We start from the raw sequence: 131,077 nt of genomic DNA, 5'->3' as shown, positions 1-131,077 counted from the left end.
TTCTAGTTGTGGAGTTTCTAGTTGTGGAGTTTCTAGTTGTTGAGTTTCTAGTTGCCGAGTCTCTAAATGCGAAGTCTCAAGTTGTGGAGTTTCTAGCTGTAGAGTTTCTGGTTGTGGAGTCTCTAGTTGTTGAGTTCCTAGTTGTGGAGTCTCTAGTTGTGGAGTTTGTAGTTGTGAAGTCTAAAGTTGTGGAGTTTCTAGTTGTTTAGTTTCTAGTTGTGGAGTTTGTAGTTGTGGGGTTCGTAGTTGTGGAGTTCGTAGTTGTGAAGTTTCTAGAGTTGGAGTCTCTAGTTGTGGAGTTTGTAGTTGTGGAGTTTCTAGCTGTGGAGTTTCTAGTTGCGGAGTTTCTAGTTGCAGAGTTTCTAGTTGCAGTTTTCCAGTTGTGGAGATTGTAGTGGCGGTGTTTCTAGTTGCGGAGTTTCAAGTTGTGGAGTATCTAGTTGTGGAGTTTCAAGTTGTGGAGTTTTTAGTTGTGGATTTCGAAGTTGTAGAGTTCCTAGCTGCAGATTGTCTAGTTGTGGAGTTTACAGTTTGCGGAGTCTGTAGTTGTGGAGTTTCTAGTTGTGGAACTTATAGCTGTGGATTTTTTTGCTGTGGAGTTTCTAGTTGCGGAGTTTTTAGTTGCGGAGTTTCTGGTTGTGGAGTTTCTAGTGTTGGAGTATCTAGTTGTGGAGTCCATAGTTGTGGAGTATCTATTTGTTGGGTTTCAAGTTGTGGAGTTTCTTGTTGTGGAATTTGTAGTTGTGGAGTATCTAGTTGTGGTGTTTCAAGTTGTGGAGTTTCTAGCTGTGGAGATTCTAGTTGTGGAGTTTTTAGTTGCGGAGTTTCTAGTTGTGAAGTCTCTAGTTGTGGAGTCTCTAGTTGTGGGATTTCTAGTTGAGGAGTTTCTATTTGTGGAGTTTCTGGTTGTGGAGTTTCTAGTTGTGAAGTTTAGAGTTATGGAGTCTCTAGTTGTGGAGTTTCTAGTTGCGGAATTTCTAGTTGTGGAGCTTCTAGTTGTGGAGTTTCTAGTTGTGGAGTATCTAGTTGTGGTGTTTCAAGTTGTGGAGTTTCTAGTTGTGGAATTTGTAGTTGCGGAGTTTCAAGTTGTGGAGTTTATTGTTGTGGAGTTTCTAGAGAATCTAGTTGTGGTGTTTCAAGTTGTGGAGTTTCTAGTTGAGGAGTTTCTAGTTGTGGAGTTTCTAGTTGCGGAGTTTCTAGTGTTGGAGTTTATTGTTGTGGAATTCGTAGTTTTGGAGTATCTAGTTGTAGTGTTTCAAGTAGTGAAGTTTCTAGCTGTGGAGTTTCTAGTTGCGGAGTTTCTAGTTGCAGAGTTTCTAGTTGTGGAGTTTGTAGTTGTGGAGTATATAGCTGTGGTGTTTCAAGTTGTGGAGTTTTTAGTTGAGAAGTTTCTAGTTGTGGAGTTTCTAGTGGTTGAGTTTCTAGTTGCCGAGTTTCTAGTTGCAGTTTTCCAGTTGTGAAGATTGTAGTGGCGGTGTTTCTAGTTGCGGAGTTTCAAGTTGTGGAGTATCTAGTTGTGGAGTTTTTAGTTGTGGATTTTGAAGTTGTGGAGTATATAGTTGTGGTGTTTCAAGTTGTGGAGTTTTTAGTTGAGAAGTTTCTAGTTGTGGAGTTTCTAGTGGTTGAGTTTCTAGTTGCCGAGTTTCTAGTAGCAAAATCTCAAGTTGTGGAGTTTCTAGCTGTGGAGTTTCTAGTTGCGGAGTTTCTAGTTGCGGAGTTTCTAGTTGCGGAGTTTCTAGTTGTGGAATTCGTAGTTTTGAAGTATCTAGTTGTGGTGTTTCAAGTAGTGAAGTTTCTAGCTGTGGAGTTTCTAGTTGCGGAGTTTCTAGTTGCAGAGTTTCTAGTTGCGGAGTTTTCTAGTAGTGGAGTTTCTAGTTATGGAGTTTCTAGTTGCGGAGTTTCAAGTTGTGGAGTTTGTAGTTGTGGAGTTTGTAGTTATGGAGTATCTAGTTTTGGAGTTTCAAGTTGTGAAGTTTCTAGTAGTGCATTTTGAAGTTGTAGAGTTCCTAGTTGCGGAGTGTGAAGTTGGGAGTTTCTAGTTGCGGAGTTTCTAGTGTTGGAGTTTATTGTTGTGGAATTCGTAGTTTTGAAGTATCTAGTTGTAGTGTTTCAAGTAGTGAAGTTTCTAGCTGTGGAGTTTCTAGTTGCGGAGTTTCTAGTTGCAGAGTTTCTAGTTGTGGAGTTTTCTAGTAGTGGAGTTTCTAGTTATGGAGTTTCCAGTTGTGGAGTTTCTAGTTGTGGAGTTTCTAATTGTGGAGTTTCTAGTTGTGGAGTTTGTAGTTGTGGAGTATCTAGTTGTGGTGTTTCAAGTTGTGGAGTTCTTAGTTAAGAAGTTTCTAGTTGTGGAGTTTCTAGTGGTTGAGTTTCTAGTGGCCGAGTTTCTAGTAGCGAAATCTCAAGTTGTGGAGTTTCTAGATGCGGAGTTTCTAGTTGCAGAGTTTCTAGTTGTGGAGTTTTCTAGTAGTGGAGTTTCTAGTTATGGAGTTTCTAGTTGCGGAGTTTCAAGCTGTGGAGTTTGTAGTTGTGGAGTTTGTAGTTCTGGAGTATCTAGTTGTGGAGTTTCAAGTTGTGGAGTTTCTAGTTGTGGATTTTGAAGTTGTAGAGTTCGTAGTAGCGGAGTGTCTAGTTGGGAGTTGCTAGTTGTGGAGTTTCTAGTGGTGGATTTTCTAGCTGTGGAATTGCTAGTTGCGGAGTTTCTAGTTGTGAAGTCTCTAGTTGTGGAGTCTCTAGTTGTGGGATTTCTAGTGGCGGAGTTTCTAGTTGCGGAGTTTCTGGTTGTGGAGTTTCTTGTTGTGGAGTTTCTTGTTGTGGAGTCTGTAGTTGTGGAGTCTGTAGTTGTGGAGTTTCTAGTGGTAGATTTTCTAGCTGTGCAGTTTCTAGTTGTGGAAATTCTAGTTGCAGAGATTCTAGTTGCGGACTTTCTAGCTGTGGAGTTTCTAGTTGTGGAATTTGTAGTTGTGGAGTATCTAGTTGTGGTGTTTCAAGTAGTGAAGTTTCTAACTGTGGAGTTTCTAGTTGCAGATTTTCTAAATGCGGAGTTTATTAGTTGTGCAGTTTCAAGTTGTGGAGTTTCTAGTTGTGGAGTTTCTTGTTGTGGAGTCTCTAGTTGTGGAGTTTGTAGTTGTGGAGTTTCTAGTTGCGGAGATTTTAGGTCGGGATTTCTGGTTGTGGAGTTTATAGTGTTGGAGTTTCTAGTTTTGGAGTCCGTAGTTGTCGAGTATCTATTTGTTGGGTTTCAAGTTGTGGAGTTTCTAGTTGTGGAATTTGTAGTTGCGGAGTTTCAAGTTTCGAGTTGTGGAGTTTCTAGTTGTGGAGTTTCTGGAGTATCTAGTTGTGGTGTTTCAAGTTGTGGAGTTTCTAGTTGAGGAGTATTAGTTGTGGAGTTTCTAGTTGCGGAGTTTCTAGTGTTGGAGTTTATTGTTGTGGAATTCGTAGTTTTGAGTATGTAGTTGTAGTGTTTCAAGTGGTGAAGTTTCTAGCTGTGGAGTTTCTAGTTGTGGAGTTTTCTAGTAGTGGAGTTTCTAGTTATGGAGTTTCAAGTTGTGAAGTTTCTAGTTGTGGTATTTGTAGTTGTGTGGTATCAATTGTGGTAATTCAAGTTTTGGAGTTTCTAGCCGTGAAGTTTCTAGTTGTGGAGTTTCTAGTTGCGGAGTTTCTGGTTGTGGAGTCTTTAGTTGTGGAGTTCCTAGTTGTGGAGTCTCTAGTTGTGGATTTCTAGTTGCGAAGTCTAAAATTGTGGAGTTTCTAGTTGTGGAGTTTCTAGTTGTGGAGCTTGTAGTTATGGGGTTCGTAGTTGTGGAGTTCATAGTTGTGGAGTTTCTAGTTGTGGAGTCTCTAGTTGTGGAGTTTGTAGTTGCGGAGTTTATAGTTGCAGAGTTTCTAGTTGCAGAGTTTTCCAGTTGTGAAGATTGCAGGGGCGGAGTTTCTAGTTGCGGACTTTCTAGCTGTGGAGTTTCTATTTTCGGAGTTAATAGTTGTGGAGTTTTTAGTTGTGGAGTTTCTAGTTGTGAAATTTGTAGTTGTGGAGTATCTAGTTGTGGTGTTTCAAGTTGTGGGTTTTCTAGTTGTGGAGTTTCTAGTTGTGGAGTTTCTAGTTGTTGAGTTTCTAGTTGCCGAGTCTCTAAATGCGAAGTCTCAAGTTGTGGAGTTTCTAGCTGTAGAGTTTCTGGTTGTGGAGTCTCTAGTTGTTGAGTTCCTAGTTGTGGAGTCTCTAGTTGTGGAGTTTGTAGTTGTGAAGCCTAAAGTTGTGGAGTTTCTAGTTGTTTAGTTTCTAGAGTTGGAGTTTGTAGTTGTGGGGTTCGTAGTTGTGGAGTTCGTAGTTGTGAAGTTTCTAGAGTTGGAGTCTCTAGTTGTGGAGTTTGTAGTTGTGGAGTTTCTAGCTGTGGACTTTCTAGTTGCGGAGTTTCTAGTTGCAGAGTTTCTAGTTGCAGTTTTCCAGTTGTGGAGATTGTAGTGGCGGTGTTTCTAGTTGCGGAGTTTCAAGTTGTGGAGTATCTAGTTGTGGAGTTTCAAGTTGTGGAGTTTTTAGTTGTGGATTTCGAAGTTGTAGAGTTCCTAGTTGCAGATTGTCTAGTTGTGGAGTTTACAGTTTGCGGAGTCTGTAGTTGTGGAGTTTCTAGTGGTGGAACTTATAGCTGTGGATTTTTTTGCTGTGGAGTTTCTAGTTGCGGAGCTTTTAGTTGCGGAGTTTCTGGTTGTGGAGTTTCTAGTGTTGGAGTATCTAGTTGTGGAGTCCATAGTTGTGGAGTATCTATTTGTTGGGTTTCAAGTTGTGGAGTTTCTTGTTGTGGAATTTGTAGTTGTGGAGTATCTAGTTGTGGTGTTTCAAGTTGTGGAGTTTCTAGCTGTGGAGATTCTAGTTGTGGAGTTTCTAGTTGCGGAGTTTCTAGTTGTGAAGTCTCTAGTTGTGGAGTCTCTAGTTGTGGGATTTCTAGTTGCGGAGTTTCTATTTGTGGAGTTTCTGGTTGTGGAGTTTCTAGTTGTGAAGTTTAGAGTTATGGAGTCTCTAGTTGTGGAGTTTCTAGTTGCGGAATTTCTAGTTGTGGAGCTTCTAGTTGTGGAGTTTCTAGTTGTGGAGTATCTAGTTGTGGTGTTTCAAGTTGTGGAGTTTCTAGTTGTGGAATTTGTAGTTGCGGAGTTTCAAGTTGTGGAGTTTCTAGTTGTGAAGTTTCTAGAGAATCTAGTTGTGGTGTTTCAAGTTGTGGAGTTTCTAGTTGAGGAGTTTCTAGTTGTGGAGTTTCTAGTTGCGGAGTTTCTAGTGTTGGAGTTTATTGTTGTGGAATTCGTAGTTTTGGAGTATCTAGTTGTAGTGTTTCAAGTAGTGAAGTTTCTAGCTGTGGAGTTTCTAGTTGCGGAGTTTCTAGTTGCAGAGTTTCTAGTTGTGGAGTTTGTAGTTGTGGAGTATATAGCTGTGGTGTTTCAAGTTGTGGAGTTTTTAGTTGAGAAGTTTCTAGTTGTGGAGTTTCTAGTGGTTGAGTTTCTAGTTGCCGAGTTTCTAGTAGCAAAATCTCAAGTTGTGGAGTTTCTAGCTGTGGAGTTTCTAGTTGCGGAGTTTCTAGTTGCGGAGTTTCTAGTTGCGGAGTTTCTAGTTGTGGAATTCGTAGTTTTGAAGTATCTAGTTGTGTTGTTTCAAGTAGTGAAATTTCTAGCTGTGGAGTTTCTAGTTGCGGAGTTTCTAGTTGCAGAGTTTCTAGTTGCGGAGTTTTCTAGTAGTGGAGTTTCTAGTTATGGAGTTTCTAGTTGCGGAGTTTCAAGTTGTGGAGTTTGTAGTTGTGGAGTTTGTAGTTATGGAGTTTCAAGTTTCAAGTTGTGGAGTTTCTAGTTGTGGAGCTGCTGGAGTATCTAGTTGTGGTGTTTCAAGTTGTGGAGTTTCTAGTTGAGGAGTATTAGTTGTGGAGTTTCTAGTTGCGGAGTTTCTAGTGTTGGAGTTTATTGTTGTGGAATTCGTAGTTTTGGAGTATGTAGTTGTAGTGTTTCAAGTAGTGAAGTTTCTAGCTGTGGAGTTTCTAGTTGTGGAGTTTTCTAGTAGTGCAGTTTCTAGTTATGGAGTTTCAAGTTGTGAAGTTTCTAGTTGTGGTATTTGTAGTTGTGTGGTATCAATTGTGGTAATTCAAGTTTTGGAGTTTCTAGCTGTGAAGTTTCTAGTTGTGGAGTTTCTAGTTGCGGAGTTTCTGGTTGTGGAGTCTTTAGTTGTGGAGTTCCTAGTTGTGGAGTCTCTAGTTGTGGATTTCTAGTTGCGAAGTCTAAAATTGTGGAGTTTCTAGTTGTGGAGTTTCTAGTTGTGGAGCTTGTAGTTATGGGGTTCGTAGTTGTGGAGTTCATAGTTGTGGAGTTTCTAGTTGTGGAGTCTCTAGTTGTGGAGTTTGTAGTTGCGGAGTTTATAGTTGCAGAGTTTCTAGTCGCAGAGTTTTCCAGTTGTGAAGATTGCAGGGGCGGAGTTTCTAGTTGCGGACTTTCTAGCTGTGGAGTTTCTATTTTCGGAGTTTATAGTTGCGGAGTTTTTAGTTGTGGAGTTTCTAGTTGTGAAATTTGTAGTTGTGGAGTATCTAGTTGTGGTGTTTCAAGTTGTGGGTTTTCTAGTTGTGGAGTTTCTAGTTGTGGAGTTTCTAGTTGTTGAGTTTCTAGTTGCCGAGTCTCTAAATGCGAAGTCTCAAGTTGTGGAGTTTCTAGCTGTAGAGTTTCTGGTTGTGGAGTCTCTAGTTGTTGAGTTCCTAGTTGTGGAGTCTCTAGTTGTGGAGTTTGTAGTTGTGAAGTCTAAAGTTGTGGAGTTTCTAGTTGTTTAGTTTCTAGTTGTGGAGTTTGTAGTTGTGGGGTTCGTAGTTGTGGAGTTCGTAGTTGTGAAGTTTCTAGAGTTGGAGTCTCTAGTTGTGGAGTTTGTAGTTGTGGAGTTTCTAGCTGTGGAGTTTCTAGTTGCGGAGTTTCTAGTTGCAGAGTTTCTAGTTGCAGTTTTCCAGTTGTGGAGATTGTAGTGGCGGTGTTTCTAGTTGCGGAGTTTCAAGTTGTGGAGTATCTAGTTGTGGAGTTTCAAGTTGTGGAGTTTTTAGTTGTGGATTTCGAAGTTGTAGAGTTCCTAGCTGCAGATTGTCTAGTTGTGGAGTTTACAGTTTGCGGAGTCTGTAGTTGTGGAGTTTCTAGTTGTGGAACTTATAGCTGTGGATTTTTTTGCTGTGGAGTTTCTAGTTGCGGAGTTTTTAGTTGCGGAGTTTCTGGTTGTGGAGTTTCTAGTGTTGGAGTATCTAGTTGTGGAGTCCATAGTTGTGGAGTATCTATTTGTTGGGTTTCAAGTTGTGGAGTTTCTTGTTGTGGAATTTGTAGTTGTGGAGTATCTAGTTGTGGTGTTTCAAGTTGTGGAGTTTCTAGCTGTGGAGATTCTAGTTGTGGAGTTTTTAGTTGCGGAGTTTCTAGTTGTGAAGTCTCTAGTTGTGGAGTCTCTAGTTGTGGGATTTCTAGTTGAGGAGTTTCTATTTGTGGAGTTTCTGGTTGTGGAGTTTCTAGTTGTGAAGTTTAGAGTTATGGAGTCTCTAGTTGTGGAGTTTCTAGTTGCGGAATTTCTAGTTGTGGAGCTTCTAGTTGTGGAGTTTCTAGTTGTGGAGTATCTAGTTGTGGTGTTTCAAGTTGTGGAGTTTCTAGTTGTGGAATTTGTAGTTGCGGAGTTTCAAGTTGTGGAGTTTATTGTTGTGGAGTTTCTAGAGAATCTAGTTGTGGTGTTTCAAGTTGTGGAGTTTCTAGTTGAGGAGTTTCTAGTTGTGGAGTTTCTAGTTGCGGAGTTTCTAGTGTTGGAGTTTATTGTTGTGGAATTCGTAGTTTTGGAGTATCTAGTTGTAGTGTTTCAAGTAGTGAAGTTTCTAGCTGTGGAGTTTCTAGTTGCGGAGTTTCTAGTTGCAGAGTTTCTAGTTGTGGAGTTTGTAGTTGTGGAGTATATAGCTGTGGTGTTTCAAGTTGTGGAGTTTTTAGTTGAGAAGTTTCTAGTTGTGGAGTTTCTAGTGGTTGAGTTTCTAGTTGCCGAGTTTCTAGTTGCAGTTTTCCAGTTGTGAAGATTGTAGTGGCGGTGTTTCTAGTTGCGGAGTTTCAAGTTGTGGAGTATCTAGTTGTGGAGTTTTTAGTTGTGGATTTTGAAGTTGTAGAGTTCCTAGTTGCAGATTGTCTAGTTGTGGAGTTTACAGTTTGCGGAGTCTGTAGTTGTGGAGTTTCTAGTTGTGGAACTTATAGCTGTGGATTTTTTAGCTGTGGATTTTCTAGTTGCGGAGTTTTTAGTTGCGGAGTTTCTGGTTGTGGAGTTTCTAGTGTTGGAGTATCTAGTTGTGGAGTCCATAGTTGTGGAGTATCTATTTGTTGGGTTTCAAGTTGTGGAGTTTCTTGTTGTGGAATTTGTAGTTGTGGAGTCTAGTTGTGGTGTTTAAAGTTGTGGATTTCTAGCTGTGGAGATTCTAGTTGTGGAGTTTCTAGTTGCGGAGTTTCTAGTTGTGAAGTCTCTAGTTGTGGAGTCTCTAGTTGTGGGATTTCTAGTCGCGGAATTTTTCGTTGTGGAGCTTCTAGTTGTGGAGTTTCTAGTTGTGGAGTATCTAGTTGTGGTGTTTCAAGTTGTGGAGTTTCTAGTTGTGGAATTTGTAGTTGCGGAGTTTCAAGTTGTGGAGTTTCTAGTTGTGGAGTTTCTAGAGAATCTAGTTGTGGTGTTTCAAGTTGTGGAGTTTCTAGTTGAGGAGTTTCTAGTTGTGGAGTTTCTAGTTGCGGAGTTTCTAGTGTTGGAGTTTATTGTTGTGGAATTCGTAAATTTGGAGTATCTAGTTGTAGTGTTTCAAGTAGTGAAGTTTCTAGCTGTGGAGTTTCTAGTTGCGGAGTTTCTAGTTGAAGAGTTTCTAGTTGTGGAGTTTGTAGTTGTGGAGTATATAGTTGTGGTGTTTCAAGTTGTGGAGTTTTTAGTTGAGAAGTTTCTAGTTGTGGAGTTTCTAGTGGTTGAGTTTCTAGTTGCCGAGTTTCTAGTAGCAAAATCTCAAGTTGTGGAGTTTCTAGCTGTGGAGTTTCTAGTTGCGGAGTTTCTAGTTGCGGAGTTTCTAGTTGCGGAGTTTCTAGTTGTGGAATTCGTAGTTTTGAAGTATCTAGTTGTGGTGTTTCAAGTAGTGAAGTTTCTAGCTGTGGAGTTTCTAGTTGCGGAGTTTCTAGTTGCAGAGTTTCTAGTTGCGGAGTTTTCTAGTAGTGGAGTTTCTAGTTATGGAGTTTCTAGTTGCGGAGTTTCAAGTTGTGGAGTTTGTAGTTGTGGAGTTTGTAGTTACGGAGTATCTAGTTTTGGAGTTTCAAGTTGTGAAGTTTCTAGTAGTGCATTTTGAAGTTGTAGAGTTCCTAGTTGCGGAGTGTGAAGTTGGGAGTTTCTAGTTGCGGAGTTTCTAGTGTTGGAGTTTATTGTTGTGGAATTCGTAGTTTTGAAGTATCTAGTTGTAGTGTTTCAAGTAGTGAAGTTTCTAGCTGTGGAGTTTCTAGTTGCGGAGTTTCTAGTTGCAGAGTTTCTAGTTGTGGAGTTTTCTAGTAGTGGAGTTTCTAGTTATGGAGTTTCCAGTTGTGGAGTTTCTAGTTGTGGAGTTTCTAATTGTGGAGTTTCTAGTTGTGGAGTTTGTAGTTGTGGAGTATCTAGTTGTGGTGTTTCAAGTTGTGGAGTTCTTAGTTAAGAAGTTTCTAGTTGTGGAGTTTCTAGTGGTTGAGTTTCTAGTGGCCGAGTTTCTAGTAGCGAAATCTCAAGTTGTGGAGTTTCTAGATGCGGAGTTTCTAGTTGCAGAGTTTCTAGTTGTGGAGTTTTCTAGTAGTGGAGTTTCTAGTTATGGAGTTTCTAGTTGCGGAGTTTCAAGCTGTGGAGTTTGTAGTTGTGGAGTTTGTAGTTCTGGAGTATCTAGTTGTGGAGTTTCAAGTTGTGGAGTTTCTAGTTGTGGATTTTGAAGTTGTAGAGTTCGTAGTAGCGGAGTGTCTAGTTGGGAGTTGCTAGTTGTGGAGTTTCTAGTGGTGGATTTTCTAGCTGTGGAATTGCTAGTTGCGGAGTTTCTAGTTGCAGAGTTTCTAGTTGCGGACTATCTAGCTGTGGAGTTTCTAGTTGCGGAGTTTCTAGTTGTGGAGTTTCTAGCTGTGGAGTTTCTAGTTGTGGAGTTTCTAGTTGTGGAGTTTGTAGTTTCGAAGTCTCAAGTTGTGGAGTTTCTAGTTGCTGAGTTTCTTGTTGCGGAAAGTCTAGTTGGGAGTTTCTAGTTGCGGAGTTTTCTAGTTGCGGAGTCTGTAGTTGTGGAGTTGCTAGTTGTGGAGTTTCTAGTCGTGGATTTTCTAGCTGTGGAGTTTCTAGTTGCGGAGTTTCTAGTTGCAGAGTTTCTAGTTGCGGACTTTGTAGCTGTGGAGTTTCTAGTTATGAAATTTGTTTTTGAGGAGTATCTAGTTGTGGTGTTTGAAGTTGTGGAGTTTCTAGTTGTGGAGTTTCTCGTTGTGGAGTTTCTAGTTGTTGTGTTTCTAGTTGCCGAGTCTCTACATACGAAGTCTCAAGCTGTGGAATTTCTAGCTGTGGGGTTTCTGGTTGTGGAGTCTCTAGTTGCGGAGTTTCTAGTTGTGAAGTCTCTTGTTGTGGAGTCTCTAGTTGTGGGATTTCTAGTTGCGGAGTTTCTATTTGTGGAGTTTCTGGTTGTGGAGTTTCTAATTGTGAAGTTTAGAGTTATGGAGTCTCTAGTTGTGGAGTTTCTAGTTGCGGAATTTCTAGTTGTGGAGCTTCTAGTTGTGGAGTTTCTAGTTGTGGAGTATCTAGTTGTGGTGTTTCAAGTTGTGGAGTTTCTAGTTGTGGAATTTGTAGTTGCGGAGTTTCAAGTTGTGGAGTTTCTAGTTGAGGAGTTTCTAGAGATCCTAGTTGTGGTGTTTCAAGTTGTGGAGTTTCTAGTTGAGGAGTTTCTAGTTGTGGAGTTTCTAGTTGCAGAGTTTCTAGTGTTGGAGTTTATTGTTGTAGAATTCGTAGTTTTGGAGTATCTAGTTGTAGTGTTTAAAGTAGTGAAGTTTCTAGCTGTGGAGTTTCTAGTTGCGGAGTTTCTAGTTGCAGAGTTTCTAGTTGTGGAGTTTTCTAGTAGTGGAGTTTCTAGTTATGGAGTTTCAAGTTGTGGAGTTTCTAGTTGTGGAGTTTCTAGTTGTGGAGTTTCTAGTTGCGGAGTTTGTAGTTGTGGAGTATCTAGTTGTGGTGTTTCAAGTTGTGGAGTTTTTAGTGGTTGAGTTTCTAGTTGCCGAGTTTCTAGTAGCAAAATCTCAAGTTGTGGAGTTTCTAGCTGTGGAGTTTCTAGTTGCGGAGTTTCTAGTTGCGGAGTTTCGAGTTGTGGAATTCGTAGTTTTGAAGTATCTAGTTGTGGTGTTTCAAGTAGTGAAGTTTCTAGCTGTGGAGTTTCTAGTTGCGGAGTTTCTAGTTGCAGAGTTTTTAGTTGCGGAGATTTCTAGTAGTGGAGTTTCTAGTTATGGAGTTTCTAGTTGCGGAGTTTCAAGTTGTGGAGTTTGTAGTTGTGGAGTTTGTAGTTATGGAGTATTTAGTTGTGGAGTTTCAAGTTGTGGAGTTTATAGTTGTGGATTTTGAAGTTGTAGAGTTCCTAGTTGCGGAGGGTCAAGTTGGGAGTTTCTAGTTGCGGAGTTTCTAGTGATGGAAGTTATTGTTGTGGAATTCATAGTTTTGGACTATCTAGTTGTAGTGTTTCAAGTAGTGAAGTTTCTAGCTGTGGAGTTTCTAGTTGCGGAGTTTCTAGTTGTAGAGTTTCTAGTTGTGGAGTTTTCTAGTAGTGGAGTTTCTAGTTATGAAGTTTCAAGTTGAGAAGTTTCTAGTTGTGGAGTTTCTAATTGTGGAGTTTCTAGTTGTGGAGTTTGTAGTTGTGGAGTATCCAGTTGCGGGGTTGCAAGTTGTGGAGTTTCTAGTTGTGGAGTTTCTAGTTGTGGAGTTTCTAGTTGCGGAGTTTCTAGTTGTGAAGTCTCTAGTTGTGGAGTCTCTAGTTGTGGGATTTCTAGTGGCGGAGTTTCTAGTTGCGGAGTTTCTGGTTGTGGAGTTTCTTGTTGTGGAGTTTCTTGTTGTGGAGTCTGTAGTTGTGGAGTCTGTAGTTGTGGAGTTTCTAGTGGTAGATTTTCTAGCTGTGCAGTTTCTAGTTGTGGAGTTTCTAGTTGCAGAGATTCTAGTTGCGGACTTTCTAGCTGTGGAGTTTCTAGTTGTGGAATTTGTAGTTGTGGAGTATCTAGTTGTGGTGTTTCAAGTAGTGAAGTTTCTAACTGTGGAGTTTCTAGTTGCAGATTTTCTAAATGCGGAGTTTATTAGTTGTGCAGTTTCAAGTTGTGGAGTTTCTAGTTGTGGAGTTTCTTGTTGTGGAGTCTCTAGTTGTGGAGTTTGTAGTTGTGGAGTTTCTAGTTGCGGAGATTTTAGGTCGGGATTTCTGGTTGTGGAGTTTATAGTGTTGGAGTTTCTAGTTTTGGAGTCCGTAGTTGTCGAGTATCTATTTGTTGGGTTTCAAGTTGTGGAGTTTCTAGTTGTGGAATTTGTAGTTACGGAGTTTCAAGTTTCGAGTTGTGGAGTTTCTAGTTGTGGAGTTTCTGGAGTATCTAGTTGTGGTGTTTCAAGTTGTGGAGTTTCTAGTTGAGGAGTATTAGTTGTGGAGTTTCTAGTTGCGGAGTTTCTAGTGTTGGAGTTTATTGTTGTGGAATTCGTAGTTTTGGAGTATGTAGTTGTAGTGTTTCAAGTAGTGAAGTTTCTAGCTGTGGAGTTTCTAGTTGTGGAGTTTTCTAGTAGTGGAGTTTCTAGTTATGGAGTTTCAAGTTGTGAAGTTTCTAGTTGTGGTATTTGTAGTTGTGTGGTATCAATTGTGGTAATTCAAGTTTTGGAGTTTCTAGCCGTGAAGTTTCTAGTTGTGGAGTTTCTAGTTGCGGAGTTTCTGGTTGTGGAGTCTTTAGTTGTGGAGTTCCTAGTTGTGGAGTCTCTAGTTGTGGATTTCTAGTTGCGAAGTCTAAAATTGTGGAGTTTCTAGTTGTGGAGTTTCTAGTTGTGGAGCTTGTAGTTATGGGGTTCGTAGTTGTGGAGTTCGTAGTTGTGGAGTTTCTAGTTGTGGAGTCTCTAGTTGTGGAGTTTGTAGTTGCGGAGTTTATAGTTGCAGAGTTTCTAGTTGCAGAGTTTTCCAGTTGTGAAGATTGCAGGGGCGGAGTTTCTAGTTGCGGACTTTCTAGCTGTGGAGTTTCTATTTTCGGAGTTTAGAGTTGCGGAGTTTTTAGTTGTGGAGTTTCTAGTTGTGAAATTTGTAGTTGTGGAGTATCTAGTTGTGGTGTTTCAAGTTGTGGGTTTTCTAGTTGTGAAGTTTCTAGTTGTGGAGTTTCTAGTTGTTGAGTTTCTAGTTGCCGAGTCTCTAAATGCGAAGTCTCAAGTTGTGGAGTTTCTAGCTGTAGAGTTTCTGGTTGTGGAGTCTCTAGTTGTTGAGTTCCTAGTTGTGGAGTCTCTAGTTGTGGAGTTTGTAGTTGTGAAGTCTAAAGTTGTGGAGTTTCTAGTTGTTTAGTTTCTAGAGTTGGAGTTTGTAGTTGTGGGGTTCGTAGTTGTGGAGTTCGTAGTTGTGAAGTTTCTAGAGTTGGAGTCTCTAGTTGTGGAGTTTGTAGTTGTGGAGTTTCTAGCTGTGGACTTTCTAGTTGCGGAGTTTCTAGTTGCAGAGTTTCTAGTTGCAGTTTTCCAGTTGTGGAGATTGTAGTGGCGGTGTTTCTAGTTGCGGAGTTTCAAGTTGTGGAGTATCTAGTTGTGGAGTTTCAAGTTGTGGAGTTTTTAGTTGTGGATTTCGAAGTTGTAGAGTTCCTAGTTGCAGATTGTCTAGTTGTGGAGTTTACAGTTTGCGGAGTCTGTAGTTGTGGAGTTTCTAGTGGTGGAACTTATAGCTGTGGATTTTTTTGCTGTGGAGTTTCTAGTTGCGGAGCTTTTAGTTGCGGAGTTTCTGGTTGTGGAGTTTCTAGTGTTGGAGTATCTAGTTGTGGAGTCCATAGTTGTGGAGTATCCATTTGTTGGGTTTCAAGTTGTGGAGTTTCTTGTTGTGGAATTTGTAGTTGTGGAGTATCTAGTTGTGGTGTTTCAAGTTGTGGAGTTTCTAGCTGTGGAGATTCTAGTTGTGGAGTTTCTAGTTGCGGAGTTTCTAGTTGTGAAGTCTCTAGTTGTGGAGTCTCTAGTTGTGGGATTTCTAGTTGCGGAGTTTCTATTTGTGGAGTTTCTGGTTGTGGAGTTTCTAGTTGTGAAGTTTAGAGTTATGGAGTCTCTAGTTGTGGAGTTTCTAGTTGCGGAATTTCTAGTTGTGGAGCTTCTAGTTGTGGAGTTTCTAGTTGTGGAGTATCTAGTTGTGGTGTTTCAAGTTGTGGAGTTTCTAGTTGTGGAATTTGTAGTTGCGGAGTTTCAAGTTGTGGAGTTTCTAGTTGTGAAGTTTCTAGAGAATCTAGTTGTGGTGTTTCAAGTTGTGGAGTTTCTAGTTGAGGAGTTTCTAGTTGTGGAGTTTCTAGTTGCGGAGTTCCTAGTGTTGGAGTTTATTGTTGTGGAATTCGTAGTTTTGGAGTATCTAGTTGTAGTGTTTCAAGTAGTGAAGTTTCTAGCTGTGGAGTTTCTAGTTGCGGAGTTTCTAGTTGCAGAGTTTCTAGTTGTGGAGTTTGTAGTTGTGGAGTATATAGCTGTGGTGTTTCAAGTTGTGGAGTTTTTAGTTGAGAAGTTTCTAGTTGTGGAGTTTCTAGTGGTTGAGTTTCTAGTTGCCGAGTTTCTAGTAGCAAAATCTCAAGTTGAGGAGTTTCTAGCTGTGGAGTTTCTAGTTGCGGAGTTTCTAGTTGCGGAGTTTCTAGTTGTGGAATTCGTAGTTTTGAAGTATCTAGTTGTGTTGTTTCAAGTAGTGAAGTTTCTAGCTGTGGAGTTTCTAGTTGCGGAGTTTCTAGTTGCAGAGTTTCTAGTTGCGGAGTTTTCTAGTAGTGGAGTTTCTAGTTATGGAGTTTCTAGTTGCGGAGTTTCAAGTTGTGGAGTTTGTAGTTGTGGAGTTTGTAGTTATGGAGTTTCAAGTTTCAAGTTGTGGAGTTTCTAGTTGTGGAGTTGCTGGAGTATCTAGTTGTGGTGTTTCAAGTTGTGGAGTTTCTAGTTGAGGAGTATTAGTTGTGGAGTTTCTAGTTGCGGAGTTTCTAGTGTTGGAGTTTATTGTTGTGGAATTCGTAGTTTTGGAGTATGTAGTTGTAGTGTTTCAAGTAGTGAAGTTTCTAGCTGTGGAGTTTCTAGTTGTGGAGTTTTCTAGTAGTGGAGTTTCTAGTTATGGAGTTTCAAGTTGTGAAGTTTCTAGTTGTGGTATTTGTAGTTGTGTGGTATCAATTGTGGTAATTCAAGTTTTGGAGTTTCTAGCTGTGAAGTTTCTAGTTGTGGAGTTTCTAGTTGCGGAATTTCTGGTTGTGGAGTCTTTAGTTGTGGAGTTCCTAGTTGTGGAGTCTCTAGTTGTGGATTTCTAGTTGCGAAGTCTAAAATTGTGGAGTTTCTAGTTGTGGAGTTTCTAGTTGTGGAGCTTGTAGTTATGGGGTTCGTAGTTGTGGAGTTCATAGTTGTGGAGTTTCTAGTTGTGGAGTCTCTAGTTGTGGAGTTTGTAGTTGCGGAGTTTATAGTTGCAGAGTTTCTAGTTGCAGAGTTTTCCAGTTGTGAAGATTGCAGGGGCGGAGTTTCTAGTTGCGGACTTTCTAGCTGTGGAGTTTCTATTTTCGGAGTTTATAGTTGCGGAGTTTTTAGTTGTGGAGTTTCTAGTTGTGAAATTTGTAGTTGTGGAGTATCTAGTTGTGGTGTTTCAAGTTGTGGGTTTTCTAGTTGTGGAGTTTCTAGTTGTGGAGTTTCTAGTTGTTGAGTTTCTGGTTGCCGAGTCTCTAAATGCGAAGTCTCAAGTTGTGGAGTTTCTAGCTGTAGAGTTTCTGGTTGTGGAGTCTATAGTTGTTGAGTTCCTAGTTGTGGAGTCTCTAGTTGTGGAGTTTGTAGTTGTGAAGTCTAAAGTTGTGGAGTTTCTAGTTGTTTAGTTTCTAGTTGTGGAGTTTGTAGTTGTGGGGTTCGTAGTTGTGGAGTTCGTAGTTGTGAAGTTTCTAGAGTTGGAGTCTCTAGTTGTGGAGTTTGTAGTTGTGGAGTTTCTAGCTGTGGACTTTCTAGTTGCGGAGTTTCTAGTTGCAGAGTTTCTAGTTGCAGTTTTCCAGTTGTGGAGATTGTAGTGGCGGTGTTTCTAGTTGCGGAGTTTCAAGTTGTGGAGTATCTAGTTGTGGAGTTTCAAGTTGTGGAGTTTTTAGTTGTGGATTTCGAAGTTGTAGAGTTCCTAGTTGCAGATTGTCTAGTTGTGGAGTTTACAGTTTGCGGAGTCTGTAGTTGTGGAGTTTCTAGTTGTGGAACTTATTGCTGTGCATTTTTTCGCTGTGGAGTTTCTAGTTGCGGAGCTTTTAGTTGCGGAGTTTCTGGTTGTGGAGTTTCTAGTGTTGGAGTATCTAGTTGTGGAGTCCATAGTTGTGGAGTATCTATTTGTTGGGTTTCAAGTTGTGGAGTTTCTTGTTGTGGAATTTGTAGTTGTGGAGTATCTAGTTGTGGTGTTTCAAGTTGTGGAGTTTCTAGCTGTGGAGATTCTAGTTGTGGAGTTTCTAGTTGCGGAGTTTCTAGTTGTGAAGTCTCTAGTTGTGGAGTCTCTAGTTGTGGGATTTCTAGTTGCGGAGTTTCTATTTGTGGAGTTTCTGGTTGTGGAGTTTCTAGTTGTGAAGTTTAGAGTTATGGAGTCTCTAGTTGTGGAGTTTCTAGTTGCGGAATTTCTAGTTGTGGAGCTTCTAGTTGTGGAGTTTCTAGTTGTGGAGTATCTAGTTGTGGTGTTTCAAGTTGTGGAGTTTCTAGTTGTGGAATTTGTAATTGCGGAGTTTCAAGTTGTGGAGTTTCTAGTTGTGAAGTTTCTAGAGAATCTAGTTGTGGTGTTTCAAGTTGTGGAGTTTCTAGTTGAGGAGTTTCTAGTTGTGGAGTTTCTAGTTGCGGAGTTTCTAGTGTTGGAGTTTATTGTTGTGGAATTCGTAGTTTTGGAGTATCTAGTTGTAGTGTTTCAAGTAGTGAAGTTTCTAGCTGTGGAGTTTCTAGTTGCGGAGTTTCTAGTTGCAGAGTTTCTAGTTGTGGAGTTTGTAGTTGTGGAGTATATAGCTGTGGTGTTTCAAGTTGTGGAGTTTTTAGTTGAGAAGTTTCTAGTTGTGGAGTTTCTAGTGGTTGAGTTTCTAGTTGCCGAGTTTCTAGTAGCAAAATCTCAAGTTGTGGAGTTTCTAGCTGTGGAGTTTCTAGTTGCGGAGTTTCTAGTTGCGGAGTTTCTAGTTGTGGAATTCGTAGTTTTGAAGTATCTAGTTGTGTTGTTTCAAGTAGTGAAGTTTCTAGCTGTGGAGTTTCTAGTTGCGGAGTTTCTAGTTGCAGAGTTTCTAGTTGCGGAGTTTTCTAGTAGTGGAGTTTCTAGTTATGGAGTTTCTAGTTGCGGAGTTTCAAGTTGTGGAGTTTGTAGTTGTGGAGTTTGTAGTTATGGAGTTTCAAGTTTCAAGTTGTGGAGTTTCTAGTTGTGGAGTTGCTGGAGTATCTAGTTGTGGTGTTTCAAGTTGTGGAGTTTCTAGTTGAGGAGTATTAGTTGTGGAGTTTCTAGTTGCGGAGTTTCTAGTGTTGGAGTTTATTGTTGTGGAATTCGTAGTTTTGGAGTATGTAGTTGTAGTGTTTCAAGTAGTGAAGTTTCTAGCTGTGGAGTTTCTAGTTGTGGAGTTTTCTAGTTGTGGAGTTTGTAGTTGTGGAGTATCTAGTTGTGGTGTTTCAAGTTGTGGAGTTCTTAGTTAAGAAGTTTCTAGTTGTGGAGTTTCTAGTGGTTGAGTTTCTAGTGGCCGAGTTTCTAGTAGCGAAATCTCAAGTTGTGGAGTTTCTAGATGCGGAGTTTCTAGTTGCAGAGTTTCTAGTTGTGGAGTTTTCTAGTAGTGGAGTTTCTAGTTATGGAGTTTCTAGTTGCGGAGTTTCAAGCTGTGGAGTTTGTAGTTGTGGAGTTTGTAGTTGTGGAGTTTGTAGTTCTGGAGTATCTAGTTGTGGAGTTTCAAGTTGTGGAGTTTCTAGTTGTGGATTTTGAAGTTGTAGAGTTCGTAGTAGCGGAGTGTCTAGTTGGGAGTTGCTAGTTGTGGAGTTTCTAGTGGTGGATTTTCTAGCTGTGGAATTGCTAGTTGCGGAGTTTCTAGTTGCAGAGTTTCTAGTTGCGGACTATCTAGCTGTGGAGTTTCTAGTTGCGGAGTTTCTAGTTGTGGAGTTTCTAGCTGTGGAGTTTCTAGTTGTGGAGTTTCTAGTTGTGGAGTTTGTAGTTTCGAAGTCTCAAGTTGTGGAGTTTCTAGTTGCTGAGTTTCTTGTTGCGGAAAGTCTAGTTGGGAGTTTCTAGTTGCGGAGTTTTCTAGTTGCGGAGTCTGTAGTTGTGGAGTTGCTAGTTGTGGAGTTTCTAGTCGTGGATTTTCTAGCTGTGGAGTTTCTAGTTGCGGAGTTTCTAGTTGCAGAGTTTCTAGTTGCGGACTTTGTAGCTGTGGAGTTTCTAGTTATGAAATTTGTTTTTGAGGAGTATCTAGTTGTGGTGTTTGAAGTTGTGGAGTTTCTAGTTGTGGAGTTTCTCGTTGTGGAGTTTCTAGTTGTTGTGTTTCTAGTTGCCGAGTCTCTACATACGAAGTCTCAAGCTGTGGAATTTCTAGCTGTGGGGTTTCTGGTTGTGGAGTCTCTAGTTGCGGAGTTTCTAGTTGTGAAGTCTCTTGTTGTGGAGTCTCTAGTTGTGGGATTTCTAGTTGCGGAGTTTCTATTTGTGGAGTTTCTGGTTGTGGAGTTTCTAATTGTGAAGTTTAGAGTTATGGAGTCTCTAGTTGTGGAGTTTCTAGTTGCGGAATTTCTAGTTGTGGAGCTTCTAGTTGTGGAGTTTCTAGTTGTGGAGTATCTAGTTGTGGTGTTTCAAGTTGTGGAGTTTCTAGTTGTGGAATTTGTAGTTGCGGAGTTTCAAGTTGTGGAGTTTCTAGTTGAGGAGTTTCTAGAGATCCTAGTTGTGGTGTTTCAAGTTGTGGAGTTTCTAGTTGAGGAGTTTCTAGTTGTGGAGTTTCTAGTTGCAGAGTTTCTAGTGTTGGAGTTTATTGTTGTAGAATTCGTAGTTTTGGAGTATCTAGTTGTAGTGTTTAAAGTAGTGAAGTTTCTAGCTGTGGAGTTTCTAGTTGCGGAGTTTCTAGTTGCAGAGTTTCTAGTTGTGGAGTTTTCTAGTAGTGGAGTTTCTAGTTATGGAGTTTCAAGTTGTGGAGTTTCTAGTTGTGGAGTTTCTAGTTGTGGAGTTTCTAGTTGCGGAGTTTGTAGTTGTGGAGTATCTAGTTGTGGTGTTTCAAGTTGTGGAGTTTTTAGTGGTTGAGTTTCTAGTTGCCGAGTTTCTAGTAGCAAAATCTCAAGTTGTGGAGTTTCTAGCTGTGGAGTTTCTAGTTGCGGAGTTTCTAGTTGCGGAGTTTCGAGTTGTGGAATTCGTAGTTTTGAAGTATCTAGTTGTGGTGTTTCAAGTAGTGAAGTTTCTAGCTGTGGAGTTTCTAGTTGCGGAGTTTCTAGTTGCAGAGTTTTTAGTTGCGGAGATTTCTAGTAGTGGAGTTTCTAGTTATGGAGTTTCTAGTTGCGGAGTTTCAAGTTGTGGAGTTTGTAGTTGTGGAGTTTGTAGTTATGGAGTATTTAGTTGTGGAGTTTCAAGTTGTGGAGTTTATAGTTGTGGATTTTGAAGTTGTAGAGTTCCTAGTTGCGGAGGGTCAAGTTGGGAGTTTCTAGTTGCGGAGTTTCTAGTGATGGAAGTTATTGTTGTGGAATTCATAGTTTTGGACTATCTAGTTGTAGTGTTTCAAGTAGTGAAGTTTCTAGCTGTGGAGTTTCTAGTTGCGGAGTTTCTAGTTGTAGAGTTTCTAGTTGTGGAGTTTTCTAGTAGTGGAGTTTCTAGTTATGAAGTTTCAAGTTGAGAAGTTTCTAGTTGTGGAGTTTCTAATTGTGGAGTTTCTAGTTGTGGAGTTTGTAGTTGTGGAGTATCCAGTTGCGGGGTTGCAAGTTGTGGAGTTTCTAGTTGTGGAGTTTCTAGTTGTGGAGTTTCTAGTTGCGGAGTTTCTAGTTGTGAAGTCTCTAGTTGTGGAGTCTCTAGTTGTGGGATTTCTAGTGGCGGAGTTTCTAGTTGCGGAGTTTCTGGTTGTGGAGTTTCTTGTTGTGGAGTTTCTTGTTGTGGAGTCTGTAGTTGTGGAGTCTGTAGTTGTGGAGTTTCTAGTGGTAGATTTTCTAGCTGTGCAGTTTCTAGTTGTGGAGTTTCTAGTTGCAGAGATTCTAGTTGCGGACTTTCTAGCTGTGGAGTTTCTAGTTGTGGAATTTGTAGTTGTGGAGTATCTAGTTGTGGTGTTTCAAGTAGTGAAGTTTCTAACTGTGGAGTTTCTAGTTGCAGATTTTCTAAATGCGGAGTTTATTAGTTGTGCAGTTTCAAGTTGTGGAGTTTCTAGTTGTGGAGTTTCTTGTTGTGGAGTCTCTAGTTGTGGAGTTTGTAGTTGTGGAGTTTCTAGTTGCGGAGATTTTAGGTCGGGATTTCTGGTTGTGGAGTTTATAGTGTTGGAGTTTCTAGTTTTGGAGTCCGTAGTTGTCGAGTATCTATTTGTTGGGTTTCAAGTTGTGGAGTTTCTAGTTGTGGAATTTGTAGTTACGGAGTTTCAAGTTTCGAGTTGTGGAGTTTCTAGTTGTGGAGTTTCTGGAGTATCTAGTTGTGGTGTTTCAAGTTGTGGAGTTTCTAGTTGAGGAGTATTAGTTGTGGAGTTTCTAGTTGCGGAGTTTCTAGTGTTGGAGTTTATTGTTGTGGAATTCGTAGTTTTGGAGTATGTAGTTGTAGTGTTTCAAGTAGTGAAGTTTCTAGCTGTGGAGTTTCTAGTTGTGGAGTTTTCTAGTAGTGGAGTTTCTAGTTATGGAGTTTCAAGTTGTGAAGTTTCTAGTTGTGGTATTTGTAGTTGTGTGGTATCAATTGTGGTAATTCAAGTTTTGGAGTTTCTAGCCGTGAAGTTTCTAGTTGTGGAGTTTCTAGTTGCGGAGTTTCTGGTTGTGGAGTCTTTAGTTGTGGAGTTCCTAGTTGTGGAGTCTCTAGTTGTGGATTTCTAGTTGCGAAGTCTAAAATTGTGGAGTTTCTAGTTGTGGAGTTTCTAGTTGTGGAGCTTGTAGTTATGGGGTTCGTAGTTGTGGAGTTCGTAGTTGTGGAGTTTCTAGTTGTGGAGTCTCTAGTTGTGGAGTTTGTAGTTGCGGAGTTTATAGTTGCAGAGTTTCTAGTTGCAGAGTTTTCCAGTTGTGAAGATTGCAGGGGCGGAGTTTCTAGTTGCGGACTTTCTAGCTGTGGAGTTTCTATTTTCGGAGTTTATAGTTGCGGAGTTTTTAGTTGTGGAGTTTCTAGTTGTGAAATTTGTAGTTGTGGAGTATCTAGTTGTGGTGTTTCAAGTTGTGGGTTTTCTAGTTGTGAAGTTTCTAGTTGTGGAGTTTCTAGTTGTTGAGTTTCTAGTTGCCGAGTCTCTAAATGCGAAGTCTCAAGTTGTGGAGTTTCTAGCTGTAGAGTTTCTGGTTGTGGAGTCTCTAGTTGTTGAGTTCCTAGTTGTGGAGTCTCTAGTTGTGGAGTTTGTAGTTGTGAAGTCTAAAGTTGTGGAGTTTCTAGTTGTTTAGTTTCTAGAGTTGGAGTTTGTAGTTGTGGGGTTCGTAGTTGTGGAGTTCGTAGTTGTGAAGTTTCTAGAGTTGGAGTCTCTAGTTGTGGAGTTTGTAGTTGTGGAGTTTCTAGCTGTGGACTTTCTAGTTGCGGAGTTTCTAGTTGCAGAGTTTCTAGTTGCAGTTTTCCAGTTGTGGAGATTGTAGTGGCGGTGTTTCTAGTTGCGGAGTTTCAAGTTGTGGAGTATCTAGTTGTGGAGTTTCAAGTTGTGGAGTTTTTAGTTGTGGATTTCGAAGTTGTAGAGTTCCTAGTTGCAGATTGTCTAGTTGTGGAGTTTACAGTTTGCGGAGTCTGTAGTTGTGGAGTTTCTAGTGGTGGAACTTATAGCTGTGGATTTTTTTGCTGTGGAGTTTCTAGTTGCGGAGCTTTTAGTTGCGGAGTTTCTGGTTGTGGAGTTTCTAGTGTTGGAGTATCTAGTTGTGGAGTCCATAGTTGTGGAGTATCCATTTGTTGGGTTTCAAGTTGTGGAGTTTCTTGTTGTGGAATTTGTAGTTGTGGAGTATCTAGTTGTGGTGTTTCAAGTTGTGGAGTTTCTAGCTGTGGAGATTCTAGTTGTGGAGTTTCTAGTTGCGGAGTTTCTAGTTGTGAAGTCTCTAGTTGTGGAGTCTCTAGTTGTGGGATTTCTAGTTGCGGAGTTTCTATTTGTGGAGTTTCTGGTTGTGGAGTTTCTAGTTGTGAAGTTTAGAGTTATGGAGTCTCTAGTTGTGGAGTTTCTAGTTGCGGAATTTCTAGTTGTGGAGCTTCTAGTTGTGGAGTTTCTAGTTGTGGAGTATCTAGTTGTGGTGTTTCAAGTTGTGGAGTTTCTAGTTGTGGAATTTGTAGTTGCGGAGTTTCAAGTTGTGGAGTTTCTAGTTGTGAAGTTTCTAGAGAATCTAGTTGTGGTGTTTCAAGTTGTGGAGTTTCTAGTTGAGGAGTTTCTAGTTGTGGAGTTTCTAGTTGCGGAGTTCCTAGTGTTGGAGTTTATTGTTGTGGAATTCGTAGTTTTGGAGTATCTAGTTGTAGTGTTTCAAGTAGTGAAGTTTCTAGCTGTGGAGTTTCTAGTTGCGGAGTTTCTAGTTGCAGAGTTTCTAGTTGTGGAGTTTGTAGTTGTGGAGTATATAGCTGTGGTGTTTCAAGTTGTGGAGTTTTTAGTTGAGAAGTTTCTAGTTGTGGAGTTTCTAGTGGTTGAGTTTCTAGTTGCCGAGTTTCTAGTAGCAAAATCTCAAGTTGAGGAGTTTCTAGCTGTGGAGTTTCTAGTTGCGGAGTTTCTAGTTGCGGAGTTTCTAGTTGCGGAGTTTCTAGTTGTGGAATTCGTAGTTTTGAAGTATCTAGTTGTGTTGTTTCAAGTAGTGAAGTTTCTAGCTGTGGAGTTTCTAGTTGCGGAGTTTCTAGTTGCAGAGTTTCTAGTTGCGGAGTTTTCTAGTAGTGGAGTTTCTAGTTATGGAGTTTCTAGTTGCGGAGTTTCAAGTTGTGGAGTTTGTAGTTGTGGAGTTTGTAGTTATGGAGTTTCAAGTTTCAAGTTGTGGAGTTTCTAGTTGTGGAGCTGCTGGAGTATCTAGTTGTGGTGTTTCAAGTTGTGGAGTTTCTAGTTGAGGAGTATTAGTTGTGGAGTTTCTAGTTGCGGAGTTTCTAGTGTTGGAGTTTATTGTTGTGGAATTCGTAGTTTTGGAGTATGTAGTTGTAGTGTTTCAAGTAGTGAAGTTTCTAGCTGTGGAGTTTCTAGTTGTGGAGTTTTCTAGTAGTGGAGTTTCTAGTTATGGAGTTTCAAGTTGTGAAGTTTCTAGTTGTGGTATTTGTAGTTGTGTGGTATCAATTGTGGTAATTCAAGTTTTGGAGTTTCTAGCTGTGAAGTTTCTAGTTGTGGAGTTTCTAGTTGCGGAATTTCTGGTTGTGGAGTCTTTAGTTGTGGAGTTCCTAGTTGTGGAGTCTCTAGTTGTGGATTTCTAGTTGCGAAGTCTAAAATTGTGGAGTTTCTAGTTGTGGAGTTTCTAGTTGTGGAGCTTGTAGTTATGGGGTTCGTAGTTGTGGAGTTCATAGTTGTGGAGTTTCTAGTTGTGGAGTCTCTAGTTGTGGAGTTTGTAGTTGCGGAGTTTATAGTTGCAGAGTTTCTAGTTGCAGAGTTTTCCAGTTGTGAAGATTGCAGGGGCGGAGTTTCTAGTTGCGGACTTTCTAGCTGTGGAGTTTCTATTTTCGGAGTTTATAGTTGCGGAGTTTTTAGTTGTGGAGTTTCTAGTTGTGAGATTTGTAGTTGTGGAGTATCTAGTTGTGGTGTTTCAAGTTGTGGGTTTTCTAGTTGTGGAGTTTCTAGTTGTGGAGTTTCTAGTTGTTGAGTTTCTGGTTGCCGAGTCTCTAAATGCGAAGTCTCAAGTTTTGGAGTTTCTAGCTGTAGAGTTTCTGGTTGTGGAGTCTCTAGTTGTTGAGTTCCTAGTTGTGGAGTCTCTAGTTGTGGAGTTTGTAGTTGTGAAGTCTAAAGTTGTGGAGTTTCTAGTTGTTTAGTTTCTAGTTGTGGAATTTGTAGTTGTGGGGTTCGTAGTTGTGGAGTTCGTAGTTGTGAAGTTTCTAGAGTTGGAGTCTCTAGTTGTGGAGTTTGTAGTTGTGGAGTTTCTAGCTGTGGACTTTCTAGTTGCGGAGTTTCTAGTTGCAGAGTTTCTAGTTGCAGTTTTCCAGTTGTGGAGATTGTAGTGGCGGTGTTTCTAGTTGTGGAGTTTCAAGTTGTGGAGTATCTAGTTGTGGAGTTTCAAGTTGTGGAGTTTTTAGTTGTGGATTTCGAAGTTGTAGAGTTCCTAGTTGCAGATTGTCTAGTTGTGGAGTTTACAGATTGCGGAGTCTGTAGTTGTGGAGTTTCTAGTTGTGGAACTTATTGCTGTGGATTTTTTTGCTGTGGAGTTTCTAGTTGCGGAGCTTTTAGTTGCGGAGTTTCTGGTTGTGGAGTTTCTAGTGTTGGAGTATCTAGTTGTGGAGTCCATAGTTGTGGAGTATCTATTTGTTGGGTTTCAAGTTGTGGAGTTTCTTGTTGTGGAATTTGTAGTTCTAGAGTATCTAGTTGTGGTGTTTCAAGTTGTGGAGTTTCTAGCTGTGGAGATTCTAGTTGTGGAGTTTCTAGTTGCGGAGTTTCTAGTTGTGAAGTCTCTAGTTGTGGAGTCTCTAGTTGTGGGATTTCTAGTTGCGGAGTTTCTATTTGTGGAGTTTCTGGTTGTGGAGTTTCTAGTTGTGAAGTTTAGAGTTATGGAGTCTCTAGTTGTGGAGTTTCTAGTTGCGGAATTTCTAGTTGTGGAGCTTCTAGTTGTGGAGTTTCTAGTTGTGGAGTATCTAGTTGTGGTGTTTCAAGTTGTGGAGTTTCTAGTTGTGGAATTTGTAATTGCGGAGTTTCAAGTTGTGGAGTTTCTAGTTGTGAAGTTTTTAGAGAATCTAGTTGTGGTGTTTCAAGTTGTGGAGTTTCTAGTTGAGGAGTTTCTAGTTGTGGAGTTTCTAGTTGCGGAGTTTCTAGTGTTGGAGTTTATTGTTGTGGAATTCGTAGTTTTGGAGTATCTAGTTGTAGTGTTTCAAGTAGTGAAGTTTCTAGCTGTGGAGTTTCTAGTTGCGGAGTTTCTAGTTGCAGAGTTTCTAGTTGTGGAGTTTGTAGTTGTGGAGTATATAGCTGTGGTGTTTCAAGTTGTGGAGTTTTTAGTTGAGAAGTTTCTAGTTGTGGAGTTTCTAGTGGTTGAGTTTCTAGTTGCCGAGTTTCTAGTAGCAAAATCTCAAGTTGTGGAGTTTCTAGCTGTGGAGTTTCTAGTTGCGGAGTTTCTAGTTGCGGAGTTTCTAGTTGCGGAGTTTCTAGTTGTGGAATTCGTAGTTTTGAAGTATCTAGTTGTGTTGTTTCAAGTAGTGAAGTTTCTAGCTGTGGAGTTTCTAGTTGCGGAGTTTCTAGTTGCAGAGTTTCTAGTTGCGGAGTTTTCTAGTAGTGGAGTTTCTAGTTATGGAGTTTCTAGTTGCGGAGTTTCAAGTTGTGGAGTTTGTAGTTGTGGAGTTTGTAGTTATGGAGTTTCAAGTTTCAAGTTGTGGAGTTTCTAGTTGTGGAGTTGCTGGAGTATCTAGTTGTGGTGTTTCAAGTTGTGGAGTTTCTAGTTGAGGAGTATTAGTTGTGGAGTTTCTAGTTGCGGAGTTTCTAGTGTTGGAGTTTATTGTTGTGGAATTCGTAGTTTTGGAGTATGTAGTTGTAGTGTTTCAAGTAGTGAAGTTTCTAGCTGTGGAGTTTCTAGTTGTGGAGTTTTCTAGTAGTTGAGTTTCTAGTTATGGAGTTTCAAGTTGTGAAGTTTCTAGTGGTATTTGTAGTTGTGTGGTATCAATTGTGGTAATTCAAGTTTTGGAGTTTCTAGCTGTGAAGTTTCTAGTTGTGGAGTTTCTAGTTGCGGAGTTTCTGGTTGTGGAGTCTTTAGTTGTGGAGTTCCTAGTTGTGGAGTCTCTAGTTGTGGATTTCTAGTTGCGAAGTCTAAAATTGTGGAGTTTCTAGTTGTGGAGTTTCTAGTTGTGGAGCTTGTAGTTATGGGGTTCGTAGTTGTGGAGTTCATAGTTGTGGAGTTTCTAGTTGTGGAGTCTCTAGTTGTGGAGTTTGTAGTTGCGGAGTTTATAGTTGCAGAGTTTCTAGTTGCAGAGTTTTCCAGTTGTGAAGATTGCAGGGGCGGAGTTTCTAGTTGCGGACTTTCTAGCTGTGGAGTTCATATTTTCGGAGTTTATAGTTGCGGAGTTTTTAGTTGTGGAGTTTCTAGTTGTGAAATTTGTAGTTGTGGAGTATCAAGTTGTGGTGTTTCAAGTTGTGGGTTTTCTAGTTGTGGAGTTTCTAGTTGTGGAGTTTCTAGTTGTTGAGTTTCTAGTTGCCGAGTCTCTAAATGCGAAGTCTCAAGTTGTGGAGTTTCTAGCTGTAGAGTTTCTGGTTGTGGAGTCTATAGTTGTTGAGTTCCTAGTTGTGGAGTCTCTAGTTGTGGAGTTTGTAGTTGTGAAGTCTAAAGTTGTGGAGTTTCTAGTTGTTTAGTTTCTAGTTGTGGAGTTTGTAGTTGTGGGGTTCGTAGTTGTGGAGTTCGTAGTTGTGAAGTTTCTAGAGTTGGAGTCTCTAGTTGTGGAGTTTGTAGTTGTGGAGTTTCTAGCTGTGGACTTTCTAGTTGCGGAGTTTCTAGTTGCAGAGTTTCTAGTTGCAGTTTTCCAGTTGTGGAGATTGTAGTGGCGGTGTTTCTAGTTGCGGAGTTTCAAGTTGTGGAGTATCTAGTTGTGGAGTTTCAAGTTGTGGAGTTTTTAGTTGTGGATTTCGAAGTTGTAGAGTTCCTAGTTGCAGATTGTCTAGTTGTGGAGTTTACAGTTTGCGGAGTCTGTAGTTGTGGAGTTTCTAGTTGTGGAACTTATTGCTGTGCATTTTTTCGCTGTGGAGTTTCTAGTTGCGGAGCTTTTAGTTGCGGAGTTTCTGGTTGTGGAGTTTCTAGTGTTGGAGTATCTAGTTGTGGAGTCCATAGTTGTGGAGTATCTAGTTGTGGAGTCCATAGTTGTGGAGTATCTATTTGTTGGGTTTCAAGTTGTGGAGTTTCTTGTTGTGGAATTTGTAGTTGTGGAGTATCTAGTTGTGGTGTTTCAAGTTGTGGAGTTTCTAGCTGTGGAGATTCTAGTTGTGGAGTTTCTAGTTGCGGAGTTTCTAGTTGTGAAGTCTCTAGTTGTGGAGTCTCTAGTTGTGGGATTTCTAGTTGCGGAGTTTCTATTTGTGGAGTTTCTGGTTGTGGAGTTTCTAGTTGTGAAGTTTAGAGTTATGGAGTCTCTAGTTGTGGAGTTTCTAGTTGCGGAATTTCTAGTTGTGGAGCTTCTAGTTGTGGAGTTTCTAGTTGTGGAGTATCTAGTTGTGGTGTTTCAAGTTGTGGAGTTTCTAGTTGTGGAATTTGTAATTGCGGAGTTTCAAGTTGTGGAGTTTCTAGTTGTGAAGTTTCTAGAGAATCTAGTTGTGGTGTTTCAAGTTGTGGAGTTTCTAGTTGAGGAGTTTCTAGTTGTGGAGTTTCTAGTTGCGGAGTTTCTAGTGTTGGAGTTTATTGTTGTGGAATTCGTAGTTTTGGAGTATCTAGTTGTAGTGTTTCAAGTAGTGAAGTTTCTAGCTGTGGAGTTTCTAGTTGCGGAGTTTCTAGTTGCAGAGTTTCTAGTTGTGGAGTTTGTAGTTGTGGAGTATATAGCTGTGGTGTTTCAAGTTGTGGAGTTTTTAGTTGAGAAGTTTCTAGTTGTGGAGTTTCTAGTGGTTGAGTTTCTAGTTGCCGAGTTTCTAGTAGCAAAATCTCAAGTTGTGGAGTTTCTAGCTGTGGAGTTTCTAGTTGCGGAGTTTCTAGTTGCGGAGTTTCTAGTTGTGGAATTCGTAGTTTTGAAGTATCTAGTTGTGTTGTTTCAAGTAGTGAAGTTTCTAGCTGTGGAGTTTCTAGTTGCGGAGTTTCTAGTTGCAGAGTTTCTAGTTGCGGAGTTTTCTAGTAGTGGAGTTTCTAGTTATGGAGTTTCTAGTTGCGGAGTTTCAAGTTGTGGAGTTTGTAGTTGTGGAGTTTGTAGTTATGGAGTTTCAAGTTTCAAGTTGTGGAGTTTCTAGTTGTGGAGTTGCTGGAGTATCTAGTTGTGGTGTTTCAAGTTGTGGAGTTTCTAGTTGAGGAGTATTAGTTGTGGAGTTTCTAGTTGCGGAGTTTCTAGTGTTGGAGTTTATTGTTGTGGAATTCGTAGTTTTGGAGTATGTAGTTGTAGTGTTTCAAGTAGTGAAGTTTCTAGCTGTGGAGTTTCTAGTTGTGGAGTTTTCTAGTAGTGGAGTTTCTAGTTATGGAGTTTCAAGTTGTGAAGTTTCTAGTTGTGGTATTTGTAGTTGTGTGGTATCAATTGTGGTAATTCAAGTTTTGGAGTTTCTAGCTGTGAAGTTTCTAGTTGTGGAGTTTCTAGTTGCGGAGTTTCTGGTTGTGGAGTCTTTAGTTGTGGAGTTCCTAGTTGTGGAGTCTCTAGTTGTGGATTTCTAGTTGTGAAGTCTAAAGTTGTGGAGTTTCTAGTTGTTTAGTTTCTAGTTGTGGAGTTTGTAGTTGTGGGGTTCGTAGTTGTGGAGTTCGTAGTTGTGAAGTTTCTAGAGTTGGAGTCTCTAGTTGTGGAGTTTGTAGTTGTGGAGTTTCTAGCTGTGGAGTTTCTAGTTGCGGAGTTTCTAGTTGCAGAGTTTCTAGTTGCAGTTTTCCAGTTGTGGAGATTGTAGTGGCGGTGTTTCTAGTTGCGGAGTTTCAAGTTGTGGAGTATCTAGTTGTGGAGTTTCAAGTTGTGGAGTTTTTAGTTGTGGATTTCGAAGTTGTAGAGTTCCTAGCTGCAGATTGTCTAGTTGTGGAGTTTACAGTTTGCGGAGTCTGTAGTTGTGGAGTTTCTAGTTGTGGAACTTATAGCTGTGGATTTTTTAGCTGTGGATTTTCTAGTTGCGGAGTTTTTAGTTGCGGAGTTTCTGGTTGTGGAGTTTCTAGTGTTGGAGTATCTAGTTGTGGAGTCCATAGTTGTGGAGTATCTATTTGTTGGGTTTCAAGTTGTGGAGTTTCTTGTTGTGGAATTTGTAGTTGTGGAGTCTAGTTGTGGTGTTTCAAGTTGTGGATTTCTAGCTGTGGAGATTCTAGTTGTGGAGTTTCTAGTTGCGGAGTTTCTAGTTGTGAAGTCTCTAGTTGTGGAGTCTCTAGTTGTGGGATTTCTAGTTGCGGAATTTTTCGTTGTGGAGCTTCTAGTTGTGGAGTTTCTAGTTGTGGAGTATCTAGTTGTGGTGTTTCAAGTTGTGGAGTTTCTAGTTGTGGAATTTGTAGTTGCGGAGTTTCAAGTTGTGGAGTTTCTAGTTGTGGAGTTTCTAGAGAATCTAGTTGTGGTGTTTCAAGTTGTGGAGTTTCTAGTTGAGGAGTTTCTAGTTGTGGAGTTTCTAGTTGCGGAGTTTCTAGTGTTGGAGTTTATTGTTGTGGAATTCGTAAATTTGGAGTATCTAGTTGTAGTGTTTCAAGTAGTGAAGTTTCTAGCTGTGGAGTTTCTAGTTGCGGAGTTTCTAGTTGAAGAGTTTCTAGTTGTGGAGTTTGTAGTTGTGGAGTATATAGTTGTGGTGTTTCAAGTTGTGGAGTTTTTAGTTGAGAAGTTTCTAGTTGTGGAGTTTCTAGTGGTTGAGTTTCTAGTTGCCGAGTTTCTAGTAGCAAAATCTAAAGTTGTGGAGTTTCTAGCTGTGGAGTTTCTAGTTGCGGAGTTTCTAGTTGCGGAGTTTCTAGTTGCGGAGTTTCTAGTTGTGGAATTCGTAGTTTTGAAGTATCAAGTTGTGGTGTTTCAAGTAGTGAAGTTTCTAGCTGTGGAGTTTCTAGTTGCGGAGTTTCTAGTTGCAGAGTTTCTAGTTGCGGAGTTTTCTAGTAGTGGAGTTTCTAGTTATGGAGTTTCTAGTTGCGGAGTTTCAAGTTGTGGAGTTTGTAGTTGGGGAGTTTGTAGTTATGGAGTATCTAGTTTTGGAGTTTCAAGTTGTGAAGTTTCTAGTAGTGGATTTTGAAGTTGTAGAGTTCCTAGTTGCGGAGTGTGAAGTTGGGAGTTTCTAGTTGCGGAGTTTCTAGTGTTGGAGTTTATTGTTGTGGAATTCGTAGTTTTGAAGTATCTAGTTGTAGTGTTTCAAGTAGTGAAGTTTCTAGCTGTGGAGTTTCTAGTTGCGGAGTTTCTAGTTGCAGAGTTTCTAGTTGTGGAGTTTTCTAGTAGTGGAGTTTCTGGTTATGGAGTTTCAAGTTGTGGAGTTTCTAGTTGTGGAGTTTCTAATTGTGGAGTTTCTAGTTGTGGAGTTTGTAGTTGTGGAGTATCTAGTTGTGGTGTTTCAAGTTGTGGAGTTCTTAGTTGAGAAGTTTCTAGTTGTGGAGTTTCTAGTGGTTGAGTTTCTAGTGGCCGAGTTTCTAGTAGCGAAATCTCAAGTTGTGGAGTTTCTAGTTGCGGAGTTTCTAGTTGCAGAGTTTCTAGTCGTGGAGTTTTCTAGTAGTGGAGTTTCTAGTTATGGAGTTTCTAGTTGCGGAGTTTCAAGCTGTGGAGTTTGTAGTTGTGGAGTTTGTAGTTGTGGAGTTTGTGGTTCTGGAGTATCTAGTTGTGGAGTTTCAAGTTGTGGAGTTTCTAGTTGTGGATTTTGAAGTTGTAGAGTTCGTAGTTGCGGAGTGTCTAGTTGGGAGTTGCTAGTTGTGGAGTTTCTAGTGCTTGATTTTCTAGCTGTGGAATTTCTAGTTGCGGAGTTTCTAGTTGCAGAGTTTCTAGTTGCGGACTATCTAGCTGTGGAGTTTCTAGTTGCGGAGTTTCTAGTTGTGGAGTTTCTAGCTGTGGAGTTTCTAGTTGTGGAGTTTCTAGTTGTGAAGTTTGTAGTTTCGAAGTCTCAAGTTGTGGAGTTTCTAGTTGCTGAGTTTCTTGTTGCGGAAAGTCTAGTTGGGAGTTTCTAGTTGCGGAGTTTTCTAGTTCCGGAGTCTTTAGTTGTGGAGTAGCTAGTTGTGGAGTTTTTAGTGGTGGATTTTCTAGCTGTGCAGTTTCTAGTTGCGGAGTTTCTAGTTGCAGAGTTTCTAGTTGCGGACTTCCTAGCTTTGGAGCTTCTAGTTGTGGAATTCGTAGTTGTGGAGTATCTGGTTGTGGTGTTTCAAGTAGTGAAGTTTCTAGCTGTGGAGTTTCTAGTTGCGGAGTTTCTAGTTGCAGATTTTCTAGTTGCGGAGTTCAATAGTTGTGGAGTTTCTAGTGGCGGAGTTTCTAGTTGCGGAGTTTCTAGTTGTGGAGTTTGTAGTTGTGGAGTATCTAGTTGTGGTGTTTCAAGTTGGGGAGTTTCTAGTGGATTTTGAAGTTGTAGAGTTCCTAGTTGCGGAGTGTCTGGTTGGGAGTTTCTAGTTGCGGAGTTTTCTAGTTGCGGAGTCTGTAGTTGTGGAGTTGCTAGTTGTGGAGTTTCTAGTCGTGGATTTTCTAGCTGTGGAGTTTCTAGTTGCGGAGTTTCTAGTTGCAGAGTTTCTAGTTGCGGACTTTGTAGCTGTGGAGTTTCTAGTTATGAAATTTGTTTTTGAGGAGTATCTAGTTGTGGTGTTTGAAGTTGTGGAGTTTCTAGTTGTGGAGTTTCTCGTTGTGGAGTTTCTAGTTGTTGTGTTTCTAGTTGCCGAGTCTCTACATACGAAGTCTCAAGCTGTGGAATTTCTAGCTGTGGGGTTTCTGGTTGTGGAGTCTCTAGTTGCGGAGTTTCTAGTTGTGAAGTCTCTTGTTGTGGAGTCTCTAGTTGTGGGATTTCTAGTTGCGGAGTTTCTATTTGTGGAGTTTCTGGTTGTGGAGTTTCTAATTGTGAAGTTTAGAGTTATGGAGTCTCTAGTTGTGGAGTTTCTAGTTGCGGAATTTCTAGTTGTGGAGCTTCTAGTTGTGGAGTTTCTAGTTGTGGAGTATCTAGTTGTGGTGTTTCAAGTTGTGGAGTTTCTAGTTGTGGAATTTGTAGTTGCGGAGTTTCAAGTTGTGGAGTTTCTAGTTGAGGAGTTTCTAGAGATCCTAGTTGTGGTGTTTCAAGTTGTGGAGTTTCTAGTTGAGGAGTTTCTAGTTGTGGAGTTTCTAGTTGCAGAGTTTCTAGTGTTGGAGTTTATTGTTGTAGAATTCGTAGTTTTGGAGTATCTAGTTGTAGTGTTTAAAGTAGTGAAGTTTCTAGCTGTGGAGTTTCTAGTTGCGGAGTTTCTAGTTGCAGAGTTTCTAGTTGTGGAGTTTTCTAGTAGTGGAGTTTCTAGTTATGGAGTTTCAAGTTGTGGAGTTTCTAGTTGTGGAGTTTCTAGTTGTGGAGTTTCTAGTTGTGGAGTATCTAGTTGTGGTGTTTCAAGTTGTGGAGTTTTTTGTGGTTGAGTTTCTAGTTGCCGAGTTTCTAGTAGCAAAATCTCAAGTTGTGGAGTTTCTAGCTGTGGAGTTTCTAGTTGCGGAGTTTCTAGTTGCGGAGTTTCGAGTTGTGGAATTCGTAGTTTTTAAGTATCTAGTTGTGGTGTTTCAAGTAGTGAAGTTTCTAGCTGTGGAGTTTCTAGTTGCGGAGTTTCTAGTTGCAGAGTTTTTAGTTGCGGAGTTTTCTAGTAGTGGAGTTTCCAGTTATGGAGTTTCTAGTTGCGGAGTTTCAAGTTGTGGAGTTTGTAGTTGTGGAGTTTGTAGTTATGGAGTATTTAGTTGTGGAGTTTCAAGTTGTGGAGTTTATAGTTGTGGATTTTGAAGTTGTAGAGTTCCTAGTTGCGGAGGGTCAAGTTGGGAGTTTCTAGTTGCGGAGTTTCTAGTGATGGAAGTTATTGTTGTGGAATTCGTAGTTTTGGACTATCTAGTTGTAGTGTTTCAAGTAGTGAAGTTTCTAGCTGTGGAGTTTCTAGTTGCGGAGTTTCTAGTTGTAGAGTTTCTAGTTGTGGAGTTTTCTAGTAGTGGAGTTTCTAGTTATGAAGTTTCAAGTTGAGAAGTTTCTAGTTGTGGAGTTTCTAATTGTGGAGTTTCTAGTTGTGGAGTTTGTAGTTGTGGAGTATCCAGTTGCGGGGTTGCAAGTTGTGGAGTTTCTAGTTGTGGAGTTTCTAGTTGTGGAGTTTCTAGTTGCGGAGTTTCTAGTTGTGAAGTCTCTAGTTGTGGAGTCTCTAGTTGTGGGATTTCTAGTGGCGGAGTTTCTAGTTGCGGAGTTTCTGGTTGTGGAGTTTCTTGTTGTGGAGTTTCTTGTTGTGGAGTCTGTAGTTGTGGAGTCTGTAGTTGTGGAGTTTCTAGTGGTAGATTTTCTAGCTGTGCAGTTTCTAGTTGTGGAGTTTCTAGTTGCAGAGATTCTAGTTGCGGACTTTCTAGCTGTGGAGTTTCTAGTTGTGGAATTTGTAGTTGTGGAGTTTCTAGTTGTGGTGTTTCAAGTAGTGAAGTTTCTAACTGTGGAGTTTCTAGTTGCAGATTTTCTAAATGCGGAGTTTATTAGTTGTGCAGTTTCAAGTTGTGGAGTTTCTAGTTGTGGAGTTTCTTGTTGTGGAGTCTCTAGTTGTGGAGTTTGTAGTTGTGGAGTTTCTAGTTGCGGAGATTTTAGGTCGGGATTTCTGGTTGTGGAGTTTATAGTGTTGGAGTTTCTAGTTTTGGAGTCCGTAGTTGTCGAGTATCTATTTGTTGGGTTTCAAGTTGTGGAGTTTCTAGTTGTGGAATTTGTAGTTGCGGAGTTTCAAGTTTCGAGTTGTGGAGTTTCTAGTTGTGGAGTTTCTGGAGTATCTAGTTGTGGTGTTTCAAGTTGTGGAGTTTCTAGTTGAGGAGTATTAGTTGTGGAGTTTCTAGTTGTGGAGTTTCTAGTGTTGGAGTTTATTGTTGTGGAATTCGTAGTTTTGGAGTATGTAGTTGTAGTGTTTCAAGTAGTGAAGTTTCTAGCTGTGGAGTTTCTAGTTGTGGAGTTTTCTAGTAGTGGAGTTTCTAGTTATGGAGTTTCAAGTTGTGAAGTTTCTAGTTGTGGTATTTGTAGTTGTGTGGTATCAATTGTGGTAATTCAAGTTTTGGAGTTTCTAGCTGTGAAGTTTCTAGTTGTGGAGTTTCTAGTTGCGGAGTTTCTGGTTGTGGAGTCTTTAGTTGTGGAGTTCCTAGTTGTGGAGTCTCTAGTTGTGGATTTCTAGTTGCGAAGTCTAAAATTGTGGAGTTTCTAGTTGTGGAGTTTCTAGTTGTGGAGCTTGTAGTTATGGGGTTCGTAGTTGTGGAGTTCATAGTTGTGGAGTTTCTAGTTGTGGAGTCTCTAGTTGTGGAGTTTGTAGTTGCGGAGTTTATAGTTGCAGAGTTTCTAGTTGCAGAGTTTTCCAGTTGTGAAGATTGCAGGGGCGGAGTTTCTAGTTGCGGACTTTCTAGCTGTGGAGTTTCTATTTTCGGTGTTTATAGTTGCGGAGTTTTAGTTGTGGAGTTTCTAGTTGTGAAATTTGTAGTTGTGGAGTATCTAGTTGTGGTGTTTCAAGTTGTGGGTTTTCTAGTTGTGGAGTTTCTAGTTGTGGAGTTTCTAGTTGTTGAGTTTCTAGTTGCCGAGTCTCTAAATGCGAAGTCTCAAGTTGTGGAGTTTCTAGCTGTAGAGTTTCTGGTTGTGGAGTCTCTAGTTGTTGAGTTCCTAGTTGTGGAGTCTCTAGTTGTGGAGTTTGTAGTTGTGAAGTCTAAAGTTGTGGAGTTTCTAGTTGTTTAGTTTCTAGTTGTGGAGTTTGTAGTTGTGGGGTTCGTAGTTGTGGAGTTCGTAGTTGTGAAGTTTCTAGAGTTGGAGTCTCTAGTTGTGGAGTTTGTAGTTGTGGAGTTTCTAGCTGTGGACTTTCTAGTTGCGGAGTTTCTAGTTGCAGAGTTTCTAGTTGCAGTTTTCCAGTTGTGGAGATTGTAGTGGCGGTGTTTCTAGTTGCGGAGTTTCAAGTTGTGGAGTATCTAGTTGTGGAGTTTCAAGTTGTGGAGTTTTTAGTTGTGGATTTCGAAGTTGTAGAGTTCCTAGTTGCAGATTGTCTAGTTGTGGAGTTTACAGTTTGCGGAGTCTGTAGTTGTGGAGTTTCTAGTTGTGGAACTTATAGCTGTGGATTTTTTTGCTGTGGAGTTTCTAGTTGCGGAGCTTTTAGTTGCGGAGTTTCTGGTTGTGGAGTTTCTAGTGTTTGAGTATCTAGTTGTGGAGTCCATAGTTGTGGAGTATCTATTTGTTGGGTTTCAAGTTGTGGAGTTTCTTGTTGTGGAATTTGTAGTTGTGGAGTATCTAGTTGTGGTGTTTCAAGTTGTGGAGTTTCTAGCTGTGGAGATTCTAGTTGTGGAGTTTCTAGTTGCGGAGTTTCTAGTTGTGAAGTCTCTAGTTGTGGAGTCTCTAGTTGTGGGATTTCTAGTTGCGGAGTTTCTATTTGTGGAGTTTCTGGTTGTGGAGTTTCTAGTTGTGAAGTTTAGAGTTATGGAGTCTCTAGTTGTGGAGTTTCTAGTTGCGGAATTTCTAGTTGTGGAGCTTCTAGTTGTGCAGTTTCTAGTTGTGGAGTATCTAGTTGTGGTGTTTCAAGTTGTGGAGTTTCTAGTTGTGAAGTTTCTAGAGAATCTAGTTGTGGTGTTTCAAGTTGTGGAGTTTCTAGTTGAGGAGTTTCTAGTTGTGGAGTTTCTAGTTGCGGAGTTTCTAGTGTTGGAGTTTATTGTTGTGGAATTCGTAGTTTTGGAGTATCTAGTTGTAGTGTTTCAAGTAGTGAAGTTTCTAGCTGTGGAGTTTCTAGTTGCGGAGTTTCTAGTTGCAGAGTTTCTAGTTGTGGAGTTTGTAGTTGTGGAGTATATAGCTGTGGTGTTTCAAGTTGTGGAGTTTTTAGTTGAGAAGTTTCTAGTTGTGGAGTTTCTAGTGGTTGAGTTTCTAGTTGCCGAGTTTCTAGTAGTGGAGTTTCTAGTTGTGGAATTTGTAGTTTTGAAGTATCTAGTTGTGTTGTTTCAAGTAGTGAAGTTTCTAGCTGTGGAGTTTCTAGTTGCGGAGTTTCTAGTTGCAGAGTTTCTAGTTGCGGAGTTTTCTAGTAGTGGAGTTTCTAGTTATGGAGTTTCTAGTTGCGGAGTTTCAAGTTGTGGAGTTTGTAGTTGTGGAGTTTGTAGTTATGGAGTTTCAAGTTTCAAGTTGTGGAGTTTCTAGTTGTGGAGTTGCTGGAGTATCTAGTTGTGGTGTTTCAAGTTGTGGAGTTTCTAGTTGAGGAGTATTAGTTGTGGAGTTTCTAGTTGCGGAGTTTCTAGTGTTGGAGTTTATTGTTGTGGAATTCGTAGTTTTGGAGTATGTATTTGTAGTGTTTCAAGTAGTGAAGTTTCTAGCTGTGTAGTTTCTAGTTGTGGAGTTTTCTAGTAGTGGAGTTTCTAGTTATGGAGTTTCAAGTTGTGAAGTTTCTAGTTGTGGTATTTGTAGTTGTGTGGTATCAATTGTGGTAATTCAAGTTTTGGAGTTTCTAGCTGTGAAGTTTCTAGTTGTGGAGTTTCTAGTTGCGGAGTTTCTGGTTGTGGAGTCTTTAGTTGTGGAGTTCCTAGTTGTGGAGTCTCTAGTTGTGGATTTCTAGTTGCGAAGTCTAAAATTGTGGAGTTTCTAGTTGTGGAGTTTCTAGTTGTGGAGCTTGTAGTTATGGGGTTCGTAGTTGTGGAGTTCATAGTTGTGGAGTTTCTAGTTGTGGAGTCTCTAGTTGTGGAGTTTGTAGTTGCGGAGTTTATAGTTGCAGAGTTTCTAGTCGCAGATGTTTCCAGTTGTAAAGATTGCAGGGGCGGAGTTTCTAGTTGCGGACTTTCTAGCTGTGGAGTTTCTATTTTCGGAGTTTATAGTTGCAGAGTTTTTAGTTGTGGAGTTTCTAGTTGTTGAGTTTCTAGTTGCCGAGTCTCTAAATGCGAAGTCTCAAGTTGTGGAGTTTCTAGCTGTAGAGTTTCTGGTTGTGGAGTCTCTAGTTGTTGAGTTCCTAGTTGTGGAGTCTCTAGTTGTGGAGTTTGTAATTGTGAAGTCTAAAGTTGTGGAGTTTCTAGTTGTTTAGTTTCTAGTTGTGGAGTTTGTAGTTGTGGGGTTCGTAGTTGTAGAGTTCGTAGTTGTGAAGTTTCTAGAGTTGGAGTCTCTAGTTGTGGAGTTTGTAGTTGTGGAGTTTCTAGCTGTGGAGTTTCTAGTTGCGGAGTTTCTAGTTGCAGAGTTTCTAGTTGCAGTTTTCCAGTTGTGGAGATTGTAGTGGCGGTGTTTCTAGTTGCGGAGTTTCAAGTTGTGGAGTATCTAGTTGTGGAGTTTCAAGTTGTGGAGTTTTTAGTTGTGGATTTCGAAGTTGTAGAGTTCCTAGCTGCAGATTGTCTAGTTGTGGAGTTTACAGTTTGCGGAGTCTGTAGTTGTGGAGTTTCTAGTTGTGGAACTTATAGCTGTGGATTTTTTTGCTGTGGAGTTTCTAGTTGCGGAGTTTTTAGTTGCGGAGTTTCTGGTTGTGGAGTTTCTAGTGTTGGAGTATCTAGTTGTGGAGTCCATAGTTGTGGAGTATCTATTTGTTGGGTTTCAAGTTGTGGAGTTTCTTGTTGTGGAATTTGTAGTGGTGGAGTATCTAGTTGTGGTGTTTCAAGTTGTGGAGTTTCTAGCTGTGGAGATTCTAGTTGTGGAGTTTTTAGTTGCGGAGTTTCTAGTTGTGAAGTCTCTAGTTGTGGAGTCTCTAGTTGTGGGATTTCTAGTTGCGGAGTTTCTATTTGTGGAGTTTCTGGTTGTGGAGTTTCTAGTTGTGAAGTTTAGAGTTATGGAGTCTCTAGTTGTGGAGTTTCTAGTTGCGGAATTTCTAGTTGTGGAGCTTCTAGTTGTGGAGTTTCTAGTTGTGGAGTATCTAGTTGTGGTGTTTCAAGTTGTGGAGTTTCTAGTTGTGGAATTTGTAGTTGCGGAGTTTCAAGTTGTGGAGTTTCTAGTTGAGGAGTTTCTAGTTGTGGAGTTTCTAGTTGCGGAGTTTCTAGTGTTGGAGTTTATTGTTGTGGAATTCGTAGTTTTGGAGTATCTAGTTGTAGTGTTTCAAGTAGTGAAGTTTCTAGCTGTGGAGTTTCTAGTTGCGGAGTTTCTAGTTGCAGAGTTTCTAGTTGTGGAGTTTGTAGTTGTGGAGTATATAGCTGTGGTGTTTCAAGTTGTGGAGTTTTTAGTTGAGAAGTTTCTAGTTGTGGAGTTTCTAGTGGTTGAGTTTCTAGTTGCCGAGTTTCTAGTAGCAAAATCTCAAGTTGTGGAGTTTCTAGCTGTGGAGTTTCTAGTTGCGGAGTTTCTAGTTGCGGAGTTTCTAGTTGTGGAATTCGTAGTTTTGAAGTATCTAGTTGTGGTGTTTCAAGTAGTGAAGTTTCTAGCTGTGGAGTTTCTAGTTGCGGAGTTTCTAGTTGCAGAGTTTCTAGTTGCGGAGTTTTCTAGTAGTGGAGTTTCTAGTTATGGAGTTTCTAGTTGCGGAGTTTCAAGTTGTGGAGTTTGTAGTTGTGGAGTTTGTAGTTGTGGAGTTTGTAGTTTTGGAGTATCTAGTTGTGGTGTTTCAAGTTTTGGAGTTTTTAGTTGAGAAGTTTCTAGTTGTGGAGTTTCTAGTGGTTGAGTTTCTAGTCGCCGAGTTTCTAGTAGCAAAATCTCAAGTTGTGGAGTTTCTATTTGCGGAGTTTCTAGTTGCAGAGTTTCTAGTTGCGGAGTTTTCTAGTAGTGGAGTTTCTAGTTATGGAGTTTCTAGTTGCGGAGTTTCAAGTTGTGCAGTTTGCAGTTGTGGAGTTTGTAGTTGTGGAGTATCTAGTTGTGGAGTTTCAAGTTGTGGAGTTTCTAGTTGTGGATTTTGAAGTTGTAGAGTTCCTAGTTGCGGAGTGTCTAGTTGGGAGTTGCTAGTTGTGGAGTTTCTAGTGGTGGATTTTCTAGCTGTGGAATTTCTAGTTGCGGAGTTTCTAGTTGCAGAGTTTCTAGTTGCAGACTTTTTAGCTGTGGAGTTTCTAGTTGCGGAGTTTCTAGTTGTGGAGTTTCTAGTTGTCGAGTTTCTGGTTGTGGAGTTTCTAGTTGTGGAGTTTGTAGTTTCGAAGTCTCAAGTTGTGGAGTTTCTAGTTGCGGAGTTTCTCGTTGCGGAAAGTCTAGTTGGGAGTTTCTAGTTGCGGAGTTTTCTAGTTCCGGAGTCTTTAGTTGTGGAATAGCTAGTTGTGGTTTTTTAGTGGTGGATTTTCTAGGTGTTCAGTTTCTAGTTGTGGAGTTTCTAGTTGCAGAGTTTCTAGTTGCGGACTTCCTAGCTGTGGAGTTTCTAGTCGTGGAATTCGTAGTTGTGGAGTATCTGGTTGTGGTGTTTCAAGTAGTGAAGTTTCTAGCTGTGGAGTTTCTAGTTGCGGAGTTTCTAGTTGCAGATTTTCTAGTTGCGGAGTTTAATAGTTGTGGAGTTTCTAGTGGCGGAGTTTCTAGTTGCGGAGTTTCTAGTTGTGGAGTTTGTAGTTGTGGAGTATCTAGATGCGGAGTTTCAAGTTGGGGAGTTTCTAGTTGTGGATTTTGAAGTTGTAGAGTTCCTAGTTGCGGAGTGTCTAGTTGGGAGTTTCTAGTTGCGGAGTTTTCTAGTTGCGGAGTCTGTAGTTGTGGCGTTGCTAGTTGTGGAGTTTCCAGTGGTGGATTTTCTTGCTGTGGAGTTTCTAGTTGCGGAGTTTCTAGTTGCAGAGTTTCTAGTTGCGGACTTTCTAGCTGGGGAGTTTCTAGTTGCGGAGTTTAGAGTTGCGGAGTTTAGAGTTGCGGAGTTTTTAGTTGTGGAGTTTCTAGTTGTGAAATTTGTAGTTGTGGAGTATCCAGTTGCGGGGTTGCAAGTTGTGGAGTTTCTAGTTGTGGAGTTTCTAGTTGTGGAGTTTCTAGTTGCGGAGTTTCTAGTTGTGAAGTCTCTAGTTGTGGGATTTCTAGTTGCGGAGTTTCTAGTTGCGGAGTTTCTGGATGTGGAGTTTCTTGTTGTGGAGTTTCTAGTTGTGGAGTCTGTAGTTGTGGAGTCTGTAGTTGTGGAGTTTCTAGTGGTAGATTTTCTATCTGTGCAGTTTCTAGTTGTGCAGTTTCTATTTGCAGAGATTCTAGTTGCGGACTTTCTAGCTGTGGAGTTTCTAGTTGTGGAATTTGTAGTTGTGGAGTATCTAGTTGTGGTGTTTCAAGTAGTGAAGTTTCTAACTGTGGAGTTTCTAGTTGCAGATTTTCTAAATGCGGAGTTTATTGGTTGTGCAGTTTCAAGTTGTGGAGTTTCTAGTTGTGGAGTTTCTTGTTGTGGAGTCTCTAGTTGTGGAGTTTGTAGTTGTGGAGTTTCTAGTTGCGGAGTTTTTAGGTCGGAATTTCTGGTTGTGGAGTTTCTAGTGTTGGAGTTTCTAGTTTTGGAGTTCGTAGTTGTCGAGTATCTATTTGTTGGGTTTCAAGTTGTGGAGTTTCTAGTTGTGGAATTTGTAGTTGCGGAGTTTCAAGTTTCAAGTTGTGGAGTTTCTAGTTGTGGAGTTTCTGGAGTATCTAGTTGTGGTGTTTCAAGTTGTGGAGTTTCTAGTTGAGGAGTATTAGTTGTGGAGTTTCTAGTTGCGGAGTTTTTAGTGTTGGAGTTTATTGTTGTGGAATTCGTAGTTTTGGAATATGTAGTTGTACTGTTTCAAGTAGTGAAGTTTCTAGCTGTGGAGTTTCTAGTTGTGGAGTTTTCTAGTAGTGGAGTTTCTAGTTATGGAGTTTTAAGTTGTGAAGTTGCTAGTTGTGGAATTTGTAGTTGTGTGGTATCAATTGTGGTAATTCAAGTTTTGAAGCTTCTAGCTGTGAAGTTTCTAGTTGTGGAGTTTCTGGTTGCGGAGTTACTGGTTGTGGAGTCTTTAGTTGTGGAGTTCCTGGTTGTGGAGTCTCTAGTTGTGGATTTCTAGTTGCGAAGTCTAAAATTGTGGAGTTTCTAGTTGTGGAGTTTCTAGTTTTGGAGCTTGTAAATATGGGGTTCGTAGTTGTGGAGTTCATAGTTGTGGAGTTTCTAGTTGTGGAGTCTCTAGTTGTGGAGTTTGTAGTTGCGGAGTTTATAGTTGCAGAGTTTCTAGTTGCAGAGTTTTCCAGTTGTGAAGATTGCAGGGGCGGAGTTTCTAGTTGCGGACTTTCTAGCTGTGGAGTTTCTATTTTCGGAGTTCATAGTTGCGGAGTTTTTAGTTGTGGAGTTTCTAGTTGTGAAATTTGTAGTTGTGGAGTATCTAGTTGTGGTGTTTCAAGTTGTGGGTTTTCTAGTTGTGGAGTTTCTAGTTGTGGAGTTTCTAGTTGTTGAGTTTCTAGTTGCCGAGTCTCTAAATGCGAAGTCTCAAGTTGTGGAGTTTCTAGCTGTGGAGTTTCTGGTTGTGGAGTCTCTAGTTGTTGAGTTCCTAGTTGTGGAGTCTCTAGTTGTGGAGTTTGTAGTTGTGAAGTCTAAAGTTGTGGAGTTTCTAGTTGTTTAGTTTCTGGTTGTGAAGTTTGTAGTTGTGGGGTTCGTAGTTGTGGAGTTCGTAGTTGTGAAGTTTCTAGTTGTGGAGTCTCTAGTTGTGGAGTTTGTAGTTGTGGAGTTTCTAGCTGTGGAGTTTCTAGTTGCGGAGTTTCTAGTTGTGGAGTATCTAGTTGTGGAGTTTCAAGTTGTGGAGTTTTTAGTTGTGGATTTTGAAGTTGTAGAGTTCCTAGTTGCAGATTGTCTAGTTGTGGAGTTTACAGTTTGCGGAGTCTGTAGTTGTGGAGTTTCTAGTTGTGGAACTTATAGCTGTGGATTTTTTAGCTGTGGATTTTCTAGTTGCAGAGTTTTTAGTTGCGGAGTTTCTGGTTGTGGAGTTTCTAGTGTTGGAGTATCTAGTTGTGGAGTCCATAGTTGTGGAGCATCTATTTGTTGGGTTTCAAGTTGTGGAGTTTCTTGTTGTGGAATTTGTAGTTGTGGAGTATCTAGTTGTGGTGTTTCAAGTTGTGGATTTCTAGCTGTGGAGATTCTAGTTGTGGAGTTTCTAGTTGCGGAGTTTCTAGTTGTGAAGTCTCTAGTTGTGGAGTCTCTAGTTGTGGGATTTCTAGTTGCGGAATTTTTCGTTGTGGAGCTTCTAGTTGTGGAGTTTCTAGTTGTGGAGTTTGTAGTTATGGAGTATCTAGTTTTGGAGTTTCAAGTTGTGGAGTTTCTAGTAGTGGATTTTGAAGTTGTAGAGTTCCTAGTTGCGGAGTGTGAAGTTGGGAGTTTCTAGTTGCGGAGTTTCTAGTGTTGGAGTTTATTGTTGTGGAATTCGTAGTTTTGAAGTATCTAGTTGTAGTGTTTCAAGTAGTGAAGTTTCTAGCTGTGGAGTTTCTAGTTGCGGAGTTTCTAGTTGCAGAGTTTCTAGTTGTGGAGTTTTCTAGTAGTGGAGTTTCTAGTTATGGAGTTTCAAGTTGTGGAGTTTCTAGTTGTGGAGTTTCTAATTGTGGAGTTTCTAGTTGTGGAGTTTGTAGTTGTGGAGTATCCAGTTGTGGTGTTTCAAGTTGTGGAGTTTTTAGTTGAGAAGTTTCTAGTTGTGGAGTTTCTAGTGGTTGAGTTTCTAGTGGCCGAGTTTCTAGTAGTGAAATCTCAAGTTGTGGAGTTTCTAGTTGCGGAGTTTCTAGTTGCAGAGTTTCTAGTTGTGGAGTTTTCTAGTAGTGGAGTTTCTAGTTATGGAGTTTCTAGTTGCGGAGTTTCAAGCTGTGGAGTTTGTAGTTGTGGAGTTTGTAGTTGTGGAGTTTGTGTGAAGTATCTAGTTGTGGAGTTTCAAGTTGTGGAGTTTCTAGTTGTGGATTTTGAAGTTGTAGAGTTCGTAGTTGCGGAGTGTCTAGTTGGGAGTTGCTAGTTGTGGAGTTTCTAGTGGTGGATTTTCTAGCTGTGGAATTTCTAGTTGCGGAGTTTCTAGTTGCAGAGTTTCTAGTTGCGGACTATCTAGCTGTGGAGGTTCTAGTTGCGGAGTTTCTAGTTGTGGAGTTTCTAGTTGTGGAGTTTCTAGTTGTGGAGTTTCTAGTTGTGGAGTTTGTAGTTTCGAAGTCTCAAGTTGTGGAGTTTCTAGTTGCTGAGTTTCTTGTTGCGGAAAGTCTAGTTGGGAGTTTCTAGTTGCGGAGTTTTCTAGTTCCGGAGTCTTTAGTTGTGGAGTAGCTAGTTGTGGAGTTTTTAGTGGTGGATTTTCTAGCTGTGCAGTTTCTAGTTGCGGAGTTTCTAGTTGCAGAGTTTCTAGTTGCGGACTTCGTAGCTTTGGAGTTTCTAGTTGTGGAATTCGTAGTTGTGGAGTATCTGGTTGTGGTGTTTCAAGTAGTGAAGTTTCTAGCTGTGGAGTTTCTAGTTGCGGAGTTTCTAGTTGCAGATTTTCTAGTTGCGGAGTTCAATAGTTGTGGAGTTTCTAGTGGCGGAGTTTCTAGTTGCGGAGTTTCTAGTTGTGGAGTTTGTAGTTGTGGAGTATCTAGTTGTGGTGTTTCAAGTTGGAGAGTTTCTAGTGGATTTTGAAGTTGTAGAGTTCCTAGTTGCGGAGTGTCTGGTTGGGAGTTTCTAGTTGCGGAGTTTTCTAGTTGCGGAGTCTGTAGTTGTGGAGTTGCTAGTTGTGGAGTTTCTAGTCGTGGATTTTCTAGCTGTGGAGTTTCTAGTTGCGGAGTTTCTAGTTGCAGAGTTTCTAGTTGCGGACTTTCTAGCTGTGGAGTTTCTAGTTATGAAATTTGTTTTTGAGGAGTATCTAGTTGTGGTGTTTCAAGTTGTGGAGTTTCTAGTTGTGGAGTTTCTCGTTGTGGAGTTTCTAGTTGTTGTGTTTCTAGTTGCCGAGCCTCTACATACGAAGTCTCAAGCTGTGGAATTTCTAGCTGTGGGGTTTCTGGTTGTGGAGTCTCTAGTTGCGGAGTTTCTAGTTGTGAAGTCTCTTGTTGTGGAGTCTCTTGTTGTGGGATTTCTAGTTGCGGAGTTTCTATTTGTGGAGTTTCTGGTTGTGGAGTTTCTAATTGTGAAGTTTAAAGTTATGGAGTCTCTAGTTGTGGAGTTTCTAGTTGCGGAATTTCTAGTTGTGGAGCTTCTAGTTGTGGAGTTTCTAGTTGTGGAGTATCTAGTTGTGGTGTTTCAAGTTGTGGAGTTTCTAGTTGTGGAATTTGTAGTTGCGGAGTTTCAAGTTGTGGAGTTTCTAGTTGAGGAGTTTCTAGAGAACCTAGTTGTGGTGTTTCAAGTTGTGGAGTTTCTAGTTGAGGAGTTTCTAGTTGTGGAGTTTCTAGTTGCAGAGTTTCTAGTGTTGGAGTTTATTGTTGTAGAATTCGTAGTTTTGGAGTATCTAGTTGTAGTGTTTAAAGTAGTGAAGTTTCTAGCTGTGGAGTTTCTAGTTGCGGAGTTTCTAGTTGCAGAGTTTCTAGTTGTGGAGTTTTCTAGTAGTGGAGTTTCTAGTTATGGAGTTTCAAGTTGTGGAGTTTCTAGTTGTGGAGTTTCTAGTTGTGGAGTTTCTAGTTGTGGAGTTTGTAGTTGTGGAGTATCTAGTTGTGGTGTTTCAAGTTGTGGAGTTTTTAGTGGTTGAGTTTCTAGTTGCCGAGTTTCTAGTAGCAAAATCTCAAGTTTTGGAGTTTCTAGCTGTGGAGTTTCTAGTTGCGGAGTTTCTAGTTGCGGAGTTTCTAGTTGTGGAATTCGTAGTTTTGAAGTATCTAGTTGTGGTGTTTCAAGTAGTGAAGTTTCTAGCTGTGGAGTTTCTAGTTGCGGAGTTTCTAGTTGCAGAGTTTTTAGTTGCGGAGTTTTCTAGTAGTGGAGTTTCTAGTTATGGAGTTTCTAGTTGCGGAGTTTCAAGTTGTGGAGTTTGTAGTTGTGGAGTTTGTAGTTATGGAGTATTTAGTTGTGGAGTTTCAAGTTGTGGAGTTTATAGTTGTGGATTTTGAAGTTGTAGAGTTCCTAGTTGCGGAGGGTCAAGTTGGGAGTTTCTAGTTGCGGAGTTTCTAGTGTTTGAAGTTATTGTTGTGGAATTCGTAGTTTTGGACTATCTTGTTGTAGTGTTTCAAGTAGTGAAGTTTCTAGCTGTGGAGTTTCTAGTTGCGGAGTTTCTAGTTGTAGAGTTTCTAGTTGTGGAGTTTTCTAGTAATGGAGTTTCTAGTTATGGAGTTTCAAGTTGAGAAGTTTCTAGTTGTGGAGTTTCTAATTGTGGAGTTTCTAGTTGTGGAGTTTGTAGTTGTGGAGTATCTAGTTGTGGTGTTTCAAGTTTTGGAGTTTTTAGTTGAGAAGTTTCTAGTTGTGGAGTTTCTAGTGGTTGAGTTTCTAGTCGCCGAGTTTCTAGTAGCAAAATCTCAAGTTGTGGAGTTTCTAGTTGCGGAGTTTCTAGTTGCAGAGTTTCTAGTTGCGGAGTTTTCTAGTAGTGGAGTTTCTAGTTATGGAGTTTCTAGTTGCGGAGTTTCAAGTTGTGGAGTTTGTAGTTGTGGAGTTTGTAGTTGTGGAGTATCTAGTTGTGGAGTTTCAAGTTGGGGAGTTTCTAGTTGTGGATTTTGAAGTTGTAGAGTTCCTAGTTGCGGAGTGTCTAGTTGGAAGTTTCTAGTTGCGGAGTTTTCTAGTTGCGGAGTCTGTAGTTGTGGCGTTGCTAGTTGTGGAGTTTCCGGTGGTGGATTTTCTAGCTGTGGAGTTTCTAGTTGCGGAGTTTCTAGTTGCAGAGTTTCTAGTTGCGGACTTTCTAGCTGTGGAGTTTCTAGTTGCGGAGTTTAGAGTTGCGGAGTTTTTAGTTGTGGAGTTTCTAGTTGTGAAATTTGTAGTTGTGGAGTATCCAGTTGCGGGGTTGCAAGTTGTGGAGTTTCTAGTTGTGGAGTTTCAAGTTGTGGAGTTTCTAGTTGCGGAGTTTCAAGTTGTGAAGTCTCTAGTTGTGGAGTCTCTAGTTGTGGGATTTCTAGTGGCGGAGTTTCTAGTTGCGGAGTTTCTGGTTGTGGAGTTTCTTGTTGTGGAGTCATTAGTTGTGGAGTCTGTAGTTGTGGAGTTTCTAGTGGTAGATTTTCTAGCTGTGCAGTTTCTAGTTGTGGAGTTTCTAGTTGCAGATTTTCTAAATGCGGAGTTTATTAGTTGTGCAGTTTCAAGTTGTGAGTTTCTAGTTGTGGAGTTTCTTGTTGTGGAGTCTCTAGTTGTGGAGTTTGTAGTTGTGGAGTTTCTAGTTGCGGAGATTTTAGGTCGGAATTTCTGGTTGTGGAGTTTATAGTGTTGGAGTTTCTAGTTTTGGAGTCCGTAGTTGTCGAGTATCTATTTGTTGGGTTTCAAGTTGTGGAGTTTCTAGTTGTGGAATTTGTAGTTGCGGAGTTTCAAGTTTCAAGTTGTGGAGTTTCTAGTTGTGGAGTTTCTGGAGTATCTAGTTGTGGTGTTTCAAGTTGTGGAGTTTCTAGTTGAGGAGTATTAGTTGTGGAGTTTCTAGTTGCGGAGTTTCTAGTGTTGGAGTTTATTGTTGTGGAATTCGTAGTTTTGGAGTATGTAGTTGTAGTGTTTCAAGTAGTGAAGTTTCTAGCTGTGGAGTTTCTAGTTGTGGAGTTTTCTAGTAGTGGAGTTTCTAGTTATGGAGTTTCAAGTTGTGAAGTTTCTAGTTGTGGTATTTGTAGTTGTGTGGTATCAATTGTGGTAATTCAAGTTTTGGAGTTTCTAGCTGTGAAGTTTCTAGTTGTGGAGTTTCTAGTTGCGGAGTTTCTGGTTGTGGAGTCTTTAGTTGTGGAGTTCCTAGTTGTGGAGTCTCTAGTTGTGGATTTCTAGTTGCGAAGTCTAAAATTGTGGAGTTTCTAGTTGTGGAGTTTCTAGTTGTGGAGCTTGTAGTTATGGGGTTCGTAGTTGTGGAGTTCATAGTTGTGGAGTTTCTAGTTGTGGAGTCTCTAGTTGTGGAGTTTGTAGTTGCGGAGTTTATAGTTGCAGTGTTTCTAGTTGCAGAGTTTTCCAGTTGTGAAGATTGCAGGGGCGGAGTTTCTAGTTGCGGACTTTCTAGCTGTGGAGTTTCTATTTTCGGAGTTTATAGTTGCGGAGTTTTTAGTTGTGGAGTTTCTAGTTGTGAAATTTGTAGTTGTGGAGTATCTAGTTGTGGTGTTTCAAGTTGTGGGTTTTCTAGTTGTGGAGTTTCTAGTTGTGGAGTTTCTAGTTGTGGAGTCTCTAGTTGTTGAGTTCCTAGTTGTGGAGTCTCTAGTTGTGGAGTTTGTAGTTGTGAAGTCTAAAGTTGTGGAGTTTCTAGTTGTTTAGTTTCTAGCTGTGGAGTTTGTAGTTGTGGGGTTCGTAGTTGTGGAGTTCGTAGTTGTGAAGTTTCTAGAGTTGGAGTCTCTAGTTGTGGAGTTTGTAGTTGTGGAGTTTCTAGCTGTGGAGTTTCTAGTTGCGGAGTTTCTAGTTGCAGAGTTTCTAGTTGCAGTTTTCCAGTTGTGGAGATTGTAGTGGCGGTGTTTCTAGTTGCGGAGTTTCAAGTTGTGGAGTATCTAGTTGTGGAGTTTCAAGTTGTGGAGTTTTTAGTTGTGGATTTCGAAGTTGTAGAGTTCCTAGTTGCAGATTGTCTAGTTGTGGAGTTTACAGTTTGCGGAGTCTGTAGTTGTGGAGTTTCTAGTTGTGGAACTTATAGCTGTGGATTTTTTTGCTGTGGAGTTTCTAGTTGCGGAGTTTTTAGTTGCGGAGTTTCTGGTTGTGGAGTTTCCAGTGTTGGAGTATCTAGTTGTGGAGTCCATAGTTGTGGAGTATCTATTTGTTGGGTTACAAGTTGTGGAGTTTCTTGTTGTGGAATTTGTAGTTGTGGAGTATCTAGTTGTGGTGTTTCAAGTTGTGGAGTTTCTAGCTGTGGAGATTCTAGTTGTGGAGTTTCTAGTTGCGGAGTTTCTAGTTGTGAAGTCTCTAGTTGTGGAGTCTCTAGTTGTGGGATTTCTAGTTGCGGAGTTTCTATTTGTGGAGTTTCTGGTTGTGGAGTTTCTAGTTGTGAAGTTTAGAGTTATGGAGTCTCTAGTTGTGGAGTTTCTAGTTGCGGAATTTCTAGTTGTGGAGCTTCTAGTTGTGGAGTTTCTAGTTGTGGAGTATCTAGTTGTGGTGTTTCAAGTTGTGGAGTTTCTAGTTGTGGAATTTGTAGTTGCGGAGTTTCAAGTTGTGGAGTTTCTAATTGTGAAGTTTAAAGTTATGGAGTCTCTAGTTGTGGAGTTTCTAGTTGCGGAATTTCTAGTTGTGGAGCTTCTAGTTGTGGAGTTTCTAGTTGTGGAGTATCTAGTTGTGGTGTTTCAAGTTGTGGAGTTTCTAGTTGTGGAATTTGTAGTTGCGGAGTTTCAAGTTGTGGAGTTTCTAGTTGAGGAGTTTCTAGAGAACCTAGTTGTGGTGTTTCAAGTTGTGGAGTTTCTAGTTGAGGAGTTTCTAGTTGTGGAGTTTCTAGTTGCAGAGTTTCTAGTGTTGGAGTTTATTGTTGTAGAATTCGTTGTTTTGGAGTATCTAGTTGTAGTGTTTAAAGTAGTGAAGTTTCTAGCTGTGGAGTTTCTAGTTGCGGAGTTTCTAGTTGCAGAGTTTCAAGTTGTGGAGTTTTCTAGTAGTGGAGTTTCTAGTTATGGAGTTTCAAGTTGTGGAGTTTCTAGTTGTGGAGTTTCTAGTTGTGGAGTTTCTAGTTGTGGAGTTTGTAGTTGTGGAGTATCTAGTTGTGGTGTTTCAAGTTGTGGAGTTTTTAGTGGTTGAGTTTCTAGTTGCCGAGTTTCTAGTAGCAAAATCTCAAGTTTTGGAGTTTCTAGCTGTGGAGTTTCTAGTTGCGGAGTTTCTAGTTGCGGAGTTTCTAGTTGTGGAATTCGTAGTTTTGAAGTATCTAGTTGTGGTGTTTCAAGTAGTGAAGTTTCTAGCTGTGGAGTTTCTAGTTGCGGAGTTTCTAGTTGCAGAGTTTTTAGTTGCGGAGTTTTCTAGTAGTGGAGTTTCTAGTTATGGAGTTTCTAGTTGCGGAGTTTCAAGTTGTGGAGTTTGTAGTTGTGGAGTTTGTAGTTATGGAGTATTTAGTTGTGGAGTTTCAAGTTGTGGAGTTTATAGTTGTGGATTTTGAAGTTGTAGAGTTCCTAGTTGCGGAGGGTCAAGTTGGGAGTTTCTAGTTGCGGAGTTTCTAGTGTTTGAAGTTATTGTTGTGGAATTCGTAGTTTTGGACTATCTAGTTGTAGTGTTTCAAGTAGTGAAGTTTCTAGCTGTGGAGTTTCTAGTTGCGGAGTTTCTAGTTGTAGAGTTTCTAGTTGTGGAGTTTTCTAGTAGTGGAGTTTCTAGTTATGGAGTTTCAAGTTGAGAAGTTTCTAGTTGTGGAGTTTCTAATTGTGGAGTTTCTAGTTGTGGAGTTTGTAGTTGTGGAGTATCTAGTTGTGGTGTTTCAAGTTTTGGAGTTTTTAGTTGAGAAGTTTCTAGTTGTGGAGTTTCTAGTGGTTGAGTTTCTAGTCGCCGAGTTTCTAGTAGCAAAATCTCAAGTTGTGGAGTTTCTAGTTGCGGAGTTTCTAGTTGCAGAGTTTCTAGTTGCGGAGTTTTCTAGTAGTGGAGTTTCTAGTTATGGAGTTTCTAGTTGCGGAGTTTCAAGTTGTGGAGTTTGTAGTTGTGGAGTTTGTAGTTGTGGAGTATCTAGTTGTGGAGTTTCAAGTTGGGGAGTTTCTAGTTGTGGATTTTGAAGTTGTAGAGTTCCTAGTTGCGGAGTGTCTAGTTGGAAGTTTCTAGTTGCGGAGTTTTCTAGTTGCGGAGTCTGTAGTTGTGGCGTTGCTAGTTGTGGAGTTTCCGGTGGTGGATTTTCTAGCTGTGGAGTTTCTAGTTGCGGAGTTTCTAGTTGCAGAGTTTCTAGTTGCGGACTTTCTAGCTGTGGAGTTTCTAGTTGCGGAGTTTAGAGTTGCGGAGTTTTTAGTTGTGGAGTTTCTAGTTGTGAAATTTGTAGTTGTGGAGTATCCAGTTGCGGGGTTGCAAGTTGTGGAGTTTCTAGTTGTGGAGTTTCAAGTTGTGGAGTTTCTAGTTGCGGAGTTTCAAGTTGTGAAGTCTCTAGTTGTGGAGTCTCTAGTTGTGGGATTTCTAGTGGCGGAGTTTCTAGTTGCGGAGTTTCTGGTTGTGGAGTTTCTTGTTGTGGAGTTTCTTGTTGTGGAGTCATTAGTTGTGGAGTCTGTAGTTGTGGAGTTTCTAGTGGTAGATTTTCTAGCTGTGCAGTTTCTAGTTGTGGAGTTTCTAGTTGCAGATTTTCTAAATGCGGAGTTTATTAGTTGTGCAGTTTCAAGTTGTGGAGTTTCTAGTTGTGGAGTTTCTTGTTGTGGAGTCTCTAGTTGTGGAGTTTGTAGTTGTGGAGTTTCTAGTTGCGGAGATTTTAGGTCGGAATTTCTGGTTGTGGAGTTTATAGTGTTGGAGTTTCTAGTTTTGGAGTCCGTAGTTGTCGAGTATCTATTTGTTGGGTTTCAAGTTGTGGAGTTTCTAGTTGTGGAATTTGTAGTTGCGGAGTTTCAAGTTTCAAGTTGTGGAGTTTCTAGTTGTGGAGTTTCTGGAGTATCTAGTTGTGGTGTTTCAAGTTGTGGAGTTTCTAGTTGAGGAGTATTAGTTGTGGAGTTTCTAGTTGCGGAGTTTCTAGTGTTGGAGTTTATTGTTGTGGAATTCGTAGTTTTGGAGTATGTAGTTGTAGTGTTTCAAGTAGTGAAGTTTCTAGCTGTGGAGTTTCTAGTTGTGGAGTTTTCTAGTAGTGGAGTTTCTAGTTATGGAGTTTCAAGTTGTGAAGTTTCTAGTTGTGGTATTTGTAGTTGTGTGGTATCAATTGTGGTAATTCAAGTTTTGGAGTTTCTAGCTGTGAAGTTTCTAGTTGTGGAGTTTCTAGTTGCGGAGTTTCTGGTTGTGGAGTCTTTAGTTGTGGAGTTCCTAGTTGTGGAGTCTCTAGTTGTGGATTTCTAGTTGCGAAGTCTAAAATTGTGGAGTTTCTAGTTGTGGAGTCTCTAGTTGTGGAGTTTGTAGTTGCGGAGTTTATAGTTGCAGTGTTTCTAGTTGCAGAGTTTTCCAGTTGTGAAGATTGCAGGGGCGGAGTTTCTAGTTGCGGACTTTCTAGCTGTGGAGTTTCTATTTTCGGAGTTTATAGTTGCGGAGTTTTTAGTTGTGGAGTTTCTAGTTGTGAAATTTGTAGTTGTGGAGTATCTAGTTGTGGTGTTTCAAGTTGTGGGTTTTCTAGTTGTGGAGTTTCTAGTTGTGGAGTTTCTAGTTGTGGAGTCTCTAGTTGTTGAGTTCCTAGTTGTGGAGTCTCTAGTTGTGGAGTTTGTAGTTGTGAAGTCTAAAGTTGTGGAGTTTCTAGTTGTTTAGTTTCTAGCTGTGGAGTTTGTAGTTGTGGGGTTCGTAGTTGTGGAGTTCGTAGTTGTGAAGTTTCTAGAGTTGGAGTCTCTAGTTGTGGAGTTTGTAGTTGTGGAGTTTCTAGCTGTGGAGTTTCTAGTTGCGGAGTTTCTAGTTGCAGAGTTTCTAGTTGCAGTTTTCCAGTTGTGGAGATTGTAGTGGCGGTGTTTCTAGTTGCGGAGTTTCAAGTTGTGGAGTATCTAGTTGTGGAGTTTCAAGTTGTGGAGTTTTTAGTTGTGGATTTCGAAGTTGTAGAGTTCCTAGTTGCAGATTGTCTAGTTGTGGAGTTTACAGTTTGCGGAGTCTGTAGTTGTGGAGTTTCTAGTTGTGGAACTTATAGCTGTGGATTTTTTTGCTGTGGAGTTTCTAGTTGCGGAGTTTTTAGTTGCGGAGTTTCTGGTTGTGGAGTTTCCAGTGTTGGAGTATCTAGTTGTGGAGTCCATAGTTGTGGAGTATCTATTTGTTGGGTTACAAGTTGTGGAGTTTCTTGTTGTGGAATTTGTAGTTGTGGAGTATCTAGTTGTGGTGTTTCAAGTTGTGGAGTTTCTAGCTGTGGAGATTCTAGTTGTGGAGTTTCTAGTTGCGGAGTTTCTAGTTGTGAAGTCTCTAGTTGTGGAGTCTCTAGTTGTGGGATTTCTAGTTGCGGAGTTTCTATTTGTGGAGTTTCTGGTTGTGGAGTTTCTAGTTGTGAAGTTTAGAGTTATGGAGTCTCTAGTTGTGGAGTTTCTAGTTGCGGAATTTCTAGTTGTGGAGCTTCTAGTTGTGGAGTTTCTAGTTGTGGAGTATCTAGTTGTGGTGTTTCAAGTTGTGGAGTTTCTAGTTGTGGAATTTGTAGTTGCGGAGTTTCAAGTTGTGGAGTTTCTAGTTGTGGAGTTTCTAGAGAATCTAGTTGTGGTGTTTCAAGTTGTGGAGTTTCTAGTTGAGGAGTTTCTAGTTGTGGAGTTTCTAGTTGCGGAGTTTCTAGTGTTGGAGTTTATTGTTGTGGAATTCGTAGTTTTGGAGTATCTAGTTGTAGTGTTTCAAGTAGTGAAGTTTCTAGCTGTGGAGTTTCTAGTTGCGGAGTTTCTAGTTGCAGAGTTTCTAGTTGTGGAGTTTGTAGTTGTGGAGTATATAGCTGTGGTGTTTCAAGTTGTGGAGTTTTTAGTTGAGAAGTTTCTAGTTGTGGAGTTTCTAGTGGTTGAGTTTCTAGTTGCCGAGTTTCTAGTAGCAAAATCTCAAGTTGTGGAGTTTCTAGCTGTGGAGTTTCTAGTTGCGGAGTTTCTAGTTGTGGAGTTTCTAGTTGCGGAGTTTCTAGTTGTGGAATTCGTAGTTTTGAAGTATCTAGTTGTGGTGTTTCAAGTAGTGAAGTTTCTAGCTGTGGAGTTTCTAGTTGCGGAGTTTCTAGTTGCAGAGTTTCTAGTTGCGGAGTTTTCTGGTAGGGGAGTTTCTAGTTATGGAGTTTCTAGTTGCGGAGTTTCAAGTTGTGGAGTTTGTAGTTGTGGAGTTTGTAGTTATGGAGTATCTAGTTGTGGAGTTTCAAGTTGTGGAGTTTCTAGTAGTGGATTTTGAAGTTGTACAGTTCCTAGTTTCGGAGTGTCAAGTTGGGAGTTTCTAGTTGCGGAGTTTCTAGTGTTGGAGTTTATTGTTGTGGAATTCGTAGTTTTGGAGTATCTAGTTGTAGTGTTTCAAGTAGTGAAGTTTCTAGCTGTGGAGTTTCTAGTTGCGGAGTTTCTAGTTGCAGAGTTTCTAGTTGTGGAGTTTTCTAGTAGTGGAGTTTCTAGTTATGGAGTTTCAAGTTGTGGAGTTTCTATTTGTGGAGTTTCTAATTGTGGAGTTTCTAGTTGTGGAGTTTGTAGTTGTGGAGTATCTAGTTGTGGTGTTTCAAGTTGTGGAGTTTTTAGTTGAGAAGTTTCTAGTTGTAGAGTTTCTAGTGGTTGAGTTTCTAGTTGCTGAGTTTCTAAGAGCGAAATCTCAAGTTGTGGAGTTTCTAGTTGCGGAGTTTCTAGTTGCAGAGTTTCTAGTTGTGGAGTTTTCTAGTAGTGGAGTTTCTAGTTATGGAGTTTCTAGTTGCGGAGTTTCAAGCTGTGGAGTTTGTAGTTGTGGAGTTTGTAGTTGTGGAGTATCTAGTTGTGGAGTTTCAAGTTGTGGAGTTTCTAGTTGTGGATTTTGAAGTTGTAGAGTTCGTAGTTGCAGAGTGTCTAGTTGGGAGTTGCTAGTTGTGGAGTTTCTAGTGGTGGATTTTCTAGCTGTGGAATTTCTAGTTGCGGAGTTTCTAGTTGCAGAGTTTCTAGTTGCGGACTTTCTAGCTGTGGAGTTTCTAGTTGCGGAGTTTCTAGTTGTGGAGTTTCTAGTTGTGGAGTTTCTAGTTGTGGAGCTTCTAGTTGTGGAGTTTGTAGTTTCGAAGTCTCAAGTTGTGGAGTTTCTAGTTGCGGAGTTTCTTGTTGCGGAAAGTCTAGTTGGGAGTTTCTAGTTGCGGAGTTTTCTAGTTCCGGAGTCTTTAGTTGTGGAGTAGCTAGTTGTGGAGTTTTTATTGGTGGATTTTCTAGCTGTGCAGTTTCTAGTTGCGGAGTTTCTAGTTGCAGAGTTTCTAGTTGCGGACTTCCTAGCTGTGGAGTTTCTAGTTGTGGAATTCGTAGTTGTGGAGTATCTGGTTGTGGTGTTTCAAGTAGTGAAGTTTCTAGCTGTGGAGTTTCTAGTTGCGGAGTTTCTAGTTGCAGATTTTCTAGTTGCGGAGGTTAATAGTTGTGGAGTTTCTAGTGGCGGAGTTTCTAGTTGTGGAGTTTGTAGTTGTGGAGTATCTAGTTGTGGTGTTTCAAGTTGGGGAGTTTCTAGTTGTGGATTTTGAAGTTGTAGAGCTCCTAGTTGCGGAGTGTCTGGTTGGGAGTTTCTAGTTGCGGAAATTTCTAGTTGCGGAGTCTGTAGTTGTGGGGTTGCTAGTTGTGGAGTTTCTAGTCGTGGATTTTCTAGCTGTGGAGTTTCTAGTTGCGGAGTTTCTAGTTGGAGACTTCCTAGTTGCGGACTTTCTAGCTGTGGAGTTTCTAGTTATGAAATTTGTTTTTGAGGAGTATCTAGTTGTGGTGTTTGAAGTTGTGGAGTTTCTAGTTGTGGAGTTTCTCGTTGTGGAGTTTCTAGTTGTTGTGTTTCTAGTTGCCGAGTCTCTACATACGAAGTCTCAAGCTGTGGAATTTCTAGCTGTGGAGTTTCTGGTTGTGGAGTCTCTAGTTGCGGAGTTTCTAGTTGTGAAGTCTCTTGTTGTGGAGTCTCTAGTTGTGGGATTTCTAGTTGCGGAGTTTCTATTTGTGGAGTTTCTGGTTGTGGAGTTTCTAGTTGTGAAGTTTAGAGTTATGGAGTCTCTAGTTGTGGAGTTTCTAGTTGCGGAATTTCTAGTTGTGGAGCTTCTAGTTGTGGAGTTTTTAGTTGTGGAGTATCTAGTTGTGGTGTTTCAAGTTGTGGAGTTTCTAGTTGTGGAATTTGTAGTTGCGGAGTTTCAAGTTGTGGAGTTTCTAGTTGTGGAGTTTTTAGAGAATCTAGTTGTGGTGTTTCAATTTGTGGAGTTTCTAGTTGAGGAGTTTCTAGTTGTGGAGTTTCTAGTTGCAGAGTTTCTAGTGTTGGAGTTTATTGATGCGGAATTCGTAGTTTTGGAGTATCTAGTTGTAGTGTTTAAAGTAGTGAAGTTTCTAGCTGTGGAGTTTCTAGTTGCGGAGTTTCTAGTTTCAGAGTTTCTAGTTGTGGAGTTTTCTAGTAGTGGAGTTTCTAGTTATGGAGTTTCAAGTTGTGGAGTTTCTAGTTGTGGAGTTTCTAGTTGTGGAGTTTCTAGTTGTGGAGTTTGTAGGTGTGGAGTATGTAGTTGTGGAGTATATAGCTGTGGAGTTTCAAGTTGTGGAGTTTTTAGTTGAGAAGTTTCTAGTTGTGGAGTTTCTAGTGGTTGAGTGTCTAGTTGCCGAGTTTCTAGTAGCAAAATCTCAAGTTGTGGAGTTTCTAGCTGTGGAGTTTCTAGTTGCGGAGTTTCTAGTTGTGGAGTTTCTAGTTGCGGAGTTTCTAGTTGTGGAATTCGTAGTTTTGAAGTATCTAGTTGTGGTGTTTCAAGTAGTGAAGTTTCTAGCTGTGGAGTTTCTGGTTGCGGAGTTTCTAGTTGCAGAGTTTCTAGTTGCGGAGTTTTCTAGTAGTGGAGTTTCTAGTTATGGAGTTTCTAGTTGCGGAGTTTCAAGTTGTGGAGTTTGTAGTTGTGGAGTTTGTAGTTATGGAGTATCTAGTTGTGGAGTTTCAAGTTGTGGAGTTTCTAGTAGTGGATTTTGAAGTTGTAGAGTTCCTAGTTGCGGAGTGTCAAGTTGGGAGTTTCTAGTTGCGAAGTTTCTAGTGTTGGAGTTTATTGTTGTGGAATTCGTAGTTTTGGAGTATCTAGTTGTAGTGTTTCAAGTAGTGAAGTTTCTAGCTGTGGAGTTTCTAGTTGCGGAGTTTCTAGTTGCAGAGTTTCTAGTTGTGGAGTTTTCTAGTAGTGGAGTTTCTAGTTATGGAGTTTCAAGTTGTGGAGTTTCTATTTGTGGAGTTTCTAATTGTGGAGTTTCTAGTTGTGGAGTTTGTAGTTGTGGAGTATCTAGTTGTGGTGTTTCAAGTTGTGGAGTTTTTAGTTGAGAAGTTTCTAGTTGTGGAGTTTCTAGTGGTTGAGTTTCTAGTTGCCGAGTTTCTAGTAGCGAAATCTCAAGTTGTGGAGTTTCTAGTTGCGGAGTTTCTAGTTGCAGAGTTTCTAGTTGTGGAGTTTTCTAGTAGTGGAGTTTCTAGTTATGGAGTTTCTAGTTGCGGAGTTTCAAGCTGTGGAGTTTGTAGTTGTGGAGTTTCTAGTTGTGGATTTTGAAGTTGTAGAGTTAGTAGTTGCAGAGTGTCTAGTTGGGAGTTGCTAGTTGTGGAGTTTCTAGTGGTGGATTTTCTAGCTGTGGAATTTCTAGTTGCGGAGTTTCTAGTTGCAGAGTTTCTAGTTGCGGACTTTCTAGCTGTGGTGTTTCTAGTTGCGGAGTTTCTAGTTGTGGAGTTTCTAGTTGTGGAGCTTCTAGTTGTGGAGTTTGTAGTTTCGAAGTCTCAAGTTGTGGAGTTTCTAGTTGCGGAGTTTCTTGTTGCGGAAAGTCTAGTTGGGAGTTTCTAGTTGCGGAGTTTTCTAGTTCCGGAGTCTTTAGTTGTGGAGTAGCTAGTTGTGGAGTTTTTATTGGTGGATTTTCTAGCTGTGCAGTTTCTAGTTGCGGAGTTTCTAGTTGCAGAGTTTCTAGTTGTGGACTTCCTAGCTGTGGAGTTTCTAGTTGTGGAATTCGTAGATGTGGAGTATCTGGTTGTGGTGTTTCAAGTAGTGAAGTTTCTAGCTGTGGAGTTTCTAGTTGCGGAGGTTAATAGTTGTGGAGTTTCTAGTGGCGGAGTTTTTAGTTGCAGAGTTTCTAGTTGTGGAGTTTGTAGCTGTGGAGTATCTAGTTGTGGTGTTTCAAGTTGGGGAGTTTCTAGTTGTGGATTTTGAAGTTGTAGAGTTCCTAGTTGCGGAGTGTCTGGTTGGGAGTTTCTAGTTGCGGAGTTTTCTAGTTGCGGAGTCTGTAGTTGTGGAGTTGCTAATTGTAGAGTTTCTAGTCGTGGATTTTCTAGCTGTGGAGTTTCTAGTTGCGGAGTTTCTAGTTGGAGAGTTCCTAGTTGCGGACTTTCTAGCTGTGGAGTTTCTAGTTATGAAATTTGTTTTTGAGGAGTATCTAGTTGTGGTGTTTGAAGTTGTGGAGTTTCTAGTTGTGGAGTTTCTCGTTGTGGAGTTTCTAGTTGTTGTGTTTCTAGTTGCCGAGTCTCTACATACGAAGTCTCAAGCTGTAGAATTTCTAGCTGTGGAGTTTCTGGTTGTGGAGTCTCTAGTTGCGGAGTTTCTAGTTGTGAAGTCTCTTGTTGTGGAGTCTCTAGTTGTGGGATTTCTAGTTGCGGAGTTTCTCTTTGTGGAGTTTCTGGTTGTGGAGTTTCTGGTTGTGGAGTTTAGAGTTATGGAGTCTCTAGTTGTGGAGTTTCTAGTTGCGGAATTTCTAGTTGTGGAGCTTCTAGTTGTGGAGTTTCTAGTTGTGGAGTATCTAGTTGTGGTGTTTCAAGTTGTGGAGTTTCTAGTTGTGAAATTTGTAGTTGCGGAGTTTCAAGTTGTGGAGTTTCTAGTTGTGGAGTTTCTAGAGAATCTAGTTGTGGTGTTTCAAGTTGTGGAGTTTCTAGTTGAGGAGTTTCTAGTTGTGGAGTTTCTAGTTGCAGAGTTTCTAGTGTTGGAGTTTATTGTTGCGGAATTCGTAGTTTTGGAGTATCTAGTTGTAGTGTTTAAAGTAGTGAAGTTTCTAGCTGTGGAGTTTCTAGTTGCGGAGTTTCTAGTTTCAGAGTTTCTAGTTGTGGAGTTTTCTAGTAGTGGAGTTTCTAGTTATGGAGTTTCAAGTTGTGGAGTTTCTAGTTGTGGAGTTTCTAGTTGTGGAGTTTCTAGTTGTGGAGTTTGTAGTTGTGGAGTATGTGGTTGTGGTGTTTCAAGTTGTGGAGTTTTTGGTTGAGAAGTTTCTAGTAGTGGAGTTTCTAGTGGTTGAGTTTCTAGTTGCCAAGTTTCTAGTAGCAAAATCTCAAGTTGTGGAGTTTCTAGCTGTGGAGTTTCTAGTTGCGGAGTTTCTAGTTGCGGAGTTTCTAGTTGCGGAGTTTCTAGTTGTGGAATTCGTAGTTGTGAAGTATCTAGTTGTGGTATTTCAAGTAGTGAAGTTTCTAGCTGTGGAGTTTCTAGTTGCGGAGTTTCTAGTTGCTGAGTTTCTAGTTGCGGAGTTTTCTAGTAGTGGAGTTTCTAGTTATGGAGTTTCTAGTTGCGGAGTTTCAAGTTGTGGAGTTTGTAGTTGTGGAGTTTGTAGTTATGGAGTATCTAGTTGTGGAGTTTCAAGTTGTGGAGTTTATAGTTGTGGATTTCGAAGTTGTAGAGTTCCTAGTTGCGAAGTGTCAAGTTGGGAGTTTCTAGTTGCGGAGTTTCTAGTGTTGGAGTTTATTGTTGTGGAATTCGTAGTTTTGGAGTATCTAGTTGTAGTGTTTCAAGTAGTGAAGTTTCTAGCTGTGGAGTTTCTAGTTGCAGAAATTCTAGTTGCAGAGTTTCTAGTTGTGGAGTTTTCTAGTAGTGGAGTTTCTAGTTATGGAGTTTCATGTTGTGAAGTTTCTAGTTGTGGACTTTCTAATTGTGGAGTTTCTAGTTGTGGAGTTTGTAGTTAGGGAGTATCTAGTTGTGGTGTTTCAAGTTTTGGAGTTTTTAGTTGAGAAGTTTCTAGTTGTGGAGTTTCTAGTGGTTGAGTTTCTAGTCGCCGAGTTTCTAGTAGCAAAATCTCAAGTTGTGGAGTTTCTAGTTGCGGAGTTTCAAGTTGCAGAGTTTCTAGTTGCGGAGTTTTCTAGTAGTGGAGTTTCTAGTTATGGAGTTTCTAGTTGCGGAGTTTCAAGTTGTGGAGTTTCTAGTTGTGGATTTTGAAGTTGTAGAGTTCCTAGTTGCGGAGTGTCTAGTTGGGAGTTGCTAGTTGTGGAGTTTCTAGTGGTGGATTTTCTAGCTGTTGAATTTCTAGTTGCGGAGTTTCTAGTTGCAGAGTTTCTAGTAGCGGACTTTTTAGCTGTGGAGTTTCTAGTTGCGGAGTTTCTAGTTGTGGAGTTTCTAGTTGTGGAGTTTCTAGTTGTGGAGTTTCTAGTTGTGGAGTTTGTAGTTTCGAAGTCTCAAGTTGTGGAGTTTCTAGTTGCGGAGTTTCTAGAGAATCTAGTTGTGGTGTTTCAAGTTGTGGAGTTTCTAGTTGAGGAGTTTCTAGTTGTGGAGTTTCTAGTTGCGGAGTTTCTAGTGTTGGAGTTTATTGTTGTGGAATTCGTAGTTTTGGAGTATCTAGTTGCAGTGTTTCAAGTAGTGAAGTTTCTAGCTGTGGAGTTTCTAGTTGCGGAGTTTCTAGTTGCAGAGTTTCTAGTTGTGGAGTTTGTAGTTGTGGAGTATATAGCTGTGGTGTTTCAAGTTGTGGAGTTTTTAGTTGAGAAGTTTCTAGTTGTGGAGTTTCTAGTGGTTGAGTTTCTAGTTGCCGAGTTTCTAGTAGCAAAATCTCAAGTTGTGGAGTTTCTAGCTGTGGAGTTTCTAGTTGCGGAGTTTCTAGTTGCGGAGTTTCTGGTTGTGGAGTCTTTAGTTGTGGAGTTCCTAGTTGTGGAGTCTCTAGTTGTGGATTTCTAGTTGCGAAGTCTAAAATTGTGGAGTTTCTAGTTGTGGAGTTTCTAGTTGTGGAGCTTGTAGTTATGGGGTTCGTAGTTGTGGAGTTCATAGTTGTGGAGTTTCTAGTTGTGGAGTCTCTAGTTGTGGAGTTTGTAGTTGCGGAGTTTATAGTTGCAGAGTTTCTAGTTGCAGAGTTTTCCAGTTGTGAAGATTGCAGGGGCGGAGTTTCTAGTTGCTGACTTTCTAGCTGTGGAGTTTCTATTTTCGGAGTTTATAGTTGCGGAGTATTTAGTTGTGGAGTTTCTAGTTGTGAAATTTGTAGTTGTGGAGTATCTAGTTGTGGTGTTTCAAGTTGTGGGTTTTCTAGTTGTGGAGTTTCTAGTTGTGGAGTTTCTAGTTGTTGAGTTTCTAGTTGCCGAGTCTCTAAATGCGAAGTCTCAAGTTGTGGAGTTTCTAGCTGTAGAGTTTCTGGTTGTGGAGTCTCTAGTTGTTGAGTTCCTAGTTGGTGAGTCTCTAGTTGTGGAGTTTGTAGTTGTGAAGTCTAAAGTTGTGGAGTTTCTAGTTGTTTAGTTTCTAGTTGTGGAGTTCGTAGTTGTGAAGTTTCTAGAGTTGGAGTCTCTAGTTGTGGAGTTTGTAGTTGTGGAGTTTCTAGCTGTGGAGTTTCTAGTTGCGGAGTTTCTAGTTGCAGAGTTTCTAGTTGCAGTTTTCCAGTTGTGGAGACTGTAGTGGCTGTGTTTCTAGTTGCGGAGTTTCAAGTTGTGGAGTATCTAGTTGTGGAGTTTCAAGTTGTGGAGTTTTTAGTTGTGGATTTCGAAGTTGTAGAGTTCCTAGTTGCAGATTGTCTAGTTGTGGAGTTTACAGTTTGCGGAGTCTGTAGTTGTGGAGTTTCTAGTTGTGGAACTTATAGCTGTGGAATTTTTTGCTGTGGAGTTTCTAGTTGCGGAGTTTTTAGTTGCGGAGTTTCTGGTTGTGGAGTTTCTAGTGTTGGAGTATCTAGTTGTGGAGTCCATAGTTGTGGAGTATCTATTTGTTGGGTTTCAAGTTGTGGAGTTTCTTGTTGTGGAATTTGTAGTTGTGGAGTATCTAGTTGTGGTGTTTCAAGTTGTGGAGTTTCTAGCTGTGGAGATTCCAGTTGTGGAGTTTCTAGTTGTGGAGTTTCTAGTTGTGAAGTCTCTAGTTGTGGAGTCTCTAGTTGTGGGATTTCTAGTTGCGGAGTTTCTATTTGTGGAGTTTCTGGTTGTGGAGTTTCTAGTTGTGAAGTTTAGAGTTATGGAGTCTCTAGTTGTGGAGTTTCTAGTTGCGGAATTTCTAGTTGTGGAGCTTCTAGTTGTGGAGTTTCTAGTTGTGGAGTATCTAGTTGTGGTGTTTCAAGTTGTGGAGTTTCTAGTTGTGGAATTTGTAGATGCGGAGTTTCAAGTTGTGGAGTTTCTAGAGAATCTAGTTGTGGTGTTTCAAGTTGTGGAGTTTCTTGTTGAGGAGTTTCTAGTTGTGGAGTTTCTAGTGGCGGAGTTTCTAGTGTTGGAGTTTATTGTTGTGGAATTCGTAGTTTTGGAGTATCTAGTTGTAGTGTTTCAAGTAGTGAAGTTTCTAGCTGTGGAGTTTCTAGTTGTGGAGTTTCTAGTTGCAGAGTTTCTAGTTGTGGAGTTTGTAGTTGTGGAGTATATAGCTGTGGTGTTTCAAGTTGTGGAGTTTTTAGTTGAGAAGTTTCTAGTTGTGGAGTTTCTAGTGGTTGAGTTTCTAGTTGCCGAGTTTCTAGTAGCAAAATCTCAAGTTGTGGAGTTTCTAGCTGTGGAGTTTCTAGTTGCGGAGTTTCTAGTTGTGGAGTTTCTAGTTGCGGAGTTTCTAGTTGTGGAATTCGTAGTTTTGAAGTATCTAGTTGTGGTGTTTCAAGTAGTGAAGTTTCTAGCTGTGGAGTTTCTAGTTGCGGAGTTTCTAGTTGCAGAGTTTCTAGTTGCGGAGTTTCAAGTTGTGGAGTTTGTAGTTGTGGAGTTTGTAGTTATGGAGTATCTAGTTGTGGAGTTTCAAGTTCTGGAGTTTCTAGTAGTGGATTTTGAAGTTGTAGAGTTCCTAGTTGCGGAGTGTCAAGTTGGGAGTTTCTAGTTGCGGAGTTTCTAGAGTTGGAGTTTATTGTTGTGGAATTCGTAGTTTTGGAGTATCTAGTTGTAGTGTTTCAAGTAGTGAAGTTTCTAGCTGTGGAGTTTCTAGTTGCGGAGTTTCTAGTTGCAGAGTTTCTAGTTGTGGAGTTTTCTAGTAGTGGAGTTTCTAGTTATGGAGTTTCAAGTTGTGGAGTTTCTATTTGTGGAGTTTCTAATTGTGGAGTTTCTAGTTGTGGAGTTTGTTGTTGTGGAGTATCTAGTTGTGGTGTTTCAAGTTGTGGAGTTTTTAGTTGAGAAGTTTCTAGTTGTAGAGTTTCTAGTGGTTGAGTTTCTAGTTGCTGAGTTTCTAAGAGCGAAATCTCAAGTTGTGGAGTTTCTAGTTGCGGAGTTTCTAGTTGCAGAGTTTCTAGTTGTGGAGTTTTCTAGTAGTGGAGTTTCTAGTTATGGAGTTTCTAGTTGCGGAGTTTCAAGCTGTGGAGTTTGTAGTTGTGGAGTTTGTAGTTGTGGAGTATCTAGTTGTGGAGTTTCAAGTTGTGGAGTTTCTAGTTGTGGATTTTGAAGTTGTAGAGTTCGTAGTTGCAGAGTGTCTAGTTGGGAGTTGCTAGTTGTGGAGTTTCTAGTGGTGGATTTTCTAGCTGTGGAATTTCTAGTTGCGGAGTTTCTAGTTGCAGAGTTTCTAGTTGCGGACTTTCTAGCTGTGGAGTTTCTAGTTGCGGAGTTTCTAGTTGTGGAGTTTCTAGTTGTGGAGTTTCTAGTTGTGGAGCTTCTAGTTGTGGAGTTTGTAGTTTCGAAGTCTCAAGTTGTGGAGTTTCTAGTTGCGGAGTTTCTTGTTGCGGAAAGTCTAGTTGGGAGTTTCTAGTTGCGGAGTTTTCTAGTTCCGGAGTCTTTAGTTGTGGAGTAGCTAGTTGTGGAGTTTTTATTGGTGGATTTTCTAGCTGTGCAGTTTCTAGTTGCGGAGTTTCTAGTTGCAGAGTTTCTAGTTGCGGACTTCCTAGCTGTGGAGTTTCTAGTTGTGGAATTCGTAGTTGTGGAGTATCTGGTTGTGGTGTTTCAAGTAGTGAGGTTTCTAGCTGTGGAGTTTCTAGTTGCGGAGTTTCTAGTTGCAGATTTTCTAGTTGCGGAGGTTAATAGTTGTGGAGTTTCTAGTGGCGGAGTTTCTAGTTGTGGAGTTTGTAGTTGTGGAGTATCTAGTTGTGGTGTTTCAAGTTGGGGAGTTTCTAGTTGTGGATTTTGAAGTTGTAGAGTTCCTAGTTGCGGAGTGTCTGGTTGGGAGTTTCTAGTTGCGGAGTTTTCTAGTTGCGGAGTCTGTAGTTGTGGAGTTGCTAGTTGTGGAGTTTCTAGTCGTGGATTTTCTAGCTGTGGAGTTTCTAGTTGCGGAGTTTCTAGTTGGAGACTTCCTAGTTGCGGACTTTCTAGCTGTGGAGTTTCTAGTTATGAAATTTGTTTTTGAGGAGTATCTAGTTGTGGTGTTTGAAGTTGTGGAGTTTCTAGTTGTGGAGTTTCTCGTTGTGGAGTTTCTAGTTGTTGTGTTTCTAGTTGCCGAGTCTCTACATACGAAGTCTCAAGCTGTGGAATTTCTAGCTGTGGAGTTTCTGGTTGTGGAGTCTCTAGTTGCGGAGTTTCTAGTTGTGAAGTCTCTTGTTGTGGAGTCTCTAGTTGTGGGATTTCTAGTTGCGGAGTTTCTATTTGTGGAGTTTCTGGTTGTGGAGTTTCTAGTTGTGAAGTTTAGAGTTATGGAGTCTCTAGTTGTGAAGTTTCTAGTTGCGGAATTTCTAGTTGTGGAGCTTCTAGTTGTGGAGTTTTTAGTTGTGGAGTATCTAGTTGTGGTGTTTCAAGTTGTGGAGTTTCTAGTTGTGGAATTTGTAGTTGCGGAGTTTCAAGTTGTGGAGTTTCTAGTTGTGGAGTTTTTAGAGAATCTACTTGTGGTGTTTCAATTTGTGGAGTTTCTAGTTGAGGAGTTTCTAGTTGTGGAGTTTCTAGTTGCAGAGTTTCTAGTGTTGGAGTTTATTGATGCGGAATTCGTAGTTTTGGAGTATCTAGTTGTAGTGTTTAAAGTAGTGAAGTTTCTAGCTGTGGAGTTTCTAGTTGCGGAGTTTCTAGTTTCAGAGTTTCTAGTTGTGGAGTTTTCTAGTAGTGGAGTTTCTAGTTATGGAGTTTCAAGTTGTGGAGTTTCTAGTTGTGGAGTTTCTAGTTGTGGAGTTTCTAGTTGTGGAGTTTGTAGTTGTGGAGTATGTAGTTGTGGAGTATATAGCTGTGGTGTTTCAAGTTGTGGAGTTTTTAGTTGAGAAGTTTCTAGTTGTGGAGTTTCTAGTGGTTGAGTGTCTAGTTGCCGAGTTTCTAGTAGCAAAATCTCAAGTTGTGGAGTTTCTAGCTGTGGAGTTTCTAGTTGCGGAGTTTCTAGTTGTGGAGTTTCTAGTTGCGGAGTTTCTAGTTGTGGAATTCGTAGTTTTGAAGTATCTAGTTGTGGTGTTTCAAGTAGTGAAGTTTCTAGCTGTGGAGTTTCTGGTTGCGGAGTTTCTAGTTGCAGAGTTTCTAGTTGCGGAGTTTTCTAGTAGTGGAGTTTCTAGTTATGGAGTTTCTAGTTGCGGAGTTTCAAGTTGTGGAGTTTGTAGTTGTGGAGTTTGTAGTTATGGAGTATCTAGTTGTGGAGTTTCAAGTTGTGGAGTTTCTAGTAGTGGATTTTGAAGTTGTAGAGTTCCTAGTTGCGGAGTGTCAAGTTGGGAGTTTCTAGTTGCGGAGTTTCTAGTGTTGGAGTTTATTGTTGTGGAATTCGTAGTTTTGGAGTATCTAGTTGTAGTGTTTCAAGTAGTGAAGTTTCTCGCTGTGGAGTTTCTAGTTGCGGAGTTTCTAGTTGCAGAGTTTCTAGTTGTGGAGTTTTCTAGTAGTGGAGTTTCTAGTTATGGAGTTTCAAGTTGTGGAGTTTCTATTTGTGGAGTTTCTAATTGTGGAGTTTCTAGTTGTGGAGTTTGTAGTTGTGGAGTATCTAGTTGTGGTGTTTCAAGTTGTGGAGTTTTTAGTTGAGAAGTTTCTAGTTGTGGAGTTTCTAGTGGTTGAGTTTCTAGTTGCCGAGTTTCTAGTAGCGAAATCTCAAGTTGTGGAGTTTCTAGTTGCGGAGTTTCTAGTTGCAGAGTTTCTAGTTGTGGAGTTTTCTAGTAGTGGAGTTTCTAGTTATGGAGTTTCTAGTTGCGGAGTTTCAAGCTGTGGAGTTTGTAGTTGTGGAGTTTCTAGTTGTGGATTTTGAAGTTGTAGAGTTCGTAGTTGCAGAGTGTCTAGTTGGGAGTTGCTAGTTGTGGAGTTTCTAGTGGTGGATTTTCTAGCTGTGGAATTTCTAGTTGCGGAGTTTCTAGTTGCAGATTTTCTAGTTGCGGAGGTTAATAGTTGTGGAGTTTCTAGTGGCGGAGTTTCTAGTTGTGGAGTTTGTAGTTGTGGAGTATCTAGTTGTGGTGTTTCAAGTTGGGGAGTTTCTAGTTGTGGATTTTGAAGTTGTAGAGTTCCTAGTTGCGGAGTGTCTGGTTGGGAGTTTCTAGTTGCGGAGTTTTCTAGTTGCGGAGTCTGTAGTTGTGGAGTTGCTAGTTGTGGAGTTTCTAGTCGTGGATTTTCTAGCTGTGGAGTTTCTAGTTGCGGAGTTTCTAGTTGGAGACTTCCTAGTTGCGGACTTTCTAGCTGTGGAGTTTCTAGTTATGAAATTTGTTTTTGAGGAGTATCTAGTTGTGGTGTTTGAAGTTGTGGAGTTTCTAGTTGTGGAGTTTCTCGTTGTGGAGTTTCTAGTTGTTGTGTTTCTAGTTGCCGAGTCTCTACATACGAAGTCTCAAGCTGTGGAATTTCTAGCTGTGGAGTTTCTGGTTGTGGAGTCTCTAGTTGCGGAGTTTCTAGTTGTGAAGTCTCTTGTTGTGGAGTCTCTAGTTGTGGGATTTCTAGTTGCGGAGTTTCTATTTGTGGAGTTTCTGGTTGTGGAGTTTCTAGTTGTGAAGTTTAGAGTTATGGAGTCTCTAGTTGTGGAGTTTCTAGTTGCGGAATTTCTAGTTGTGGAGCTTCTAGTTGTGGAGTTTTTAGTTGTGGAGTATCTAGTTGTGGTGTTTCAAGTTGTGGAGTTTCTAGTTGTGGAATTTGTAGTTGCGGAGTTTCAAGTTGTGGAGTTTCTAGTTGTGGAGTTTTTAGAGAATCTACTTGTGGTGTTTCAATTTGTGGAGTTTCTAGTTGAGGAGTTTCTAGTTGTGGAGTTTCTAGTTGCAGAGTTTCTAGTGTTGGAGTTTATTGATGCGGAATTCGTAGTTTTGGAGTATCTAGTTGTAGTGTTTAAAGTAGTGAAGTTTCTAGCTGTGGAGTTTCTAGTTGCGGAGTTTCTAGTTTCAGAGTTTCTAGTTGTGGAGTTTTCTAGTAGTGGAGTTTCTAGTTATGGAGTTTCAAGTTGTGGAGTTTCTAGTTGTGGAGTTTCTAGTTGTGGAGTTTCTAGTTGTGGAGTTTGTAGTTGTGGAGTATGTAGTTGTGGAGTATATAGCTGTGGTGTTTCAAGTTGTGGAGTTTTTAGTTGAGAAGTTTCTAGTTGTGGAGTTTCTAGTGGTTGAGTGTCTAGTTGCCGAGTTTCTAGTAGCAAAATCTCAAGTTGTGGAGTTTCTAGCTGTGGAGTTTCTAGTTGCGGAGTTTCTAGTTGTGGAGTTTCTAGTTGCGGAGTTTCTAGTTGTGGAATTCGTAGTTTTGAAGTATCTAGTTGTGGTGTTTCAAGTAGTGAAGTTTCTAGCTGTGGAGTTTCTGGTTGCGGAGTTTCTAGTTGCAGAGTTTCTAGTTGCGGAGTTTTCTAGTAGTGGAGTTTCTAGTTATGGAGTTTCTAGTTGCGGAGTTTCAAGTTGTGGAGTTTGTAGTTGTGGAGTTTGTAGTTATGGAGTATCTAGTTGTGGAGTTTCAAGTTGTGGAGTTTCTAGTAGTGGATTTTGAAGTTGTAGAGTTCCTAGTTGCGGAGTGTCAAGTTGGGAGTTTCTAGTTGCGGAGTTTCTAGTGTTGGAGTTTATTGTTGTGGAATTCGTAGTTTTGGAGTATCTAGTTGTAGTGTTTCAAGTAGTGAAGTTTCTAGCTGTGGAGTTTCTAGTTGCGGAGTTTCTAGTTGCAGAGTTTCTAGTTGTGGAGTTTTCTAGTAGTGGAGTTTCTAGTTATGGAGTTTCAAGTTGTGGAGTTTCTATTTGTGGAGTTTCTAATTGTGGAGTTTCTAGTTGTGGAGTTTGTAGTTGTGGAGTATCTAGTTGTGGTGTTTCAAGTTGTGGAGTTTTTAGTTGAGAAGTTTCTAGTTGTGGAGTTTCTAGTGGTTGAGTTTCTAGTTGCCGAGTTTCTAGTAGCGAAATCTCAAGTTGTGGAGTTTCTAGTTGCGGAGTTTCTAGTTGCAGAGTTTCTAGTTGTGGAGTTTTCTAGTAGTGGAGTTTCTAGTTATGGAGTTTCTAGTTGCGGAGTTTCAAGCTGTGGAGTTTGTAGTTGTGGAGTTTCTAGTTGTGGATTTTGAAGTTGTAGAGTTCGTAGTTGCAGAGTGTCTAGTTGGGAGTTGCTAGTTGTGGAGTTTCTAGTGGTGGATTTTCTAGCTGTGGAATTTCTAGTTGCGGAGTTTCTAGTTGCAGAGTTTCTAGTTGCGGACTTTCTAGCTGTGGTGTTTCTAGTTGCGGAGTTTCTAGTTGTGGAGTTTCTAGTTGTGGAGTTTCTAGCTGTGGAGCTTCTAGTTGTGGAGTTTGTAGTTTCGAAGTCTCAAGTTGTGGAGTTTCTAGTTGCGGAGTTTCTTGTTGCGGAAAGTCTAGTTGGGAGTTTCTAGTTGCGGAGTTTTCTAGTTCCGGAGTCTTTAGTTGTGGAGTAGCTAGTTGTGGAGTTTTTATTGGTGGATTTTCTAGCTGTGCAGTTTCTAGTTGCGGAGTTTCTAGTTGCAGAGTTTCTAGTTGTGGACTTCCTAGCTGTGGAGTTTCTAGTTGTGGAATTCGTAGATGTGGAGTATCTGGTTGTGGTGTTTCAAGTAGTGAAGTTTCTAGCTGTGGAGTTTCTAGTTGCGGAGGTTAATAGTTGTGGAGTTTCTAGTGGCGGAGTTTTTAGTTGCAGAGTTTCTAGTTGTGGAGTTTGTAGCTGTGGAGTATCTAGTTGTGGTGTTTCAAGTTGGGGAGTTTCTAGTTGTGGATTTTGAAGTTGTAGAGTTCCTAGTTGCGGAGTGTCTGGTTGGGAGTTTCTAGTTGCGGAGTTTTCTAGTTGCGGAGTCTGTAGTTGTGGAGTTGCTAATTGTAGAGTTTCTAGTCGTGGATTTTCTAGCTGTGGAGTTTCTAGTTGCGGAGTTTCTAGTTGGAGAGTTCCTAGTTGCGGACTTTCTAGCTGTGGAGTTTCTAGTTATGAAATTTGTTTTTGAGGAGTATCTAGTTGTGGTGTTTGAAGTTGTGGAGTTTCTAGTTGTGGAGTTTCTCGTTGTGGAGTTTCTAGTTGTTGTGTTTCTAGTTGCCGAGTCTCTACATACGAAGTCTCAAGATGTAGAATTTCTAGCTGTGGAGTTTCTGGTTGTGGAGTCTCTAGTTGCGGAGTTTCTAGTTGTGAAGTCTCTTGTTGTGGAGTCTCTAGTTGTGGGATTTCTAGTTGCGGAGTTTCTCTTTGTGGAGTTTCTGGTTGTGGAGTTTCTGGTTGTGGAGTTTAGAGTTATGGAGTCTCTAGTTGTGGAGTTTCTAGTTGCGGAATTTCTAGTTGTGGAGCTTCTAGTTGTGGAGTTTCTAGTTGTGGAGTATCTAGTTGTGGTGTTTCAAGTTGTGGAGTTTCTAGTTGTGAAATTTGTAGTTGCGGAGTTTCAAGTTGTGGAGTTTCTAGTTGTGGAGTTTCTAGAGAATCTAGTTGTGGTGTTTCAAGTTGTGGAGTTTCTAGTTGAGGAGTTTCTAGTTGTGGAGTTTCTAGTTGCAGAGTTTCTAGTGTTGGAGTTTATTGTTGCGGAATTCGTAGTTTTGGAGTATCTAGTTGTAGTGTTTAAAGTAGTGAAGTTTCTAGCTGTGGAGTTTCTAGTTGCGGAGTTTCTAGTTTCAGAGTTTCTAGTTGTGGAGTTTTCTAGTAGTGGAGTTTCTAGTTATGGAGTTTCAAGTTGTGGAGTTTCTAGTTGTGGAGTTTCTGGTTGTGGAGTTTCTAGTTGTGGAGTTTGTAGTTGTGGAGTATGTAGTTGTGGTGTTTCAAGTTGTGGAGTTTTTGGTTGAGAAGTTTCTAGTAGTGGAGTTTCTAGTGGTTGAGTTTGTAGTTGCCAAGTTTCTAGTAGCAAAATCTCAAGTTGTGGAGTTTCTAGCTGTGGAGTTTCTAGTTGCGGAGTTTCTAGTTGCGGAGTTTCTAGTTGCGGAGTTTCTAGTTGTGGAATTCGTAGTTGTGAAGTATCTAGTTGTGGTATTTCAAGTAGTGAAGTTTCTAGCTGTGGAGTTTCTAGTTGCGGAGTTTCTAGTTGCTGAGTTTCTAGTTGCGGAGTTTTCTAGTAGTGGAGTTTCTAGTTATGGAGTTTCTAGTTGCGGAGTTTCAAGTTGTGGAGTTTGTAGTTGTGGAGTTTGTAGTTATGGAGTATCTAGTTGTGGAGTTTCAAGTTGTGGAGTTTATAGTTGTGGATTTCGAAGTTGTAGAGTTCCTAGTTGCGAAGTGTCAAGTTGGGAGTTTCTAGTTGCGGAGTTTCTAGTGTTGGAGTTTATTGTTGTGGAATTCGTAGTTTTGGAGTATCTAGTTGTAGTGTTTCAAGTAGTGAAGTTTCTAGCTGTGGAGTTTCTAGTTGCAGAAATTCTAGTTGCAGAGTTTCTAGTTGTGGAGTTTTCTAGTAGTGGAGTTTCTAGTTATGGAGTTTCATGTTGTGAAGTTTCTAGTTGTGGACTTTCTAATTGTGGAGTTTCTAGTTGTGGAGTTTGTAGTTAGGGAGTATCTAGTTGTGGTGTTTCAAGTTTTGGAGTTTTTAGTTGAGAAGTTTCTAGTTGTGGAGTTTCTAGTGGTTGAGTTTCTAGTCGCCGAGTTTCTAGTAGCAAAATCTCAAGTTGTGGAGTTTCTAGTTGCGGAGTTTCAAGTTGCAGAGTTTCTAGTTGCGGAGTTTTCTAGTAGTGGAGTTTCTAGTTATGGAGTTTCTAGTTGCGGAGTTTCAAGTTGTGGAGTTTGTAGTTGTAGAGTTTGTAGTTGTGGAGTATCTAGTTGTGGAGTTTCAAGTTGTGGAGTTTCTAGTTGTGGATTTTGAAGTTGTAGAGTTCCTAGTTGCGGAGTGTCTAGTTGGGAGTTGCTAGTTGTGGAGTTTCTAGTGGTGGATTTTCTAGCTGTTGAATTTCTAGTTGCGGAGTTTCTAGTTGCAGAGTTTCTAGTAGCGGACTTTTTAGCTGTGGAGTTTCTAGTTGCGGAGTTTCTAGTTGTGGAGTTTCTAGTTGTGGAGTTTCTAGTTGTGGAGTTTCTAGTTGTGGAGTTTGTAGTTTCGAAGTCTCAAGTTGTGGAGTTTCTAGTTGCGGAGTTTCTAGAGAATCTAGTTGTGGTGTTTCAAGTTGTGGAGTTTCTAGTTGAGGAGTTTCTAGTTGTGGAGTTTCTAGTTGCGGAGTTTCTAGTGTTGGAGTTTATTGTTGTGGAATTCGTAGTTTTGGAGTATCTAGTTGCAGTGTTTCAAGTAGTGAAGTTTCTAGCTGTGGAGTTTCTAGTTGCGGAGTTTCTAGTTGCAGAGTTTCTAGTTGTGGAGTTTGTAGTTGTGGAGTATATAGCTGTGGTGTTTCAAGTTGTGGAGTTTTTAGTTGAGAAGTTTCTAGTTGTGGAGTTTCTAGTGGTTGAGTTTCTAGTTGCCGAGTTTCTAGTAGCAAAATCTCAAGTTGTGGAGTTTCTAGCTGTGGAGTTTCTAGTTGCGGAGTTTCTAGTTGCGGAGTTTCTGGTTGTGGAGTCTTTAGTTGTGGAGTTCCTAGTTGTGGAGTCTCTAGTTGTGGATTTCTAGTTGCGAAGTCTAAAATTGTGGAGTTTCTAGTTGTGGAGTTTCTAGTTGTGGAGCTTGTAGTTATGGGGTTCGTAGTTGTGGAGTTCATAGTTGTGGAGTTTCTAGTTGTGGAGTCTCTAGTTGTGGAGTTTGTAGTTGCGGAGTTTATAGTTGCAGAGTTTCTAGTTGCAGAGTTTTCCAGTTGTGAAGATTGCAGGGGCGGAGTTTCTAGTTGCTGACTTTCTAGCTGTGGAGTTTCTATTTTCGGAGTTTATAGTTGCGGAGTATTTAGTTGTGGAGTTTCTAGTTGTGAAATTTGTAGTTGTGGAGTATCTAGTTGTGGTGTTTCAAGTTGTGGGTTTTCTAGTTGTGGAGTTTCTAGTTGTGGAGTTTCTAGTTGTTGAGTTTCTAGTTGCCGAGTCTCTAAATGCGAAGTCTCAAGTTGTGGAGTTTCTAGCTGTAGAGTTTCTGGTTGTGGAGTCTCTAGTTGTTGAGTTCCTAGTTGGTGAGTCTCTAGTTGTGGAGTTTGTAGTTGTGAAGTCTAAAGTTATGGAGTTTCTAGTTGTTTAGTTTCTAGTTGTGGAGTTCGTAGTTGTGAAGTTTCTAGAGTTGGAGTCTCTAGTTGTGGAGTTTGTAGTTGTGGAGTTTCTAGCTGTGGAGTTTCTAGTTGCGGAGTTTCTAGTTGCAGAGTTTCTAGTTGCAGTTTTCCAGTTGTGGAGACTGTAGTGGCTGTGTTTCTAGTTGCGGAGTTTCAAGTTGTGGAGTATCTAGTTGTGGAGTTTCAAGTTGTGGAGTTTTTAGTTGTGGATTTCGAAGTTGTAGAGTTCCTAGTTGCAGATTGTCTAGTTGTGGAGTTTACAGTTTGCGGAGTCTGTAGTTGTGGAGTTTCTAGTTGTGGAACTTATAGCTGTGGAATTTTTTGCTGTGGAGTTTCTAGTTGCGGAGTTTTTAGTTGCGGAGTTTCTGGTTGTGGAGTTTCTAGTGTTGGAGTATCTAGTTGTGGAGTCCATAGTTGTGGAGTATCTATTTGTTGGGTTTCAAGTTGTGGAGTTTCTTGTTGTGGAATTTGTAGTTGTGGAGTATCTAGTTGTGGTGTTTCAAGTTGTGGAGTTTCTAGCTGTGGAGATTCCAGTTGTGGAGTTTCTAGTTGTGGAGTTTCTAGTTGTGAAGTCTCTAGTTGTGGAGTCTCTAGTTGTGGGATTTCTAGTTGCGGAGTTTCTATTTGTGGAGTTTCTGGTTGTGGAGTTTCTAGTTGTGAAGTTTAGAGTTATGGAGTCTCTAGTTGTGGAGTTTCTAGTTGCGGAATTTCTAGTTGTGGAGCTTCTAGTTGTGGAGTTTCTAGTTGTGGAGTATCTAGTTGTGGTGTTTCAAGTTGTGGAGTTTCTAGTTGTGGAATTTGTAGATGCGGAGTTTCAAGTTGTGGAGTTTCTAGAGAATCTAGTTGTGGTGTTTCAAGTTGTGGAGTTTCTTGTTGAGGAGTTTCTAGTTGTGGAGTTTCTAGTGGCGGAGTTTCTAGTGTTGGAGTTTATTGTTGTGGAATTCGTAGTTTTGGAGTATCTAGTTGTAGTGTTTCAAGTAGTGAAGTTTCTAGCTGTGGAGTTTCTAGTTGTGGAGTTTCTAGTTGCAGAGTTTCTAGTTGTGGAGTTTCTAGTAGCAAAATCTCAAGTTGTGGAGTTTCTAGCTGTGGAGTTTCTAGTTGCGGAGTTTCTAGTTGTGGAGTTTCTAGTTGCGGAGTTTCTAGTTGTGGAATTCGTAGTTTTGAAGTATCTAGTTGTGGTGTTTCAAGTAGTGAAGTTTCTAGCTGTGGAGTTTCTAGTTGCGGAGTTTCTAGTTGCAGAGTTTCTAGTTGCGGAGTTTCAAGTTGTGGAGTTTGTAGTTGTGGAGTTTGTAGTTATGGAGTATCTAGTTGTGGAGTTTCAAGTTGTGGAGTTTCTAGTAGTGGATTTTGAAGTTGTAGAGTTCCTAGTTGCGGAGTGTCAAGTTGGGAGTTTCTAGTTGCGGAGTTTCTAGAGTTGGAGTTTATTGTTGTGGAATTCGTAGTTTTGGAGTATCTAGTTGTAGTGTTTCAAGTAGTGAAGTTTCTAGCTGTGGAGTTTCTAGTTGCGGAGTTTCTAGTTGCAGAGTTTCTAGTTGTGGAGTTTTCTAGTAGTGGAGTTTCTAGTTATGGAGTTTCAAGTTGTGGAGTTTCTATTTGTGGAGTTTCTAATTGTGGAGTTTCTAGTTGTGGAGTTTGTAGTTGTGGAGTATGTAGTTGTGGTGTTTCAAGTTGTGGAGTTTTTAGTTGAGAAGTTTCTAGTTGTAGAGTTTCTAGTGGTTGAGTTTCTAGTTGCCGAGTTTCTAGTAGCGAAATCTCAAGTTCTGGAGTTTCTAGTTGCGGAGTTTCTAGTTGCAGAGTTTCTAGTTGTGGAGTTTTCTAGTAGTGGAGTTTCTAGTTATGGAGTTTCTAGTTGCGGAGTTTCAAGCTGTGGAGTTTGTAGTTGTAGAGTTTGTAGTTGTGGAGTATCTAGTTGTGGAGTTTCAAGTTGTGGAGTTTCTAGTTGTGGATTTTGAAGTTGTAGAGTTCGTAGTTGCAGAGTGTCTAGTTGGGAGTTGCTAGTTGTGGAGTTTCTAGTGGTGGATTTTCTAGCTGTGGAATTTCTAGTTGCGGAGTTTCTAGTTGCAGAGTTTCTAGTTGCGGACTTTCTAGCTGTGGAGTTTCTAGTTGCGGAGTTTCTAGTTGTGGAGTTTCTAGTTGTGGAGTTTCTAGTTGTGGAGCTTCTAGTTGTGGAGTTTGTAGTTTCGAAGTCTCAAGTTGTGGAGTTTCTAGTTGCGGAGTTTCTTGTTGCGGAAAGTCTAGTTGGGAGTTTCTAGTTGCGGAGTTTTCTAGTTCCGGAGTCTTTAGTTGTGGAGTAGCTAGTTGTGGAGTTTTTATTGGTGGATTTTCTAGCTGTGCAGTTTCTAGTTGCGGAGTTTCTAGTTGCAGAGTTTCTAGTTGCGGACTTCCTAGCTGTGGAGTTTCTAGTTGTGGAATTCGTAGTTGTGGAGTATCTGGTTGTGGTGTTTCAAGTAGTGAAGTTTCTAGCTGTGGAGTTTCTAGTTGCGGAGTTTCTAGTTGCAGATTTTCTAGTTGCGGAGGTTAATAGTTGTGGAGTTTCTAGTGGCGGAGTTTCTAGTTGTGGAGTTTGTAGTTGTGGAGTATCTAGTTGTGGTGTTTCAAGTTGGGGAGTTTCTACTTGTGGATTTTGAAGTTGTAGAGTTCCTAGTTGCGGAGTGTCTGGTTGGGAGTTTCTAGTTGCGGAGTTTTCTAGTTGCGGAGTCTGTAGTTGTGGAGTTGCTAGTTGTGGAGTTTCTAGTCGTGGATTTTCTAGCTGTGGAGTTTCTAGTTGCGGAGTTTCTAGTTGGAGACTTCCTAGTTGCGGACTTTCTAGCTGTGGAGTTTCTAGTTATGAAATTTGTTTTTGAGGAGTATCTAGTTGTGGTGTTTGAAGTTGTGGAGTTTCTAGTTGTGGAGTTTCTCGTTGTGGAGTTTCTAGTTGTTGTGTTTCTAGTTGCCGAGTCTCTACATACGAAGTCTCAAGCTGTGGAATTTCTAGCTGTGGAGTTTCTGGTTGTGGAGTCTCTAGTTGCGGAGTTTCTAGTTGTGAAGTCTCTTGTTGTGGAGTCTCTAGTTGTGGGATTTCTAGTTGCGGAGTTTCTATTTGTGGAGTTTCTGGTTGTGGAGTTTCTAGTTGTGAAGTTTAGAGTTATAGAGTCTCTAGTTGTGGAGTTTCTAGTTGCGGAATTTCTAGTTGTGGAGCTTCTAGTTGTGGAGTTTCTAGTTGTGGAGTATCTAGTTGTGGTGTTTCAAGTTGTGGAGTTTCTAGTTGTGGAATTTGTAGTTGCGGAGTTTCAAGTTGTGGAGTTTCTAGTTGTGGAGTTTCTAGAGAATCTAGTTGTGGTGTTTCAAGTTGTGGAGTTTCTAGTTGAGGAGTTTCTAGTTGTGGAGTTTCTAGTTGCAGAGTTTCTAGTGTTGGAGTTTATTGTTGCGGAATTTGTAGTTTTGGAGTATCTAGTTGTAGTGTTTAAAGTAGTGAAGTTTCTAGCTGTGGAGTTTCTAGTTGCGGAGTTTCTAGTTTCAGAGTTTCTAGTTGTGGAGTTTTCTAGTAGTGGAGTTTCTAGTTATGGAGTTTCAAGTTGTGGAGTTTCTAGTTGTGGAGTTTCTAGTTGTGGAGTTTCTAGTTGTGGAGTTTGTAGTTGTGGAGTATGTAGTTGTGGTGTTTCAAGTTGTGGAGTTTTTGGTTGAGAAGTTTCTAGTAGTGGAGTTTCTAGTGGTTGAGTTTCTAGTTGCCGAGTTTCTAGTTGCGGAGTTTCTAGTTGTGGAGTTTCTAGTTGCGGAGTTTCTAGTTGTGGAATTCGTAGTTTTGAAGTATCTAGTTGTGGTGTTTCAAGTAGTGAAGTTTCTAGCTGTGGAGTTTCTTGTTGCGGAGTTTCTAGTTGCAGAGTTTCTAGTGGCGGAGTTTTCTAGTAGTGGAGTTTCTAGTTATGGAGTTTCTAGTTGCGGAGTTTCAAGTTGTGGAGTTTGTAGTTGTGGAGTTTGTAGTTATGGAGTATCTAGTTGTGGAGTTTCAAGTTGTGGAGTTTATAGTTGTGGATTTCGAAGTTGTAGAGTTCCTAGTTGCGAAGTGTCAAGTTGGGAGTTTCTAGTTGCGGAGTTTCTAGTGTTGGAGTTTATTGTTGTGGAATTCGTAGTTTTGGAGTATTTAGTTGTAGTGTTTCAAGTAGTGAAGTTTCTAGCTGTGGAGTTTCTAGTTGCAGAGTTTCTAGTTGCAGAGTTTCTAGTTGTGGAGTTTTCTAGTAGTGGAGTTTCTAGTTATGGAGTTTCAAGTTGTGGAGTTTCTATTTGTGGAGTTTCTAATTGTGGAGTTTCTAGTTGTGGAGTTTGTAGTTGTGGAGTATCTAGTTGTGGTGTTTCAAGTTGTGGAGTTTTTAGTTGAGAAGTTTCTAGTTGCGGAGTTTTCTAGTAGTGGAGTTTCTAGTTATGGAGTTTCTAGTTGCGGAGTTTCAAGTTGTGGAGTTTGTAGTTGTGGAGTATATAGCTGTGGTGTTTCAAGTTGTGGAGTTTTTAGTTGAGAAGTTTCTAGTTGTGGAGTTTCTAGTGGTTGAGTTTCTAGTTGCCGAGTTTCTAGTAGCAAAATCTCAAGTTGTGGAGTTTCTAGCTGTGGAGTTTCTAGTTGCGGAGTTTCTAGTTGTGGAGTTTCTAGTTGCGGAGTTTCTAGTTGTGGAATTCGTAGTTTTGAAGTATCTAGTTGTGGTGTTTCAAGTAGTGAAGTTTCTAGCTGTGGAGTTTCTAGTTGCGGAGTTTCTAGTTGCAGAGTTTCTAATTGCGGAGTTTTCTAGTAGTGGAGTTTCTAGTTATGGAGTTTCTAGTTGCGGAGTTTCAAGTTGTGGAGTTTGTAGTTGTGGAGTTTGTAGTTATGGAGTATCTAGTTGTGGAGTTTCAAGTTGTGGAGTTTCTAGTAGTGGATTTTAAAGTTGTAGAGTTCCTAGTTGCGGAGTGTCAAGTTGGGAGTTTCTAGTTGCGGAGTTTCTAGTGTTGGAGTTTATTGTTGTGGAATTCGTAGTTTTGGAGTATCTAGTTGTAGTGTTTCAAGTAGTGAAGTTTCTAGCTGTGGAGTTTCTAGTTGCGGAGTTTCTAGTTGCAGAGTTTCTAGTTGTGGAGTTTTCTAGTAGTGGAGTTTCTAGTTATGGAGTTTCAAGTTGTGGAGTTTCTATTTGTGGAGTTTCTAATTGTGGAGTTTCTAGTTGTGGAGTTTGTAGTTGTGGAGTATCTAGTTGTGGTGTTTCAAGTTGTGGAGTTTTTAGTTGAGAAGTTTCTAGTTGTAGAGTTTCTAGTGGTTGAGTTTCTAGTTGCCGAGTTTCTAGTAGCGAAATCTCAAGTTGTGGAGTTTCTAGTTGCGGATTTTCTAGTTGCAGAGTTTCTAGTTGTGGAGTTTTCTAGTAGTGAAGTTTCTAGTTATGGAGTTTCTAGTTGCGGAGTTTCAAGCTGTGGAGTTTGTAGTTGTGGAGTTTGTAGTTGTGGAGTATCTAGTTGTGGAGTTTCAAGTTGTGGAGTTTCTAGTTGTGGATTTTGAAGTTGTAGAGTTCGTAGTTGCAGAGTGTCTAGTTGGGAGTTGCTAGTTGTGGAGTTTCTAGTGGTGGATTTTCTAACTGTGGAATTTCTAGTTGCGGAGTTTCTAGTTGCAGAGTTTCTAGTTGCGGACTTTCTAGCTGTGGAGTTTCTAGTTGCGGAGTTTCTAGTTGTGGAGTTTCTAGTTGTGGAGTTTCTAGTTGTGGAGCTTCTAGTTGTGGAGTTTGTAGTTTCGAAGTCTCAAGTTGTGGAGTTTCTAGTTGCGGAGTTTCTTGTTGCGGAAAGTCTAGTTGGGAGTTTCTAGTTGCGGTTTTTTCTAGTTCCGGAGTCTTTAGTTGTGGAGTAGCTAGTTGTGGAGTTTTTATTGGTGGATTTTCTAGCTGTGCAGTTTCTAGTTGCGGAGTTTCTAGTTGCAGAGTTTCTAGTTGCGGACTTCCTAGCTGTGGAGTTTCTAGTTGTGGAATTCGTAGTTGTGGAGTATCTGGTTGTGGTGTTTCAAGTAGTGAAGTTTCTAGCTGTGGAGTTTCTAGTTGCGGAGTTTCTAGTTGCAGATTTTCTAGTTGCGGAGGTTAATAGTTGTGGAGTTTCTAGTGGCGGAGTTTCTAGTTGTGGAGTTTGTAGTTGTGGAGTATCTAGTTGTGGTGTTTTAAGTTGGGGAGTTTCTAGTTGTGGATTTTGAAGTTGTAGAGTTCCTAGTTGCGGAGTGTCTGGTTGGGAGTTTCTAGTTGCGGAGTTTTCTAGTTGCGGAGTCTGTAGTTGTGGAGTTGCTAGTTGTGGAGTTTCTAGTCGTGGATTTTCTAGCTGTGGAGTTTCTAGTTGCGGAGTTTCTAGTTGGAGACTTCCTAGTTGCGGACTTTCTAGCTGTGGAGTTTCTAGTTATGAAATTTGTTTTTGAGGAGTATGTAGTTGTGGTGTTTGAAGTTGTGGAGTTTCTAGTTGTGGAGTTTCTCGTTGTGGAGTTTCTAGTTGTTGTGTTTCTAGTTGCCGAGTCTCTACATACGAAGTCTCAAGCTGTGGAATTTCTAGCTGTGGAGTTTCTGGTTGTGGAGTCTCTAGTTGCGGAGTTTCTAGTTGTGAAGTCTCTTGTTGTGGAGTCTCTAGTTGTGGGATTTCTAGTTGCGGAGTTTCTATTTGTGGAGTTTCTGGTTGTGGAGTTTCTAGTTTTGAAGTTTAGAGTTATGGAGTCTCTAGTTGTGGAGTTTCTAGTTGCGGAATTTCTAGTTGTGGAGCTTCTAGTTGTGGAGTATCTAGTTGTGGTGTTTCAAGTTGTGGAGTTTCTAGTTGTGGAATTTGTAGTTGCGGAGTTTCAAGTTGTGGAGTTTCTAGTTGTGGAGATTCTAGAGAATCTAGTTGTGGTGTTTCAAGTTGTGGAGTTTCTAGTTGAGGAGTTTCTAGTTGTGGAGTTTCTAGTTGCAGAGTTTCTAGTGTTGGAGTTTATTGTTGCGGAATTCGTAGTTTTGGAGTATCTAGTTGTAGTGTTTAAAGTAGTGAAGTTTCTAGCTGTGGAGTTTCTAGTTGCGGAGTTTCTAGTTTCAGAGTTTCTAGTTGTGGAGTTTTCTAGTAGTGGAGTTTCTAGTTATGGAGTTTCAAGTTGTGGAGTTTCTAGTTGTGGAGTTTCTAGTTGTGGAGTTTCTAGTTGTGGAGTTTGTAGTTGTGGAGTATGTAGTTGTGGAGTATATAGCTGTGGTGTTTCAAGTTGTGGAGTTTTTAGTTGAGAAGTTTCTAGTTGTGGAGTTTCTAGTGGTTGCGTTTCTAGTTGCCGAGTTTCTAGTAGCAAAATCTCAAGTTGTGGAGTTTCTAGCTGTGGAGTTTCTAGTTGCGGAGTTTCTAGTTGTGGAGTTTCTAGTTGCGGAGTTTCTAGTTGTGGAATTCGTAGTTTTGAAGTATCTAGTTGTGGTGTTTCAAGTAGTGAAGTTTCTAGCTGTGGAGTTTCTTGTTGCGGAGTTTCTAGTTGCAGAGTTTCTAGTTGCGGAGTTTTCTAGTAGTGGAGTTTCTAGTTATGGAGTTTCTAGTTGCGGAGTTTCAAGTTGTGGAGTTTCTAATTGTGGAGTTTCTAGTTGTGGAGTTTGTAGTTGTGGAGTATCTAGTTGTGGTGTTTCAAGTTGTGGAGTTTTTAGTTGAGAAGTTTCTAGTTGTGGGGTTTGTAGTTTCGAAGTCTCAAGTTGTGGAGTTTCTAGTTGCGGAGTTTCTTGTTGCGGAAAGTCTAGTTGGGAGTTTCTAGTTGCGGAGTTTTCTAGTTCCGGAGTCTTTAGTTGTGGAGTAGCTAGTTGTGGAGTTTTTATTGGTGGATTTTCTAGCTGTGCAGTTTCTAGTTGCGGAGTTTCTAGTTGCAGAGTTTCTAGTTGCGGACTTCCTAGCTGTGGAGTTTCTAGTTGTGGAATTCGTAGATGTGGAGTATCTGGTTGTGGTGTTTCAAGTAGTGAAGTTTCTAGCTGTGGAGTTTCTAGTTGCGGAGTTTCTAGTTGCAGATTTTCTAGTTGCGGAGGTTAATAGTTGTGGAGTTTCTAGTGGCGGAGTTTTTTGTTGCAGAGTTTCTAGTTGTGGAGTTTGTAGTTGTGGAGTATCTAGTTGTGGTGTTTCAAGTTGGGGAGTTTCTAGTTGTGGATTTTGAAGTTGTAGAGTTCCTAGTTGCGGAGTGTCTGGTTGGGAGTTTCTAGTTGCGGAGTTTTCTAGTTGCGGAGTCTGTAGTTGTGGAGTTGCTAATTGTAGAGTTTCTAGTCGTGGATTTTCTAGCTGTGGAGTTTCTAGTTGCGGAGTTTCTAGTTGGAGAGTTCCTAGTTGCGGACTTTCTAGCTGTGGAGTTTCTAGTTATGAAATTTGTTTTTGAGGAGTATCTAGTTGTGGTGTTTGAAGTTGTGGAGTTTCTAGTTGTGGAGTTTCTCGTTGTGGAGTTTCTAGTTGTTGTGTTTCTAGTTGCCGAGTCTCTACATACGAAGTCTCAAGCTGTGGAGTTTCTGGTTGTGGAGTCTCTAGTTGCGGAGTTTCTAGTTGTGAAGTCTCTTGTTGTGGAGTCTCTAGTTGTGGGATTTCTAGTTGCGGAGTTTCTATTTGTGGAGTTTCTGGTTGTGGAGTTTCTAGTTGTGAAGTTTAGAGTTATGGAGTCTCTAGTTGTGGAGTTTCTAGTTGCGGAATTTCTAGTTGTGGAGCTTCTAGTTGTGGAGTTTCTAGTTGTGGAGTATCTAGTTGTGGTGTTTCAAGTTGTGGAGTTTCTAGTTGTGGAATTTGTAGTTGCGGAGTTTCAAGTTGTGCAGTTTCTAGTTGTGGAGTTTCTAGAGAATCTAGTTGTGGTGTTTAGAGTTGTGGAGTTTCTAGTTGAGGAGTTTCTAGTTGTGGAGTTTCTGGTTGCAGAGTTTCTAGTGTTGGAGTTTATTGTTGCGGAATTCGTAGTTTTGGAGTATCTAGTTGTAGTGTTTAAAGTAGTGAAGTTTCTAGCTGTGGAGTTTCTAGTTGCGGAGTTTCTAGTTTCAGAGTTTCTAGTTGTGGAGTTTTCTAGTAGTGGAGTTTCTAGTTATGGAGTTTCAAGTTGTGGAGTTTCTAGTTGTGGAGTTTCTAGTTGTGGAGTTTGTAGTTGTGGAGTATGTAGTTGTGGTGTTTCAAGTTGTGGTGTTTTTGGTTGAGAAGTTTCTAGTAGTGGAGTTTCTAGTGGTTGAGTTTCTAGTTGCCGAGTTTCTAGTAGCAAAATCTCAAGTTGTGGAGTTTCTAGCTGTGGAGTTTCTAGTTGCGGAGTTTCTAGTTGCGGAGTTTCTAGTTGCGGAGTTTCTAGTTGTGGAATTCGTAGTTGTGAAGTATCTAGTTGTGGTGTTTCAAGTAGTGAAGTTTCTAGCTGTGGAGTTTCTAGTTGCGGAGTTTCTAGTAGCAGAGTTTCTAGTTGCGGAGTTTTCTAGTAGTGGAGTTTCTAGTTATGGAGTTTCTAGTTGCGGAGTTTCAAGTTGTGGAGTTTGTAGTTGTGGAGTATGTAGTTGTGGTGTTTCAAGTTGTGGTGTTTTTGGTTGAGAAGTTTCTAGTAGTGGAGTTTCTAGTGGTTGAGTTTCTAGTTGCCGAGTTTCTAGTAGCAAAATCTCAAGTTGTGGAGTTTCTAGCTGTGGAGTTTCTAGTTGCGGAGTTTCTAGTTGTGGAGTTTCTAGTTGCGGAGTTTCTAGTTGTGGAATTCGTAGTTTTGAAGTATCTAGTTGTGGTGTTTCAAGTAGTGAAGTTTCTAGCTGTGGAGTTTCTAGTTGCGGAGTTTCTAGTTGCAGAGTTTCTAGTTGCGGAGTTTTCTAGAAGTGGAGTTTCTAGTTATGGAGTTTCTAGTTGCGGAGTTTCAAGTTGTGGAGTTTGTAGTTGTGGAGTTTGTAGTTATGGAGTATCTAGTTGTGGAGTTTCAAGTTGTGGAGTTTCTAGTAGTGGATTTTAAAGTTGTAGAGTTCCTAGTTGCGGAGTGTCAAGTTGGGAGTTTCTAGTTGCGGAGTTTCTAGTGTTGGAGTTTATTGTTGTGGAATTCGTAGTTTTGGAGTATCTAGTTGTAGTGTTTCAAGTAGTGAAGTTTCTAGCTGTGGAGTTTCTAGTTGCGGAGTTTCTAGTTGCAGAGTTTCTAGTTGTGGAGTTTTCTAGTAGTGGAGTTTCTAGTTATGGAGTTTCAAGTTGTGGAGTTTCTATTTGTGGAGTTTCTAATTGTGGAGTTTCTAGTTGTGGAGTTTGTAGTTGTGGAGTATCTAGTTGTGGTGTTTCAAGTTGTGGAGTTTTTAGTTGAGAAGTTTCTAGTTGTAGAGTTTCTAGTGGTTGAGTTTCTAGTTGCCGAGTTTCTAGTAGCGAAATCTCAAGTTGTGGAGTTTCTAGTTGCGGAGTTTCTAGTTGCAGAGTTTCTAGTTGTGGAGTTTTCTAGTAGTGAAGTTTCTAGTTATGGAGTTTCTAGTTGCGGAGTTTCAAGCTGTGGAGTTTGTAGTTGTGGAGTTTGTAGTTGTGGAGTATCTAGTTGTGGAGTTTCAAGTTGTGGAGTTTCTAGTTGTGGATTTTGAAGTTGTAGAGTTCGTAGTTGCAGAGTGTCTAGTTGGGAGTTGCTAGTTGTGGAGTTTCTAGTGGTGGATTTTCTAACTGTGGAATTTCTAGTTGCGGAGTTTCTAGTTGCAGAGTTTCTAGTTGCGGACTTTCTAGCTGTGGAGTTTCTAGTTGCGGAGTTTCTAGTTGTGGAGTTTCTAGTTGTGGAGTTTCTAGTTGTGGAGCTTCTAGTTGTGGAGTTTGTAGTTTCGAAGTCTCAAGTTGTGGAGTTTCTAGTTGCGGAGTTTCTTGTTGCGGAAAGTCTAGTTGGGAGTTTCTAGTTGCGGTTTTTTCTAGTTCCGGAGTCTTTAGTTGTGGAGTAGCTAGTTGTGGAGTTTTTATTGGTGGATTTTCTAGCTGTGCAGTTTCTAGTTGCGGAGTTTCTAGTTGCAGAGTTTCTAGTTGCGGACTTCCTAGCTGTGGAGTTTCTAGTTGTGGAATTCGTAGTTGTGGAGTATCTGGTTGTGGTGTTTCAAGTAGTGAAGTTTCTAGCTGTGGAGTTTCTAGTTGCGGAGTTTCTAGTTGCAGATTTTCTAGTTGCGGAGGTTAATAGTTGTGGAGTTTCTAGTGGCGGAGTTTCTAGTTGTGGAGTTTGTAGTTGTGGAGTATCTAGTTGTGGTGTTTTAAGTTGGGGAGTTTCTAGTTGTGGATTTTGAAGTTGTAGAGTTCCTAGTTGCGGAGTGTCTGGTTGGGAGTTTCTAGTTGCGGAGTTTTCTAGTTGCGGAGTCTGTAGTTGTGGAGTTGCTAGTTGTGGAGTTTCTAGTCGTGGATTTTCTAGCTGTGGAGTTTCTAGTTGCGGAGTTTCTAGTTGGAGACTTCCTAGTTGCGGACTTTCTAGCTGTGGAGTTTCTAGTTATGAAATTTGTTTTTGAGGAGTATCTAGTTGTGGTGTTTGAAGTTGTGGAGTTTCTAGTTGTGGAGTTTCTCGTTGTGGAGTTTCTAGTTGTTGTGTTTCTAGTTGCCGAGTCTCTACATACGAAGTCTCAAGCTGTGGAATTTCTAGCTGTGGAGTTTCTGGTTGTGGAGTCTCTAGTTGCGGAGTTTCTAGTTGTGAAGTCTCTTGTTGTGGAGTCTCTAGTTGTGGGATTTCTAGTTGCGGAGTTTCTATTTGTGGAGTTTCTGGTTGTGGAGTTTCTAGTTGTGAAGTTTAGAGTTATGGAGTCTCTAGTTGTGGAGTTTCTAGTTGCGGAATTTCTAGTTGTGGAGCTTCTAGTTGTGGAGTTTCTAGTTGTGGAGTATCTAGTTGTGGTGTTTCAAGTTGTGGAGTTTCTAGTTGTGGAATTTGTAGTTGCGGAGTTTCAAGTTGTGGAGTTTCTAGTTGTGGAGATTCTAGAGAATCTAGTTGTGGTGTTTCAAGTTGTGGAGTTTCTAGTTGAGGAGTTTCTAGTTGTGGAGTTTCTAGTTGCAGAGTTTCTAGTGTTGGAGTTTATTGTTGCGGAATTCGTAGTTTTGGAGTATCTAGTTGTAGTGTTTAAAGTAGTGAAGTTTCTAGCTGTGGAGTTTCTAGTTGCGGAGTTTCTAGTTTCAGAGTTTCTAGTTGTGGAGTTTTCTAGTAGTGGAGTTTCTAGTTATGGAGTTTCAAGTTGTGGAGTTTCTAGTTGTGGAGTTTCTAGTTGTGGAGTTTGTAGTTGTGGAGTATGTAGTTGTGGAGTATATAGCTGTGGTGTTTCAAGTTGTGGAGTTTTTAGTTGAGAAGTTTCTAGTTGTGGAGTTTCTAGTGGTTGCGTTTCTAGTTGCCGAGTTTCTAGTAGCAAAATCTCAAGTTGTGGAGTTTCTAGCTGTGGAGTTTCTAGTTGCGGAGTTTCTAGTTGTGGAGTTTCTAGTTGCGGAGTTTCTAGTTGTGGAATTCGTAGTTTTGAAGTATCTAGTTGTGGTGTTTCAAGTAGTGAAGTTTCTAGCTGTGGAGTTTCTTGTTGCGGAGTTTCTAGTTGCAGAGTTTCTAGTTGCGGAGTTTTCTAGTAGTGGAGTTTCTAGTTATGGAGTTTCTAGTTGCGGAGTTTCTAGTTGCGGAGTTTCTAGTTGTGGAGTTTCTAGTTGTGGAGTTTCTAGTTGTGGAGTTTCTAGTTGTGGAGTTTGTAGTTTCGAAGTCTCAAGTTGTGGAGTTTCTAGTTGCGGAGTTTCTTGTTGCGGAAAGTCTAGTTGGGAGTTTCTAGTTGCGGAGTTTTCTAGTTCCGGAGTCTTTAGTTGTGGAGTAGCTAGTTGTGGAGATTTTAGTGGTGGATTTTCTAGGTGTGCAGTTTCTAGTTGTGGAGTTTCTAGCTGTGGAGTTTCTAGTTGTGGAATTCGTAGTTGTGGAGTATCTGGTTGTGGTGTTTCAAGTAGTGAAGTTTCTAGCTGTGGAGTTTCTAGTTGCGGAGTTTCTAGTTGCAGATTTTCTAGTTGCGGAGTTTAATAGTTGTGGAGTTTCTAGTGGCGGAGTTTCTAGTTGCGGAGTTTCTAGTTGTGGAGTTGGTAGTTGTGGAGTATCTAGTTGTGGTGTTTCAAGTTGGGGAGTTTCTAGTTGTGGATTTTGAAGTTGTAGAGTTCCTAGTTGCGGAGTGTCTGGTTGGGAGTTTCTAGTTGCGGAGTTTTCTAGTTGCGGAGTCTGTAGTTGTGGAGTTGCTAGTTGTGGAGTTTCTAGTTGCGGAGTTTCTAGTTGCAGAGTTTCTAGTTGCGGGCTTTCTAGCTGTGGAGTTCCTAGTTATGAAATTTGTTTTTGTGGAGTATCTAGTTGTGGTGTTTCAAGTTGTGGAGTTTCTAGTTGTGGAGTTTCTCGTTGTGGAGTTTCTAGTTGTTGTGTTTCTAGTTGCCGAGTCTCTACATACGAAGTCTCAAGCTGTGGAATTTCTAGCTGTGGAGTTTCTGGTTGTGGAGTCTCTAGTTGTGGAGTTCCTAGTTGTGGAGTCTCTATTTGGGGAGTTTCTAGTTGCGAAGTCTAAAGTTGTTGAGTTTCTAGTTGTGGAATTCGCCGTTTTTGAGTTTGTAGTTGTGGGGTTCGTAGTTGTGGGACTTGTAGTTGTGGAGTTTCTAGTTGTGGAGTCTCTAGTTGTGGAGGTTGTAGTTGTGGAGTTTCTAGCTCTGGAGTTTCTAGTTGCGGAGTTTCTAATTGCAGAGTTTCTAGTTGCGGAGTTGTCCAGTTGTGGAGATTGTAGTGGCGGAGTTTCTAGTTGCGGAGTTTCAAGTTGTGGAGTTTCTAGTAGTGGAGTTTGTAGTTGTGGAGTATCTAGTTGTGGAGTTTCAAGTTGTGAAGTTTTTAGTTTAGTTGTGGATTTTGAAGTTGTAGAGTTCCTAGTTGCGGATTGTCTAGTTGTGGAGTTTATAGTTGCGGAGTCGGTAGTTGTGGAGTTTCTAGTTGTGGAATTTCTAGCTGTGGATTTTCTAGCTGTGGAGTTTCTAGTTGCGGAGTTTTTAGTTGCGGAGTTTCTGGTTGTGGAGTCTCTAGTGTTAGAGTTTCTAGTTGTGCAGTCCATAGTTGTGGAGTATCTATTTGTTGAGTTTCAAGTTGTGGAGTTTCTAGTTGTGGAGTTTCTAGTTATGGAATTTGTAGTTGTGGAGTATCTAGTTGTGGTGTTTCAAAATGTGGAGTTTCTGGCTGTGGAGTTTCTAGTTGTGGATTTTCTAGTTGCGCAGTTTCTAGTTGTGAAGTCTCTAGTTGTGGAGTCTCTAGTTGCGGGGTTTCTAGTTGCGGAGTTTCTAGTTGCGGAGTCTGTAGTTGTGGTGTTGCTAGTTGTGGAGTTTCTAGTGGTGGATTTTCTAGCTGTGGAGTTTCTAGTAGCGGAGTTTCTAGTTGCAGAGTTTCTAGTTGCGGACTTTCTAGCTGTGGAGTTTTTAGTTGGGGAGTTTATAGTTGCGGAGTTTTAGTTGTGGAGTTTCTAGTTGTGAAATTTGTAGTTGTGGAGTATCTAGTTGTGGGGTTGCAAGTTCTGGAGTTTCTAGTTGTGGAGTTTCTAGTTGCGGAGTTTCTAGTTGTGAAGTCTCTAGTTGTGGAGTCTCTAGTTGTGGGATTTCTAGTTGCGGAGTTTCTGGTTGTGGAGTTTCTAGTTGTGGAGTTTCTAGTTGTGGAGTCTGTAGTTGTGGAGTCTGTAGTTGTGGAGTTTCTAGTGGTAGATTTTCTAGCTGTGCAGTTTCTAGTTGTGGAGTTTCTAGTTGCAGAGATTCTAGTTGTGGACTTTCTAGCCGTGGAGTTTCTACTTGCGGAATTTGTATTTGAGGAGTATCTAGTTGTGGTGTTTCAAGTAGTGAAGTATCTAACTGTGGAGTTTCTAGTTGCAGATTTTCTAGTTGTGGAGTTTATTAGTTGTGGAGTTTCAAGTTGTGGAGTTTCTAGTGTTGGAGTTTCTTGTTGTGGAGTCTCTAGTTGTGGAGTTTGTAGTTGTGGAGTTTTTAGTTGCGGAGTTTTAGGTCGGAGTTTCTGGTTGTGGGGTTTCTAGTGTTGCAGTTTCTAGTTTTGGAGTCCGTAGTTGTGGAGTATCTATTTGTTGGGTTTCAAGTTGTGGAGTTTCTAGTTGTGGAATTTGTAGTGGCGGAGTTTCAAGTTGTGGAGTTTCTAGTTGTGGAGTTTCTAGAGTATCTAGTTGTGGTGTTTCAAGTTGTGGAGTTTCTAGTTGAGGAGTTTCTAGTTGTGGAGTTTATAGTTGCGGAGTTTCTAGTGTTAGAGTTTATTGTTGTGGAATTCGTAGTTTTGGAGTATCTAGTTGTAGTGTTTCAAGTAGTGAAGTTTCTAGCTGTGGAGTTTCTAGTTGTGGAGTTTTCTAGTAGTGGAGTTTCAAGTTGTGGAGTTTCTAGTTGTGGAATTTGTAGTTGTGTAGTATCTAGTTGTGGTAATTCAAGTTTTGGAGTTTCTAGCTGTGGAGTTTCTAGTTGTGGAGTTTCTAGTTGCGGAGTTTCTAGTTGTAAAGTCTCTAGTTGTGGAGTTTCTAGCTGTGGAGTTTCTGGTTGTGGAGTCTCTAGTTGTGAAGTTCCTAGTTGTGGAGTCTCTAGTTGTGGATTTCTAGTTGCGAAGTCCAAATTTGTGGAGTTTCTAGTTGTGGACTTTCTAGTTGTGGAGTTTGTAGTTTTGGGGTTCGTAGTTGTGGAGTTCGTAGTTGTGGAGTTTCTAGTTGTGGAGTCTCTAGTTGTGGAGTTAAAAGTTGTGGAGTTTCTAGTTGAGGAGTTTCTAGTTGTGGAGTTTCTAGTTGCAGAGTTTCTAGTGTTGGAGTTTATTGTTGCGGAATTCGTAGTTTTGGAGTATCTAGTTGTAGTGTTTAAAGTAGTGAAGTTTCTAGCTGTGGAGTTTCTAGTTGCGGAGTTTCTAGTTTCAGAGTTTCTAGTTGTGGAGTTTTCTAGTAGTGGAGTTTCTAGTTATGGAGTTTCAAGTTGTGGAGTTTCTAGTTGTGGAGTTTCTAGTTGTGGAGTTTCTAGTTGTGGAGTTTGTAGTTGTGGAGTATGTAGTTGTGGAGTATATAGCTGTGGTGTTTCAAGTTGTGGAGTTTTTAGTTGAGAAGTTTCTAGTTGTGGAGTTTCTAGTGGTTGCGTTTCTAGTTGCCGAGTTTCTAGTAGCAAAATCTCAAGTTGTGGAGTTTCTAGCTGTGGAGTTTCTATTTGCGGAGTTTCTAGTTGTGGAGTTTCTAGTTGCGGAGTTTCTAGTTGTGGAATTCGTAGTTTTGAAGTATCTAGTTGTGGTGTTTCAAGTAGTGAAGTTTCTAGCTGTGGAGTTTCTTGTTGCGGAGTTTCTAGTTGCAGAGTTTCTAGTTGCGGAGTTTTCTAGTAGTGGAGTTTCTAGTTATGGAGTTTCTAGTTGCGGAGTTTCAAGTTGTGGAGTTTCTAATTGTGGAGTTTCTAGTTGTGGAGTTTGTAGTTGTGGAGTATCTAGTTGTGGTGTTTCAAGTTGTGGAGTTTTTAGTTGAGAAGTTTCTAGTTGTGGGGTTTGTAGTTTCGAAGTCTCAAGTTGTGGAGTTTCTAGTTGCGGAGTTTCTTGTTGCGGAAAGTCTAGTTGGGAGTTTCTAGTTGCGGAGTTTTCTAGTTCCGGAGTCTTTAGTTGTGGAGTAGCTAGTTGTGGAGTTTTTATTGGTGGATTTTCTAGCTGTGCAGTTTCTAGTTGCGGAGTTTCTAGTTGCAGAGTTTCTAGTTGCGGACTTCCTAGCTGTGGAGTTTCTAGTTGTGGAATTCGTAGATGTGGAGTATCTGGTTGTGGTGTTTCAAGTAGTGAAGTTTCTAGCTGTGGAGTTTCTAGTTGCGGAGTTTCTAGTTGCAGATTTTCTAGTTGCGGAGGTTAATAGTTGTGGAGTTTCTAGTGGCGGAGTTTTTTGTTGCAGAGTTTCTAGTTGTGGAGTTTGTAGTTGTGGAGTATCTAGTTGTGGTGTTTCAAGTTGGGGAGTTTCTAGTTGTGGATTTTGAAGTTGTAGAGTTCCTAGTTGCGGAGTGTCTGGTTGGGAGTTTCTAGTTGCGGAGTTTTCTAGTTGCGGAGTCTGTAGTTGTGGAGTTGCTAATTGTAGAGTTTCTAGTCGTGGATTTTCTAGCTGTGGAGTTTCTAGTTGCGGAGTTTCTAGTTGCGGAGTTTCTAGTTGCGGAGTTTCTAGTTGTGGAATTCGTAGTTGTGAAGTATCTAGTTGTGGTGTTTCAAGTAGTGAAGTTTCTAGCTGTGGAGTTTCTAGTTGCGGAGTTTCTAGTTGCAGAGTTTCTAGTTGCGGAGTTTTCTAGTAGTGGAGTTTCTAGTTATGGAGTTTCTAGTTGCGGAGTTTCAAGTTGTGGAGTTTGTAGTTGTGGAGTTTGTAGTTATGGAGTATCTAGTTGTGGAGTTTCAAGTTGTGGAGTTTATAGTTGTGGATTTTGAAGTTGTAGAGTTCCTAGTTGCGAAGTGTCAAGTTGGGAGTTTCTAGTTGCGGAGTTTCTAGTGTTGGAGTTTATTGTTGTGGAATTCGGAGTTTTGGAGTATCTAGTTGTAGTGTTTCAAGTAGTGAAGTTTCTAGCTGTGGAGTTTCTAGTTGCAGAGTTTCTAGTTGCAGAGTTTCTAGTTGTGGAGTTTTCTAGTAGTGGAGTTTCTAGTTATGGAGTTTCAAGTTGTGAAGTTTGTAGTTGTGGAGTTTCTAATTGTGGAGTTTCTAGTTGTGGAGTTTGTAGTTAGGGAGTATCTAGTTGTGGTGTTTCAAGTTTTGGAGTTTTTAGTTGAGAAGTTTCTAGTTGTGGAGTTTCTAGTGGTTGAGTTTCTAGTCGCCGAGTTTCTAGTAGCAAAATCTCAAGTTGTGGAGTTTCTAGTTGCGGAGTTTCAAGTTGCAGAGTTTCTAGTTGCGGAGTTTTCTAGTAGTGGAGTTTCTAGTTATGGAGTTTCTAGTTGCGGAGTTTCAAGTTGTGGAGTTTGTAGCTGTAGAGTTTGTAGTTGTGGAGTATCTAGTTGTGGAGTTTCAAGTTGTGGAGTTTCTAGTTGTGGATTTTGAAGTTGTAGAGTTCCTAGTTGCGGAGTGTCTAGTTGGGAGTTGCTAGTTGTGGAGTTTCTAGTGGTGGATTTTCTAGCTGTTGAATTTCTAGTTGCGGAGTTTCTAGTTGCAGAGTTTCTAGTAGCGGACTTTTTAGCTGTGGAGTTTCTAGTTGCGGAGTTTCTAGTTGTGGAGTTTCTAGTTGTGGAGTTTCTAGTGGTGGAGTTTCTAGTTGTGGAGTTTGTAGTTTCGAAGTCTCAAGTTGTGGAGTTTCTAGTTGCGGAGTTTCTTGTTGCGGAAAGTCTAGTTGGGAGTTTCTAGTTGCGGAGTTTTCTAGTTCCGGAGTCTTTAGTTGTGGAGTAGCTAGTTGTGGAGATTTTAGTGGTGGATTTTCTAGGTGTGCAGTTTCTAGTTGTGGAGTTTCTAGCTGTGGAGTTTCTAGTTGTGGAATTCGTAGTTGTGGAGTATCTGGTTGTGGTGTTTCAAGTAGTGAAGTTTCTAGCTGTGGAGTTTCTAGTTGCGGAGTTTCTAGTTGCAGATTTTCTAGTTGCGGAGTTTAATAGTTGTGGAGTTTCTAGTGGCGGAGTTTCTAGTTGCGGAGTTTCTAGTTGTGGAGTTGGTAGTTGTGGAGTATCTAGTTGTGGTGTTTCAAGTTGGGGAGTTTCTAGTTGTGGATTTTGAAGTTGTAGAGTTCCTAGTTGCGGAGTGTCTGGTTGGGAGTTTCTAGTTGCGGAGTTTTCTAGTTGCGGAGTCTGTAGTTGTGGAGTTGCTAGTTGTGGAGTTTCTAGTTGCGGAGTTTCTAGTTGCAGAGTTTCTAGTTGCGGGCTTTCTAGCTGTGGAGTTCCTAGTTATGAAATTTGTTTTTGTGGAGTATCTAGTTGTGGTGTTTCAAGTTGTGGAGTTTCTAGTTGTGGAGTTTCTCGTTGTGGAGTTTCTAGTTGTTGTGTTTCTAGTTGCCGAGTCTCTACATACGAAGTCTCAAGCTGTGGAATTTCTAGCTGTGGAGTTTCTGGTTGTGGAGTCTCTAGTTGTGGAGTTCCTAGTTGTGGAGTCTCTATTTGTGGAGTTTCTAGTTGCGAAGTCTAAAGTTGTTGAGTTTCTAGTTGTGGAATTTGCCGTTTTTGAGTTTGTAGTTGTGGGGTTCGTAGTTGTGGGACTTGTAGTTGTGGAGTTTCTAGTTGTGGAGTCTCTAGTTGTGGAGGTTGTAGTTGTGGAGTTTCTAGCTCTGGAGTTTCTAGTTGCGGAGTTTCTAATTGCAGAGTTTCTAGTTGCGGAGTTGTCCAGTTGTGGAGATTGTAGTGGCGGAGTTTCTAGTTGCGGAGTTTCAAGTTGTGGAGTTTCTAGTAGTGGAGTTTGTAGTTGTGGAGTATCTAGTTGTGGAGTTTCAAGTTGTGAAGTTTTTAGTTTAGTTGTGGATTTTGAAGTTGTAGAGTTCCTAGTTGCGGATTGTCTAGTTGTGGAGTTTATAGTTGCGGAGTCGGTAGTTGTGGAGTTTCTAGTTGTGGAATTTCTAGCTGTGGATTTTCTAGCTGTGGAGTTTCTAGTTGCGGAGTTTTTAGTTGCGGAGTTTCTGGTTGTGGAGTCTCTAGTGTTAGAGTTTCTAGTTGTGCAGTCCATAGTTGTGGAGTATCTATTTGTTGAGTTTCAAGTTGTGGAGTTTCTAGTTGTGGAGTTTCTAGTTATGGAATTTGTAGTTGTGGAGTATCTAGTTGTGGTGTTTCAAAATGTGGAGTTTCTGGCTGTGGAGTTTCTAGTTGTGGATTTTCTAGTTGCGCAGTTTCTAGTTGTGAAGTCTCTAGTTGTGGAGTCTCTAGTTGCGGGGTTTCTAGTTGCGGAGTTTCTAGTTGCGGAGTCTGTAGCTGTGGTGTTGCTAGTTGTGGAGTTTCTAGTGGTGGATTTACTAGCTGTGGAGTTTCTAGTAGCGGAGTTTCTAGTTGCAGAGTTTCTAGTTGCGGACTTTCTAGCTGTGGAGTTTTTAGTTCGGGAGTTTATACTTGCGGAGTTTTAGTTGTGGAGTTTCTAGTTGTGAAATTTGTAGTTGTGGAGTATCTAGTTGTGGGGTTGCAAGTTCTGGAGTTTCTAGCTGTGGAGTTTCTAGTTGCGGAGTTTCTAGTTGTGAAGTCTCTAGTTGTGGAGTCTCTAGTTGTGGGATTTCTAGTTGCGGAGTTTCTGGTTGTGGAGTTTCTAGTTGTGGAGTTTCTAGTTGTGGAGTCTGTAGTTGTGGAGTCTGTAGTTGTGGAGTTTCTAGTGGTAGATTTTCTAGCTGTGCAGTTTCTAGTTGTGGAGTTTCTAGTTGCAGAGATTCTAGTTGTGGACTTTCTAGCCGTGGAGTTTCTACTTGCGGAATTTGTATTTGTGGAGTATCTAGTTGTGGTGTTTCAAGTAGTGAAGTATCTAACTGTGGAGTTTCTAGTTGCAGATTTTCTAGTTGTGGAGTTTATTATTTGTGGAGTTTCAAGTTGTGGAGTTTCTAGTGTTGGAGTTTCTTGTTGTGGAGTCTCTAGTTGTGGAGTTTGTAGTTGTGGAGTTTCTAGTTGCGGAGTTTTAGGTCGGAGTTTCTGGTTGTGGGGTTTCTAGTGTTGCAGTTTCTAGTTTTGGAGTCCGTAGTTGTGGAGTATCTATTTGTTGGGTTTCAAGTTGTGGAGTTTCTAGTTGTGGAATTTGTAGTGGCGGAGTTTCAAGTTGTGGAGTTTCTAGTTGTGGAGTTTCTAGAGTATCTAGTTGTGGTGTTTCAAGTTGTGGAGTTTCTAGTTGAGGAGTTTCTAGTTGTGGAGTTTATAGTTGCGGAGTTTCTAGTGTTAGAGTTTATTGTTGTGGAATTCGTAGTTTTGGAGTATCTAGTTGTAGTGTTTCAAGTAGTGAAGTTTCTAGCTGTGGAGTTTCTAGTTGTGGAGTTTTCTAGTAGTGGAGTTTCAAGTTGTGGAGTTTCTAGTTGTGGAATTTGTAGTTGTGTAGTATCTAGTTGTGGTAATTCAAGTTTTGGAGTTTCTAGCTGTGGAGTTTCTAGTTGTGGAGTTTCCAGTTGCGGAGTTTCTAGTTGTAAAGTCTCTAGTTGTGGAGTTTCTAGCTGTGGAGTTTCTGGTTGTGGAGTCTCTAGTTGTGAAGTTCCTAGTTGTGGAGTCTCTAGTTGTGGATTTCTAGTTGCGAAGTCCAAATTTGTGGAGTTTCTAGTTGTGGACTTTCTAGTTGTGGAGTTTGTAGTTTTGGGGTCGTAGTTGTGGAGTTCGTAGTTGTGGAGTTTCTAGTTGTGGAGTCTCTAGTTGTGGAGTTAAAAGTTGTGGAGTTTCTAGTTGAGGAGTTTCTAGTTGTGGAGTTTCTAGTTGCAGAGTTTCTAGTGTGGGAGTTTATTGTTGCGGAATTCGTAGTTTTGGAGTATCTAGTTGTAGTGTTTAAAGTAGTGAAGTTTCTAGCTGTGGAGTTTCTAGTTGCGGAGTTTCTAGTTTCAGAGTTTCTAGTTGTGGAGTTTTCTAGTAGTGGAGTTTCTAGTTATGGAGTTTCAAGTTGTGGAGTTTCTAGTTGTGGAGTTTCTAGTTGTGGAGTTTCTAGTTGTGGAGTTTGTAGTTGTGGAGTATGTAGTTGTGGAGTATATAGCTGTGGTGTTTCAAGTTGTGGAGTTTTTAGTTGAGAAGTTTCTAGTTGTGGAGTTTCTAGTGGTTGCGTTTCTAGTTGCCGAGTTTCTAGTAGCAAAATCTCAAGTTGTGGAGTTTCTAGCTGTGGAGTTTCTAGTTGCGGAGTTTCTAGTTGTGGAGTTTCTAGTTGCGGAGTTTCTAGTTGTGGAATTCGTAGTTTTGAAGTATCTAGTTGTGGTGTTTCAAGTAGTGAAGTTTCTAGCTGTGGAGTTTCTTGTTGCGGAGTTTCTAGTTGCAGAGTTTCTAGTTGCGGAGTTTTCTAGTAGTGGAGTTTCTAGTTATGGAGTTTCTAGTTGCGGAGTTTCAAGTTGTGGAGTTTCTAATTGTGGAGTTTCTAGTTGTGGAGTTTGTAGTTGTGGAGTATCTAGTTGTGGTGTTTCAAGTTGTGGAGTTTTTAGTTGAGAAGTTTCTAGTTGTGGGGTTTGTAGTTTCGAAGTCTCAAGTTGTGGAGTTTCTAGTTGCGGAGTTTCTTGTTGCGGAAAGTCTAGTTGGGAGTTTCTAGTTGCGGAGTTTTCTAGTTCCGGAGTCTTTAGTTGTGGAGTAGCTAGTTGTGGAGTTTTTATTGGTGGATTTTCTAGCTGTGCAGTTTCTAGTTGCGGAGTTTCTAGTTGCAGAGTTTCTAGTTGCGGACTTCCTAGCTGTGGAGTTTCTAGTTGTGGAATTCGTAGATGTGGAGTATCTGGTTGTGGTGTTTCAAGTAGTGAAGTTTCTAGCTGTGGAGTTTCTAGTTGCGGAGTTTCTAGTTGCAGATTTTCTAGTTGCGGAGGTTAATAGTTGTGGAGTTTCTAGTGGCGGAGTTTTTTGTTGCAGAGTTTCTAGTTGTGGAGTTTGTAGTTGTGGAGTATCTAGTTGTGGTGTTTCAAGTTGGGGAGTTTCTAGTTGTGGATTTTGAAGTTGTAGAGTTCCTAGTTGCGGAGTGTCTGGTTGGGAGTTTCTAGTTGCGGAGTTTTCTAGTTGCGGAGTCTGTAGTTGTGGAGTTGCTAATTGTAGAGTTTCTAGTCGTGGATTTTCTAGCTGTGGAGTTTCTAGTTGCGGAGTTTCTAGTTGGAGAGTTCCTAGTTGCGGACTTTCTAGCTGTGGAGTTTCTAGTTATGAAATTTGTTTTTGAGGAGTATCTAGTTGTGGTGTTTGAAGTTGTGGAGTTTCTAGTTGTGGAGTTTCTCGTTGTGGAGTTTCTAGTTGTTGTGTTTCTAGTTGCCGAGTCTCTACATACGAAGTCTCAAGCTGTGGAATTTCTAGCTGTGGAGTTTCTGGTTGTGGAGTCTCTAGTTGCGGAGTTTCTAGTTGTGAAGTCTCTTGTTGTGGAGTCTCTAGTTGTGGGATTTCTAGTTGCGGAGTTTCTATTTGTGGAGTTTCTGGTTGTGGAGTTTCTAGTTGTGAAGTTTAGAGTTATGGAGTCTCTAGTTGTGGAGTTTCTAGTTGCGGAATTTCTAGTTGTGGAGCTTCTAGTTGTGGAGTTTCTAGTTGTGGAGTATCTAGTTGTGGTGTTTCAAGTTGTGGAGTTTCTAGTTGTGGAATTTGTAGTTGCGGAGTTTCAAGTTGTGCAGTTTCTAGTTGTGGAGTTTCTAGAGAATCTAGTTGTGGTGTTTCAAGTTGTGGAGTTTCTAGTTGAGGAGTTTCTAGTTGTGGAGTTTCTGGTTGCAGAGTTTCTAGTGTTGGAGTTTATTGTTGCGGAATTCGTAGTTTTGGAGTATCTAGTTGTAGTGTTTAAAGTAGTGAAGTTTCTAGCTGTGGAGTTTCTAGTTGCGGAGTTTCTAGTTTCAGAGTTTCTAGTTGTGGAGTTTTCTAGTAGTGGAGTTTCTAGTTATGGAGTTTCAAGTTGTGGAGTTTCTAGTTGTGGAGTTTCTAGTTGTGGAGTTTGTAGTTGTGGAGTATGTAGTTGTGGTGTTTCAAGTTGTGGAGTTTTTGGTTGAGAAGTTTCTAGTAGTGGAGTTTCTAGTGGTTGAGTTTCTAGTTGCCGAGTTTCTAGTAGCAAAATCTCAAGTTGTGGAGTTTCTAGCTGTGGAGTTTCTAGTTGCGGAGTTTCTAGTTGCGGAGTTTCTAGTTGCGGAGTTTCTAGTTGTGGAATTCGTAGTTGTGAAGTATCTAGTTGTGGTGTTTCAAGTAGTGAAGTTTCTAGCTGTGGAGTTTCTAGTTGCGGAGTTTCTAGTTGCAGAGTTTCTAGTTGCGGAGTTTTCTAGTAGTGGAGTTTCTAGTTATGGAGTTTCTAGTTGCGGAGTTTCAAGTTGTGGAGTTTGTAGTTGTGGAGTTTGTAGTTATGGAGTATCTAGTTGTGGAGTTTCAAGTTGTGGAGTTTATAGTTGTGGATTTTGAAGTTGTAGAGTTCCTAGTTGCGAAGTGTCAAGTTGGGAGTTTCTAGTTGCGGAGTTTCTAGTGTTGGAGTTTATTGTTGTGGAATTCGTAGTTTTGGAGTATCTAGTTGTAGTGTTTCAAGTAGTGAAGTTTCTAGCTGTGGAGTTTCTAGTTGCAGAGTTTCTAGTTGCAGAGTTTCTAGTTGTGGAGTTTTCTAGTAGTGGAGTTTCTAGTTATGGAGTTTCAAGTTGTGAAGTTTGTAGTTGTGGAGTTTCTAATTGTGGAGTTTCTAGTTGTGGAGTTTGTAGTTAGGGAGTATCTAGTTGTGGTGTTTCAAGTTTTGGAGTTTTTAGTTGAGAAGTTTCTAGTTGTGGAGTTTCTAGTGGTTGAGTTTCTAGTCGCCGAGTTTCTAGTAGCAAAATCTCAAGTTGTGGAGTTTCTAGTTGCGGAGTTTCAAGTTGCAGAGTTTCTAGTTGCGGAGTTTTCTAGTAGTGGAGTTTCTAGTTATGGAGTTTCTAGTTGCGGAGTTTCAAGTTGTGGAGTTTGTAGCTGTAGAGTTTGTAGTTGTGGAGTATCTAGTTGTGGAGTTTCAAGTTGTGGAGTTTCTAGTTGTGGATTTTGAAGTTGTAGAGTTCCTAGTTGCGGAGTGTCTAGTTGGGAGTTGCTAGTTGTGGAGTTTCTAGTGGTGGATTTTCTAGCTGTTGAATTTCTAGTTGCGGAGTTTCTAGTTGCAGAGTTTCTAGTAGCGGACTTTTTAGCTGTGGAGTTTCTAGTTGCGGAGTTTCTAGTTGTGGAGTTTCTAGTTGTGGAGTTTCTAGTTGTGGAGTTTCTAGTTGTGGAGTTTGTAGTTTCGAAGTCTCAAGTTGTGGAGTTTCTAGTTGCGGAGTTTCTTGTTGCGGAAAGTCTAGTTGGGAGTTTCTAGTTGCGGAGTTTTCTAGTTCCGGAGTCTTTAGTTGTGGAGTAGCTAGTTGTGGAGATTTTAGTGGTGGATTTTCTAGGTGTGCAGTTTCTAGTTGTGGAGTTTCTAGCTGTGGAGTTTCTAGTTGTGGAATTCGTAGTTGTGGAGTATCTGGTTGTGGTGTTTCAAGTAGTGAAGTTTCTAGCTGTGGAGTTTCTAGTTGCGGAGTTTCTAGTTGCAGATTTTCTAGTTGCGGAGTTTAATAGTTGTGGAGTTTCTAGTGGCGGAGTTTCTAGTTGCGGAGTTTCTAGTTGTGGAGTTGGTAGTTGTGGAGTATCTAGTTGTGGTGTTTCAAGTTGGGGAGTTTCTAGTTGTGGATTTTGAAGTTGTAGAGTTCCTAGTTGCGGAGTGTCTGGTTGGGAGTTTCTAGTTGCGGAGTTTTCTAGTTGCGGAGTCTGTAGTTGTGGAGTTGCTAGTTGTGGAGTTTCTAGTTGCGGAGTTTCTAGTTGCAGAGTTTCTAGTTGCGGGCTTTCTAGCTGTGGAGTTCCTAGTTATGAAATTTGTTTTTGTGGAGTATCTAGTTGTGGTGTTTCAAGTTGTGGAGTTTCTAGTTGTGGAGTTTCTCGTTGTGGAGTTTCTAGTTGTTGTGTTTCTAGTTGCCGAGTCTCTACATACGAAGTCTCAAGCTGTGGAATTTCTAGCTGTGGAGTTTCTGGTTGTGGAGTCTCTAGTTGTGGAGTTCCTAGTTGTGGAGTCTCTATTTGTGGAGTTTCTAGTTGCGAAGTCTAAAGTTGTTGAGTTTCTAGTTGTGGAATTTGCCGTTTTTGAGTTTGTAGTTGTGGGGTTCGTAGTTGTGGGACTTGTAGTTGTGGAGTTTCTAGTTGTGGAGTCTCTAGTTGTGGAGGTTGTAGTTGTGGAGTTTCTAGCTCTGGAGTTTCTAGTTGCGGAGTTTCTAATTGCAGAGTTTCTAGTTGCGGAGTTGTCCAGTTGTGGAGATTGTAGTGGCGGAGTTTCTAGTTGCGGAGTTTCAAGTTGTGGAGTTTCTAGTAGTGGAGTTTGTAGTTGTGGAGTATCTAGTTGTGGAGTTTCAAGTTGTGAAGTTTTTAGTTTAGTTGTGGATTTTGAAGTTGTAGAGTTCCTAGTTGCGGATTGTCTAGTTGTGGAGTTTATAGTTGCGGAGTCGGTAGTTGTGGAGTTTCTAGTTGTGGAATTTCTAGCTGTGGATTTTCTAGCTGTGGAGTTTCTAGTTGCGGAGTTTTTAGTTGCGGAGTTTCTGGTTGTGGAGTCTCTAGTGTTAGAGTTTCTAGTTGTGCAGTCCATAGTTGTGGAGTATCTATTTGTTGAGTTTCAAGTTGTGGAGTTTCTAGTTGTGGAGTTTCTAGTTATGGAATTTGTAGTTGTGGAGTATCTAGTTGTGGTGTTTCAAAATGTGGAGTTTCTGGCTGTGGAGTTTCTAGTTGTGGATTTTCTAGTTGCGCAGTTTCTAGTTGTGAAGTCTCTAGTTGTGGAGTCTCTAGTTGCGGGGTTTCTAGTTGCGGAGTTTCTAGTTGCGGAGTCTGTAGTTGTGGTGTTGCTAGTTGTGGAGTTTCTAGTGGTGGATTTTCTAGCTGTGGAGTTTCTAGTAGCGGAGTTTCTAGTTGCAGAGTTTCTAGTTGCGGACTTTCTAGCTGTGGAGTTTTTAGTTGGGGAGTTTATAGTTGCGGAGTTTTAGTTGTGGAGTTTCTAGTTGTGAAATTTGTAGTTGTGGAGTATCTAGTTGTGGGGTTGCAAGTTCTGGAGTTTCTAGTTGTGGAGTTTCTAGTTGCGGAGTTTCTAGTTGTGAAGTCTCTAGTTGTGGAGTCTCTAGTTGTGGGATTTCTAGTTGCGGAGTTTCTGGTTGTGGAGTTTCTAGTTGTGGAGTTTCTAGTTGTGGAGTCTGTAGTTGTGGAGTCTGTAGTTGTGGAGTTTCTAGTGGTAGATTTTCTAGCTGTGCAGTTTCTAGTTGTGGAGTTTCTAGTTGCAGAGATTCTAGTTGTGGACTTTCTAGCCGTGGAGTTTCTACTTGCGGAATTTGTATTTGAGGAGTATCTAGTTGTGGTGTTTCAAGTAGTGAAGTATCTAACTGTGGAGTTTCTAGTTGCAGATTTTCTAGTTGTGGAGTTTATTAGTTGTGGAGTTTCAAGTTGTGGAGTTTCTAGTGTTGGAGTTTCTTGTTGTGGAGTCTCTAGTTGTGGAGTTTGTAGTTGTGGAGTTTCTAGTTGCGGAGTTTTAGGTCGGAGTTTCTGGTTGTGGGGTTTCTAGTGTTGCAGTTTCTAGTTTTGGAGTCCGTAGTTGTGGAGTATCTATTTGTTGGGTTTCAAGTTGTGGAGTTTCTAGTTGTGGAATTTGTAGTGGCGGAGTTTCAAGTTGTGGAGTTTCTAGTTGTGGAGTTTCTAGAGTATCTAGTTGTGGTGTTTCAAGATGTGGAGTTTCTAGTTGAGGAGTTTCTAGTTGTGGAGTTTATAGTTGCGGAGTTTCTAGTGTTAGAGTTTATTGTTGTGGAATTCGTAGTTTTGGAGTATCTAGTTGTAGTGTTTCAAGTAGTGAAGTTTCTAGCTGTGGAGTTTCTAGTTGTGGAGTTTTCTAGTAGTGGAGTTTCAAGTTGTGGAGTTTCTAGTTGTGGAATTTGTAGTTGTGTAGTATCTAGTTGTGGTAATTCAAGTTTTGGAGTTTCTAGCTGTGGAGTTTCTAGTTGTGGAGTTTCTAGTTGCGGAGTTTCTAGTTGTAAAGTCTCTAGTTGTGGAGTTTCTAGCTGTGGAGTTTCTGGTTGTGGAGTCTCTAGTTGTGAAGTTCCTAGTTGTGGAGTCTCTAGTTGTGGATTTCTAGTTGCGAAGTCCAAATTTGTGGAGTTTCTAGTTGTGGACTTTCTAGTTGTGGAGTTTGTAGTTTTGGGGTTCGTAGTTGTGGAGTTCGTAGTTGTGGAGTTTCTAGTTGTGGAGTCTCTAGTTGTGGAGTTAAAAGTTGTGGAGTTTCTAGTTGAGGAGTTTCTAGTTGTGGAGTTTCTAGTTGCAGAGTTTCTAGTGTTGGAGTTTATTGTTGCGGAATTCGTAGTTTTGGAGTATCTAGTTGTAGTGTTTAAAGTAGTGAAGTTTCTAGCTGTGGAGTTTCTAGTTGCAGAGTTTCTAGTTTCAGAGTTTCTAGTTGTGGAGTTTTCTAGTAGTGGAGTTTCTAGTTATGGAGTTTCAAGTTGTGGAGTTTCTAGTTGTGGAGTTTCTAGTTGTGGAGTTTCTAGTTGTGGAGTTTGTAGTTGTGGAGTATGTAGTTGTGGAGTATATAGCTGTGGTGTTTCAAGTTGTGGAGTTTTTAGTTGAGAAGTTTCTAGTTGTGGAGTTTCTAGTGGTTGCGTTTCTAGTTGCCGAGTTTCTAGTAGCAAAATCTCAAGTTGTGGAGTTTCTAGCTGTGGAGTTTCTATTTGCGGAGTTTCTAGTTGTGGAGTTTCTAGTTGCGGAGTTTCTAGTTGTGGAATTCGTAGTTTTGAAGTATCTAGTTGTGGTGTTTCAAGTAGTGAAGTTTCTAGCTGTGGAGTTTCTTGTTGCGGAGTTTCTAGTTGCAGAGTTTCTAGTTGCGGAGTTTTCTAGTAGTGGAGTTTCTAGTTATGGAGTTTCTAGTTGCGGAGTTTCAAGTTGTGGAGTTTCTAATTGTGGAGTTTCTAGTTGTGGAGTTTGTAGTTGTGGAGTATCTAGTTGTGGTGTTTCAAGTTGTGGAGTTTTTAGTTGAGAAGTTTCTAGTTGTGGGGTTTGTAGTTTCGAAGTCTCAAGTTGTGGAGTTTCTAGTTGCGGAGTTTCTTGTTGCGGAAAGTCTAGTTGGGAGTTTCTAGTTGCGGAGTTTTCTAGTTCCGGAGTCTTTAGTTGTGGAGTAGCTAGTTGTGGAGTTTTTATTGGTGGATTTTCTAGCTGTGCAGTTTCTAGTTGCGGAGTTTCTAGTTGCAGAGTTTCTAGTTGCGGACTTCCTAGCTGTGGAGTTTCTAGTTGTGGAATTCGTAGATGTGGAGTATCTGGTTGTGGTGTTTCAAGTAGTGAAGTTTCTAGCTGTAGAGTTTCTAGTTGCGGAGTTTCTAGTTGCAGATTTTCTAGTTGCGGAGGTTAATAGTTGTGGAGTTTCTAGTGGCGGAGTTTTTTGTTGCAGAGTTTCTAGTTGTGGAGTTTGTAGTTGTGGAGTATCTAGTTGTGGTGTTTCAAGTTGGGGAGTTTCTAGTTGTGGATTTTGAAGTTGTAGAGTTCCTAGTTGCGGAGTGTCTGGTTGGGAGTTTCTAGTTGCGGAGTTTTCTAGTTGCGGAATCTGTAGTTGTGGAGTTGCTAATTGTAGAGTTTCTAGTCGTGGATTTTCTAGCTGTGGAGTTTCTAGTTGCGGAGTTTCTAGTTGGAGAGTTCCTAGTTGCGGACTTTCTAGCTGTGGAGTTTCTAGTTATGAAATTTGTTTTTGAGGAGTATCTAGTTGTGGTGTTTGAAGTTGTGGAGTTTCTAGTTGTGGAGTTTCTCGTTGTGGAGTTTCTAGTTGTTGTGTTTCTAGTTGCCGAGTCTCTACATACGAAGTCTCAAGCTGTGGAATTTCTAGCTGTGGAGTTTCTGGTTGTGGAGTCTCTAGTTGCGGAGTTTATAGTTGTGAAGTCTCTTGTTGTGGAGTCTCTAGTTGTGGGATTTCTAGTTGCGGAGTTTCTATTTGTGGAGTTTCTGGTTGTGGAGTTTCTAGTTGTGAAGTTTAGAGTTATGGAGTCTCTAGTTGTGGAGTTTCTAGTTGCGGAATTTCTAGTTGTGGAGCTTCTAGTTGTGGAGTTTCTAGTTGTGGAGTATCTAGTTGTGGTGTTTCAAGTTGTGGAGTTTCTAGTTGTGGAATTTGTAGTTGCGGAGTTTCAAGTTGTGCAGTTTCTAGTTGTGGAGTTTCTAGAGAATCTAGTTGTGGTGTTTCAAGTTGTGGAGTTTCTAGTTGAGGAGTTTCTAGTTGTGGAGTTTCTGGTTGCAGAGTTTCTAGTGTTGGAGTTTATTGTTGCGGAATTCGTAGTTTTGGAGTATCTAGTTGTAGTGTTTAAAGTAGTGAAGTTTCTAGCTGTGGAGTTTCTAGTTGCGGAGTTTCTAGTTTCAGAGTTTCTAGTTGTGGAGTTTTCTAGTAGTGGAGTTTCTAGTTATGGAGTTTCAAGTTGTGGAGTTTCTAGTTGTGGAGTTTCTAGTTGTGGAGTTTGTAGTTGTGGAGTATGTAGTTGTGGTGTTTCAAGTTGTGGAGTTTTTGGTTGAGAAGTTTCTAGTAGTGGAGTTTCTAGTGGTTGAGTTTCTAGTTGCCGAGTTTCTAGTAGCAAAATCTCAAGTTGTGGAGTTTCTAGCTGTGGAGTTTCTAGTTGCGGAGTTTCTAGTTGCGGAGTTTCTAGTTGCGGAGTTTCTAGTTGTGGAATTCGTAGTTGTGAAGTATCTAGTTGTGGTGTTTCAAGTAGTGAAGTTTCTAGCTGTGGAGTTTCTAGTTGCGGAGTTTCTAGTTGCAGAGTTTCTAGTTGCGGAGTTTTCTAGTAGTGGAGTTTCTAGTTATGGAGTTTCTAGTTGCGGAGTTTCAAGTTGTGGAGTTTGTAGTTGTGGAGTTTGTAGTTATGGAGTATCTAGTTGTGGAGTTTCAAGTTGTGGAGTTTATAGTTGTGGATTTTGAAGTTGTAGAGTTCCTAGTTGCGAAGTGTCAAGTTGGGAGTTTCTAGTTGCGGAGTTTCTAGTGTTGGAGTTTATTGTTGTGGAATTCGGAGTTTTGGAGTATCTAGTTGTAGTGTTTCAAGTAGTGAAGTTTCTAGCTGTGGAGTTTCTAGTTGCAGAGTTTCTAGTTGCAGAGTTTCTAGTTGTGGAGTTTTCTAGTAGTGGAGTTTCTAGTTATGGAGTTTCAAGTTGTGAAGTTTGTAGTTGTGGAGTTTCTAATTGTGGAGTTTCTAGTTGTGGAGTTTGTAGTTAGGGAGTATCTAGTTGTGGTGTTTCAAGTTTTGGAGTTTTTAGTTGAGAAGTTTCTAGTTGTGGAGTTTCTAGTGGTTGAGTTTCTAGTCGCCGAGTTTCTAGTAGCAAAATCTCAAGTTGTGGAGTTTCTAGTTGCGGAGTTTCAAGTTGCAGAGTTTCTAGTTGCGGAGTTTTCTAGTAGTGGAGTTTCTAGTTATGGAGTTTCTAGTTGCGGAGTTTCAAGTTGTGGAGTTTGTAGCTGTAGAGTTTGTAGTTGTGGAGTATCTAGTTGTGGAGTTTCAAGTTGTGGAGTTTCTAGTTGTGGATTTTGAAGTTGTAGAGTTCCTAGTTGCGGAGTGTCTAGTTGGGAGTTGCTAGTTGTGGAGTTTCTAGTGGTGGATTTTCTAGCTGTTGAATTTCTAGTTGCGGAGTTTCTAGTTGCAGAGTTTCTAGTAGCGGACTTTTTAGCTGTGGAGTTTCTAGTTGCGGAGTTTCTAGTTGTGGAGTTTCTAGTTGTGGAGTTTCTAGTGGTGGAGTTTCCAGTTGTGGAGTTTGTAGTTTCGAAGTCTCAAGTTGTGGAGTTTCTAGTTGCGGAGTTTCTTGTTGCGGAAAGTCTAGTTGGGAGTTTCTAGTTGCGTAGTTTTCTAGTTCCGGAGTCTTTAGTTGTGGAGTAGCTAGTTGTGGAGATTTTAGTGGTGGATTTTCTAGGTGTGCAGTTTCTAGTTGTGGAGTTTCTAGCTGTGGAGTTTCTAGTTGTGGAATTCGTAGTTGTGGAGTATCTGGTTGTGGTGTTTCAAGTAGTGAAGTTTCTAGCTGTGGAGTTTCTAGTTGCGGAGTTTCTAGTTGCAGATTTTCTAGTTGCGGAGTTTAATAGTTGTGGAGTTTCTAGTGGCGGAGTTTCTAGTTGCGGAGTTTCTAGTTGTGGAGTTGGTAGTTGTGGAGTATCTAGTTGTGGTGTTTCAAGTTGGGGAGTTTCTAGTTGTGGATTTTGAAGTTGTAGAGTTCCTAGTTGCGGAGTGTCTGGTTGGGAGTTTCTAGTTGCGGAGTTTTCTAGTTGCGGAGTCTGTAGTTGTGGAGTTGCTAGTTGTGGAGTTTCTAGTTGCGGAGTTTCTAGTTGCAGAGTTTCTAGTTGCGGGCTTTCTAGCTGTGGAGTTCCTAGTTATGAAATTTGTTTTTGTGGAGTATCTAGTTGTGGTGTTTCAAGTTGTGGAGTTTCTAGTTGTGGAGTTTCTCGTTGTGGAGTTTCTAGTTGTTGTGTTTCTAGTTGCCGAGTCTCTACATACGAAGTCTCAAGCTGTGGAATTTCTAGCTGTGGAGTTTCTGGTTGTGGAGTCTCTAGTTGTGGAGTTCCTAGTTGTGGAGTCTCTATTTGTGGAGTTTCTAGTTGCGAAGTCTAAAGTTGTTGAGTTTCTAGTTGTGGAATTTGCCGTTTTTGAGTTTGTAGTTGTGGGGTTCGTAGTTGTGGGACTTGTAGTTGTGGAGTTTCTAGTTGTGGAGTCTCTAGTTGTGGAGGTTGTAGTTGTGGAGTTTCTAGCTCTGGAGTTTCTAGTTGCGGAGTTTCTAATTGCAGAGTTTCTAGTTGCGGAGTTGTCCAGTTGTGGAGATTGTAGTGGCGGAGTTTCTAGTTGCGGAGTTTCAAGTTGTGGAGTTTCTAGTAGTGGAGTTTGTAGTTGTGGAGTATCTAGTTGTGGAGTTTCAAGTTGTGAAGTTTTTAGTTTAGTTGTGGATTTTGAAGTTGTAGAGTTCCTAGTTGCGGATTGTCTAGTTGTGGAGTTTATAGTTGCGGAGTCGGTAGTTGTGGAGTTTCTAGTTGTGGAATTTCTAGCTGTGGATTTTCTAGCTGTGGAGTTTCTAGTTGCGGAGTTTTTAGTTGCGGAGTTTCTGGTTGTGGAGTCTCTAGTGTTAGAGTTTCTAGTTGTGCAGTCCATAGTTGTGGAGTATCTATTTGTTGAGTTTCAAGTTGTGGAGTTTCTAGTTGTGGAGTTTCTAGTTATGGAATTTGTAGTTGTGGAGTATCTAGTTGTGGTGTTTCAAAATGTGGAGTTTCTGGCTGTGGAGTTTCTAGTTGTGGATTTTCTAGTTGCGCAGTTTCTAGTTGTGAAGTCTCTAGTTGTGGAGTCTCTAGTTGCGGGGTTTCTAGTTGCGGAGTTTCTAGTTGCGGAGTCTGTAGTTGTGGTGTTGCTAGTTGTGGAGTTTCTAGTGGTGGATTTTCTAGCTGTGGAGTTTCTAGTAGCGGAGTTTCTAGTTGCAGAGTTTCTAGTTGCGGACTTTCTAGCTGTGGAGTTTTTAGTTGGGGAGTTTATAGTTGCGGAGTTTTAGTTGTGGAGTTTCTAGTTGTGAAATTTGTAGTTGTGGAGTATCTAGTTGTGGGGTTGCAAGTTCTGGAGTTTCTAGTTGTGGAATTTGTAGTGGCGGAGTTTCAAGTTGTGGAGTTTCTAGTTGTGGAGTTTCTAGAGTATCTAGTTGTGGTGTTTCAAGTTGTGGAGTTTCTAGTTGAGGAGTTTCTAGTTGTGGAGTTTATAGTTGCGGAGTTTCTAGTGTTAGAGTTTATTGTTGTGGAATTCGTAGTTTTGGAGTATCTAGTTGTAGTGTTTCAAGTAGTGAAGTTTCTAGCTGTGGAGTTTCTAGTTGTGGAGTTTTCTAGTAGTGGAGTTTCAAGTTGTGGAGTTTCTAGTTGTGGAATTTGTAGTTGTGTAGTATCTAGTTGTGGTAATTCAAGTTTTGGAGTTTCTAGCTGTGGAGTTTCTAGTTGTGGAGTTTCTAGTTGCGGAGTTTCTAGTTGTAAAGTCTCTAGTTGTGGAGTTTCTAGCTGTGGAGTTTCTGGTTGTGGAGTCTCTAGTTGTGAAGTTCCTAGTTGTGGAGTCTCTAGTTGTGGATTTCTAGTTGCGAAGTCCAAATTTGTGGAGTTTCTAGTTGTGGACTTTCTAGTTGTGGAGTTTGTAGTTTTGGGGTCGTAGTTGTGGAGTTCGTAGTTGTGGAGTTTCTAGTTGTGGAGTCTCTAGTTGTGGAGTTAAAAGTTGTGGAGTTTCTAGTTGAGGAGTTTCTAGTTGTGGAGTTTCTAGTTGCAGAGTTTCTAGTGTGGGAGTTTATTGTTGCGGAATTCGTAGTTTTGGAGTATCTAGTTGTAGTGTTTAAAGTAGTGAAGTTTCTAGCTGTGGAGTTTCTAGTTGCGGAGTTTCTAGTTTCAGAGTTTCTAGTTGTGGAGTTTTCTAGTAGTGGAGTTTCTAGTTATGGAGTTTCAAGTTGTGGAGTTTCTAGTTGTGGAGTTTCTAGTTGTGGAGTTTCTAGTTGTGGAGTTTGTAGTTGTGGAGTATGTAGTTGTGGAGTATATAGCTGTGGTGTTTCAAGTTGTGGAGTTTTTAGTTGAGAAGTTTCTAGTTGTGGAGTTTCTAGTGGTTGCGTTTCTAGTTGCCGAGTTTCTAGTAGCAAAATCTCAAGTTGTGGAGTTTCTAGCTGTGGAGTTTCTAGTTGCGGAGTTTCTAGTTGTGGAGTTTCTAGTTGCGGAGTTTCTAGTTGTGGAATTCGTAGTTTTGAAGTATCTAGTTGTGGTGTTTCAAGTAGTGAAGTTTCTAGCTGTGGAGTTTCTTGTTGCGGAGTTTCTAGTTGCAGAGTTTCTAGTTGCGGAGTTTTCTAGTAGTGGAGTTTCTAGTTATGGAGTTTCTAGTTGCGGAGTTTCAAGTTGTGGAGTTTCTAATTGTGGAGTTTCTAGTTGTGGAGTTTGTAGTTGTGGAGTATCTAGTTGTGGTGTTTCAAGTTGTGGAGTTTTTAGTTGAGAAGTTTCTAGTTGTGGGGTTTGTAGTTTCGAAGTCTCAAGTTGTGGAGTTTCTAGTTGCGGAGTTTCTTGTTGCGGAAAGTCTAGTTGGGAGTTTCTAGTTGCGGAGTTTTCTAGTTCCGGAGTCTTTAGTTGTGGAGTAGCTAGTTGTGGAGTTTTTATTGGTGGATTTTCTAGCTGTGCAGTTTCTAGTTGCGGAGTTTCTAGTTGCAGAGTTTCTAGTTGCGGACTTCCTAGCTGTGGAGTTTCTAGTTGTGGAATTCGTAGATGTGGAGTATCTGGTTGTGGTGTTTCAAGTAGTGAAGTTTCTAGCTGTGGAGTTTCTAGTTGCGGAGTTTCTAGTTGCAGATTTTCTAGTTGCGGAGGTTAATAGTTGTGGAGTTTCTAGTGGCGGAGTTTTTTGTTGCAGAGTTTCTAGTTGTGGAGTTTGTAGTTGTGGAGTATCTAGTTGTGGTGTTTCAAGTTGGGGAGTTTCTAGTTGTGGATTTTGAAGTTGTAGAGTTCCTAGTTGCGGAGTGTCTGGTTGGGAGTTTCTAGTTGCGGAGTTTTCTAGTTGCGGAGTCTGTAGTTGTGGAGTTGCTAATTGTAGAGTTTCTAGTCGTGGATTTTCTAGCTGTGGAGTTTCTAGTTGCGGAGTTTCTAGTTGGAGAGTTCCTAGTTGCGGACTTTCTAGCTGTGGAGTTTCTAGTTATGAAATTTGTTTTTGAGGAGTATCTAGTTGTGGTGTTTGAAGTTGTGGAGTTTCTAGTTGTGGAGTTTCTCGTTGTGGAGTTTCTAGTTGTTGTGTTTCTAGTTGCCGAGTCTCTACATACGAAGTCTCAAGCTGTGGAATTTCTAGCTGTGGAGTTTCTGGTTGTGGAGTCTCTAGTTGCGGAGTTTCTAGTTGTGAAGTCTCTTGTTGTGGAGTCTCTAGTTGTGGGATTTCTAGTTGCGGAGTTTCTATTTGTGGAGTTTCTGGTTGTGGAGTTTCTAGTTGTGAAGTTTAGAGTTATGGAGTCTCTAGTTGTGGAGTTTCTAGTTGCGGAATTTCTAGTTGTGGAGCTTCTAGTTGTGGAGTTTCTAGTTGTGGAGTATCTAGTTGTGGTGTTTCAAGTTGTGGAGTTTCTAGTTGTGGAATTTGTAGTTGCGGAGTTTCAAGTTGTGCAGTTTCTAGTTGTGGAGTTTCTAGAGAATCTAGTTGTGGTGTTTCAAGTTGTGGAGTTTCTAGTTGAGGAGTTTCTAGTTGTGGAGTTTCTGGTTGCAGAGTTTCTAGTGTTGGAGTTTATTGTTGCGGAATTCGTAGTTTTGGAGTATCTAGTTGTAGTGTTTAAAGTAGTGAAGTTTCTAGCTGTGGAGTTTCTAGTTGCGGAGTTTCTAGTTTCAGAGTTTCTAGTTGTGGAGTTTTCTAGTAGTGGAGTTTCTAGTTATGGAGTTTCAAGTTGTGGAGTTTCTAGTTGTGGAGTTTCTAGTTGTGGAGTTTGTAGTTGTGGAGTATGTAGTTGTGGTGTTTCAAGTTGTGGAGTTTTTGGTTGAGAAGTTTCTAGTAGTGGAGTTTCTAGTGGTTGAGTTTCTAGTTGCCGAGTTTCTAGTTGCGGAGTTTCTAGTTGTGGAATTCGTAGTTGTGAAGTATCTAGTTGTGGTGTTTCAAGTAGTGAAGTTTCTAGCTGTGGAGTTTCTAGTTGCGGAGTTTCTAGTTGCAGAGTTTCTAGTTGCGGAGTTTTCTAGTAGTGGAGTTTCTAGTTATGGAGTTTCTAGTTGCGGAGTTTCAAGTTGTGGAGTTTGTAGTTGTGGAGTTTGTAGTTATGGAGTATCTAGTTGTGGAGTTTCAAGTTGTGGAGTTTATAGTTGTGGATTTTGAAGTTGTAGAGTTCCTAGTTGCGAAGTGTCAAGTTGGGAGTTTCTAGTTGCGGAGTTTCTAGTGTTGGAGTTTATTGTTGTGGAATTCGGAGTTTTGGAGTATCTAGTTGTAGTGTTTCAAGTAGTGAAGTTTCTAGCTGTGGAGTTTCTAGTTGCAGAGTTTCTAGTTGCAGAGTTTCTAGTTGTGGAGTTTTCTAGTAGTGGAGTTTCTAGTTATGGAGTTTCAAGTTGTGAAGTTTGTAGTTGTGGAGTTTCTAATTGTGGAGTTTCTAGTTGTGGAGTTTGTAGTTAGGGAGTATCTAGTTGTGGTGTTTCAAGTTTTGGAGTTTTTAGTTGAGAAGTTTCTAGTTGTGGAGTTTCTAGTGGTTGAGTTTCTAGTCGCCGAGTTTCTAGTAGCAAAATCTCAAGTTGTGGAGTTTCTAGTTGCGGAGTTTCAAGTTGCAGAGTTTCTAGTTGCGGAGTTTTCTAGTAGTGGAGTTTCTAGTTATGGAGTTTCTAGTTGCGGAGTTTCAAGTTGTGGAGTTTGTAGCTGTAGAGTTTGTAGTTGTGGAGTATCTAGTTGTGGAGTTTCAAGTTGTGGAGTTTCTAGTTGTGGATTTTGAAGTTGTAGAGTTCCTAGTTGCGGAGTGTCTAGTTGGGAGTTGCTAGTTGTGGAGTTTCTAGTGGTGGATTTTCTAGCTGTTGAATTTCTAGTTGCGGAGTTTCTAGTTGCAGAGTTTCTAGTAGCGGACTTTTTAGCTGTGGAGTTTCTAGTTGCGGAGTTTCTAGTTGTGGAGTTTCTAGTTGTGGAGTTTCTAGTGGTGGAGTTTCCAGTTGTGGAGTTTGTAGTTTCGAAGTCTCAAGTTGTGGAGTTTCTAGTTGCGGAGTTTCTTGTTGCGGAAAGTCTAGTTGGGAGTTTCTAGTTGCGGAGTTTTCTAGTTCCGGAGTCTTTAGTTGTGGAGTAGCTAGTTGTGGAGATTTTAGTGGTGGATTTTCTAGGTGTGCAGTTTCTAGTTGTGGAGTTTCTAGCTGTGGAGTTTCTAGTTGTGGAATTCGTAGTTGTGGAGTATCTGGTTGTGGTGTTTCAAGTAGTGAAGTTTCTAGCTGTGGAGTTTCTAGTTGCGGAGTTTCTAGTTGCAGATTTTCTAGTTGCGGAGTTTAATAGTTGTGGAGTTTCTAGTGGCGGAGTTTCTAGTTGCGGAGTTTCTAGTTGTGGAGTTGGTAGTTGTGGAGTATCTAGTTGTGGTGTTTCAAGTTGGGGAGTTTCTAGTTGTGGATTTTGAAGTTGTAGAGTTCCTAGTTGCGGAGTGTCTGGTTGGGAGTTTCTAGTTGCGGAGTTTTCTAGTTGCGGAGTCTGTAGTTGTGGAGTTGCTAGTTGTGGAGTTTCTAGTTGCAGAGTTTCTAGTTGCAGAGTTTCTAGTTGCGGGCTTTCTAGCTGTGGAGTTCCTAGTTATGAAATTTGTTTTTGTGGAGTATCTAGTTGTGGTGTTTCAAGTTGTGGAGTTTCTAGTTGTGGAGTTTCTCGTTGTGGAGTTTCTAGTTGTTGTGTTTCTAGTTGCCGAGTCTCTACATACGAAGTCTCAAGCTGTGGAATTTCTAGCTGTGGAGTTTCTGGTTGTGGAGTCTCTAGTTGTGGAGTTCCTAGTTGTGGAGTCTCTATTTGTGGAGTTTCTAGTTGCGAAGTCTAAAGTTGTTGAGTTTCTAGTTGTGGAATTTGCCGTTTTTGAGTTTGTAGTTGTGGGGTTCGTAGTTGTGGGACTTGTAGTTGTGGAGTTTCTAGTTGTGGAGTCTCTAGTTGTGGAGGTTGTAGTTGTGGAGTTTCTAGCTCTGGAGTTTCTAGTTGCGGAGTTTCTAATTGCAGAGTTTCTAGTTGCGGAGTTGTCCAGTTGTGGAGATTGTAGTGGCGGAGTTTCTAGTTGCGGAGTTTCAAGTTGTGGAGTTTCTAGTAGTGGAGTTTGTAGTTGTGGAGTATCTAGTTGTGGAGTTTCAAGTTGTGAAGTTTTTAGTTTAGTTGTGGATTTTGAAGTTGTAGAGTTCCTAGTTGCGGATTGTCTAGTTGTGGAGTTTATAGTTGCGGAGTCGGTAGTTGTGGAGTTTCTAGTTGTGGAATTTCTAGCTGTGGATTTTCTAGCTGTGGAGTTTCTAGTTGCGGAGTTTTTAGTTGCGGAGTTTCTGGTTGTGGAGTCTCTAGTGTTAGAGTTTCTAGTTGTGCAGTCCATAGTTGTGGAGTATCTATTTGTTGAGTTTCAAGTTGTGGAGTTTCTAGTTGTGGAGTTTCTAGTTATGGAATTTGTAGTTGTGGAGTATCTAGTTGTGGTGTTTCAAAATGTGGAGTTTCTGGCTGTGGAGTTTCTAGTTGTGGATTTTCTAGTTGCGCAGTTTCTAGTTGTGAAGTCTCTAGTTGTGGAGTCTCTAGTTGCGGGGTTTCTAGTTGCGGAGTTTCTAGTTGCGGAGTCTGTAGTTGTGGTGTTGCTAGTTGTGGAGTTTCTAGTGGTGGATTTTCTAGCTGTGGAGTTTCTAGTAGCGGAGTTTCTAGTTGCAGAGTTTCTAGTTGCGGACTTTCTAGCTGTGGAGTTTTTAGTTGGGGAGTTTATAGTTGCGGAGTTTTAGTTGTGGAGTTTCTAGTTGTGAAATTTGTAGTTGTGGAGTATCTAGTTGTGGGGTTGCAAGTTCTGGAGTTTCTAGTTGTGGAGTTTCTAGTTGCGGAGTTTCTAGTTGTGAAGTCTCTAGTTGTGGAGTCTCTAGTTGTGGGATTTCTAGTTGCGGAGTTTCTGGTTGTGGAGTTTCTAGTTGTGGAGTTTCTAGTTGTGGAGTCTGTAGTTGTGGAGTCTGTAGTTGTGGAGTTTCTAGTGGTAGATTTTCTAGCTGTGCAGTTTCTAGTTGTGGAGTTTCTAGTTGCAGAGATTCTAGTTGTGGACTTTCTAGCCGTGGAGTTTCTTCTTGCGGAATTTGTATTTGTGGAGTATCTAGTTGTGGTGTTTCAAGTAGTGAAGTATCTAACTGTGGAGTTTCTAGTTGCAGATTTTCTAGTTGTGGAGTTTATTATTTGTGGAGTTTCAAGTTGTGGAGTTTCTAGTGTTGGAGTTTCTTGTTGTGGAGTCTCTAGTTGTGGAGTTTGTAGTTGTGGAGTTTCTAGTTGCGGAGTTTTAGGTCGGAGTTTCTGGTTGTGGGGTTTCTAGTGTTGCAGTTTCTAGTTTTGGAGTCCGTAGTTGTGGAGTATCTATTTGTTGGGTTTCAAGTTGTGGAGTTTCTAGTTGTGGAATTTGTAGTGGCGGAGTTTCAAGTTGTGGAGTTTCTAGTTGTGGAGTTTCTAGAGTATCTAGTTGTGGTGTTTCAAGTTGTGGAGTTTCTAGTTGAGGAGTTTCTAGTTGTGGAGTTTATAGTTGCGGAGTTTCTAGTGTTAGAGTTTATTGTTGTGGAATTCGTAGTTTTGGAGTATCTAGTTGTAGTGTTTCAAGTAGTGAAGTTTCTAGCTGTGGAGTTTCTAGTTGTGGAGTTTTCTAGTAGTGGAGTTTCAAGTTGTGGAGTTTCTAGTTGTGGAATTTGTAGTTGTGTAGTATCTAGTTGTGGTAATTCAAGTTTTGGAGTTTCTAGCTGTGGAGTTTCTAGTTGTGGAGTTTCTAGTTGCGGAGTTTCTAGTTGTAAAGTCTCTAGTTGTGGAGTTTCTAGCTGTGGAGTTTCTGGTTGTGGAGTCTCTAGTTGTGAAGTTCCTAGTTGTGGAGTCTCTAGTTGTGGATTTCTAGTTGCGAAGTCCAAATTTGTGGAGTTTCTAGTTGTGGACTTTCTAGTTGTGGAGTTTGTAGTTTTGGGGTTCGTAGTTGTGGAGTTCGTAGTTGTGGAGTTTCTAGTTGTGGAGTCTCTAGTTGTGGAGTTAAAAGTTGTGGAGTTTCTAGTTGAGGAGTTTCTAGTTGTGGAGTTTCTAGTTGCAGAGTTTCTAGTGTTGGAGTTTATTGTTGCGGAATTCGTAGTTTTGGAGTATCTAGTTGTAGTGTTTAAAGTAGTGAAGTTTCTAGCTGTGGAGTTTCTAGTTGCGGAGTTTCTAGTTTCAGAGTTTCTAGTTGTGGAGTTTTCTAGTAGTGGAGTTTCTAGTTATGGAGTTTCAAGTTGTGGAGTTTTTAGTTGAGAAGTTTCTAGTTGTGGAGTTTCTAGTGGTTGCGTTTCTAGTTGCCGAGTTTCTAGTAGCAAAATCTCAAGTTGTGGAGTTTCTAGCTGTGGAGTTTCTAGTTGCGGAGTTTCTAGTTGTGGAGTTTCTAGTTGCGGAGTTTCTAGTTGTGGAATTCGTAGTTTTGAAGTATCTAGTTGTGGTGTTTCAAGTAGTGAAGTTTCTAGCTGTGGAGTTTCTTGTTGCGGAGTTTCTAGTTGCAGAGTTTCTAGTTGCGGAGTTTTCTAGTAGTGGAGTTTCTAGTTATGGAGTTTCTAGTTGCGGAGTTTCAAGTTGTGGAGTTTCTAATTGTGGAGTTTCTAGTTGTGGAGTTTGTAGTTGTGGAGTATCTAGTTGTGGTGTTTCAAGTTGTGGAGTTTTTAGTTGAGAAGTTTCTAGTTGTGGGGTTTGTAGTTTCGAAGTCTCAAGTTGTGGAGTTTCTAGTTGCGGAGTTTCTTGTTGCGGAAAGTCTAGTTGGGAGTTTCTAGTTGCGGAGTTTTCTAGTTCCGGAGTCTTTAGTTGTGGAGTAGCTAGTTGTGGAGTTTTTATTGGTGGATTTTCTAGCTGTGCAGTTTCTAGTTACGGAGTTTCTAGTTGCAGAGTTTCTAGTTGCGGACTTCCTAGCTGTGGAGTTTCTAGTTGTGGAATTCGTAGATGTGGAGTATCTGGTTGTGGTGTTTCAAGTAGTGAAGTTTCTAGCTGTGGAGTTTCTAGTTGCGGAGTTTCTAGTTGCAGATTTTCTAGTTGCGGAGGTTAATAGTTGTGGAGTTTCTAGTGGCGGAGTTTTTTGTTGCAGAGTTTCTAGTTGTGGAGTTTGTAGTTGTGGAGTATCTAGTTGTGGTGTTTCAAGTTGGGGAGTTTCTAGTTGTGGATTTTGAAGTTGTAGAGTTCCTAGTTGCGGAGTGTCTGGTTGGGAGTTTCTAGTTGCGGAGTTTTCTAGTTGCGGAGTCTGTAGTTGTGGAGTTGCTAATTGTAGAGTTTCTAGTCGTGGATTTTCTAGCTGTGGAGTTTCTAGTTGCGGAGTTTCTAGTTGGAGAGTTCCTAGTTGCGGACTTTCTAGCTGTGGAGTTTCTAGTTATGAAATTTGTTTTTGAGGAGTATCTAGTTGTGGTGTTTGAAGTTGTGGAGTTTCTAGTTGTGGAGTTTCTCGTTGTGGAGTTTCTAGTTGTTGTGTTTCTAGTTGCCGAGTCTCTACATACGAAGTCTCAAGCTGTGGAATTTCTAGCTGTGGAGTTTCTGGTTGTGGAGTCTCTAGTTGCGGAGTTTCTAGTTGTGAAGTCTCTTGTTGTGGAGTCTCTAGTTGTGGGATTTCTAGTTGCGGAGTTTCTATTTGTGGAGTTTCTGGTTGTGGAGTTTCTAGTTGTGAAGTTTAGAGTTATGGAGTCTCTAGTTGTGGAGTTTCTAGTTGCGGAATTTCTAGTTGTGGAGCTTCTAGTTGTGGAGTTTCTAGTTGTGGAGTATCTAGTTGTGGTGTTTCAAGTTGTGGAGTTTCTAGTTGTGGAATTTGTAGTTGCGGAGTTTCAAGTTGTGCAGTTTCTAGTTGTGGAGTTTCTAGAGAATCTAGTTGTGGTGTTTCAAGTTGTGGAGTTTCTAGTTGAGGAGTTTCTAGTTGTGGAGTTTCTGGTTGCAGAGTTTCTAGTGTTGGAGTTTATTGTTGCGGAATTCGTAGTTTTGGAGTATCTAGTTGTAGTGTTTAAAGTAGTGAAGTTTCTAGCTGTGGAGTTTCTAGTTGCGGAGTTTCTAGTTTCAGAGTTTCTAGTTGTGGAGTTTTCTAGTAGTGGAGTTTCTAGTTATGGAGTTTCAAGTTGTGGAGTTTCTAGTTGTGGTGTTTCAAAATGTGGAGTTTCTGGCTGTGGAGTTTCTAGTTGTGGATTTTCTAGTTGCGCAGTTTCTAGTTGTGAAGTCTCTAGTTGTGGAGTCTCTAGTTGCGGGGTTTCTAGTTGCGGAGTTTCTAGTTGCGGAGTCTGTAGTTGTGGTGTTGCTAGTTGTGGAGTTTCTAGTGGTGGATTTTCTAGCTGTGGAGTTTCTAGTAGCGGAGTTTCTAGTTGCAGAGTTTCTAGTTGCGGACTTTCTAGCTGTAGAGTTTTTAGTTGGGGAGTTTATAGTTGCGGAGTTTTAGTTGTGGAGTTTCTAGTTGTGAAATTTGTAGTTGTGGAGTATCTAGTTGTGGGGTTGCAAGTTCTGGAGTTTCTAGTTGTGGAGTTTCTAGTTGCGGAGTATCTAGTTGTGGTGTTTCAAGTTGTGGAGTTTCTAGTTGTGGAATTTGTAGTTGCGGAGTTTCAAGTTGTGCAGTTTCTAGTTGTGGAGTTTCTAGAGAATCTAGTTGTGGTGTTTAAAGTTGTGGAGTTTCTAGTTGAGGAGTTTCTAGTTGTGGAGTTTCTGGTTGCAGAGTTTCTAGTGTTGGAGTTTATTGTACGGAATTCGTAGTTTTGGAGTATCTAGTTGTAGTGTTTAAAGTAGTGAAGTTTCTAGCTGTGGAGTTTCTAGTTGCGGAGTTTCTAGTTTCAGAGTTTCTAGTTGTGGAGTTTTCTAGTAGTGGAGTTTCTAGTTATGGAGTTTCAAGTTGTGGAGTTTCTAGTTGTGGAGTTTCTAGTTGTGGAGTTTGTAGTTGTGGAGTATGTAGTTGTGGTGTTTCAAGTTGTGGAGTTTTTGGTTGAGAAGTTTCTAGTAGTGGAGTTTCTAGTGGTTGAGTTTCTAGTTGCCGAGTTTCTAGTAGCAAAATCTCAAGTTGTGGAGTTTCTAGCTGTGGAGTTTCTAGTTGCGGGGTTTCTAGTTGCGGAGTTTCTAGTTGCGGAGTTTCTAGTTGTGGAATTCGTAGTTGTGAAGTATCTAGTTGTGGTGTTTCAAGTAGTGAAGTTTCTAGCTGTGGAGTTTCTAGTTGCGGAGTTTCTAGTTGCAGAGTTTCTAGTTGCGGAGTTTTCTAGTAGTGGAGTTTCTAGTTATGGAGTTTCTAGTTGCGGAGTTTCAAGTTGTGGAGTTTGTAGTTGTGGAGTTTGTAGTTATGGAGTATCTAGTTGTGGAGTTTCAAGTTGTGGAGTTTATAGTTGTGGATTTTGAAGTTGTAGAGTTCCTAGTTGCGAAGTGTCAAGTTGGGAGTTTCTAGTTGCGGAGTTTCTAGTGTTGGAGTTTATTGTTGTGGAATTCGGAGTTTTGGAGTATCTAGTTGTAGTGTTTCAAGTAGTGAAGTTTCTAGCTGTGGAGTTTCTAGTTGCAGAGTTTCTAGTTGCAGAGTTTCTAGTTGTGGAGTTTTCTAGTAGTGGAGTTTCTAGTTATGGAGTTTCAAGTTGTGAAGTTTGTAGTTGTGGAGTTTCTAATTGTGGAGTTTCTAGTTGTGGAGTTTGTAGTTAGGGAGTATCTAGTTGTGGTGTTTCAAGTTTTGGAGTTTTTAGTTGAGAAGTTTCTAGTTGTGGAGTTTCTAGTGGTTGAGTTTCTAGTCGCCGAGTTTCTAGTAGCAAAATCTCAAGTTGTGGAGTTTCTAGTTGCGGAGTTTCAAGTTGCAGAGTTTCTAGTTGCGGAGTTTTCTAGTAGTGGAGTTTCTAGTTATGGAGTTTCTAGTTGCGGAGTTTCAAGTTGTGGAGTTTGTAGCTGTAGAGTTTGTAGTTGTGGAGTATCTAGTTGTGGAGTTTCAAGTTGTGGAGTTTCTAGTTGTGGATTTTGAAGTTGTAGAGTTCCTAGTTGCGGAGTGTCTAGTTGGGAGTTGCTAGTTGTGGAGTTTCTAGTGGTGGATTTTCTAGCTGTTGAATTTCTAGTTGCGGAGTTTCTAGTTGCAGAGTTTCTAGTAGCGGACTTTTTAGCTGTGGAGTTTCTAGTTGCGGAGTTTCTAGTTGTGGAGTTTCTAGTTGTGGAGTTTCTAGTGGTGGAGTTTCTAGTTGTGGAGTTTGTAGTTTCGAAGTCTCAAGTTGTGGAGTTTCTAGTTGCGGAGTTTCTTGTTGCGGAAAGTCTAGTTGGGAGTTTCTAGTTGCGGAGTTTTCTAGTTCCGGAGTCTTTAGTTGTGGAGTAGCTAGTTGTGGAGATTTTAGTGGTGGATTTTCTAGGTGTGCAGTTTCTAGTTGTGGAGTTTCTAGCTGTGGAGTTTCTAGTTGTGGAATTCGTAGTTGTGGAGTATCTGGTTGTGGTGTTTCAAGTAGTGAAGTTTCTAGCTGTGGAGTTTCTAGTTGCGGAGTTTCTAGTTGCAGATTTTCTAGTTGCGGAGTTTAATAGTTGTGGAGTTTCTAGTGGCGGAGTTTCTAGTTGCGGAGTTTCTAGTTGTGGAGTTGGTAGTTGTGGAGTATCTAGTTGTGGTGCTTCAAGTTGGGGAGTTTCTAGTTGTGGATTTTGAAGTTGTAGAGTTCCTAGTTGCGGAGTGTCTGGTTGGGAGTTTCTAGTTGCGGAGTTTTCTAGTTGCGGAGTCTGTAGTTGTGGAGTTGCTAGTTGTGGAGTTTCTAGTTGCGGAGTTTCTAGTTGCAGAGTTTCTAGTTGCGGGCTTTCTAGCTGTGGAGTTCCTAGTTATGAAATTTGTTTTTGTGGAGTATCTAGTTGTGGTGTTTCAAGTTGTGGAGTTTCTAGTTGTGGAGTTTCTCGTTGTGGAGTTTCTAGTTGTTGTGTTTCTAGTTGCCGAGTCTCTACATACGAAGTCTCAAGCTGTGGAATTTCTAGCTGTGGAGTTTCTGGTTGTGGAGTCTCTAGTTGTGGAGTTCCTAGTTGTGGAGTCTCTATTTGTGGAGTTTCTAGTTGCGAAGTCTAAAGTTGTTGAGTTTCTAGTTGTGGAATTTGCCGTTTTTGAGTTTGTAGTTGTGGGGTTCGTAGTTGTGGGACTTGTAGTTGTGGAGTTTCTAGTTGTGGAGTCTCTAGTTGTGGAGGTTGTAGTTGTGGAGTTTCTAGCTCTGGAGTTTCTAGTTGCGGAGTTTCTAATTGCAGAGTTTCTAGTTGCGGAGTTGTCCAGTTGTGGAGATTGTAGTGGCGGAGTTTCTAGTTGCGGAGTTTCAAGTTGTGGAGTTTCTAGTAGTGGAGTTTGTAGTTGTGGAGTATCTAGTTGTGGAGTTTCAAGTTGTGAAGTTTTTAGTTTAGTTGTGGATTTTGAAGTTGTAGAGTTCCTAGTTGCGGATTGTCTAGTTGTGGAGTTTATAGTTGCGGAGTCGGTAGTTGTGGAGTTTCTAGTTGTGGAATTTCTAGCTGTGGATTTTCTAGCTGTGGAGTTTCTAGTTGCGGAGTTTTTAGTTGCGGAGTTTCTGGTTGTGGAGTCTCTAGTGTTAGAGTTTCTAGTTGTGCAGTCCATAGTTGTGGAGTATCTATTTGTTGAGTTTCAAGTTGTGGAGTTTCTAGTTGTGGAGTTTCTAGTTATGGAATTTGTAGTTGTGGAGTATCTAGTTGTGGTGTTTCAAAATGTGGAGTTTCTGGCTGTGGAGTTTCTAGTTGTGGATTTTCTAGTTGCGCAGTTTCTAGTTGTGAAGTCTCTAGTTGTGGAGTCTCTAGTTGCGGGGTTTCTAGTTGCGGAGTTTCTAGTTGCGGAGTCTGTAGTTGTGGTGTTGCTAGTTGTGGAGTTTCTAGTGGTGGATTTTCTAGCTGTGGAGTTTCTAGTAGCGGAGTTTCTAGTTGCAGAGTTTCTAGTTGCGGACTTTCTAGCTGTGGAGTTTTTAGTTGGGGAGTTTATAGTTGCGGAGTTTTAGTTGTGGAGTTTCTAGTTGTGAAATTTGTAGTTGTGGAGTATCTAGTTGTGGGGTTGCAAGTTCTGGAGTTTCTAGTTGTGGAGTTTCTAGTTGCGGAGTTTCTAGTTGTGAAGTCTCTAGTTGTGGAGTCTCTAGTTGTGGGATTTCTAGTTGCGGAGTTTCTGGTTGTGGAGTTTCTAGTTGTGGAGTTTCTAGTTGTGGAGTCTGTAGTTGTGGAGTCTGTAGTTGTGGAGTTTCTAGTGGTAGATTTTCTAGCTGTGCAGTTTCTAGTTGTGGAGTTTCTAGTTGCAGAGATTCTAGTTGTGGACTTTCTAGCCGTGGAGTTTCTACTTGCGGAATTTGTATTTGTGGAGTATCTAGTTGTGGTGTTTCAAGTAGTGAAGTATCTAACTGTGGAGTTTCTAGTTGCAGATTTTCTAGTTGTGGAGTTTATTATTTGTGGAGTTTCAAGTTGTGGAGTTTCTAGTGTTGGAGTTTCTTGTTGTGGAGTCTCTAGTTGTGGAGTTTGTAGTTGTGGAGTTTCTAGTTGCGGAGTTTTAGGTCGGAGTTTCTGGTTGTGGGGTTTCTAGTGTTGCAGTTTCTAGTTTTGGAGTCCGTAGTTGTGGAGTATCTATTTGTTGGGTTTCAAGTTGTGGAGTTTCTAGTTGTGGAATTTGTAGTGGCGGAGTTTCAAGTTGTGGAGTTTCTAGTTGTGGAGTTTCTAGAGTATCTAGTTGTGGTGTTTCAAGTTGTGGAGTTTCTAGTTGAGGAGTTTCTAGTTGTGGAGTTTATAGTTGCGGAGTTTCTAGTGTTAGAGTTTATTGTTGTGGAATTCGTAGTTTTGGAGTATCTAGTTGTAGTGTTTCAAGTAGTGAAGTTTCTAGCTGTGGAGTTTCTAGTTGTGGAGTTTTCTAGTAGTGGAGTTTCAAGTTGTGGAGTTTCTAGTTGTGGAATTTGTAGTTGTGTAGTATCTAGTTGTGGTAATTCAAGTTTTCGAGTTTCTAGCTGTGGAGTTTCTAGTTGTGGAGTTTCTAGTTGCGGAGTTTCTAGTTGTAAAGTCTCTAGTTGTGGAGTTTCTAGCTGTGGAGTTTCTGGTTGTGGAGTCTCTAGTTGTGAAGTTCCTAGTTGTGGAGTCTCTAGTTGTGGATTTCTAGTTGCGAAGTCCAAATTTGTGGAGTTTCTAGTTGTGGACTTTCTAGTTGTGGAGTTTGTAGTTTTGGGGTCGTAGTTGTGGAGTTCGTAGTTGTGGAGTTTCTAGTTGTGGAGTCTCTAGTTGTGGAGTTAAAAGTTGTGGAGTTTCTAGTTGAGGAGTTTCTAGTTGTGGAGTTTCTAGTTGCAGAGTTTCTAGTGTGGGAGTTTATTGTTGCGGAATTCGTAGTTTTGGAGTATCTAGTTGTAGTGTTTAAAGTAGTGAAGTTTCTAGCTGTGGAGTTTCTAGTTGCGGAGTTTCTAGTTTCAGAGTTTCTAGTTGTGGAGTTTTCTAGCAGTGGAGTTTCTAGTTATGGAGTTTCAAGTTGTGGAGTTTCTAGTTGTGGAGTTTCTAGTTGTGGAGTTTCTAGTTGTGGAGTTTGTAGTTGTGGAGTATGTAGTTGTGGAGTATATAGCTGTGGTGTTTCAAGTTGTGGAGTTTTTAGTTGAGAAGTTTCTAGTTGTGGAGTTTCTAGTGGTTGCGTTTCTAGTTGCCGAGTTTCTAGTAGCAAAATCTCAAGTTGTGGAGTTTCTAGCTGTGGAGTTTCTAGTTGCGGAGTTTCTAGTTGTGGAGTTTCTAGTTGCGGAGTTTCTAGTTGTGGAATTCGTAGTTTTGAAGTATCTAGTTGTGGTGTTTCAAGTAGTGAAGTTTCTAGCTGTGGAGTTTCTTGTTGCGGAGTTTCTAGTTGCAGAGTTTCTAGTTGCGGAGTTTTCTAGTAGTGGAGTTTCTAGTTATGGAGTTTCTAGTTGCGGAGTTTCAAGTTGTGGAGTTTCTAATTGTGGAGTTTCTAGTTGTGGAGTTTGTAGTTGTGGAGTATCTAGTTGTGGTGTTTCAAGTTGTGGAGTTTTTAGTTGAGAAGTTTCTAGTTGTGGGGTTTGTAGTTTCGAAGTCTCAAGTTGTGGAGTTTCTAGTTGCGGAGTTTCTTGTTGCGGAAAGTCTAGTTGGGAGTTTCTAGTTGCGGAGTTTTCTAGTTCCGGAGTCTTTAGTTGTGGAGTCTGTAGTTGTGGAGTTTCTAGTGGTAGATTTTCTAGCTGTGCAGTTTCTAGTTGTGGAGTTTCTAGTTGCAGAGATTCTAGTTGTGGACTTTCTAGCCGTGGAGTTTCTACTTGCGGAATTTGTATTTGTGGAGTATCTAGTTGTGGTGTTTCAAGTAGTGAAGTATCTAACTGTGGAGTTTCTAGTTGCAGATTTTCTAGTTGTGGAGTTTATTATTTGTGGAGTTTCAAGTTGTGGAGTTTCTAGTGTTGGAGTTTCTTGTTGTGGAGTCTCTAGTTGTGGAGTTTGTAGTTGTGGAGTTTCTAGTTGCGGAGTTTTAGGTCGGAGTTTCTGGTTGTGGAGTTTCTAGTTGTGGAATTCGTAGATGTGGAGTATCTGGTTGTGGTGTTTCAAGTAGTGAAGTTTCTAGCTGTGGAGTTTCTAGTTGCGGAGCTTCTAGTTGCAGATTTTCTAGTTGCGGAGGTTAATAGTTGTGGAGTTTCTAGTGGCGGAGTTTTTTGTTGCAGAGTTTCTAGTTGTGGAGTTTGTAGTTGTGGAGTATCTAGTTGTGGTGTTTCAAGTTGGGGAGTTTCTAGTTGTGGATTTTGAAGTTGTAGAGTTCCTAGTTGCGGAGTGTCTGGTTGGGAGTTTCTAGTTGCGGAGTTTTCTAGTTGCGGAGTCTGTAGTTGTGGAGTTGCTAATTGTAGAGTTTCTAGTCGTGGATTTTCTAGCTGTGGAGTTTCTAGTTGCGGAGTTTCTAGTTGGAGAGTTCCTAGTTGCGGACTTTCTAGCTGTGGAGTTTCTAGTTATGAAATTTGTTTTTGAGGAGTATCTAGTTGTGGTGTTTGAAGTTGTGGAGTTTCTAGTTGTGGAGTTTCTCGTTGTGGAGTTTCTAGTTGTTGTGTTTCTAGTTGCCGAGTCTCTACATACGAAGTCTCAAGCTGTGGAATTTCTAGCTGTGGAGTTTCTGGTTGTGGAGTCTCTAGTTGCGGAGTTTCTAGTTGTGAAGTCTCTTGTTGTGGAGTCTCTAGTTGTGGGATTTCTAGTTGCGGAGTTTCTATTTGTGGAGTTTCTGGTTGTGGAGTTTCTAGTTGTGAAGTTTAGAGTTATGGAGTCTCTAGTTGTGGAGTTTCTAGTTGCGGAATTTCTAGTTGTGGAGCTTCTAGTTGTGGAGTTTCTAGTTGTGGAGTATCTAGTTGTGGTGTTTCAAGTTGTGGAGTTTCTAGTTGTGGAATTTGTAGTTGCGGAGTTTCAAGTTGTGCAGTTTCTAGTTGTGGAGTTTCTAGAGAATCTAGTTGTGGTGTTTCAAGTTGTGGAGTTTCTAGTTGAGGAGTTTCTAGTTGTGGAGTTTCTGGTTGCAGAGTTTCTAGTGTTGGAGTTTATTGTTGCGGAATTCGTAGTTTTGGAGTATCTAGTTGTAGTGTTTAAAGTAGTGAAGTTTCTAGCTGTGGAGTTTCTAGTTGCGGAGTTTCTAGTTTCAGAGTTTCTAGTTGTGGAGTTTTCTAGTAGTGGAGTTTCTAGTTATGGAGTTTCAAGTTGTGGAGTTTCTAGTTGTGGAGTTTCTAGTTGTGGAGTTTGTAGTTGTGGAGTATGTAGTTGTGGTGTTTCAAGTTGTGGAGTTTTTGGTTGAGAAGTTTCTAGTAGTGGAGTTTCTAGTGGTTGAGTTTCTAGTTGCCGAGTTTCTAGTAGCAAAATCTCAAGTTGTGGAGTTTCTAGCTGTGGAGTTTCTAGTTGCGGAGTTTCTAGTTGCGGAGTTTCTAGTTGCGGAGTTTCTAGTTGTGGAATTCGTAGTTGTGAAGTATCTAGTTGTGGTGTTTCAAGTAGTGAAGTTTCTAGCTGTGGAGTTTCTAGTTGCGGAGTTTCTAGTTGCAGAGTTTCTAGTTGCGGAGTTTTCTAGTAGTGGAGTTTCTAGTTATGGAGTTTCTAGTTGCGGAGTTTCAAGTTGTGGAGTTTGTAGTTGTGGAGTTTGTAGTTATGGAGTATCTAGTTGTGGAGTTTCAAGTTGTGGAGTTTATAGTTGTGGATTTTGAAGTTGTAGAGTTCCTAGTTGCGAAGTGTCAAGTTGGGAGTTTCTAGTTGCGGAGTTTCTAGTGTTGGAGTTTATTGTTGTGGAATTCGTAGTTTTGGAGTATCTAGTTGTAGTGTTTCAAGTAGTGAAGTTTCTAGCTGTGGAGTTTCTAGTTGCAGAGTTTCTAGTTGCAGAGTTTCTAGTTGTGGAGTTTTCTAGTAGTGGAGTTTCTAGTTATGGAGTTTCAAGTTGTGAAGTTTGTAGTTGTGGAGTTTCTAATTGTGGAGTTTCTAGTTGTGGAGTTTGTAGTTAGGGAGTATCTAGTTGTGGTGTTTCAAGTTTTGGAGTTTTTAGTTGAGAAGTTTCTTGTTGTGGAGTTTCTAGTGGTTGAGTTTCTAGTCGCCGAGTTTCTAGTAGCAAAATCTCAAGTTGTGGAGTTTCTAGTTGCGGAGTTTCAAGTTGCAGAGTTTCTAGTTGCGGAGTTTTCTAGTAGTGGAGTTTCTAGTTATGGAGTTTCTAGTTGCGGAGTTTCAAGTTGTGGAGTTTGTAGCTGTAGAGTTTGTAGTTGTGGAGTATCTAGTTGTGGAGTTTCAAGTTGTGGAGTTTCTAGTTGTGGATTTTGAAGCTGTAGAGTTCCTAGTTGCGGAGTGTCTAGTTGGGAGTTGCTAGTTGTGGAGTTTCTAGTGGTGGATTTTCTAGCTGTTGAATTTCTAGTTGCGGAGTTTCTAGTTGCAGAGTTTCTAGTAGCGGACTTTTTAGCTGTGGAGTTTCTAGTTGCGGAGTTTCTAGTTGTGGAGTTTCTAGTTGTGGAGTTTCTAGTTGTGGAGTTTCTAGTTGTGGAGTTTGTAGTTTCGAAGTCTCAAGTTGTGGAGTTTCTAGTTGCGGAGTTTCTTGTTGCGGAAAGTCTAGTTGGGAGTTTCTAGTTGCGGAGTTTTCTAGTTCCGGAGTCTTTAGTTGTGGAGTAGCTAGTTGTGGAGATTTTAGTGGTGGATTTTCTAGGTGTGCAGTTTCTAGTTGTGGAGTTTCTAGCTGTGGAGTTTCTAGTTGTGGAATTCGTAGTTGTGGAGTATCTGGTTGTGGTGTTTCAAGTAGTGAAGTTTCTAGCTGTGGAGTTTCTAGTTGCGGAGTTTCTAGTTGCAGATTTTCTAGTTGCGGAGTTTAATAGTTGTGGAGTTTCTAGTGGCGGAGTTTCTAGTTGCGGAGTTTCTAGTTGTGGAGTTGGTAGTTGTGGAGTATCTAGTTGTGGTGTTTCAAGTTGGGGAGTTTCTAGTTGTGGATTTTGAAGTTGTAGAGTTCCTAGTTGCGGAGTGTCTGGTTGGGAGTTTCTAGTTGCGGAGTTTTCTAGTTGCGGAGTCTGTAGTTGTGGAGTTGCTAGTTGTGGAGTTTCTAGTTGCGGAGTTTCTAGTTGCAGAGTTTCTAGTTGCGGGCTTTCTAGCTGTGGAGTTCCTAGTTATGAAATTTGTTTTTGTGGAGTATCTAGTTGTGGTGTTTCAAGTTGTGGAGTTTCTAGTTGTGGAGTTTCTCGTTGTGGAGTTTCTAGTTGTTGTGTTTCTAGTTGCCGAGTCTCTACATACGAAGTCTCAAGCTGTGGAATTTCTAGCTGTGGAGTTTCTGGTTGTGGAGTCTCTAGTTGTGGAGTTCCTAGTTGTGGAGTCTCTATTTGTGGAGTTTCTAGTTGCGAAGTCTAAAGTTGTTGAGTTTCTAGTTGTGGAATTTGCCGTTTTTGAGTTTGTAGTTGTGGGGTTCGTAGTTGTGGGACTTGTAGTTGTGGAGTTTCTAGTTGTGGAGTCTCTAGTTGTGGAGGTTGTAGTTGTGGAGTTTCTAGCTCTGGAGTTTCTAGTTGCGGAGTTTCTAATTGCAGAGTTTCTAGTTGCGGAGTTGTCCAGTTGTGGAGATTGTAGTGGCGGAGTTTCTAGTTGCGGAGTTTCAAGTTGTGGAGTTTCTAGTAGTGGAGTTTGTAGTTGTGGAGTATCTAGTTGTGGAGTTTCAAGTTGTGAAGTTTTTAGTTTAGTTGTGGATTTTGAAGTTGTAGAGTTCCTGGTTGCGGATTGTCTAGTTGTGGAGTTTATAGTTGCGGAGTCGGTAGTTGTGGAGTTTCTAGTTGTGGAATTTCTAGCTGTGGATTTTCTAGCTGTGGAGTTTCTAGTTGCGGAGTTTTTAGTTGCGGAGTTTCTGGTTGTGGAGTCTCTAGTGTTAGAGTTTCTAGTTGTGCAGTCCATAGTTGTGGAGTATCTATTTGTTGAGTTTCAAGTTGTGGAGTTTCTAGTTGTGGAGTTTCTAGTTATGGAATTTGTAGTTGTGGAGTATCTAGTTGTGGTGTTTCAAAATGTGGAGTTTCTGGCTGTGGAGTTTCTAGTTGTGGATTTTCTAGTTGCGCAGTTTCTAGTTGTGAAGTCTCTAGTTGTGGAGTCTCTAGTTGCGGGGTTTCTAGTTGCGGAGTTTCTAGTTGCGGAGTCTGTAGTTGTGGTGTTGCTAGTTGTGGAGTTTCTAGTGGTGGATTTTCTAGCTGTGGAGTTTCTAGTAGCGGAGTTTCTAGTTGCAGAGTTTCTAGTTGCGGACTTTCTAGCTGTGGAGTTTTTAGTTGGGGAGTTTATAGTTGCGGAGTTTTAGTTGTGGAGTTTCTAGTTGTGAAATTTGTAGTTGTGGAGTATCTAGTTGTGGGGTTGCAAGTTCTGGAGTTTCTAGTTGTGGAGTTTCTAGTTGCGGAGTTTCTAGTTGTGAAGTCTCTAGTTGTGGAGTCTCTAGTTGTGGGATTTCTAGTTGCGGAGTTTCTGGTTGTGGAGTTTCTAGTTGTGGAGTTTCTAGTTGTGGAGTCTGTAGTTGTGGAGTCTGTAGTTGTGGAGTTTCTAGTGGTAGATTTTCTAGCTGTGCAGTTTCTAGTTGTGGAGTTTCTAGTTGCAGAGATTCTAGTTGTGGACTTTCTAGCCGTGGAGTTTCTACTTGCGGAATTTGTATTTGTGGAGTATCTAGTTGTGGTGTTTCAAGTAGTGAAGTATCTAACTGTGGAGTTTCTAGTTGCAGATTTTCTAGTTGTGGAGTTTATTATTTGTGGAGTTTCAAGTTGTGGAGTTTCTAGTGTTGGAGTTTCTTGTTGTGGAGTCTCTAGTTGTGGAGTTTGTAGTTGTGGAGTTTCTAGTTGCGGAGTTTTAGGTCGGAGTTTCTGGTTGTGGGGTTTCTAGTGTTGCAGTTTCTAGTTTTGGAGTCCGTAGTTGTGGAGTATCTATTTGTTGGGTTTCAAGTTGTGGAGTTTCTAGTTGTGGAATTTGTAGTGGCGGAGTTTCAAGTTGTGGAGTTTCTAGTTGTGGAGTTTCTAGAGTATCTAGTTGTGGTGTTTCAAGTTGTGGAGTTTCTAGTTGAGGAGTTTCTAGTTGTGGAGTTTATAGTTGCGGAGTTTCTAGTGTTAGAGTTTATTGTTGTGGAATTCGTAGTTTTGGAGTATCTAGTTGTAGTGTTTCAAGTAGTGAAGTTTCTAGCTGTGGAGTTTCTAGTTGTGGAGTTTTCTAGTAGTGGAGTTTCAAGTTGTGGAGTTTCTAGTTGTGGAATTTGTAGTTGTGTAGTATCTAGTTGTGGTAATTCAAGTTTTGGAGTTTCTAGCTGTGGAGTTTCTAGTTGTGGAGTTTCTAGTTGCGGAGTTTCTAGTTGTAAAGCTTCTAGTTGTGGAGTTTCTAGCTGTGGAGTTTCTGGTTGTGGAGTCTCTAGTTGTGAAGTTCCTAGTTGTGGAGTCTCTAGTTGTGGATTTCTAGTTGCGAAGTCCAAATTTGTGGAGTTTCTAGTTGTGGACTTTCTAGTTGTGGAGTTTGTAGTTTTGGGGTTCGTAGTTGTGGAGTTCGTAGTTGTGGAGTTTCTAGTTGTGGAGTCTCTAGTTGTGGAGTTAAAAGTTGTGGAGTTTCTAGTTGAGGAGTTTCTAGTTGTGGAGTTTCTAGTTGCAGAGTTTCTAGTGTTGGAGTTTATTGTTGCGGAATTCGTAGTTTTGGAGTATCTAGTTGTAGTGTTTAAAGTAGTGAAGTTTCTAGCTGTGGAGTTTCTAGTTGCGGAGTTTCTAGTTTCAGAGTTTCTAGTTGTGGAGTTTTCTAGTAGTGGAGTTTCTAGTTATGGAGTTTCAAGTTGTGGAGTTTTTAGTTGAGAAGTTTCTAGTTGTGGAGTTTCTAGTGGTTGCGTTTCTAGTTGCCGAGTTTCTAGTAGCAAAATCTCAAGTTGTGGAGTTTCTAGCTGTGGAGTTTCTAGTTGCGGAGTTTCTAGTTGTGGAGTTTCTAGTTGCGGAGTTTCTAGTTGTGGAATTCGTAGTTTTGAAGTATCTAGTTGTGGTGTTTCAAGTAGTGAAGTTTCTAGCTGTGGAGTTTCTTGTTGCGGAGTTTCTAGTTGCAGAGTTTCTAGTTGCGGAGTTTTCTAGTAGTGGAGTTTCTAGTTATGGAGTTTCTAGTTGCGGAGTTTCAAGTTGTGGAGTTTCTAATTGTGGAGTTTCTAGTTGTGGAGTTTGTAGTTGTGGAGTATCTAGTTGTGGTGTTTCAAGTTGCGGAGTTTTTAGTTGAGAAGTTTCTAGTTGTGGGGTTTGTAGTTTCGAAGTCTCAAGTTGTGGAGTTTCTAGTTGCGGAGTTTCTTGTTGCGGAAAGTCTAGTTGGGAGTTTCTAGTTGCGGAGTTTTCTAGTTCCGGAGTCTTTAGTTGTGGAGTAGCTAGTTGTGGAGTTTTTATTGGTGGATTTTCTAGCTGTGCAGTTTCTAGTTGCGGAGTTTCTAGTTGCAGAGTTTCTAGTTGCGGACTTCCTAGCTGTGGAGTTTCTAGTTGTGGAATTCGTAGATGTGGAGTATCTGGTTGTGGTGTTTCAAGTAGTGAAGTTTCTAGCTGTGGAGTTTCTAGTTGCGGAGTTTCTAGTTGCAGATTTTCTAGTTGCGGAGGTTAATAGTTGTGGAGTTTCTAGTGGCGGAGTTTTTTGTTGCAGAGTTTCTAGTTGTGGAGTTTGTAGTTGTGGAGTATCTAGTTGTGGTGTTTCAAGTTGGGGAGTTTCTAGTTGTGGATTTTGAAGTTGTAGAGTTCCTAGTTGCGGAGTGTCTGGTTGGGAGTTTCTAGTTGCGGAGTTTTCTAGTTGCGGAGTCTGTAGTTGTGGAGTTGCTAATTGTAGAGTTTCTAGTCGTGGATTTTCTAGCTGTGGAGTTTCTAGTTGCGGAGTTTCTAGTTGGAGAGTTCCTAGTTGCGGACTTTCTAGCTGTGGAGTTTCTAGTTATGAAATTTGTTTTTGAGGAGTATCTAGTTGTGGTGTTTGAAGTTGTGGAGTTTCTAGTTGTGGAGTTTCTCGTTGTGGAGTTTCTAGTTGTTGTGTTTCTAGTTGCCGAGTCTCTACATACGAAGTCTCAAGCTGTGGAATTTCTAGCTGTGGAGTTTCTGGTTGTGGAGTCTCTAGTTGCGGAGTTTCTAGTTGTGAAGTCTCTTGTTGTGGAGTCTCTAGTTGTGGGATTTCTAGTTGCGGAGTTTCTATTTGTGGAGTTTCTGGTTGTGGAGTTTCTAGTTGTGAAGTTTAGAGTTATGGAGTCTCTAGTTGTGGAGTTTCTAGTTGCGGAATTTCTAGTTGTGGAGCTTCTAGTTGTGGAGTTTCTAGTTGTGGAGTATCTAGTTGTGGTGTTTCAAGTTGTGGAGTTTCTAGTTGTGGAATTTGTAGTTGCAGAGTTTCAAGTTGTGCAGTTTCTAGTTGTGGAGTTTCTAGAGAATCTAGTTGTGGTGTTTCAAGTTGTGGAGTTTCTAGTTGAGGAGTTTCTAGTTGTGGAGTTTCTGGTTGCAGAGTTTCTAGTGTTGGAGTTTATTGTTGCGGAATTCGTAGTTTTGGAGTATCTAGTTGTAGTGTTTAAAGTAGTGAAGTTTCTAGCTGTGGAGTTTCTAGTTGCGGAGTTTCTAGTTTCAGAGTTTCTAGTTGTGGAGTTTTCTAGTAGTGGAGTTTCTAGTTATGGAGTTTCAAGTTGTGGAGTTTCTAGTTGTGGAGTTTCTAGTTGTGGAGTTTGTAGTTGTGGAGTATGTAGTTGTGGTGTTTCAAGTTGTGGAGTTTTTGGTTGAGAAGTTTCTAGTAGTGGAGTTTCTAGTGGTTGAGTTTCTAGTTGCCGAGTTTCTAGTAGCAAAATCTCAAGTTGTGGAGTTTCTAGCTGTGGAGTTTCTAGTTGCGGAGTTTCTAGTTGCGGAGTTTCTAGTTGTGGAGTTTCTAGTTGTGGAATTCGTAGTTGTGAAGTATCTAGTTGTGGTGTTTCAAGTAGTGAAGTTTCTAGCTGTGGAGTTTCTAGTTGCGGAGTTTCTAGTTGCAGAGTTTCTAGTTGCGGAGTTTTCTAGTAGTGGAGTTTCTAGTTATGGAGTTTCTAGTTGCGGAGTTTCAAGTTGTGGAGTTTGTAGTTGTGGAGTTTGTAGTTATGGAGTATCTAGTTGTGGAGTTTCAAGTTGTGGAGTTTATAGTTGTGGATTTTGAAGTTGTAGAGTTCCTAGTTGCGAAGTGTCAAGTTGGGAGTTTCTAGTTGCGGAATTTCTAGTGTTGGAGTTTATTGTTGTGGAATTCGTAGTTTTGGAGTATCTAGTTGTAGTGTTTCAAGTAGTGAAGTTTCTAGCTGTGGAGTTTCTAGTTGCAGAGTTTCTAGTTGCAGAGTTTCTAGTTGGGGAGTTTTCTAGTAGTGGAGTTTCTAGTTATGGTGTTTCAAGTTGTGAAGTTTGTAGTTGTGGAGTTTCTAATTGTGGAGTTTCTAGTTGTGGAGTTTGTAGTTAGGGAGTATCTAGTTGTGGTGTTTCAAGTTTTGGAGTTTTAGTTGAGAAGTTTCTAGTTGTGGAGTTTCTAGTGGTTGAGTTTCTAGTCGCCGAGTTTCTAGTAGCAAAATCTCAAGTTGTGGAGTTTCTAGTTGCGGAGTTTCAAGTTGCAGAGTTTCTAGTTGCGGAGTTTTCTAGTAGTGGAGTTTCTAGTTATGGAGTTTCTAGTTGCGGAGTTTCAAGTTGTGGAGTTTGTAGCTGTAGAGTTTGTAGTTGTGGAGTATCTAGTTGTGGAGTTTCAAGTTGTGGAGTTTCTAGTTGTGGATTTTGAAGTTGTAGAGTTCCTAGTTGCGGAGTGTCTAGTTGGGAGTTGCTAGTTGTGGAGTTTCTAGTGGTGGATTTTCTAGCTGTTGAATTTCTAGTTGCGGAGTTTCTAGTTGCAGAGTTTCTAGTAGCGGACTTTTTAGCTGTGGAGTTTCTAGTTGCGGAGTTTCTAGTTGTGGAGTTTCTAGTTGTGGAGTTTCTAGCTGTGGAGTTTCTAGTTGTGGAGTTTGTAGTTTCGAAGTCTCAAGTTGTGGAGTTTCTAGTTGCGGAGTTTCTTGTTGCGGAAAGTCTAGTTGGGAGTTTCTAGTTGCGGAGTTTTCTAGTTCCGGAGTCTTTAGTTGTGGAGTAGCTAGTTGTGGAGATTTTAGTGGTGGATTTTCTAGGTGTGCAGTTTCTAGTTGTGGAGTTTCTAGCTGTGGAGTTTCTAGTTGTGGAATTCGTAGTTGTGGAGTATCTGGTTGTGGTGTTTCAAGTAGTGAAGTTTCTAGCTGTGGAGTTTCTAGTTGCGGAGTTTCTAGTTGCAGATTTTCTAGTTGCGGAGTTTAATAGTTGTGGAGTTTCTAGTGGCGGAGTTTCTAGTTGCGGAGTTTCTAGTTGTGGAGTTGGTAGTTGTGGAGTATCTAGTTGTGGTGTTTCAAGTTGGGGAGTTTCTAGTTGTGGATTTTGAAGTTGTAGAGTTCCTAGTTGCGGAGTGTCTGGTTGGGAGTTTCTAGTTGCGGAGTTTTCTAGTTGCGGAGTCTGTAGTTGTGGAGTTGCTAGTTGTGGAGTTTCTAGTTGCGGAGTTTCTAGTTGCAGAGTTTCTATTTTCGGGCTTTCTAGCTGTGGAGTTCCTAGTTATGAAATTTGTTTTTGTGGAGTATCTAGCTGTGGTGTTTCAAGTTGTGGAGTTTCTAGTTGTGGAGTTTCTCGTTGTGGAGTTTCTAGTTGTTGTGTTTCTAGTTGCCGAGTCTCTACATACGAAGTCTCAAGCTGTGGAATTTCTAGCTGTGGAGTTTCTGGTTGTGGAGTCTCTAGTTGTGGAGTTCCTAGTTGTGGAGTCTCTATTTGTGGAGTTTCTAGTTGCGAAGTCTAAAGTTGTTGAGTTTCTAGTTGTGGAATTTGCCGTTTTTGAGTTTGTAGTTGTGGGGTTCGTAGTTGTGGGACTTGTAGTTGTGGAGTTTCTAGTTGTGGAGTCTCTAGTTGTGGAGGTTGTAGTTGTGGAGTTTCTAGCTCTGGAGTTTCTAGTTGCGGAGTTTCTAATTGCAGAGTTTCTAGTTGCGGAGTTGTCCAGTTGTGGAGATTGTAGTGGCGGAGTTTCTAGTTGCGGAGTTTCAAGTTGTGGAGTTTCTAGTAGTGGAGTTTGTAGTTGTGGAGTATCTAGTTGTGGAGTTTCAAGTTGTGAAGTTTTTAGTTTAGTTGTGGATTTTGAAGTTGTAGAGTTCCTAGTTGCGGATTGTCTAGTTGTGGAGTTTATAGTTGCGGAGTCGGTAGTTGTGGAGTTTCTAGTTGTGGAATTTCTAGCTGTGGATTTTCTAGCTGTGGAGTTTCTAGTTGCGGAGTTTTTAGTTGCGGAGTTTCTGGTTGTGGAGTCTCTAGTGTTAGAGTTTCTAGTTGTGCAGTCCATAGTTGTGGAGTATCTATTTGTTGAGTTTCAAGTTGTGGAGTTTCTAGTTGTGGAGTTTCTAGTTATGGAATTTGTAGTTGTGGAGTATCTAGTTGTGGTGTTTCAAAATGTGGAGTTTCTGGCTGTGGAGTTTCTAGTTGTGGATTTTCTAGTTGCGCAGTTTCTAGTTGTGAAGTCTCTAGTTGTGGAGTCTCTAGTTGCGGGGTTTCTAGTTGCGGAGTTTCTAGTTGCGGAGTCTGTAGTTGTGGTGTTGCTAGTTGTGGAGTTTCTAGTGGTGGATTTTCTAGCTGTGGAGTTTCTAGTAGCGGAGTTTCTAGTTGCAGAGTTTCTAGTTGCGGACTTTCTAGCTGTGGAGTTTTTAGTTGGGGAGTTTATAGTTGCGGAGTTTTAGTTGAGGAGTTTCTAGTTGTGAAATTTGTAGTTGTGGAGTATCTAGTTGTGGGGTTGCAAGTTCTGGAGTTTCTAGTTGTGGAGTTTCTAGTTGCGGAGTTTCTAGTTGTGAAGTCTCTAGTTGTGGAGTCTCTAGTTGTGGGATTTCTAGTTGCGGAGTTTCTGGTTGTGGAGTTTCTAGTTGTGGAGTTTCTAGTTGTGGAGTCTGTAGTTGTGGAGTCTGTAGTTGTGGAGTTTCTAGTGGTAGATTTTCTAGCTGTGCAGTTTCTAGTTGTGGAGTTTCTAGTTGCAGAGATTCTAGTTGTGGACTTTCTAGCCGTGGAGTTTCTACTTGCGGAATTTGTATTTGTGGAGTATCTAGTTGTGGTGTTTCAAGTAGTGAAGTATCTAACTGTGGAGTTTCTAGTTGCAGATTTTCTAGTTGTGGAGTTTATTATTTGTGGAGTTTCAAGTTGTGGAGTTTCTAGTGTTGGAGTTTCTTGTTGTGGAGTCTCTAGTTGTGGAGTTTGTAGTTGTGGAGTTTCTAGTTGCGGAGTTTTAGGTCGGAGTTTCTGGTTGTGGGGTTTCTAGTGTTGCAGTTTCTAGTTTTGGAGTCCGTAGTTGTGGAGTATCTATTTGTTGGGTTTCAAGTTGTGGAGTTTCTAGTTGTGGAATTTGTAGTGGCGGAGTTTCAAGTTGTGGAGTTTCTAGTTGTGGAGTTTCTAGAGTATCTAGTTGTGGTGTTTCAAGTTGTGGAGTTTCTAGTTGAGGAGTTTCTAGTTGTGGAGTTTATAGTTGCGGAGTTTCTAGTGTTAGAGTTTATTGTTGTGGAATTCGTAGTTTTGGAGTATCTAGTTGTAGTGTTTCAAGTAGTGAAGTTTCTAGCTGT

This window comes from Rhipicephalus microplus, unplaced genomic scaffold (genome assembly GCF_043290135.1).
Source record: "Rhipicephalus microplus isolate Deutch F79 unplaced genomic scaffold, USDA_Rmic scaffold_22, whole genome shotgun sequence".
Classification (NCBI taxonomy): domain Eukaryota; kingdom Metazoa; phylum Arthropoda; class Arachnida; order Ixodida; family Ixodidae; genus Rhipicephalus; species Rhipicephalus microplus.
The sequence above is the reverse complement of the archived record's forward strand: the minus strand, read 5'-3'. Positions refer to the sequence as shown.